Here is a 144,179-nt window from a genome sequence, read left to right on the forward strand (position 1 = left end):
GTTGCCCGAATACACTGCACAATTCTAAGAGGTAATTCTAGACTGCACAAAGAAAAGTAGTTGTTCAGTGTTTTCATATAGATCTCCCTTGCTTAGTATATCTCCTTTGTTCGAAAGTCTTGAGTGCTGGATCCTACCACCTCCGTCTTGGGAGAGAAGCCTTATGAGAAATGTTCGCCTGTTTCAACCTAATTACGAGGAACGTTCTTCTTTGAATGCTTTCCTGGTGTTGAGCGATAATTTCATCCAGAAGTTAACAATCATGATTAGAGACTAACAGTCGTTTATCAGTATCTTGTCACATCATCGTTTCCACAATACTGACTGAAGCTCTTATAGAACGAGACGATGCAGTACTACGAACTCGTATTCAGGAAACGGGTTTCAACGCATAGTCTTGGCACACAAACTTAGTTTTACAGTAGTTTCTGTAGTTGACAGCTGAGCTGGGTCCTAGTAAAGTAAAATGGCCAATTTCATGCGTCATCCTTTATCCTACAGCAGCTTATGTTTCATTTCAAATGGAGCAGGCATCGACGGGTTGTTAAATACCTTTCCATCTTCGTAAGAGCTACTTATTGTTGTGTGTTATCGTCAGTTATTTATTCTGGGGGCCAGGCTTGGCAATTTGTGAAGTGTATCAAATTCCTGACAGCTACTAATGTGCACTACGTAACGTTTCTGCTCTAAAAATGTTCGTTCACGGTCATACAGTGTAAAAAATCATTGTAGTTTAGTTGGCAATGTGAGCGTTTCCTTTGTGTCGTAGTTAGCGTCGGTGTCCACTTGCCAGTAAATACCAGATTTCCAATGGCCATCTGCCTTTAGCCGGCCGGTGTGGCCGAGCGGTTCTAAGCGCTTCAGTTCGGAACCGCGCTGCCGCTAGGGTCGCAGGTTCGAATCCTGCCTCGGGCATGGATGTGTGTACTGTCCTTAGGTTAGTTAGGTTTAAGTAGTTCTAAGTCTAGGGGACTGATGACCTAAGGTGTCAAGTCCCACAGTGCTCAGAGCCATTTGAACCTGCGTCTACCCTGAGATGAGAAAGCTGTAAAAACTTCACAAATATATTGAAGAGTGATATAGTCACTCAGGCTGCCGAAGTCGTGTCTGAAGGAAAGGTGTACGTGTGTATGGACACATCTCTTTCAGTTTCGCCATGTTTCAACAGGAACCAAATTAAAGGGATTGCTTATATTTTATTACTAATTCTATAAAAATTTCATCAGTCTGATTTTCTAATGTCCACAAACAGCAAAGCTATCACCACGTACGAATGTAAAATTCAGGATGTTGTTAAGTGCTCTTCAAAGTCTCGTAGCCGACTGGAAATGTTTCCAGCTTATTTCACAATTTTAGCCGCACCTAGGTTGATATTTTTTTAATCTTTGAAACGAGAACGTTTACGCGAATTGGGTAAAGAGTACCTCATGATAGTTTCAGTGCATGCCAAGTTAAAATGAAACCTGCTCTTTGTTGATTATGTCACCTCGCGCCAATAGTAAAGGAACTGATCAGGACCTTTTCCAGAGACTTCTTGTGGTATCAACGTTTGATACCATAGTTGTTAGGGGTTGCAGTTATCGACCGAAGTCCGTATTAGCATCGTTGGACCTGTGAGTCGCAGCCAGCGCCGCTCTGCGGCTTGTGTCAAGTTTCTAGCGAGCTCTCGCCAACCCCTGCTCGGGACGTCAAGTAGTAAAGTACCATAGCCTTCAGCTGATAGGAAGCAACCTCTAATAAGGCGCTTAGTATCGTATGGCCTAAGTGAGGCCTTCATAGCTATATGTTTATAATTATATGTATTCAGCCAAGAAGAATCCTGTACAACCAGTTAAGTACAATATATATTATTTTTTACCAACGACTCCTAATTGTTGTAGTGGTTGCAGATCCAGACCTTATCGACGTTACTGAAAACCTGCTGTAATTTATGTGATTCTATTTAGCATTGGCCACCAGTCAACATTGGCGACGACTCGTTCATCGTCATCATAGTACTTCTAACTTTCATAATGCTACCTAGAAATAATGTTCGTGCTAGCTTCACTTACTCTCAGTATTTACGAAATGAGATCAGTATTTACTACTACCTTGTGTGGCACATTGCTGTAATGTTTTGTGTATCGTTCTTCACTGTCATGCCATCATTGCTGTCTTTCAGTCTCTAACAAAGTCGATGACTGGTAACTTCCCATACGGCTTTTTATGAAAGAATACATAACATCAACGACTGGGAATAGTACAGAGGATCACATTCAATACCATTTCGTTAACAATAACAATAAAAACCGTACTTCTGGGTCCACACTATTCAAACCAGTATGAAGACTATGTATGCGAAAAAAAAAGTTTTTGCGTCGTTCACTTATTTATTTTAACCCCAAGTTGGTTCATACCATCATCTTCAGTTGGAGGATTATATAGCTACATTCCTGGTATTAGGGTGGAGCAGCGGTAGGCCACGTGAAAAGCAAACTATGTTTCGCATTTTTCTGACGATACACAATTTTTTGGGTAGAAAGCTCTACAAAAATTAGAAACGTAAGTTATGCAAAAGTCATATGTGCCTGCAAATAGAGCAGAACCAAACTGCCAAAGCATACTGCAGTTTTCGTATGTGCTCTTCACTCTACACCGATGGTTCTTCACTACTTTTTATAAAGATTTCATGCGTATCAGACAGGCGACTATATTTGCGTTAGGTACAGACAGAACTCATATATGCAGCTGCTTCAGCTTGACTGCTTAAATTAGTATACATCAAAGTAAAGTTTATTACATTTCTTGCATTATTAAAATGTGGAACGACTGTTATAGTATATCCACAAGTTCGTAAGCAAGAGAGACAGCCGGCAATGACACGGTGAAAATTACTTTGATATGTTGGAAGCTTGCGCTAAATATTAACGCACTACGGATTTGAAGTAAGAGGTCTAATATTGTGTTACCGAAATTTTAGTTATATATCACGTGTTTCTATCTCTTAAACGATTTCTTGCTCTACAAAGATAAATGAGCTGCAAACAATATACTTGCACTGGAGGCTGAACTTAACTGAATAAATGTAGAAGATATTAATTAAAAAATTGTGCTCAGGTATCTATTGTAAAGTATAAACTAATGTAACTGTTTTGTCAAAGTTTTTGAAGAGACTGTTAGAGCCTGTTTCACTACTGTCATTGGCCACATTTTTTTCCACATTTCTCTCTGTGTACATGAATTCCTAGTTCTTGATACAGAGACATCTGTTGTCCTTTGTTCAATGTATGTAGTATTTTAAGGTTTCTTTGAACACTGTCAACTTGATATCCTGAGTTTTTTATATGGATACTTGTGTGGTGTGTTGTATCGAAAGGCACTGACAAGTTACGGCCTGTTTTACCAAGCTTCATGTGTGGTACATTTAATTTATACAGTATATGCCAGAGTGTGGAAAATTATCTCAACTGTTTCTTGAACTATGGGGCAGTCTATGGGAAAATTTATTGTTGGTTTGGAATGCAATTGCCGGTCGCGGTGGCCGAGCGGTTCTAGGCGCTTAAGTCCGGAACCGCACGACTGCTAGGGGACTGATGACATCAGGTGTTAAGTCCCATAGCGCTCAGAGCCATTTGAACCATTTTTTGGGAATGCAATTCTCATTTTATATTGTTTGAAGATATTGGCAGTTTTTCGGGAGATATTACCGAAAAATTTAATGCATGTTCTTAATGTGTTTTCTTGCTTCTTGGTGATGATTTTGTTCAGTTTCTTTTTTATCGGTTAAATTAAGCGGTGCGGCAGTGTAAGCATACACCCATTAGCTGCAGGTTAACGCAAATCAGTGCGATCTTCTGAGCTCTATATAACAATGAATGGTGTGCTGCTGCTTTGCTTATGCTGGGGTGTCAAGAAGAAATGTAAGTCAGGCACTTGTGAATCAGTGAAGCTAAAAGTAAACATTTTATACCTACAAATGCACAACAACAAGCTGCAAGTTAAGGAACAACAATCAGCTGCAACGTTCAAAACAAGACGAACAATATGTGGAATTCATGAAGACATAAAAATATTATGCAAATAGAATCTGGGCCAAAACAGTCAAGCTGCAGGTATTGCATCTCTTAGTTATTTTTACACTTAATCTCTAACATATATTACACCTTTCTTTAAACACAAGAACAGTGTAACATCAAGTGTAGAGTGCAAAGTATCAACAACAAATTGCTGTGTGCAGAAACTTTTTGGTTCTACACTATCCTCATGTACACATTACTCTTCTACACTTTATGTTTTCAGCTTTTGTAGGGCTGGATCTAGAAGAAATTACAAAAGAAAACAAGAGAAAATTTTATCTGCAGAAAAAGGCTTAACATAGTATCCATTTCATTTGGCCTGCTGCTCTTAAAAGCCGCCTCTGTTCCCCATTGATATCATGAATGTAACTACCCAATTCTTCTCATGAGGATGATGGTACGAAAACAGAAACAGTGAGAGGTAAAATAATTTGTATTTAATTTTGTCGCAGTCCTCATGGCACCACAAAAGGGGTCACTATTTTGAAACCTTGTCATTGTCCCTTTTTGCAACGCAGATGTAAAATGTGGCTCAAAGACGCCTTCCTCTGTACATGAGTGCACTTCACCTCATTACTTCTCTCTCTCCCCCTCCTTAAACCTCCCTTACCCAAAACTCGCTATACTAGTAAACATCTACTTTACACACCAAAACATTAATGTACATCTGCACAAACCTTCATTACTATTGCCAATCTTTCTCATGTTTGTCATTATTATTTGATTTTTTTTACTGTTATTATTATTGCTTTCACCATAATCTGTATGTATAGCACCTGATGTAAAAATACTGCCAGCATTTACTTTATTAGGTCTTAGTCATGTTTATCATTATTATTTGATTTTTTGTTTTACTGTTATTATTATTGCTTTTATCATAATCTGTATGTATAGCAACTGTTGTAAAAATACTTCCGCATTTACTTTATTAGGTCTTAGTCACTAGTCTTTATTCATATTGTCACTAGAGTAAGCTAATTTTCTCATTTAAACTATGTTCATGATGTTACTCTGATGTGTGAAATGCTGCATGTGTGGAACACTGGTCCGATGTAAGAGAGGGCCTGATGGTCCTAATCTGATCAGGTTAAATAAATAAATAAATAAATAAATAATATAAACCTTCTCTGTCATGATGCGAAACATGGCGCCCTGAGGGGTCACCCTCGGACTCTGTGACTCTTCAAACAGCAAGGTGTCGACACAGGCGGAAAAAATTGCAAAACCTCACAAGCTCATATGAGGTGTAAAGTGAGTTAATAATAACACAGTGGCGCCAAATTTCACCACAATTCTGCCCAGTGCCAACATGGAGACGTCAAACGACGCGAGGGTCGTCACCCCTCAACCCTTACCCACGTCTCACCCCTTCACTTGACACCTTCGCGTTGGCGGTCAGAACTGAAACGCTCAGCCCTGAAATTATGCGGTTTTCTTATAGGTGACTGAGGAAAACATTTCAGATACTTCGTTACCCAGTATCGACACGAAGATGTCTCAGGAACTACCATAGAAGAAATAAATGAAACTACCCCATCCCTTTGGGGCGCTCATTTACACATATTCTGAGATCTAAAGCGACAGTTTGTAAGGCGATATGCATCAAAACAACGTTCTTGAAAATCTTTGACACTGCTGAGACCCCTCAGACCGATTCACCACTTCCTTAAGGACATCGTGGGGTGGCAGCTCCACTGAATGTGACTTGACCCGTACGGTATGTAGCGCTGCCACAATTTTTCTTCTGATATACAGGGTTTAATCACTGGGGAATCTTCAGAACCATTCGACGGAACTTTCAACGAGGTCCGATGCAGGAAAGGGTTTTTATGCTTTTCAGCCCTCCTGTTTCGCGCCCTCCTTTGACGTAGGTGAGACGTTGAGAGGCACGTGAATAAAAGAGTAAGGCATGCATTTAGGATACACCAGTTTTGCAACACCCTCCGTGTCATCTACGCTACTTTGATGGGCATTTGATAAATGTCGCTCTGCATAGAAACGCGTTCAACGATGATTCGTACAATCTTGCAACACTGTCTTGCTGGCCACAGGGATGTCGAAAAAGTTGCCTATTCCATTGGCTCTTAGTAACCGGTGAATGCCTGGCATTTTAAAGTGCCCAACAAAGTTGCGCAGGCGGCAACGAGGGTGTTGACGGACTGGTGTGTCTTCGAGAGACACTTTGTTCTTTCGTTGAAGCACTTGTCAGTGTCGTACTCCGATTCATCAGGCCACAGAAGGACTTGAAACAGAAGGACTGGAAAAGCTTTCCTGCTTCGAACTTCGAAAATTCCTCCGAATGGTTTTGAACGGTCGCTAGTGATTGAAACCTGTATACCGGAACAAAAATTGTGGTCGCACTACACTCCAAAGAGGAGAGATCTCATCCGATTGAGTTACACCCCCACGATGTTCTTAGAGAACGGGTGAATCGTGCGAGGGTGTTAGCAGTGGCAAATGCTGTCAAGAACGTCGTTCTGTTGCACATCGTACTGAAAAATTACTTTTTAGATCCCAGAATATGCGTACATGAGAGCCCTAGTGTGTTAAATATTCCGGCCTCCATCTCAGAGGTGACACGTGAAAAGGTGAAATGTGAGTAAGAGGGAAAGGGGTGGAGGGAGGGGGGGGAACGACGACGTTCCATTCGTTTAACACCTCCATGGCGGCGTTGAGCAGAATTGTGAAATTTTGTGCCAACGTGACATTATTAGTCCAGCTTACAGCTCACATGAACGTCTGAAATCTGACGTGTGTCGATACCTTGCAGTTTGAAGCTTCGCCGGGCCCAAGCGTGACGTCACAGAGCGCCACGATAGAGAAAGGCTGCAGGCACCTCCGAGCCAAATTTCGGTCTTCTGTGTCTCAGTTTGAGAGAAAAAAAGTGACCCTTTAATTGTGGTGTGTAGTATATATCAAGATTCTGGCAAAGTACATGACATAGGGAGTTTTCCATTCTCTCACATTTTATGGTTCCTTCTTCGTCCATTCGAGTACGGGGCGCGGGAAAAATGTCTCTGTGCAAGCTGAAATAAGTCTGATGTTGTCTTCGCGACCCCTCCAAGAGCTATATGTAGGGGCTCATACCGGTTCTTGAAACTTTCTAAGTAGCCTTTCGTGAGACATTTGACATCAGTCTTCATGTTCCTGACAGATCAGGATTTCCATGCCATTCTGTCACGGATCATACGTAGAGTATTCTAGGAGGGCCGCACAATTGTTTTTCTAGCTACCTGCATGTTCTCTGTGTCCTACCACTAGAACTGCCGTACGCGGACACCATTGTTTGTTGTGAACTTATGAAATGGTTTTAAGAGCGAGAACTACAAGTGGCAATTTTAAACAGGCATTATTTCAGCCATTATTGGACGCTAAACTATCTGGAACTAGAGGCTGGTATTGTATGTTAACCGGGGACCTAGAAACGACGGAGAGTCTCCGTCCCCGCCGCAGCCGCAGTGGTCCACAACCCCACGACGACTACCGCAGTCCACTTCACACCTCCGCCGCCCCACACCGAACCCAGGGTTATTGTGCGGTTCGGCCCTCGACGGACCCCCCAGGGAACGTCAAACACCAGACGTGTGTAACTCCTATGTTTGCGTGGTAGAGTAATGGTGGTGTACGCGTACGTGGAGAACTTTTTTGGGCAGCAATGGCCGACATAGTGTGACTGAAGCGGAATAAGGGGAACCAGCCCGCATTTGCCGAGGCAGATGGAAAACCGCCTAAAATCCATCTACAGACTGGCCGGTTCACCGGACCTCGACACAAATCCACCGGGCGGATTCGTGTCGGGGCCCAGGCGCTCCTTCCCGCCCGTAAAAACTAGAGGCTTACTGATTATACCAACCATTTCATGCCGGATAATATTATACGTTCCAGGGCGTGCTGAAAAGTAATGCCGCCGAATTCGTTGCGTGAAAACTCTTAAAACTTTTTAAATGAAACAAACGCTCTTAACATTCTGCCTCTTTATTTTTCATGTTAACAAATTTGCAGTCCTATATTTTAGCTTAGTGTAGCCATATATGGAAGTGAAACATGGACGATAACTAGTTTGGACAAGAAGAGAATAGAAGCTTTCGAAATGTGGTGCTACAGAAGAATGCTGAAGATAAGGTGGGTAGATCACGTAACTAATGAGGAGGTATTGAATAGGATTGGGGAGAAGAGAAGTTTGTGGCACAACTTGACAAGAAGAAGGGATCGGTTGGTAGGACATGTTTTGAGGCATCGAGGGATCACAAATTTAGCATTGGAGGGCACCGTGGAGGGTAAAAATCGTAGAGGGAGACCAAGAGATGAATACACTAAGCAGATTCAGAAGGATGTAGGTTGCAGTAGGTACTGGGAGATGAAGCAGCTTGCACAGGATATAGTAGCATGGAGAGCTGCATCAAACCAGTCTCAGGACTGAAGACCACAACAACAACAACAACAACGTATTTTCATGTTAACAAATTTGCAGCCCTCTGCTGCTACGGGGCTGCGAATTGTAGCGTGCGACATGGCGGTGTGTAAAGTAACTGTCGGTGGTGTAATCCAGTTCGAACTCGAAGCGTTCGTCCACACACTGAGAATACTCTCCTTCGCCATGACGATGCCAGACCGCTACACCAGCGCTGCGACATCTGCAGCAATCCGATCCCTTGGGTTCACCGCCACGGATCATCCTCCATACCCTCCCGCCATGGCCCAATTCGATTTTCATCTGTTCCCAAAACTTGAAGAACACCTCCGAGGACTTGACTTTGATAGTGATGAAGTGGTGGGGGCAGAGGAGAGGTTTTGGCTCCGTCAGCAAAGTCATACATTTCACAGTGGCAGTATCAACTAATTGGTCTCTCGTTGGGAGAAACGTGTACGTCGCAAAGGTGACTATTTTGAGAAACAAATATGTTGACATAAGGAATAAATACGTAGAATCTCAATAACGTATGTTCTATTTAAAAATCTTAAGAGTTTTCACATAAAAAGTTCGGAGTCGATTCTTTTCAGCATGTACTTGTAATAATTTATGAAACTGACTTCCTTTGTTTTACTAAATTTACCTTTCTTATTCGGCAAAATATTAATACATGTGGCAAGTGAAATACATCAAGCAAGTGTGGATAAAAATGATGAAATACTGCTTAAGAGTGATTCTGCCTTCCAATCACTCTTCTACAAGATATTTCATTAATAAGGTTGAGCCAAATCTTCATATGTTTAACTATTTCTGGTTCAATGATATTTAAAATGAAGTGGAAACGTTGTTGTCAATTTTGTAACTACCTGAAAAGGTATTCTAGAAACTTTTGAAGTTACTGTTAGAACTGGCGAAGATTCCTACATAGTAGACGGTCTGCATTCAAAGCTTCATCCACCTCTCTTTCCCATTCACCTTGCCAATAACCACGTTTTTATCGTGAAAGAACCGCTGTTATGTTCTTTACGCAATGTAGAGAATGTCGTTCTCGCTTTACATTACTACAAATAACCGACTGAAGTAGCGACGTTAACAGCAGTAGCATAAGTTCAACCGGCAAGCAGCGCAATGCCAGCACAAGCAACTATAAGTTAGTAATATAAACGTACCCTTAGGAGCGTATGCAGAAAATACAAATTTCCAAAGCACACTTTTTAAGTAGTGAGTCATAATTATGCACTTAACTTCCGTAGCTGCATTACCGATAGTAAGTACCGCTTTACCTTGCGCGTATGTTTCTTCATGCAATTTTTAATGCCACAATGTATGGACGCAATGAATGCTACTGAATATGTATATGACTATACTGCTGCGAGTGCAGCCGTGAGATTTCCGGGAACTTTTAGGTATGCCATAATGTGTGAAAATTGTGTATTTGTATTTCGGAGGGTAACTACTGGTGTATTGGGACTGTGAGGCAACCTGCGCGGACTGGGGCTCCAGGCACAAGCTGCTGCTAATCTCTTCATTTTCAACAGTATTTGAATGCAGTCATCACACTCATAAAGTGTATTATTTCTCTTAAGAGTGATTAAGAGTGACTTTTTTTATGAAGTAGCTGCATTTTTTTTTATTTTATTTTTTATAGGAAAAGGAAAGAAAACACGTTCTAACGCGGTCAGTCTCATCAAACATTACATCATGCCCTAGCCAACATGAAATAGATTGGATTCAGTAAACTCTGAATTGTTTAGTTTCATAACTAGCTAGTGCTCGGTATCAGTATACTATGTTGTTGTTGAAGTATCATCAGTCCACAGACTATCGAACTTTGGTGCGTTAGCGGTCTAGGGCGCCTTGTCACGGTCCGTGCGGCTCCCCCCCTCGGAGGTTCGAGTCCTCCCTTGGACATGGGTGTGTGTGTATGTTGTCCATAGCTGAAGTTAGTTTAAGTTAGATTAAGTAATGTGTGGCCTTAGGACCGATGACCTCAGCAGACCGTACCACAATTCTTTGTTTTTTTTTTGCTGCCTTGGTGTGTTAAGACTTAACCATTGTATATGAAACCACTAGTTCTAGCAATATAGATAACGCAGACTAAAAGTATAGAAAATTTACAATTGAGAAAATTTACAATTGTGAAAGTGAGAAAGTCTGACTTACTAAAGTGGCAAGGGTATATGATGGTCTCTCTAGTATCAGGGAAAGACAAAGTGAGTCAGGCTAATCCAAGACAGGGCATTACGCATCTAATTAGCGGTCCTACTCCATATCCTCAATGACTGTTCAAAATTAGCAAACAGTTGTCAGAATAATGTAACTGTTGACAGTTCGGATGTCCAGAACATGTATTATCAGGTTGACCGCTAATGTTAAAGTCTCGAAAGTAAGGCCTTGTAACTTCCTTGCATCCGCGCTCTACGGATAGCGCCTTTGACTAGTAACATAAACGTCGTGATTCTCATGTTCTATCCCACGCACTGTTTAAATTTTCAATAACAATCGTCAGCAATGGCAGCCGAAGGTTTACGGTAAAAGAAATCGCACTTGTTCTATCAACAGCCTAGTGCCAAAGTATTCCATATTAGTCACTCATCCGTATCTCCAGGAAGGAACTGACAAGGAGGTGGTAACCACGAGAAAAATGTTTAGGAACCAACTACAGAGTAATATTCTATGAGTCTGAGAGTGCAGTGTCAGAAAATTGAATGAGGTAGGTAAAATAGGAAAGTTGAAAACCAAAATGGAAAGGCTCAGTCTACATATGTTATATGTTAGAATTCAGTGAAATGAAATGCAAAGAAGATAAGGATTTCTTGTCAAGCGAATACAGGATAATATCAAAAGCAGCAGAAAATGGTAAAATGGGAGAAAGATTCTTTATGAACAGGGAGGTAAGGCAGAGAGTGAGTTAATGCAAACAGTTCAGAGAAAGAGTTGTTCTCACTAGAATCGATATCAAATTGATGCCAACAACGATAGCGCAGGTATACATGCTGACGTCACAACTGGAATATAGAGAGACAGAGAAAGTATATTAAAATATTGAACAGGTAATTCAGCACGTGAAGAAAGTTGATAATATATTAATTGGTGACTGGAATGTGGCAGTGGGGAAAGTAATTGAAGAGAGAGTAACCAAAATTATGGGCTGGGTAGTAAGAGTGAGAGAGGAGAAAGAATAATTGAAATCAACAATTAATTTCATCTAGCAAAGGGAATACACTGTTCTAAAATCAAGAATAGGATTTTGTGACGCTATAACACAATATAAAACACAACATTACCATTGAAATATTTATTCTTTTTTATGAATGTGATGTTATTTCTTTGTAATGTATTCTTGTACCACAAATAATTTACTGGGCACAGCAGTAACATAGCGACAACAACAATGACTAATGCTAGAGGCCGCAAAGCAGGTCAGACAGAGACAGTCAGACGCTGTTACGTCAGGATACACCAAGAACTATTACTATGATGCCAGGCCATTACCACGTCTCTAGAGCAGGGGTCTCCAAAAGTTTTAGTTCGCGGGCCACATTGACTCTTCCACGAAGTCATAAGGGCCAAGATCAACTTAGTGGGATTAAAGCACCCTAGCACTCCATGATCACCGTAATGTAAGGCTAAAGGAAAGATGAAATCGTAAAAATCTAAGGTTATGGGAATAGCTGGCACTGAAACGAACTACGATTTTTATTTAATTACATAATTTTGATTGGAGGGGACGTACGTGACCGAAATTATGGCGTATTTTATTCTGGCGAATTTCACCGACAAAAAAGTGTATCACTGCACATTCTGTATGTATTTTATAACGTAATCAAAAGAAAGTGAAACCTCGCTTAAGAAGCATCTTCCATAATGATTGATTACTAGGGCTAGTCGCCGAAGTGGCGTCCATTTGAAAGACTTGCACCAGACTCGTGAGTAGAATAAAATGCAAAGAATTTTTTTTACTTAAAATGTTTTCGCCAAACTAGTCTGTTAACCGTTCTTTTTTTCACTATTGCACGGAGAATGGTCTGTCTGTTTATTGTGGATAGCCACAAGTTTAACCATGACCTTCCGCGTTGTAAAGATAGAGATCCGACAATGTCGCGGTGTATTGGTCGCGATAGGCCTCGGAACTCAATTGTTGGCAGTATAGGTACCACATGAAATATTTGGCAGGCCGGATACCCGCGATGTCCGGCCAGCTAACGCGGACCAGTTTGCCGCCCCTCGCGGGCCGATTTCGGCCCGCGGGCAGTAGTTTGGAGACCCCTGCACTAGAGCAGCCAAGGGATCTAAGATTAGTGTCAGCGACACGGCAGAATTGCAGAGCCACTGAAACATTGCTGTCATTATTTCACATCTGAGTCACGGGTTTATTGTGGTTTATGTGAGAACAATAGAAGGACTGGCCAAGAGCGTATAAATTCTTCTTATTTTTAGTCAAAGGTATCACAGCCTGCCATACACTAGTCGCTAGGGAGAAGACCTACAATGGTCTACTTTGCCTCTGTTATCTGTGGCGTTTCTGCTTGCACAAAATCCGATGCTGTAGACTTATCTCCCTCCATCTGGCAGGCCACCTGGTGTTCTATTTCATCTGCTGGCGGTCCCCTACTATGAAAGCCTATAGTTTGTACCCAGGGCCAACAGCAGTTCAGCTGCCATCAATTGTGCAGGAAAACTCTGCTCGTGTGGGCAGATACCGCTCTGCTGTGAGCCATCTCATTTACACTGGGTCCACACATGATTCTGGGTGCCTCTGCACACCCTGTCCTGCTATGCAGGAGAGTCTCTAGCCTCCATTACGGGCCGCTGCCTGCCGCTGCGGTCAGCATCCTTGCAGACTCACTGACTTGTCACCTAGCAGCCACCCAGTGCATAAGCCATGAAGCTGCCTGCTGACGGCTGCGCGTCGTCATAGGCCATAAACAGCTTTCGTCCTGGGGGGGCCTTCACTTCTCTATCTTCACGACTGGTGTAGAAGGTGAATAACATACGAACCTTTTAACATTGATGTTTTCATGATAACACATAGGGCTACAACTAAGTGTCCACTTCTTATCCCACTGCTAACCCACCTTGGGTGGTGGACTACTGGCTTCCTGACCTTTGCCAACCCTCTTCCACCACCCACCATAGAGACCTGCCACCCCTGCCTCTATAGTATGATCAGCCAGAATACTGCGTAAATGCCGTAAACGTTAGAAATGAATTTGTTATACGTGTAATATTATCTGAAAGCATTGAAAACAATTTTGTAACATCTTTACGTTTACCACCCAGGCAATTTCAGGGATATCATATCGACTAATTAAATATGCCTGTGCTGTTAAAAGACACCATTTGGAGCTCGAACGCTGAATCACAACAGCAGCGGACCGTCCAACGTGATCTAGCTGTGAATAACGATGAGCGCAAGTGAGTAAGGTTCTGGCACTGCACGTGTGTGTGCACTAATTTCTTGTGGCTCCGAGAGGCACTGCAAGTCTCGTGAGCCACAGTGTCACATTACACTTGGTATTGGAAGGAAGACTTAAGAAACATCAAGACATTTTCAAAAAATTTGCCAATCTTAAAAAGGCTTTCATCAGCGTAAAAGTCTGATTAAAATCTGTGTAACCTGTAGGAAAGCACAGGTAAGATACAATATGTAAAATGACCAAGAAGTAACAATTTCAATGGAAGAACAAGGTGAAGTGCTCGGAATAGAAAGAGTGTAAGACAAGGGTGCATTCTTTCACCCCTAATTTTAAATCTATATATCGAACAAGCAATGACGGAAATAAAAGAAAGACTTAAATGTGGACCTAATCTTCGTAGTGAATGGATATCACGATAAAATTTACAGATGATTGCTGTCCTCAAGTAAACTAAAGATTGATTACAGGACATGTTCAATAGAACGAACAGTCTAATGATTGCAGAACATGGACTGAGAGTAAACCGAACAAATACAAAAATAATGTGGAGTAACCGAAATGAGATTAACTATAAACTCAACAGGAAAATTAACTGGTGGTCACAAAATGTGGTAAACGAAGTGAAGGAATTCTGCTACCTTGTAAGCAAAATAACGCATGACCGACGAATCAAGGAGGACAGGAAAAGCCGAAGAGGGCATCCTTGGTCATAAGAATTGTGCTAGTATCAAACATATGCTTTAAATTGAGGAATAAATTTCTGAGAACGTACGTCTGGAGCACAGCATGGTATGGAAGCGAACCCATGAGCTGTGGGAAAAGCGAAGTAGATGAGAATCGAAGAGTTTGGGGCGTGCTCCTGCAGAAGGATGTTGCAACATACGTGGATTCATAAGATAAAGAATGAAGAGGTTCTTCGCTGAATCGGCGAAGAAAGAAACCCTTTTAAAACACTTACAAGAAACGACAAATTGATAGGACATGTGTTAACACATCAGGTTATAACTTCTGTTGTATCAGTGAGAGATGCAGTGGATAAAACCTGTACGGAAAGACAAAAATTCGAATACATCCAATAAATAATTAAGAAAATAGTGTTCAAGTGCTACTCTTCAGAAGAAAAGACTGGCACAACAGAGAAACTAGTGGCAGGCCGCAGTTAAAAAGGAAAAAAGGTGGAATACTTGCGGTGCTTCTTCCCAGTGATTTAGTGATCTGCTCTTACAACCTTCGTTATGAATGTCTTTTACGGTAATGCAGACGCCAGTAATCGTGGTGTGCATTTGAATACTGCATCTGAGCGAATGAGAACGACGGGGTCCACACATAGGCGTTCAGTACATGCTGCTCTTTTGCCTTACTGTGAACTGGGAGGTGGATTTGAGATGAACGGAATTATAAGTAAACAGAAAGTTCTAATTAAACTATACTGCACTAAATTATATATAAATATTCTCAGCACTTGCTTGTTGTCAGCACAATGTCAGTACAAGTATAGTAGTATATATAATTTAATAGTACATACAATCATAACAGCAGCAACCCTCATGGATTTGACGAAGACCTGAGTAGAGGCGAAGCAGATGCAAGCTGAATGATACCGAGTAATTTTTACATACTGTAGTCACACTGGTTAGGATGCATATCAAGTTACTGGCAAAACGCCCAAGCCACGATACTGAGCGTTTCCAGAACTAATAAATTACGATATAATACCCTTTTATATATCAAAAAAACAGCAATAAAAAAAAGCATAAAGAATTCAAAAAGCAAATAACTAAGAATATTTGCCGCCATGATCTCGTATTGTAATTTTTTTATATTATTTCTTCAATGACCGGTTTCAACAGTAACTGTCATCTTCGGATCTTCAATGTACCAGGAAAAAAAATTATTAACGACAATCCTCACAACAGCATAAGCGTTACACCAATGGAAAAACAACATAATAATTAGATACCACAATGGTTTTTTACAAATCGCCTGAAAATAGTATTACTGCACGCAAGTCATGCAAACTTGACAAGCGAACTCCCACTTATAAATTAAAGGAGCCATGTTGGCTTTTCAAAGATATAAAACAGAATAAACAAAAAGTGTACTGACAGCGTGGCCTGGTGTGGAGGCTTGTTCGTCGTTGGATCCGATGTAGCTACAGCACACCAGGAGCGACTGAGCGGGTACGCGCGGAAGGGTCGATAAGCCGTTACACCCTTGACCAACAGGTGGCGTACGTGAGCTGTTACATTGATTGTTAAACAGTGTTAGAAATACAAAATTTTAATCGCCAGATACACTTGAAACATCCCCTTTGAAAAATTAATGAATTACTGTGCTGATAAACCTCTACGTTATTTGATTTTCAAACAGCTGAGCAAATCTGAACGTACTCAGACATTACTCTCTTTACTTATTCTGATCAACACTAAACTGATACAAAATATTTTTAGCGCAACGCAATCTGACTTTCAAAAATCCCTGAAAAGAACGGCCCTGACTAACAATAACCTATACCTTTCATGAATCACTTACCTCACAAAAATCTTCGTTACTCGAACTACTGCAATACAGCGAGCGCCACTACTGCCAGCTAAATAAATGATTCTAACTACTGAAGTCACTAACTACTGATAGCCATAGTCAGCAAATGAAGGATTTTGATAGAGAACAAACAATTTATTTACGTTAGTAATGTTCAAAAGTTATAATATATATATATATATATATATATATATATATATATATATATATATATATATATATATCAGTTCATGATATCCAGTATTACAAATTTACTCTTTCTGGCAGACACACGTTCAGATCGTCCGCTCTTAAGATTCTGCCATCTCTCTCCCCACATCCATCACTGCTGGCGGCTCACTTCCAACTGCGCAACGCTACACGCTGCTCACATCCAACTGCCCAACACTACAATAGCGAATATTCCAACAATGGAAACCAGCCACAGACTTCATACAGCACAGTCAGTGATTTTCATATAGAGCGCTACGTGGCGTTACCAACATAAAAACCTAATCAGCCTACTTACACATTGACATAGGAGTAGTTGTCATGCAATTGGAAAATTATACATCGGTTTTAGCAAAAACAACCACAGGCAAATCCCAACATATGGCAAAGACTGTCGGTTCAAACAATTAGAGTTTACAGTACTACATTAATAGTTTGTTTATAAACGTAGATAAATTAACTGTTAAAAGTGATAAAACATACAGTACACTTTTCTTTTTCCTTTACATATATTCCTGAAAAATAACATTAACAATAGAAGACATTTATAAGTCGAGTGTGCTATCGTTATTTTGTGTGATTTATGTACAGTAATTTATTTCAAGAACATTTGTAAAAAACATTGTGATGTCTGATTATTATGTTGTTTTTCCACCTGTATACTGGTTGTACGCTTGTGTGGATTGTCATTGTGATGTTTTATGCCTGGTACGTTGTAGATCCGAAGATGACAACCAAACTCTGTCGGAACTGGAAATGAAATGGAAAATATTACAACAAGCAATCTAGGCTGCCAAATATCTTTTGTTTGGAAAATATCAGTTCGCTTACTGTATCATGTGCAGCTTATACAAAAAAAATAGCTTAATATTGAATGCAAGGTAGATGTGCAAAAGAACAGACACCACACATGCGCATATATATGTTAACTGCAAGGCTACAGTAAGATTTTATACAGAGGGCAACTTACGACATTTCTCCATTTTGAAAATGGAACTGTTGGACGGAGATGTAGAAAGGAACACAAATCATCACGAGTAAGAAGGGCGCTAAACAACGAAACGTTTATCATGATATTTGTTTCGGCACAAGAAAGTTTGGCTTTTTAGGCAATTTGCATTAAATGCCTCCCTTGGATACATCTAAGTGTGAGATATTCAGAGCTGACATTGCTGTCCTGCTGTTTCAAAATGTGACAAGATTTCACAAAAAAAAAACTCCAAATGACCCACCATGAGGCGTAGTCATAAAGTTTAAATTATCACCTCGAAAGAGTGAGGTCAGGTAATCAGTCTTTTGTTTGCTTTTAGGTATTTGTCTGCATTGCTGGTACACAATGCAATACCCACATCACAGTACCGTAGGGTGCCACGGTGGATCCAAAACAAATTGACAGAGCTCACTGCTATAGCAAAGTATCTCGCGGTAGTTCCTTTTCGACAGCAAGAGAAATTTTGCAGCTGTATTATGCCAGTCTAGGTCTCTATCCGTCTGGATTTCCCTTACACAGCTGCAACAACTCTGCAGCTGTCAGAAAGGAATGACAGCACTATTCTCGGCATCAGCGGTCTGCGGTATTGTGTCTCGGCTCCACTAGAGTCACGCAACGGTACATTGACGTGGGGATAGCAGTACGTACAGGTATCTAAAGATAAAAAAATGATGATTACCGAACTATTTTTCAAGGTGGTGATTAAAACATTATGATTGTAATTTGACGAGCTTCGTATTTCTTGCAGTATTTTGAAGACGCTAGTGGTGTTTAGTGTATTTTCTTTGTTCTGTGCCCCAACTCTGATGTCTCCCTTTAAGGGGCTCCGGAACGCCCTATACTTGCAATGTTAAAATAACGCTTATAAATTACATCTTTCCTCACAAAGTATTTGAGGTAGGAAGTTGAACTTTTTACAGATTATTTATTGGAATATGGGCTACAACTTAACACAGGGATTTTACAAAATTTTAGTTCAGTTATTAAACATGATTTTTTTTCAATTGTAATGAAAATTCACAACAGTTTTTTGCAATTTTTTATTTATATATTCAAAAATATACAGTTTTTTGGAAAAAGGCTGTGTTAAATTATGCAGAAGGTACTGTGTAACATTTACTGGAAGTTTGAAACAAATATGTTTGGAAGATCCTTAGAAAACATGTAATTAGTATGAGAAAATAAAAGTTTTGGGAATCGAGCGACAAAGATTGGATTAACTTTTTAGTGCATTCCAGGTCCATAGGATGGATTATCTTCATCCTCTGCAAACTCCTCCTCCAGCTTCCTCTTGTTCCTCCTCCTGTTTACTCTTGCTTGTATTTCTAGACTCTTTACAGCCCTGTCTGCAGCCCGAAGGCGTTCCTTGTCTAAAGCAAGCATCGCTCGTTGTTGTGTTCGTAGATTTTGCTACCATTTTCTTCAGTTGCAGTTACTGCAACACTGTTCCAAAAGGTGGTCATGTACGAACACTTATCACATTTCAGTTGTATTTCACTAGCAAGTCCTACGTGCTTTATTATGGAGAGTTCCAGACCAACTTCACTACAGTGAATACATCTTACACAGTTTGAAAAAATTCCTTTGAGAACCGACATATCAAATATTTCATTCACATCCGATTCGCCCATAAAACATTCATAGTTTTCACTCATTGAACCAAGCTTCTTCTGTGAAGTATTTTCTTTCCCACTTTGACTGCTATGGGCAGGTGTACTTGAGAGGTTAGGTTCACTCACTTGGTTATCTTCTTTATTGTTTACAGTAATAACACATACCTTTGGCTTTCCAACATTTCTCCTTTTCTTAAAAACCTTCAGAGGATTTCTAATAACTTTACTTTTATTCGTTATTATACTTCAACAAAACAGAGACTCAAGAAACAGAATTAATTACGAATATTTTCGAGATAACGACAGAGTAAATAAACAGGAAACAATCGACAATCACACCAGCGATATATATTGAACCATCACAGGTTAGCCACAACACATACTTTATCTCACATCACTAAAATGTACCTGATGAACACGGACGTTAATAATAACACCTTTTGACAGCAGTTTAACAGCGCCACAGTGGGTCACGCCCATGTAGAACACATTTCAAAAAAAAATTAAAAATAGTTGTAGTCTTCGGAATTGAATAAATTATATATCTATTAAAAGGTAATAGTCTGCAGATTCAGAAAACGCAAAAAAGTAAAAATTGAACTTTTCATGATTTTGAGCCTTTCCGGAGCCCCTTAAGTTTCTTCTTCTCAAAAATGGTTCAAATGGCTCTGAGCACTATGGGACTCAACTGCTGAGGTCATTAGTCCCCTAGAACTTAGAACTAGTTAAACCTAACTAACCTAAGGACATCACAAACATCCATGCCCGAGGCAGGATTCGAACCTGCGACCGTAGCGGTCCTGCGGTTCCAGACTGCAGCGCCTTTAACCGCACGGCCACTTCGGCCGGCTCTTCTTCTCATCTTCCTCCGTGTTACTTATGAGGGCTACTCGGAAACAATCAACGATTTGTTGTGAAATGGAAACCGCAGAGAAAGTTCGAAGTAACTTTGCACAGATGTGTTGGGTTGTGTCTTTTGTATGTCATTCCTATCGGTTCTGTGTACACAGTGAGCGCGTAAAGGTGCCCAGAGAACAGTGTCTCCTAAGTATGCACGCCTGCCAAGAGATTTCGCTTCATTTCCTGCATCCCCACATAACGTCATGTAGTTCCTTCTTCATGGCAATTCTTAGTCGCACACTGCAAGGGCAATGAGGACGCTCCTGCAACGTTTTCGATGGAAATTGTTTGGTTACCTACCATACAGCCCAGACCTGATTTTCATCTCTGTTCAAGTGAACCGCTGGCCATGAAGACAACATTTGGCACAGACAACGGGCTGCAGTACAGCGTGGAAAACTGTCGGAAAGCGCAGGAAGCTACCTTCTATGACGAGGGCATTAGAAAGTTGGTACAACACTACGACGTATGTCTCAGTCGGAGTTGCGACTGTGTAGGGAAGTAGCTGGAAGGTGTATCAAACTGTTGCAAGTAAAATATTTTTGATTTTCACTGTGGTTTCCTTTTCGCGGGCAATCGATCCTTGCTTTCTCAATAACCCTCGTGCTGCTGCTATGTCGTCCGCTGTGTTTCAGCGTCCTTCCGATCCACCGTCTTTCGCATTTCCCTAGGAAGCGAAACGAAGACTTGGTAACCCAGGCAGCACCTCCGTGTTCACGCGAGAGAAACAGAGAGAGGCGATAAGTATTGTCTACACGACAGTATTATTAGAAGTGGGACACTATCATAAACTAGACGTTGAGCGCCAATACCCTGCTCAGGACAACATTTAAACATTTGACAGCACTTATGTTTCACACTGTAATCTTAGCTTTCTACACATCACTATTAAAATTCTCTGTGTTTGCACAAATTTTGAAACCTCCGAGAGGTGTAAGATATACAAAAGAAAAACATTGTACTTATCTTCATTATCTCGTTGTTGTCGTCGATGGCTCAAAGTCTCGTCTAGGGGTATATTCTTGCGGCTAAAATTTCGATTTTGTAGGTTCTTCATGACTAAGTAACTGATGAAGATTTGCCTGTATTATTCTTGAATTTTATTCATTGTCGCATCTTTCAACATCACACAGTTTTTTACATTTCCCACATTCAAAAAAACCAATAATTACATAGTAAACTTAGAACACCTCTACTTCTATCAGAGTCACGCCCACCGCCACCTATATTCTGCCGTACTCAGAATTTCGAAAGAATTTAGAAAGCAAAAGAGTTTAGAAACTTGCATTAGCAAGAAAGATTCTTCACTAAAATATATCATTATTTTGTAAATCAATCTAGAAACAAATTTAATACTTGTGAGATTAATAATATGAATTTTAAGTATACCATAAATTTCGTAATTTCAAATATTTGTAAAAGACGAGTAATTTTAACTGTTATTAAATATCGACTGCAACACATTAATTTCTTTTTTATACATTTTAGCCTGAAATCTAATACATCGTACACAAATTCATATGAATTCTTTTAATGAAACAGCTGAGATAATTTTAACCTATGCAAGAATCGATGGTATACATGGTATCGGTTATATCTATTAAAAAAAAAGGTAATGTCAGAGGAGGGTGATTCATTATAACACTTAAGGTAAGGTACGAAATGACAAGGTCTGGCGCAGAATCGGAGAGGAAGGGAGTATGTGGAAAACACTGACAAGGAGAAGGGACGGGATGATAGGACATCTGTTAAGACATGAGGGAACGACTTCCATGGTACTAGATGGAGCTGTACAGGGCCAAAACTGTAGAGGAAGACAGAGATTGAAATGCATCAAGCAAATAATTGAGTACACAGGTTGCAAGTGCTTCTCTGAGATGAAGAGGATGGCGCAGGTGAGGAATTCGTGGCGGGCCGCATTAAACCAGTCAGAAAACTCATGACCCCCCCCCCCCAAAAAAAGTATGTTTCACGCTAAAAGACAGTGCAACTGCCTATGAAGGCATTTTCTGCTATCATTCCCCACACTACCAGAAAATGAAAAGCACGGAAAGTGATTTGAACTGCAACTTAATTGTATCTAGACGTGTCAAAGTTAGTTACCGCTACAGTCGCTAAGTCGAATAACATATTCTCGCCTTAATTTTTGATAAATTTTGTTTAAGTAAAGAAACGTATTCAGAACACAGTTCTCCTCCGCGTTAACTTGCTGATCCGCGTCAGGGAGCCCGTGAAAACAACGGTTATGACGGATCCTGGAGCAGTGCGTGCGACGATAACGCAGCGCCGGGCAGGCCAGGGCCGGCCGCCGGCTGGCTCGTTAGCCAAGACCAGCGCCGGGTTATCGCTCGCTGCCGTGGCGTGTCGCGCCGCCGACGTCGATAGAGACATTACGGGCGTCGCATTGCGTGCCGCATGAAACGGCTAACACGCTTGTCGCTGACGTGTTGCCGCGCCGCGACGCTTTCGTTGGTTTTCCCGCCCGTCCCCCACTGCAGGCGTTCCCACCGTGACGACGTCGTCGCAGACCGCTTTATCGGTGACGCCGTGACGGCAGAGACGTATCGTTTCGCGGGGAACGCTGCGTTCATACGTCATACCGGCTGCTCCATTAAGAGAGAACTGTCACAATCTTCCACCTCTCCTCTTGTCCTCATGTCACCACCCGATGCGCATTCTAGGAAGTAATTATCGATTCCAAGTTTGCTTCCACTGCTGGCTCTTAGAAAATAGCAACGAAAATAGAAAAAAAGGACTGTACAATTATACCGTGACGTCCGTTGTGTTGTAGTGTTGTAAGGCGCCACGTATACCGTTTGTACGAGGCCTGTTCAGAAAGTAAGCTCCGATTGATTGCCAAATTGAAACCACAGTGAACATCAGAAATGTTTTACTTGTAACAATTAGCTACACCTTTCAGCTACTTCTCTACGTAGTCGCCGTTCTGACTTAGACTTTTGTCATAGAGTTGTACCAACTTTTCAATAGCCTCATCATAGAAGGCAGCCGCCAGTGCTTTCCGCCAATTCTCCACGCTGGCCTACACCTCGTTGTCTGTGTCAAAATGTTGTCTTCAAAGACAGCGGTTCATGTGACCAGAAATGAAACTCAGAGGGAGACAATTGCGGACTGTATTGTGGGTAATCTCACATTTCCATTTGAAAACGATGCAGGAGCATCTTCATTGCCCCTGCAGAATGCGGCTGAGAATTGTCTTGAAGAAGAAACAGCAAGACAGTTATGTAATGTTAGCTGCATTGCTTCCGGCGAAATTTCTCACCAGGCCCTCGTACTTGGCGGCAAAAACTATTATCTAGACATCTTTACGCACTCACTGCGAGCTCAGAAATGAGAAGAGCGACGTGATGCTAACTGGGGTTATACTAGAGGCACTACCCAACACATCTGTGCAAAGCTTTATCGGATTTTCATAGTCGTTTCCATTTCGCGACCGATCGGAGCTTACTTTCTGAACGCCCCTCGTATATGTATACGTGTATGTCGTCGTTGTCGTTTTTTCTTTCCCTCGTCGATATCAGAGTATGAGAAATGTTTATGTTTGTGTTTATCTATTTGTTGCCGACAAAACAGAACTACACTGTCACGGTATCACCTGATTCCGGAGTGGCTAGCATAATATAGTATAAAGATTGTGGGTTTCGATGCAGCGTTATCTAAGTGTGGTCTCATTCTTCACTTAACCTTTGAGACTTTAAGAACCAGCTACTCTTAATAAGGCTCAAAACTCAACTTGTAACGAGAGCACTTACGATCAGTCTGTCACAATATTAATAATACGTAATGCTCTACTATAAGAAAATATCACTGTCCATGAAACCGAGCGAGGTGGCGCAGTGGTTAGACACTGGACTCGCATTCGGGAGGACGACGGTACAATCCAGCGTCTGGCCATCCTGATTTAGGTTTTCCGCGATTTCCCTAAATCGCTCCAGGCAAATGCCAGGATGGTTCCTTTGAAAGGGCACGGCCGACTTCCTTCCCCATCCTTCCCTAATCCGATGAGACTGATGACCTCGCTGTCTGGTCTCCTTCCCCAAACAACCCAACTGTCTGTGAAATAACAAAATATACGAATAAACTCCTTTATATTTTTTCCTTTTATTTAATCAGACACTTTCAAATGTTTATTTCACGCCCACGAATCATCCACACCTCGATGTAAAGTGTAAACTTGTGCATGAAAAATAGTACACTGTTGCTGCTGAAACCCACGTATGAGCTTTTGTGCTGCTAGGCAACTTCGATCAACAGGATTTATATTGGATTTTGAAAATGATCTTTCTATCCAAACTTACGTCCTCCACAATGGCTCATCAAATATTCTGTCCTTTCGCGATAGTTAAGAATTCGCGTAAATTGTATTTTCGTGAGTTAAAGCAAACCATCGGGGGCACGAAGGCAGTCTTCGATATCGCGACACACTCGCGACGCTTACTAGCCTGTCACGAAATTGACCTACATACATCTACAACCAATTTCAAGGTCATAATTCGCCCTACACGATTTCTGGAATCTTAATCACTGATCCCGACACTGGTCGTCCATAAACGCACAATTAACACTTTTTTTTCTTTCTAAGAGTAAACGAATGACGTCACCTCATCTACATAGTTATTAAAATATTATACCAAATGATCTCAAACATTTATCGTCACTCTATTTTAATCAGAAAAAAGTATGATTTCTTATCGGAAAGTAACACATAACAAATCGCAAATAACACGTAACTAAATGACAGCTTTGCATATCGTCTGGACTTTAATCACGCAGAACTGTATAAAGAAATCCCCCAAATCACAATTTCTCCATACCAACTGACAGATACAAATAAGATATTCAAGACCTCATAGATCAATCCCGACCTGTAATGTTATATGGCCCTGTAATATTATACAATGACATATAAGACACAACACTGTCACAGAAACAAATGGGAACTCTAAAATTCACCGGCAAGTAGAATGTCCATTAAGAACGTACGAAAACAATAAAGAGCTCTGTAACTTAACTTCACGAAATTGGTTCTGTGACGTCAAGAAGCCATCTGGCGTAGGTATGTAGAATTGTTTGTTAACAATGAGATCTGCTTTGTTACAACCATTCGGCAACAGTGACATGGCGTGTGTGACAGTGAATATATCCAATAAAACGTCAACGATATGATACACTGTTTTGTTTAGAACATGTAAAGTTATGCTCCGGACACCGTTACTTAACGGTCGCTCGCACTCAGCAACACTCTTCTTGCTCTAGTAACGACGCCTGTCACAAACTCGTCAATACACTCTAAGACAAAATAAGTAAATAAACAAATGAATAAGTAAATAAAATACGTATGACGAAGGAGGCACCCGAAGGAGCCGGAAATCGGTAGCTCTGATCCTCATGTGCAGCCAAACAAATGATTACAATTTCAGAAAAACCGGATGATTTATTCAAGGGAAAGACCTTCACAAACCGAGGAACGTGTTTTCACCTCTGGTCCTTATGCAACTATTCATTCAGATCAGCGTTGATTGACAGAGATGTTGAATGTACTCCTGAAGGATATCGTGCCAAATTCTGTCCAACTGGCCCGTTCTATCCTCCATATCCCGCGCTGGTTAAAGGGCCGTGCCAATAATGCTCCAACCGTTCTAAGCTGGTGAAAGACTCGGTGACCTTCTTGCCCAATGTGGGGTTTTCCAAGCACGAAGACAGGTAGTAGAACTTCTCACCATGTGCGTAGACGTACCGCTGTGCTCTAAGGGGGCCGCCGATGGCAACCAAGGGAGTCATACTATGAAATGAAATGCCACCCCACACCTTCACTCCTGGTTGTTAGGCCATATGACGGGCAACAATCAGGTGGGTATCCCACCATCGTCCAGGTAACTTCAGACACATCTACGCTGGTCGCTAGGGCTCAATTCGAAGCGTTACTCATCACTGAAGACAATCTATTCCAGTCAATGGGATTTCGGGCTGAATGCGCCGGACACCTCCACAGATGGGCTCGTTAGAGTGCAGATGTCAATGTTAGTGGGCGTCTTGATCTCAGTCCTCATTCTGTGAGCCGCCTTTTAGTGGTCCATGTGACCAGTAAAGCGCTAGTTGCGCGTCGGATCGACGATAATGATGAAACCGTGTCTGTGAGTGACTTTCTGACCATTGCTCAGTCCTCGCGTTCTGTCGTCTCTCTAGGCCGACCGCTTCCTTCTTGACACTGTGTTCGACCATGGTTCACCCATTCCTGTCAACACCATCGAATAGCGACATCGCTCCTAAATGTCGAGCGATTCGCCGATTTCTCCAACGGCTTCTTTGAGCCCAATTACGTATCCTCTCTGAAATGCTGACAGCTTCATATATTGGTCACGAGCCTCTCTGCGAGCACAGTTATTGTCCAACTGAGTACACGGAATGCACATCGCAAAGACTTTATGCCATGGTAGCGACATGCCTCACGTTTACCATCCTTGCCATCTGCACAATGAATTTGCTCTGCAGCGTCACACATTCATCCACATGCCACCGGTTTAAAATTTTGTATTTTCCGCCGCAACTTTTATGAAAATCAATTTGTGACTCATTTGCGTACCTCCTTCTTCGCGCGTGGTTTTTTGTCTTAGAGTGCGGTTTGACTTATATTAAGTAATTTTTATCAATTTTTGTGTGTTCATATTTAACGGATTCGTCATACGAATTTAAGTGGCCTTTGCGCCAGTTCAAAATGGTTCAAATAGCTCTGAGCACTATTTGACTTAACATCTGAGGTCATCAGTCCCCTAGAACTTAGAACTACTTAAACCTAACTAACCTAAGGACAGCACATACATCCATGCTCGAGACAGGATTCGAACCTGCGACCGTAGCATTCGCGCGGTTCCGGACTGCAGCGCCTAGAACCGCTCAGCCACCGCGGCCGGCCCTTTGCGCCAGTATAAGAAATTTATTTGAATTGGTCTATGCGCAGACACTATTAAAAACAAGCAAATAACGCACCAAACGAAATTTGTGGTGCCAAGTAAAACATTTTATGTGACTTCCGAATTACGTAATAATAATTTGTTCTATATACCGTTTGCCGTTTGTTTTGAATAATGTGTGAAAGACTTTATACTCCGGCTTCTTATAATGGCAAACGGGTACACAAAAGCGTAGTAACGCGATTAGTTGAACGAACAGCGTTGTGCGGATAATTTTATTTTTGGTTAGCGGAGTTTTTCAATCCGCTGTAAATGCCGAGTTATGAATGAGAATGACAATGTATCAGAAATAATGCAAAATGTGGAAACGAAACAATCTAACATCAATGCTTAGTTAACGGATACTGAAAAACAGCATTCTAATAAAAGTGTATTTTTCTTTTCACGGAAGTATTTTTCATGTAATAGACCTGCAGCATTTTACAAGCTCTCTAGGATCTAAGTAATTTTATTGACTGTGCCGTGTGACAACATCTTCATAAACAGAATTCAAAAAAATTAAATACCTACTGTCACGTACTCAAATAACTGAAAATGATGTTATTTGTAAAAGAATAAAAGACTGAAAATTGACAATATTGGCAGGAAAAATTGATACGATAGCATTCAAATTTCAGACATGAAGCTGTTCTTCAGCCTGTAGTAATAGACAAATATTTGCATGGCGATGTTTGTGCTCAAATTTTCGTAGAGATAATGTATGACGAGGTTTACACGCAGATGTTCGAAGGAATGTTGGTACCTGCAGATTCTTTTTCATCCTTGTCAGATGCTTCATTTTCAGGTAAATATATTCCATCAATCCCGATATTCTGAGTGGAGATATTAATTATTCACCTTGTAACTAACCTCTCAATTAAACTGTCGCTCACTTATGACTTTTCATTAATTCACTGTGAATTTAACCTGGTAAATTTTGGACAACAGCAGTGCTGCGTCATGGCCCTGAAAGATCATTCTGAATAAAAAAAAAAAGGAAAAATTCTTGCCTCAATGAAGTCGCCGGATATATCCGCTCTTACAATAAATTTTTCCGGCACAGCTCTGTGCAATGCTGGCCGATATATCTCTCATTTATGAAAGCAGGTAACTGATTTTTTTTTCTTTTGCAACAATCGGGATGATCATGGATGGGAGAAATTAGTAAATTCTTTAAATTGAAATGAATGGTTGTTAAAAGTTACTTTTTATGAGCAATATTATTATTACGAGAGTTTTAAAACATTTAAATGCGACTCGAGATAACATTACTACATATACGCGAGGCTGCTTTTTACCTTATACAATAATACTCAGGCTCCGGCATCGCTGCGCCGCGACCGCACCAGCCAACACGATACACCATACCAGACCAGACCAGACTCCAGACTAGCAACAACTTACTGCTACAGCTACACAGTTCGTACTGCAGTCAACACTGCTCTCTGGTCAGAGACCTTGCATATCGCAGGCAGCGCATGAGCAATACATCGAAATTACATCTGCTCGGACCTCTTACAACCTATCATTTCTAACACAGTTATTCAAACCGAACAGTAGTAACGGAAATTTAAAATATTTTGTTTCAAAGTAGTCAGTTGGAAGCATGTTTGACACTTCGATTACGTTAACGTTGGATCAGTGTGTTCTACAAACCCATTTTAACAGGATGTTCAGCTGTTTCTCATGCCATCTTTCCAGCACAAGCCTACACATTCATTGGTCACTTTTGTGAAATTTGTTGTTGAGCGCTTGGTTCACGCAAACCATTATTTCCCAGTAATCAGACGCATATCATCTTCTCTACTCGAACTGATTTTGTCAGAAGAGCTTCTACAGTATACCAGTCGCTTTTTTTGTGCTCATAGGTTTTAATATTTTGAGTGCAGCATAAATACAGGCGTAACACTATTGCCGACCATTTTGATAGATTAAGCTCATCGCATTCCAGTGGATGGTGTTAGAGAAGAGGCGTTCTGCGTCACGGGGACATTTCTTGTTCAGTTTCCACGAATGCATCATCCCAGAGCAGTCAAAGAACATATTGCTTTTTCTCTCGCGTATCTCACGACACTGCTGGGACGATAGAAACAATGAAATTCGAGCTCATACAGAATGTTGGTGAAAATTAATTTTCCCGTGTATCGTTTACGAAAAGAAAAGAATAGAAATGTGTTTGGGAGAGGGATGATTATGGGTCACAGTACAATTGTTCCTCTGCCAAACATCGTAAAGTACAAGTGCCGGTGTGTCAATTTCCATGAAAGTTAAGGTGAGAACTGGCTGCAACATCACTCACATGAAAATGAGGAGAAGTTTTAAAGAAATCAGAGGAAAACTGCATTAGCACATTCATAATGATAATTGGACCACATACTTTACGAAATCACGTTGATGTACACTTTACAACAAAACAATGTACTACACTTCATCCATTAAATCTGACAAAACGTTTCGTGATTTTCTTCGGATCTGCTTGTAGGAAAATACAGAATCGAATGAAAAACTTTGATCGAGTATAGGTCCATGGACGAGGGCCGATGGATCGGAAAAGACTGATCGAATGATGCCGGACTGAGAGCGGTATAACAGTGGACACTGAGAAGAGAAAGCAAATTAGCCGAGCCTGACAGTAGCTTCCCAAGGCAAGGCTCACCACACGGACTTCAGTAACATACTGTAGACATCCGTAGTATGATGACACGTCATCTTGTCATTTGGAGATAGTGACTGGAGCTGGTGAACGGTAGAAAACTGAGTGCCAAGTGGACAAATCGGAACGTTTCGGATATAGTTTTCTGTTTAAGACAGGCTCTCTTGCAGAGTCTGCCACTTGAAGTTTGCTAAACATCTCCGTAACGCTATCACGCTTACCAGATAATCCTGTGACGGAACGCGCCGCTCTTCTTTGAGTCTTCTCCATCCCCTCTGTCAACCCGACCTGGTATGGATCCCACACTGATGAGCAATACTCAAGTATAGGCCGAACGAGTGTTTTGTAAGCCACCTCCTTTGTTGATGGACTACATTTTCTAAGGACTCTCCCAATGAATCTCAACCCGACACCAGCCTTACCAACAATTGATTTTATATGATCATTCCACTTCAAATCGTTCCGCACGCATACTCCCAGATATTTTACAGAAGTAACTGCTACCAGTGTTTGTTCCGCTATCATATAATCATACAATAAAGGATCCTTCTTTCTATGTATTCACAATACATTACATTTGTCTATGTTAAGGGTCAGTTGCCACTCCCTGTACCAAGTGCCTATCCGCTGAAGATCTTCCTGCATTTCGCTGTTTCGCTGTAATTTTCTAATGCTGCAACTTCTCTGTGTACTACAGCATCATCCGCGAAACGCCACATGGAACCTCCGACACTATCTACTAGATCAATTGTATATATTGTGAAAAGCAATAGTCCCATAACACTCCCCTGTGGCACTCCAGAGGTTACTTTAACGTCTGTAGACGTCTCTCCATTGAGAACAATATGCTGTGTTCTGTTTGCTAAAAACTCTTCAATGCAGCCACACAGCTGGTCTGATACTCCGTAGGCTCTTCCTTTGTTTATCAGGCGACAGTGCGGAACTGTATCGAACGTCTTCCGGAAGTCAAGGAAAATGGCGTATACCTAGGAGCCTGTATCTAATTTTTTCTGGGTCTCATGAACAAATAAAGCTATTTGGGTCTCATATGATCGCTGTTTCCTTAACATGGATCCCTACAGAGTAGATTCTGGGTTTCCAGAAATGACATGATACGCGAGCAAAAAAGTTGTTCTAAAATTCTACAACAGATCGATGTCCGAGATATAGGTCTATAGTTTTGTGCATCTGCTCGACGACCCTTCTTGAAGACTGGGATTACCTGTGCTCTTTTCCAATCATTTGGAACCTTTCGTTCCTCTAGAGACCTGCGGTACACGGCTGTTACGAGGGGCGTAAGTTCTTTCGCGTACTCTGTGTAGAATCGAATTGGTATCCCGTCTGGTCCAGTGGACTTTCCTCTGTTGAGTGATTTCAGTTGCTTTTCTATTCCTTGGACACTTATTTCGATGTCAGCCATTTTTTCATTTGTGCGAGGATTTAGAGAAGGATCTGCAGTGCGGTCTTCCTCTGTGAAACAGCTTTGGAAAAAGGTGTTTAGTATTTCAGCTTTACGCGTGTCATCCTCTGTTTCAATGCCATCATCATCCCAGAGTGTCTGGGGATGCTGTTTCGAGGCACTTACTGATATAACGTAAGACCACAACTTCCTAGGATTTTCTGTCAAGTCGGTACATAGAATTTTACTTTCGAATTCACTGAACGCTACACGCATAGTCCTCCTTACGCTAACTTTGACATCGTTTAGCTTCTGTCTGAGAGGTTTTGGCTGCGTTTAAACTTGTAGTGAAGCTCTCTTTGCTTTCGCAGTAGTTTCCTAAGTTTGTTGTTGAACCACGGTGGGTTTTTCCCGTCCCTCACAGTTTTACTCGGCACGTACCTGTCTAAAACGCATTTTACGATTGCCTTGAACTTTTTTCCATAAACACTCAACATTGTCAGTGTCGGAACAGAAATTTTCGTTTTGATCTCTTAGGTAGTCTGAAATCTGCCTTCTGTTACTATTGCTAAACAGATAAACCTTCCTACCTAGGGGAACAGCGACGGTTTGATTCGCTACAAAGTGCTTCTTCGAGGTGTAACCATCACTGTTGACATTTATTATCAACAACTGAGATGTCTTACATGCGCAGTCCAAGAAAATGACCAGGAAGACTGCGCGAAGTGATGCTACTCCACGGTAGCACACGCCCGCACCCTGCTAGGCTTATTAACCTGATCTTGTGCTCTCGGATTCTGACCTTTCCCGCTCTATATCGAACAACTTTGAAGGAACTTACTTTCCGGATGAAAATGCTCCCCAAACATAGGCCGACGACTTCTACGTCTCAAAGCCACATGATTTCTGCAGTCGCGGAACCGAAAAGCTACCTCAGCGTTGACAGCCTATTGTAAATAGTGAAGGAGTGTATATTTAGCACTCCGTCTTCAGGCCATGAGTGGCCTACAGGGACCATCCGACCGCCGTGTCATCCTCAGAGGTGGATGCGTATAGGGGGGAGCGTGGGGTCAGCACACCGCTCTACCGGTCGTTATGATGGTATTCTTGACCGAAGCCGCCACTATTCGGTCGAGTAGCTCCTCAATTGGCATCACAAAATGGCAACAGCGCACGGCGGGTGGATGGTCACCCATCCAAGTGCCGGCCACGCCCAACAGCGCTTAACGTCGGTGATCTCAAGGGAAACAGTGTATCCACTGCGGCAAGGCCTGTGCCTGAAGGACAGTATATTATTGATGACTAAACTCTATGTTACGTGTATTTGTTGTGTTTATTAAACTTATCTAAAAGCGCTACGAATTTATGCGCGAACCGAATATAAAAAGAATATGATCTCTACTGTACCACATATTTTCTTAAGTAAGTGATGATTATTGTAAGTCTCAGAGTTCATTACTCCACACTCAGGAGAACCCATGTTTGAATCTGATTCAATTTCAGTGCACCGTATGTCATTGCTAAGTATAGTCTCTCGAGCGGAAAATGAAAAGTAGTTCGGTTACTACCACTGGAGTATCGGTGACTGTGGTGGCAGATTTCATTGCATTGAACGTATTATGCCTCATAACATGACGCGGTTTCAGTCACACCAATATGCGTTTTCTCACAACACAAACAAATTTTGAAACCCTTCATCTGCATCATTTTACAATATTACTAGCATGGAGGACACCATAAAGAGAGTGGTTAAATAAATCGTTTCCTCCTTTGAGCTGCTAACGCTCTGATGTAATAACTCAGATTTTCAATTCAGTGTGTCAGGTCTAAAATAAAAACAGCGGTTCCGACTGCGTCTACGTTCACTCGTAGCAGCTGGAGTAAATAATTGGGCCTCTGAATGGACGTGCAGTGAATTTTTTTTGGTGGGCGTAATGGCGCCGCGCTGTAGCGGGCGTAGCGACGCGAGGAGAAGTGTTGTGTCCTGTCCTGCCGTGTCGTGTCGCCTCCTACACCAGCCTGCCGCGCTGTGTGGTGCGCGGCGCGCGGCGCGCTGGAACGGGCGGGCTGGACCGCTGGAGCACGCCCCTGGCTGGCCGGCCCACGCGACCGGCTGCTTACTTACACTCCGCCGATGTGCACTCGTGCAGCTAGGCGGCGTAGCCCTGCACCAGTGGGCTCTCTTCCGCCGTAAATCACATTCCTACGGCTCAATACATAATGAAACGTGCATGTATGTTCAGAAACTTACACCGTTCAAATAACTTACGGGTTTGCTGCAGGGTGCCGTCGTCGACCACCGCTGATATTTCGACAGGAGCGCACCCTGCCATTCTCAAGGCACAAATGCAAGGAGGAAGCAATGTGTTAGAGAATTTAATACCTCGGTTCGCAGAGGAGAAACAAGGAAGATACCACACACAGAACAAGTAATCGCAGCTTCCTGGCAGATTGAAACTGCGTGCCGGACCGAGACTCGAACTCGGGACCTTTGCATTTCGCGGGCAAGTGCTCTACCAACTGAGCTACCCAAGCACGACTCACACCTCGTCCCCACAGATTTACTTCCGCCAGTACCTCGTCTCCTACCTTCCAAACTTTACAGAAGCTCTCCTGCGAAACATGCAGGACTAGCACTCCTCAAAGAAAGGATTGCTGCAACATCATTCACACGAAAACGCATTGAGAGTTTTAAGGAAGTCTGAAGAAAACTGCATCAGGATATTCGTAATGGTAGTTGGAACACATTCTTCACTAAATCACATTGATACACATTTTACAATAAAACAGTGTACTACAGTTCACTCATTAAGTCTGACAAAACGCAGAGTGAAAATCTCATTCTGGAAACATCCCCTAGGCTGTGGCTAAGCCATGTCTCCGCTATCCTTTCTTTCAGGAGCGCTAGTCCTGCATGTTTCGCAGGAGAGCTTCCGTAAAGTTTGGAAAGTAGGAGACGAGGCACTGGCGGAAGTAAAGCTGTGGGGAGGGGGCGTGAGTCGTTCTTGGATAGCTCAGTTGGTAGAGTTGGCAGAGCACTTGCCCGCGAAAGGCAAAGGTCCCGAGTTTGAGTCGCGGTCCGGCACACAGTTTTAATCTGCCAGGAAGTTTCATATCAGCGCATACCCCGCTGCAGAGTAAAAATCTCATTCAAGTAACCGCAGAGTCGACACACAACCAAAGATAACCAATATCAGAAATATCGATAGTGACTATTAATCAACAGGTGAGGTGGCACTAATTCTGTCCCTCCGTTTTTTGATGAAAGACAGAGCCGGATTCAGAGCAGCATTTAAACAAAATCCACCATCTCTGTTTATAAGGTTGCTTGATTATTTGATTTCAACAGCTTCCTTAATAACACTATCCCAATAGCTGGACGTGCAAGCCAGAATCTCCGTGTTGTTGTATTCCGAAGGACGACCGGTGTCAAGGTAATGTTCTGCAATAGCGGATTTGCTCGGCTGTTGTAAGCGTGTGTCACGCTTATGTTCGATACACCGGTCTTCCACAGTCCTGATTGACCAATATATGACATGCCACAACTGCAACGAATACGATAGACTCCAGCCTTAAGCAAATCAACATCATCTTTTACGGACGCCAACAGGGCCTTAATCTTAGAATGTCGTCGAAAAACACATTTTACGTCATATTTCCGCAAAATACGGCCAATCCTGTTGGAAATGCTTCCTGCGTAAGGCAAAAAGGACGTAGACGTAGGTGCCACTTTGTTGCTATCGTCACTCACCCGTTGCACAGAAGGCTGATAGCGCAACGCACGTTTGATCTGCCTCTCGCTATAACCATTCTGACGAAAGGTGACTTCGAGGTGTGATAGCTCAGCTGCTAAACTTTCAGGGTCTGAGATAACGTGGGCCCTGTGAACCAAGGTACGAAGTACTCCTTCACGCTGAGCTGGACGGTGACAACTATCGGCTCGCAGATACAAATCAGTGTGAATAGGCTTCCTATAAACAGAATTTCCCAACGTACCATCAGTCTTCCTTCAGACCAACACATCAAGGAAGGGAAAGCATCCATTCTTTTCCACCTCCGTAGTGAACTGTATATTCGGGTGGATTGAATTCAGGTGTTCCAAAAACCGGTTTCAATTCTCACTAACATGAGTCCAAACAACAAAAGTATCGTCTACATATCGGAAAAACACGCAGGTTTCAAGGTCGCTGACTCCAATGCGCGTTCCTCAAAGTCCTCCATAAACAAATTGGCAACAATAGATGACAACGGGCTTCCTATTGCAACTCCATCAGTGTGTTCATAGTATTGACCATTGAATAAAAAGTAAGTGGAAGTCAGCACATGTCGAAACAAATTTGTTAACTCGACACCAAACTTATCCTCAATTAGCTGCAACGAATCAGAGAGAGGAACGCGAGTGAAAAGAGAAACCACATCAAAACTGACTAAAATATCAGAGTCACTCAAACGCAATCCCTGCAATCGACGTAAGAAATCTGCAGAGTTCTTAATGTGGTGTTCACACCTACGTACTAGTGGGCTCAACAAACAAGCAAGATGTTTAGCTACACGATATGTCGGAGCACCAATATTAGAAACAACAGGCCTCAACGGGACAGCCTCTTTATGGAGCTTAGGGAGGCCATATAATCTAGGTGGTACAGCACAGTAAGAATTAAGAGTCTTGATAGTCTCCTGTGACAAAAAACTTTTCTTCAGGAGATTATTAGTCTTTCACTCAACACTCTCAGTTGAGTCAGCACATATTTTGCGATACGCCGAATCAGAAAGTAGACACTGCATCTTTTGAATGTAATCGTGCTAGTTCAACGAAACCGTGGCATTTCCCTTGTCCGCAGGTAAAATAACAATATCAGGATTCATTCTGAGTGAACGTAAAGCAGCCGCCTCAGCTGCTGTAGTGTTACTCTTGGGTGGACGGGCCCCAGTCAACACACGACAAGCTTCCCTTCTAACCTCTTCCGCAGCCTCTGCGAGCTGATAGTTGTCACCGTCCAGCTCAGCGTGAAGGAGTACTTCGTACCTTGGTTCACAGGGCCCACGTTATCTCAGACCCTGAAAGTTTAGCAGCTGAGCTATCACACCTCGAAGTCACCTTTCGTCAGAATGGTTATAGCGAGAGACAGATCAAACGTGCGTTGCGCTGTCAGCCTTTTGTGCAACGGGTGAGTGACGATAACAACAAAGTGGCACCTTCTTCTACGGCCTTTTTGCCTTGCACAGGAAGCATTTCCAACAGTATTGGCCGTATTTTGCGGAAATATGACGTAAAATGTGTTTTTCGACCACCTTCTAAGATTAAGGCCCTGTTGGCGTCAGTAAAAGATGATGTTGGCTTGCGTAAGGCTGGAATCTATCGTATTCGTTGCAGTTGTGATACATCATATATTGGTCAGACAATCAGGACTGTGGAAGACGGGTGTATTGGAAATAAGCGTCACTCACGCTTACAACAGCCGAGCAAATCGGCTATTGCAGAACATTGCCTTGACACCGGCCGTCCTATGGAATACAACAACACGGAGATTCTGGCTTGCACGTCCAGCTACTGGGATAGTGTTATTGAGGAAGCTGTTGAAATCAAACTATCAAGCAACCTTATAAACAGAGATGGTGGATTTTGTTTAAATGCTTCTTGGAATACGGCTCTGTCTCTCATCAGAACCAGAGGGACAGAATTAGTACTACCTCACCTGTTGATTAATAGTCACTATAGATATTTCTGATGTTGGTTATCATTCGTTGTGTGTTGACTCTGCGGTTACTTGGTCTGTGTGTGGTATCTTCCTTGTTTCTCCTCTGAGAACCGATGTATTAAATTCCCTTGCACATTGCTTCCTCCTTGCATTTGTGCCTTGAGAATGGCAGGGTGTGCTCCTGTCGAAATATCAGCGGCGGTCGACGACGTCACGCGGCAGTAAACCCAGAAGTTATCTGAATATGCAATTCGCCGGGAAAAGTTAGGGTCTCACAACTTTCATCGTTTCCATATGTGCCAGTAAAAGAGAAATTGGTAAACACACAAATACACGGGGAGTTCCAATAAACACCAAAACGCTTAGTATGTTGTGCGGAAAGGCACACTGATGGATTTTCAAGAAGGAACCCGTATCCGAAGGCACACAGCTTGAGCGCTGGAGAGCGACGAAGTCTGAGATGGGCGGGCGTTTCACACCCAACACGAGCTGCACATCGCGGAGTCTACATTACAAACGGGCTTCGAACTACTTACCCCCTACGTCAATGCAGAGCCCACATTGGCGATGCTGAGCCTCACACACAGGAGCCAATGCGTGCAGTTGTCCTTGAAATATTTCAATCGCTTCGTGAACTCGAGCAATAAGGTCCTCCGCTGACGTTACAGGTGTGCCATACACTGTACTCTCCATATTACCCAACATATGATAGTCGAGAGGTGTTCACAAGGAACACCTCGAGTGCGAGGTTGCGAAAGGTCAGTGATACTTACGGCATTTGATGCCCCACATATTGTCTACCATGCAACTGCTAATGGCAACAGGAGGCGGGACTGGAGGTAGACAATAGTAAGCACAGCATGAGGCAACGGAGCGCAGCTGAACTGCTCAGTCGACGAGTAATTCACAACCGTGCTGTAGTGCTAGTGGAGTTAATAGGAAACAGCGATGGCAGCGATAAACAAAGCAAACATTGCGTTGTATCTACAACAGACGCTACCGAAGCTGAAATTTCGTCAGAAGGGTACCTAATGAATTTCAAGGATTGAGAAAGAACTGACACGTAAAATAAAATTTGCGTTTCTACAAGATGAGTCAGTGGAATGTGTGGTGTCATATACGCTCGACTGTGCGGACAATGTAGGTGAGAAGTACAACGATGACGATACATGTTTAACAAGTGATACTGGAACAGGTTGTCGAGCCACGTAGTTCATCAACCTCGTCGTACAGGGAGATATCAGTCCAGTCCCCTGTGAAACGTTGTGAATTGTAATCGTTGTCCAAGGAGTGGGTACTAGACGTACTTACGTACATGGAAGAACATCCACAGCATAATAACGAAAAAAAATTATGAACAGACTTCGAAAAAGTCCGCAACAATATGACCGTGTAGTGTATAAAATAACTACAAACACTGAAGGAAGGGGAAGGCGCAATTGTTAAAAAAACTGATGCTCGATACAATTTACGGGATGTGCATGGTAGTTGCCTACTACGTTATGCATATCAAATTGCGCGCGACATAGATTACAGAGATTTCAAGGAAAGCAGTGGATGGCTGCATTAACTTCAAACATTGCTACACAATTGGAAGACGTAAGGTACCGAAATTTCTAACAAAGCGTCAATTTGAAGATGCACGAGCCGGCCGCTGTGGCCGAGCGGTTCTAGGCGCTTCGGTCCGGAACCGCGTTGCTGCTACGGTCGCAGGTTCGAATCCTGCCTCGGGCATGGATGTGTGTGATGTCCTTAGGTTAGTTAGGTTTAAGTACTTCTAAGTCAAGGGGACTGATGACCTAAGACGTTCAGTGCCATAGTGCTTAGAGTCATTTGAACCATGCACAGCAAACTGTGGAATCGGCCCGAAAATTTTTAGATAAGGAAAACAAACTTATCGCACCGTCCGGTAAGGAATTTGTTTTCAATGGCGACCGATTAGGATTTGAAGAGCAAATGTCAATGAAAGGAACTCTGTGTATTAAAGATACCAAGAGAGTTGTATCAAGACGAACTAACATCAATGTCTTAACGCATTCGCTTATGGTTATGCCGACCGTCAACCTGGTTGGTAAATTGGCTAGAATGTTATTTATTGTGATGTGAGAAAATGGATGTGACCTGGCACCTACACATTCGGTTTCATGCCGTCACATTCTATCAGCTCTCATCATACTGTTACACAGATATGATGTATGCATTCTTTAAGAGTGGATACTTAGCTGAACAGCCTGCACGGTTTGTAGCTCACAGTGAGTTTGCCTTCGATCTCGATTGTATCAAACTTTGTGATCATTGCTGTGCACCATTTTTCATTCGGTGTTCATGGTGCAAGATAATGCTTTGTTTTGAAACTTTCTTGAATGTCGATGATGTCCGTTTTGCAAAGTGTAACACATACGTCACTTAGAAGGTTGATCTCCGCAACTCCTGGACATTCATTTTCTGTAGTCCGCCTGATGTACATTATGAGTCATTAGCAGATAACATTTTTCCTGTCGTAATTGTTAACAAAACACTTTCACGTAAGCCTTACTAAAGACTGAACTTGTGACCTGGCCCTCAAGAAGTTCCTTGTCAGATCTGGCGACCGTGCTGACCATGGAACTGTCCCTCATCTGCCAATCCATCGACTAGGACATGAAACATTGAGATGATTCCGCACACCGACATCAAAGTGTGCTCGAGCTCCGCCGTGTTGCAGCTACATGTCCATCCAACACTTACCGAGCGAGGTGGCGCAGTGGTTAGACACTGGACTGGCATTCGGGAGGACGACGGTTCAATCCTGCGTCCGGCCATCCTGATTTAGATTTTCCGTAATTTCCCTAAATCGCTCCAGGCAAATGCCGGGATGGTTCCTTTCAAAAGGGCACGGCCGACTTCCTTCCCCGTCCTTCCCTAATCCGATGAGACCGATGACCTCGCTGTCTGGTCTCCTTCCCCAAAACCAACCAACCATCCAACACTTAATGGCACTTTATCTAATAGGGTAGGCAAAACATGTCTAATAAATGTGAGACAGATCGGTTCTGTTAGTCTGGTTGGCAGTAAATATGGTCCAGTGACATAGTCATCATTTATCCGGGTCCAGATGTTAGAACCGATATTGTGTCGGTGATTTTGAATCATCTGATCACGTGGGTTTCTTCCGCTCAAACATGCATGTTAGACATGTTTCATATGCAGTCTCCAGTAAACGTACATTCATCAGTAAATAGCATCAAGCTCGAAAATTGTGGTTGGAGTATGCATTGTTTTAAATACCTCTGTTCAACCTGTACCTGTTATGGATAGCTTTCTCCCATAATACCTAAATTTTCTGCTCATGGTCTGAATGAAGCCGGTGTTCATGAACAACACGTCGCGCGGAACCTTTACCAGTGTGTAACGTCCGTGGCACCCGCCGAGCGCTAGTGGCTGGTTCCTCTTCCAACACTGACAGCACAACCTCGAGCCGATCATGGATGACCTGCGTCTCGTTTCGGCACCTACCAGAGCCAGAGGTCTAAGGATAGTATCCGCTAGTTGCAAGCAGACAGTGCTACTACTTTACTGTACAATGGACACAATTCACGCAGAAAATACCTACATGCTACTTTCCGGCTTCTCTGAGGCGTCTCTTGATGGCCGCACACGTGGAATGATGTCTATTTGGAATACTCTCCGCATACAACCTTGCAGCAGCTCTCCTGTGGCAATCCGGTTTGCCATATGCAAGCATCATGTCGCTCATTTTCGCAGCTGTGTACAGTTACATGACTCACTGCTGTCAACAAAGTTGCTGCACTGGCTGGCCACACAAGGTCTGCGGCAGGATATGCCCAAGGGCTGTGGAATGTAGCCCATGCGCAGGAATGTGATTAGCCTCAGGTCGTACACCCGCAGTACAACAATGGCTAAAGGTTTGAATACCTTCCATATTCAGGCACCAAAACGAATCGGAACGAACAGTCACAACCGTTCATTCTCAGACTTCGATGTTCTCCAGCACCCAAGTCGTGCGTTACCTGATATGCGTTCCCTCTTGAAAACTGTCACTTTGCCTTCCTACGCAACATACTAAGCGTTGTCGGTGTGTTTTGGGACAGACTACATACACGCTGAAGGAAAAGGAATCACAACACCAAGAAGGAGTTGTGCCACATAAACGAAAGTGTTACTACATCTGAAAGGTTGTTTTTATTAAAATTTCGGGCCAGTCCCATGACAATGGCGTTAGTAGCGCCATTATGAGGATGCATATAAGGTTTGCTTTAAATATACGCTGTAACGATCGTGAGCATTAGTTACCTTTGAGATTGGAAGTGGTGAGTTGATGTTAGTCAAGACTGCTTTAAGACGGCAGAGACTCAGTTATCAGCACCTCACTGAGTTTGAACAAGGTCGTGTAATAGTGCTACGAGAAGCTGGCAAGAATGTAGCAAGTGTACACGATTGCTGGCAGCAGTGGGCACGAGAATGAACAGTCGCAAGAAATCCGGGCTGCGGACGGCCACATAGCACTACCAAGAAGGAAGACTCTGGTGTTGGGTGTATGGGTCTGGAGTACCGTAATGCATCTGCAGCAGCAATCTGAGCAGCAGTTGGTACCGCAGTGACACAACGAATTGTTTTAAATCGGTTACTTCAAGGACAGCTCCTAGGCAGACACCCTGTAATGTGCATTTCACAGACCCCAAACTGCTGCCATTCGGGCCTGCAGTGGTGTCGAGCGAGAGTTCATTGGAGGCCAGGCTGGAGGTCTGTTGTGTTTTCGGATGAAAGCTGATTCCACCTCTGTTCCAATGATGGCCGCGTATTGGTTACAAGCAGGCTAGTTGAGGGCCTGCAACCAACCTGTCTACACTCATGACACACTGCTCCTAGATCTGGAGTTTCGGAATGGGGTGTGATTTCGTATGACAGCAGTAACACACTTGGGGTTATCCCTCACACCCTGACTGAAAATCTGTACGTCAGCTTGGTGATTCGACCTGTTGCGCAGCCTTTTATGAGCAGCATTCCTGAGAGGGTTTTCCAACAGGATATCGCTCGCCCACATACTGCTGTTGTAACCCAACATGCTCTTCCGAGGTGTCAACATGTTGCCTTGGCCTGCTCGATAGTCAGATCTGTCTCCAGTCGAGCACATATAGGACATCATTGAACGACGACTTCTGCGTCATCAACAGATGGCATTTACCTTCCCTGTGCTGATCGACATAGTGCAACACGCATGGAACTACATCTCACAAACTGATATCTGGCACCTACACAACACCATGCATGCTTGAACTCAACATTCTAGCTGTACATCTGTTATTTGTGTACCAGCATTTCACGTCTGCTATGGCTTATCTTGCGCTTAGATTAATCTGTGATCTTGCAATGTTAATCATTCATATGTTACCTAGACAAACGTATTCCCGAAATTTCTTAACCCTACATTATTTATTTTTTATGTCACGATTTTTTCCGTTAGTGTGTAAATACACTGCCAGGAAAGAAATTTGTACACCATTTTAGAGGTTTCCAATTCACTCAAGACTTATTGTTGCAACGGTGTTTAATGGAGTATAGGAAGTTATTACATTTACAGACTAACAGCACAAGAGGTTCTGAGGTACCAGGTATCGACCCATGCTGAAACATTCATAATAATACGGGGTGTAGCCTCAGCGAGTGGCAATGCTGGCGATGCCTCTGGAATATAGTCGATCGTACAGGCGGTGAATACTCTCCTGGGATCCGTCTTGCCACGCCTCCTCGACCTGTTCATGAAGTTCTGTGAGAGTTGCTGGTTGATAAGTCGCTCAAGTCACTGCTCGGAGATCTGGAGATCGCGCTGGCCAGGGAAGTTGCTGCACGTCTTGCAGAGCACTTGTGTTTTTATGGGTAGTGTGTGGCTAACATTATACTGTTGGAACAACATATCACCTTCCCGTAGCAAGGGCAAAAGAACAGATGTAGCAATATTCTGCATGTACTGAGCGCTGGGTAGCGTCCCCTCCAGAAACAATAAATATTAACGAGAGTCGCAGCTTATCGCACCTGAGTGTGGTTGGGCAGTGTGCCATGGACGAATGCACTCTACGACACATCACTCACCAGGTTTAGGCCATACGTGCAGATTACCATCACTTGCGTGCCGGCAGAATTTGTTTTCATCACTGAAGACTACAGCTCACCATTCCATCATCCAAGTAACCCTCTGACAGCACCATCTGGGCCTTGCACGTCGATGTGTGAGTCGAAGGTGTGCATACCCATACTCCCAGCGCTAATAATCTGTTCACAACAGTTGGTGTTGACACGTCTGGTCTCAGAAGCCCTCATATTCGTGCTGTGGTAGATGTAAGACCTGCTACTGATCCCCTTACGTTAAGAAGCTACTGGTGAGCGTCTGTGACGAGTCCAAGTCCAGAACCTCGTCTACGGGTGGGAGAAATTTCGTGTAACCACTGATACGAGCATCGTAGCACAACTGAAGCATCACATCCTCCTTGTGTGATATTTCTCCGTAGAGACCATTCTGCCCCTAGGAAGGCTACAGTTTGACCCCTTCCAAACTACCTCAGTTGGCTGTAGGGATCGCAAGTGCGTCACCATGACACGGTTGCCTGCTTACTTCCCACGCTTGCATCACACTGATGCCGCTCTGTTAGCTTACATACATACATCTAAATTACTAATAACGAATTGGGACAAATAATTATTTGTATAAGGAATTGCAATGGCAAAACAGTGTACTCTGTTTGATTCAGTGCCAAATGTTTTATGAAAGAGGGTTTGCAAAATAGCCAAGTAAGAATCGAATCATAGAATCCATTTCACTGAATTTTGTCTACGGTATTGCCTACATTGATAATAAAAAATTCTTATTCCTTGGGAAACTGCATTTTAAAAAGCATGGATTGTTGTCGTCGTGGCCGTGATTTCGTGGCAGATAACCTTCATGTCCCTCATCGTTCATTTTATGGCAATGTCACATTAATGATTCCGTAGCGTCCTTCCTCTTCTTCTAACACTCCCTTATATTGCCATGTTCCTGTAAATTTCCCTTGTGGATTCCTTTAACATTACAAACATATGCTGCTGTTGTATTTTGAGCACATCACACAACAACAGACTGCCACATGCTTAACTGTACTCCAAGCATAACAAAAATAAAGTTTCTGCCTAGCGAGTGCAGCTTCCACACACCTATGCTAATTCGTTATACATACTGTACTTGCTTACACTACATATTTAATTGTCTGTACATTATTAATCTTCTGCAAGAATTAATCGCTGAAGCAGTGGCTCAGAATTTGCGAGCTCCTTCATTCAGGAAAAGGCAAAAGTTGTACAAACAGTTCTTTATGCTTCTAACAAGGGGCATCACTTGTTACAGAGTACTGGGGCCTGTATTTCAAATATCTCAAACTCGGCTATGAATTTACAGATATAAGAAAAAAATTTAAGCTGTATCTTCATGTTCTAAAAGTGAGTTTGTTTAAATATTTATCACTTTCCTTGTTTAATTGTGTCATTACACATGCCCCTCCAGTTGAGCACAGCGTTTCAACAGAAAACAGTGTCTGAACTGCCTCAAACGGATTGTAAGTATTATAAAGATGTAACAGAAGAACTTAAAGTTGTCTATCTGTTTGTATTGTATGGCAAACTTTAATTTAGTTACGAAGCAGTGAAATAATCGCAGAAAAATATTGAATATATAATACATTTGTCATCAACATAGCAAAATAATTAACTCTCAAATCGTATGGAAATTGTAGAGTTACATAAATGATGAAGATTTCTGTGTGTTAATATTAGCAAAGTATTCAAAACTGGTAGTCTAGATATGTGTGTTAATATTAGCAAAGTATTCAAAACTAGGAGACTAGATGTGGGAATGAAACGCCATATCTTTACAAATAATTGGAACAGCAACAGTTATCTTAATCATTTGAAATAAGAAAATCGTTAGTTTCATTTACCCCAAATTATTTAATTAATGACAGTTATTTCACATGTAAGAATTCTTATGTAAATTTTGTTGGGATCCCTTGAAATGTACCACATATGAACATTATTACATCAATGTAATTGTATATTAGAAACAAATGAGTCATTTCATTACAAAATATTTATATCCTTATCAGATCTTAATTGAATAAGGTATATATTTCAAAAAATAATCAAAAGTGAAGTCTTGTATTAGTGTCTACATGCTGAACAGGTAAAGATATTCTTTTCATAGCTTCATCACAATTATTACAGTTCTTGAGAATTAAACACAAAACTATATTTGTAAGTTCCCGAAATAGTAAAGGTGTGTTAGTTACTTTCACCTGTTAGTACCCATTCGCAGATCCTTAGTTTGTCCCTTTATGTGATGTATCATTACAGCTCCTTCATTCTTCTGTCATCAAAGTTGTTCTTCATATTTTCCACCGAACTTTTTCTGTCATTAGTCTTTCATGCAACACACAGATGAACACATGATTCTTGATGCCCCCTTGCAGTGTAGTGTGCTTCATGCTCCTCATTTTTCTCAGCCCTTCATTTCCAATCTTATCTTAATATGTCAATTCATCTGAAACAATAGCATCCGTGCTGGCACCAAATGTACAGTTATAATCCTCTATAACCTCTATTGGGTATATATTCCCCATCTGGCAATTATTTTTCATCATTTCTCGTTGAATAGCCACTGCCATTATCACTATACTTTTCATTAACTTTATACACAATTTACCAACATTGAATATTACAGATGATTCTATTAATTCTTTTTCTTACTCACAGTAAAACCGGCACTTCCTATTGCTGCACACATATAGTATTTAATCTCTTGTCAAATATCGAATAGTTGTAAATAATAATGCCCCTTGGTATTAATGCCTGTTGGTATAATCGTGTTCAGAATATACAGCATAATAATTTCACTATAGTTTCGTCAAATCCTATACCTAAGCATTTACTTTGAAATATACTTCACAGCAAGTAACATCATTTCTTTCCAGAATCCTCCTAAATTTTTTGTTTCTACATTTTTCTGTACACTCAGATTTTACTGTCTGTTTGTAATTCAGTGGTGATGTTGTCACTCAAATATAAGTCACAACTAATTTGTGTGTATTTTAATACTAATCTTCATCTATACTCCATAATTCTTACCTACTACTTCTGCTTTCATTTGCAATTCCTTTACAAATTCATAGCCATTTCCTTTTTAATGAAATGCAAATCCACATGTAAAAAAATAGATGTATAAAATAATATTTCTCGTCTTCAACTATTAACTAGAACAAATTTTAATTTATTAGTACCTTGTACTGGCAAATTTGCGTCACATTGAAAATACTATGATGTAAAACACTTCCGTTATATACTGGTGGCACACTGAAAATACATCATCAGCTTTATTAATCATTATCACATCATCATCAATTTTCACAAGAGAGACAGCACTGACAGTGAAAGATAATTTTCACAGATTGATAGGACAGTAGAAAAAAATGCAGCACAGGAAAATGAAACTAGGGAATAGCACTGCATTGTTTGGAGCCCTTTGTTCACCAAGCACATGATTCACAGAGTTGAATCTCCCTTAGATCTTTTGCATTAGTCAACTCTCTGTTGGTATAGTTTTATACCCACAATATTTCTTACACCAAACTTCTTCAATTTACAAGAAACCTGGTAGTAGGTCTTTTTATATGGTGTGTGTACTACATCAAATGGTCCATGATATATATGAAAAAACTTAGATATTTCAGAAATTATTTGTGTAGATTTTTCGTGGGTCTTAATCGATACTAGATCTCCTAACTTAATCTTATCGTCTTTGATGTCATGTGTCCTTTTTTCCACCAACAACCATTTTTTCCACATGTTGATTTACAATTTTTCTCGTTTCCTCAGTGCTCATATCCTATTTAACTGGAAATTTAATGAGCTCTTCAACAAAGTTCTTTCTTCTTACCCTGTCATGAGTGCCTCTGGAGTGAACCCCATACTCCCATAGTTTAAATAGTTCATTATACTTTCAAACTATTTAAGATAAATTATGCTAGAACTATGATGTTGGTTACAATATGTTATACAGTACTCTCCTAATTCTCTCATACAGTGTTCTGCTGGATCACTGGCCAAGTGATAAGCTGGTATATACTCTAGTTCAGCTCACAATTCCATTATTGCATTTTTTCAAATTTTAGGTACAAACTAAGATCCAATATCTGACAGAATGCTTTCGGTTTGCTACCTGCACCAAATAATCTTTAACAATGTCTCTTACTGTTTTCCCAATGGTTTTTCTTAAGGGATACAACTTAATATATTTTGAAAATATATCTGCTGCAACTAAAATATAAACAAATACCCTTGAGGGTTTTGTTAATGGACCAAACAAATCAATAGTAACTAATTCTAACACTTCATTAGGTGAAATTGATAACATTGTGCCTTTATTTTTCAAATTTGGAAGTTTTATCTTGTGATGCTTGTCACACATCTTAACACACTCATGCACCATTGTAGCCACATTGTTGAAAATAACCAATGTATAAATCAGTATGTACTTGCACACGTTTTTCTGGCCAACACATCTTACTATCCTTTTGAATCTTGTTCTCTTTGATTCAACAATATAGCTTTAAATATGTAGTAGTGTTTAGGTAATTTATTGTTTCCTGTTTTCCCCAACTCTCATTACACACATTTCAAACATTTGTCATCATTTTGTTCCCTACACAAGTTCTTACATATAGTCTCTATTTCGTTGTGTCCAGATATCCCCTTCATATATAATACCTTCACATTTTCCTCTGTAACTGTATTGTCCTCATTTTTCATCATTTCTGAAAGTACCCTCGATGAAGCATCTGGCATTATATTTTTTTCTTGATGCATACCTAATTTCAACATTGAATTGCTATAAATAAAGTTCTCAACATTTTAGTCTCCCATGAAAAGTTTACATTTGGTAATAGAAGTCAAGGGTTTATGATATGTAGAAACTATCACCTTGTGTCCCCAAATAAAATTACAAAGCTTGTAAGCCTCCAGAAAATAGTAGGTGCCTCCTCTTCTGAAATACAATAATTTTTCTCACATTTCCTTAGAATTCTACTGGCCAACGCTATGGCTCTGTGTTCTTCACCTGTGTCAATTTCTACCAATTGGGAAACTTGATATTTAGTGCCATACTCACTGCTTCTGTGCTCATACAAAATTCTTAGTTCAAATTAGGGTGACTTAGAATCTTATCCTTACTCAAAGTGGCCTTCAGCTTTTCAAAACTCTCTTGGCATTCTGGTGTCCAAACATATACCCTGTTTTTATCTAATAATTCATTCAACACAGGACTATTAAGTGAATAGTCTAAGAAGAATTTCATATTAAAACAATGTAGTTGAAGCAATGCTTTTAACTGTTTTTTATTCTTTGGCACAGTAAATTACTTAATAGCCTTTATCTAGCCAGGCTCCTTTTCAATACCATCATTTCTCAAAATATATGTCAGAAATTTTAACTATGTTATATCAAATTCTGAATTTTTCAATTTCAAAGTCATCCCTCCTTCATTTAATGTCTGAAATACTTGCTCCAAAATTCTAAAATTACTCCTCTAATCTTTAGTCGCCACTAAAATATCATCCAAACACAACGTAATTTCTGTGTTCATTTCATTCCCCAATGTTCTAATTAAAACAGAAATGCAAAAGACTTCATACTCAGGGCAACCACAATCTGGATATATCATTTTCAAGATAAAATCGCTTCAGTTATAAGTACTTTGTTTAGAAGAATGATCGTTTTCAAAGCACTTTAGCTGCATTATCGGATGCAATAAAATCAATCCTGTTCTGATGGTTCAAATGGTTCAAATGGCTCTGAGCACTATGGGACTTAACAGCTGTGGTCATCAGTCCCCTAGAACTTAGAACTACTTAAACCTAACTAACCTAAGGACATCACACACATCCATGCCCGAGGCAGGATTCGAACCTGCGACCGTAGCAGTCGCGCGGTTCCGGACTGCCCGCCTAGAACCGCGAGACCACCGCGGCCGGCGGTTCTGATCATTTATGGCCGGTTTTTATCGCATTTTTGGAATATGGGGACCTGTTAGCTCACCAGGTACTGGTATTCCTGGCATTGCAAAAGTGTTCCATGTTGTTTTATGCTACATAGCGAAAAACTGCTTACTATGAACGCTAGATCATCCCATTATCTTTTCTGATCAGACCAGGACTTGATTTTATTGCACCTGATGCTGCAGCTAAAATGATGCAAAACTGGTCATGCTTATAAAAAAAGTACTTACAGCTGAAGAGATTTTGTCTAGAAAATGAAATGAAAATGTTTAGCCCAAAAACGAAAACACAGTAGTAGTAAGTTTTCCCTATGAACAAGAATGTGCCATACATACAGGACTGTTTACATAACCGTATTTGCCAGTAATCTGTTGTTAGATCGAGGCTTGTCATATATTTAACACCACTAAAGCATCGTATTATACCTTCTATACTTTCTCGTTAGTCACATTCTCTCTGCAATACAGTGTTCACCTTGCTACCGACCAGTAATACTTGGACACCCCATCTTTCTTATCCACAATCACTAAAGAACTATTATATTCACTACTGCTCCTTTCTGCCATACTCCACTTTTCCATATGAGCCAACTCTTCTGCCACAGCTCTTCACTAGCCAATAGTATTCAATAAGGTTTTGCAAAAAACTAAGTAGTGGTTTTATCTTCAGGTGACATTCATAATTTTTCACCGTTCCTGATTCATAAAAAAATTCCTCTTAATTGTCAGCCAATATATTATATAACTTCTGCTTTTCATTTTCACTAATACCTTGGATCTCATCTACTCTACTCCTGAACAATTCTGTCATGTTACTAACTGATTCAGCACTGTCTTCATAATTATCTAATATATATTCATCATAACAGATATGTATAGGCACAACAGTCATCGTCATACACACAGTCTGATCATCCTGACCCATTACTTGTTCACTGAACTCTACTGACATTTCAACTCCATTGTGTAAAAACTTAATCATCCCCTCTCCACAATCAATGTTGACCTTATACCTACTCATAAAGTCTATTCCCAGAATTACATTTAAATACATATTAAGAATGACTGAGAAGTCATGCTCAGCTTAACATCCATCAATCTCAAACAACAGATAAACTTGTTTCTTTACTGCTTTACTTAACCTTCCTGTGACACCAACCACCTACACTCTAGATACTCTTGCCTCTAGTCTTATTAATTTCCTTTAAATGATCCTATAATGACCCTGACAAAGCTATGCTTTCATTCCTAGTGTCCAGCAAAACCCTTTCCTTCAAACCATAAATACTGATCATTATTAAGGGTTGTCCCCTTCTATATAGGAGACATTCATTTTCCCCGCTCAGTAAATCTTGCTTAATAACCTCTAATACCAATGAGTTTTTATTAAACTATTCATTTTCACAGTAGCATTTACATCCTCTGTAAACTATCTTCATCTTCCCCTAGCACTGGTTCGTCTCTCACTACCTACATTCTACGGATTATACAGACTGACAATCTCCATCACCCAAATGATTTTCTGTCTTCGTAATCTAGGACAGATTGATCTCACTTGTCTGCTCATCGCTTTTTGCTTGAACTATTTCTATAATGACTGTTCTTAACATCACCAACATAACCTCCCACTTCCCTATTTTCTTTTTCCATATCATCTTCTGAGTCTTCCCCACTTTCTCTCAATTCACTATCACTACTACTACATTCTACATTATCCCCTTCATTACCAGCACTACTGTCCATTGCACATCTTCCCAATGTCCCTTTCATTAATTGTTCCTTTTCTTCTGAATATTCATTAAGACCTATATTCAACCTATTCATTTCTTCCACACACTCACTGTAATTCCCTTACTAAGAGGAAACTTACGCACTGCTATTATAAATCTTTACAGCACAATCACAGTTCACCTCACCCAGACTGTAAATCATTATACCCTATCTTCAATTTTTCTGTTGCTATCGATCAATCCATTCTCCTATTGCTATCCTCCAACATATCATTTCCCTCATTACCTTCATGGCCTCTGCCCATATTATAAAATTTGTTTGTCCTACTATCTTCATCTTGTTTTATTGGAGACTGATCCTTCTTTAAACATCATCTGATTTAGTACACAAAGGAATTACCAGCTTGGCATATACATATATATATGATGTGTAAGTTCTTTTGGACATGTGCAAAGGAGCACTACATATATATATACAACTCAATTGCTGCTTACTCCACCCCCTTCCATGACTGTTATTCCAAAACTGACAATTCCTATCTTTATTCCCATTATTTCCCACATAACTATTACTTATTTAAATGGTTTTGTTGTCATAGTTGATTGTCTACACCTGTAATCCCTGGGCCAGTGCTCACAACTAGCACCAGCTACGCCATTCTCTGTAGTGGGTCAGTGTATTCCTCATTACTGCTACCATGAAATTGCTTGTTTGTGCCCCTCCATGGTCTTCAACTTTTTCTTACTCTTCCGCCTATATCTACTCCTATCATTTGTAAATTATAATCTTGTTTTTGGATTCCTTGACTATGCCACCCAAGATTATGATGAAAATTTCTATTACCACCTCAGTTCCACGGTTTCAGCTGTGAGCTTCACCCACTTTTTCTCACAAATGTTTCCAAATTACGACCTCTCACATTAATGTACCCTCTCATATCCAATGGTAACCTGCATAATCATCAACAAATGTTCTTCAAGAATTGTCACATTAATATGTTAATATTTTCTCGACAACTTGCGTTTCTAAACTCGGCATTATGTAGTATGTATCACTCTCTGTCAGCTCAATCAGCTTTCGAACGTTATTTACTGACTGCACAAGTACTGCACAAATTTCGATTTTCTCTGTTTTCAGTTGGTCATCTACAGCTTTCACTCCGCGATCAACCCTTTCCTCTAAAGTGTTCACTCTTTCGTCCATCATACTTCGGTTTAATTTACCTTGTTTCATATCTCAGTGCTAATATTACATTCATTAGTTCGCTGACTTGTCTTGACTCTATTCTGATTCTGTCTCTACATTCACATTATGATCTTCACTCATCACTGAAAAGTTTACTTTCTCTTCCTCTTGATCGAAAGAACAACCGTACTATTAGGTTTTTTTTTACATTTGTAGACATACCTGCTTCGTTATTTACGTTATTACAGTTTTCTGCTTTACTAAAAACCAATGGATTTGTGCCATTTGCCATTACTTTGTCGTTCCCGTCGAACTGTTCCATTCCCGCTATGCTACTTTGTTGCAGTGGCTCCATTATCAACACGCTAAAGTACTAGAGTGTTGTAACCAATTTAGAATTTCTGCCTCCCGCGAGCACTTTCAATTTATCACTGTTCAAATGCAAGGCGTAGGACGAAATTAATTATTGTCATGTCCCTTACAGTCGAGACCTAAAACGCGGCTATCGGAATTTTGTGACCGTTGGCTTCGAGCTACCCAACGCCGTGCTTTAACTAAATTTCAAGTACAAAGAAAAATACTGTTTCCTGCGCATTATATCGATAGTCTCTCTCTCTCTCTCTGTCTCTCTCTTTTCTTCCTTCATTTATTAAAGGTACCGGATTGTCACCTTTGGAATCGTGAATGAAAATATTTATAAGTCGTGACGCCACTTATATTTCCCATACTTGTAGTAGCGGCTAGAATATACACTGACAGTCACCAACGTTCTTATAGGCAAATAATTCTCAATAAATGTACTTACGTTATCATCCCACAGGGCTAGCTCAAAAATACATGTAGTTTGTTTAAAACTGTTGAAGTTAATTCCCGATGAATAAATATTGTTGCAGATAGAGACACGATATAATCCCCTACGTAGCTGCACTATTATTCTCATTGCTACGTAAATGCTTTGTTAAACATTGACTATTTCTACTCTTAATTGTGATTTGAATAATATTTACGGCAGTGGAAACAAGACTTTTACCAGTGCATAATTAACTCATAAGCAGGCCTGAGTATCATATTATTATTCATAATCTTTGGGTTCTTTATGTATATTTAATGACAAATTTTCTGCAAATTTCTTGTTATCTTGTAGCTGAAGCCTGAAACTCATGTGATTAATTATACTTCACGTAATGTTTGCCAATGCGCCATTACGACAAAAGAACGGCAGATGGCACATGATAAAATCTTAATTCTAGCGATAACTAATTATTTTCGCTGAATTATATTCACACGGGGGGGGGGGGGGGGAGATGGGGAGGAGAATTATGAAAGGAGATTGTGAAAAAACTTATGTACAATTAACAAAATCACACATTCAGAAGCAACTCGTACAAAAGCGCCCAACAGGTTATAGATCTGACACCAAAGTAATCATTTTATTCATCCATGTCTTAATCCAACAATTATATAGAAATTTCATGACAAAGTCTGCTCATAGTCTATGTTATTTTTAGTATACTTACGAGGGTAATCCCAAAAGTAAGGTCTCCTATTTTTTTATAAGTACATAGCGTTGCTTATTTCTACAATGGTTTACATTAGTTTACACCTTCAACATTTAGCTATTTTTCGACATAATGACCATTTCTGTGGATGCATTTTTGTAGACGTTGTTGCAGTTTTTGTATGCCCATTTCATACCAGCTCACCACCATACTGTTCAGAAAGATTGTTGCTTGGTCTCAGGGGTAAAGTGGTATGCCCAGGTTTCGTCACCCGTGAAAACTGAGTCCAGAAAGTGTCCTGTTTGGCTGCAAGGCGGTGAATAAATGATCATCCAGGGTGATTCGCCGATCTTCACACATGCTTTGCTTAACGTTCAACACTATCACCTCAGAAATTGACGGTCTCCCGCTCCTTCGTCGTGAATTTCGGCCCGACCAGCTGCAAACTCTCTACACCACCTACGAACATTTTTGACATCCATGCACAATTCACCATGCAGTTCGGTCAATTGGCGATGGATTTCAATCGGCGCAGTGCCCTTTGCGTTCAAAATCAGAAAAACTGTGCGCAATTCGCACTTGGCGGTAACATCCAACGGGAGCTCCTTTCTCAACGGCTGCCAAGCCCAGACTGAGCGCCTCAGCGCGGCCTGCGCATGTTTACACACAGCGCGTGAAGCACTCTTCATAACAGTGTGCCCAACTGCCACACAAACTGAATTACGTACTTATAAAAAAATAGGAGACCTTACTTTTGAGATTACCCTTGTGTTATTAATGTTTTTATGATCAAAACTTGTAAAGGTGGAGGGTTTTCTGGTTCCAAAATAATATTTCATCATTGATAGCACATTTACATACATAAATACGCATAGTTTTTATCCGTTATTGACACATTTCAATTATGGTTAACGTAACATTTTACAATGATTTTTAGAAGGCTTCCCAGGAGGCGGTGCAACGGCCCCTAGAAAGTTAAAACATGCTCGTCGCATAAGCCCTCCTTTTTACTTTCCATTCAACAGTCACTTCAGAAAGTTTATGCAGGATTGATAAATTTTTATTATTAAGCCACATTTTCCCTGCAGGCCATTCACAATTATTATGTGAATATCATTCTGTTACATTTTGTCAACTAGTCCTTAACTAATACAGTCTTGTCATTTAGTATCCTGTGACCAATACAGTCAGTCTGGCATTAAGTTGAGAAATTGCCAGGGATTAGGATACTCTGCATCTCCATTCGGCGAGGGCCAAGGAAAACCGCAGTCTAAAACCTGGGCAGAAGCCTTTCGACTAATTGTATCTGACTTTCGTAACATTATATTTGAAATCAATCACACGCATGAGGATACATTCACTTACAAAGCTACGGAAATGTACAATTGCATTTTGATGAAGGTTTCATAATCACAGACTATAATTCGCTGTTCTAAGTTTGTAATGTACACGGTTTATACACTAACAACAATTTCTCAAATCTCTGTAAGCAGTCGTGTACCCGCGCCTGTGGTTGAGTCGGCAGGCCGCCTGGACAGCGAACGCGCTGTGGGCAGCTGTTGGCGGTGAGGTGTGGAGTCAGGACCACAGCACACGGACCGGGTGCAGAAGCTCATCACTGCTTCTTGATGATCTTGACAACAGCTCAACCGGAACTGCGAACATGAAAATTTCCAAAGCAGCATTAGAATTTCTTTATGACATAATAACCACTGGAAAGATCTGACGAAGATTAGTATCTTGTTAGTGTCACACAAACACGTTTATCGTATCTGTTTGTGAAGTTTTTATGTTGCTTGCGAAGGTTCTTTGAAGAAATATCGTACCAGTTGGATCCAGTTCGTGGAGTTCGCTCACAAATACAGTAATTTCTCTGAACGCGCTGAACATTAGTTTCAGTTTACACTGTCTCTATGAAAATTATTCACATTATCCCTAAACAGTGGCGGCTGTTAATGTCTACATAGTCTTATTGCTCATAGAAATGTTTCTTTTGCACTCAGAAGTTTTCGTAATTTATTTTTAGCAACGTCAAATGCCATTACGCATAGGTTTATGAAGCGCCGTTGCACTGCCACTGTAACATCTGTCACGTAATTCTCGACACATTCGCCGCGTGGCAGTTTTTAATGCATCACACTCGACGGGAAATTTCACAGTCACTTCTGAGCTTTTTCACACGTCACTGACATTAGCACCGTTTGTTCTTTAGACAGGGTAGAGAAAAATTGTGTCACCAAATTTTAACCCTGGATAGCTGATGCCAGCAGGATCCAAATTACCAATGTTGTGTAAGTCGACATCGCACTGTTTTTAAACTACGGAAACTTGGCGTCACGCGCTCCGATTGGCGGTGGGATTGCCCTGTTGCCGTTCGTCTATTGACGCGCAGCACTATGGTTGTCGGTGCACACATACAAACGTTCCTCGCCCCGTCACTGCTCCAAAGTGATATTCACATGTGTCGAATAGGTCTTGCTGTTTGTCTCCACCTCACGTCAGAAGCATTTGCACGTAAGCTTCGCTTCGGAGCACGCACATGTCACCTGCGATTTAGTCATACAGTAAGCATGGAGGCACAGTATTCGTTTGAAGAACAACGAGATGTGGTTTTTTTTATGGTCTAGCCGACGGTAATGCTCACGAAGCTCGATGGTTGTACGAGGAACGGTACCCAGCAAAACGCAACCCACAGCCGCAAACGTTTACAGCAATTCACCAGCGACTTGGCGAAACAGGCTCGTTAGCGGGATAACATGGTGATGCTGGAAGACTTCGTACATGACGGGATGCTGTATTTGAAGAGACTGTTCTCTCGCGCTTCGAGGAAGCACCTACGACAAATACTCGAGCGGTTGGACACGACATGGCCGTCACTCATCGGTTAGTGTGGGAGGTTTTTGAGGGATGACGGGCAGCATCCATTTAGTTTCCACCCTGTGGCGAGCTATGAACACAGGCTAGGGCTGTGTCCGTGGTTTCAGCGACGTGCTGCACGAGATCCCGACTTTTCCACCCTCCCCCCCCCCCCCAAATTGTGTTGTTGACCGACGAGTGCGCCTTCCATCGAAATCGCCTTTACAACATTCGAAACGTTCATTACTGGATAAGGGGAAATCCTCACGTCACGTACGTCCACGAGCACCAGGAATGATTTTCGTTCAACACCGTGGGTGAGCATCTGATTGGGCCGGTCCCTCTTCGTTGTCGACGTATTGGGGCAAATTACCTTCACTTTTCCCAAGAAACTCAACCCAGCCTGCTGGAATATGTTCTCCCGGACGTTCGGCTACGCATGTGGTTGCAGCATGATGGGGCGCCCGCACATAACATTCGTGCTTTGCGCGGATATTTAAATGAACTCCTCGACAGCCGGGTAATTGGCAGAGGTTCTTGCAGTACATGGCCCTCGCCACCGGACTTTTTCCTGTGGGGATTCTTCAAGGTTCTATTTCACCCACCCAGACGCGAACCACCTAGAAACGAAGAGGAATTAATGGATCGCATACAACATGCCGCCAATCACATCAGGGCAATGCCAGGTTCTTTGAAAGAGTTCGGTAAAACACCGTCCGACGTTACCAAACTTGTGTTGCGTCAGTGGGTCGCCAGTTCGAGCACTTGCTTTAAGTAAACAGTGTCCTAGCTACAAAAAAGGCGCTTTTCAGGGCCAACATAATTTGTAAAAGACTTCCTGTACGCGCACTAACAGCTGTTAACGGGTTTGCTCCCGATACGTCTTATAGTCAAACTACAATGGATGTGTCGGGACGCCAGTGGATTCGCCCCCAGGCCCCCAGAGGAGAAGGCTGGCACGCTACCACCGAGCGTGCGGGCCGCTTTGGATACATCCTGATCTCCGGCAGGCAAAGCATTCGCAGTCATGCGTTGTCCAGAGCATCCGGCAACAGGGCAATCCCGAGGCCAATCGGAGCGCGTGGCGCCAAGTTTTCGTAGTTTAAAAACTGTGCGTTGTCGACCTGCACAACATTAGTAATTTTGATTCCTACTGGCATCAACTATCCAGGGTTAAAATTTCGTTACACAATTTTTCTCCACCCTGTGTAAAGAACATGCAGTTTTTGTTACATCATCTTTTACGACATCTTTTCACATACAGTTCGCTGTTTTACGTATATTAGTCATCTGTACATTATTGTAGTATGTAAGAATCATACAGACGTGTTCATAAATTTTCCTGGATACATAATGTCCTCCTATAAGCTTACGTATGTATCTCTTCACTCCAGATTTTATGATCAATTGACCATCTGGATTCTGCCACTCAGGGCTCTGGCTTGACTTTGACATGTTCAAGAATACAATCACTTGTGTAGAGGATACCAGTGGATGTTCCTGTTTACTAAGGAAAGCAAGCTGCCGATGCCTAATTGCGAATAATGCTGTCACCAGGACAACATCAGAAAGGCGCAAACTAATTGGCAAAACTGCCATTAGATCCAGTTAGAAAAACTTCATCTCAAAGCATTCCGAATTCTGATAATTCATAGTGCATCGTGTAATGTTTGTCAAGGCACAAAAGTACATTTAAGCAAATAATTAATTATCGTTCGATTGTGTGAGCAAAGTGAAACTTATTCTAACGTTCGTACATTCTAGGTCTATAAACCATTAAAAAATACTTTCTCCTTGAAACTTTTAAGGAAAAGAATCTGAATTAAGAGATGGATTAACCAACATCACTTCTCGTTACAAGTAAATAGTATTTAGTGATGTTCTGTCCCCGTTCAGAATATTATGCAAGAAACCTGGAAGACATCAGGCTGCCAGGGCCTTGTATCTGCCGCTGTCACTAATAATAATGATAATAATATTGTGTCCAGTAGCCATAATGTTCTTACCGTTGTGTTGTGATGTTAAATTGTTCGTTTATCTGATGAGATGTAAGTAATGAATCAGTTCCTGATTTAGTGAGTGAACTACCTACAACTCGGAGACAGTATTTTCATGAGATATTTAAGCATTCTTTTTTACATGTACGTCTCGCTTTCACTGTCAAAGATGCATGGTACAAAGTATACAGTATACATTTAGTGACTGAACCGTATGAGGAAGATGCTACTCATACTTTCGTTTCACAAGCTGTAACTTACAACACGTTGTGTCGCAAACTATTGCTAGTATTTGAAAAAATAATTGCAGTAATTTGTAACTTATTCAATCAGTATTAGAGTCTTACGAAATAGCGATAGTCGTAACATAATTTTAAAAATGATATAGTTTCGTGACAAAAACACAGTCGAACACTTTTGTTCTCACCCATCAGAAAATTACATTTCACCCCTCAGGGAGTAATTACCCGCAGGGTGGAAACAATGATTTAGAAAAAGCGTTCATAATTTAAAATGTTGCAAAATGTTCGAAATTCTCTGAAAAGCAAGAATATACAATAACTACAAGAAGTAAGAGGGAAAAATAAGAAAGGGAGGCCAAGAACGAAGTGCTCGGATGAAACAGGATGTAAGAGAGGGACTCAGTCTTTCACTTCCAAGAAATAATGACGAAAGAAATCTTCAGGAATGCATTTAAAATAAGGGGTACTGCAATATCAATGGTAAGATTGGCTAATGGCATTGCTATCCTCTGTGGAAATGAGGAAGATTTGCAGGATCTGTTGAATGGGATTAACAGTTCAATGAGCAGACAATATGGATTGAAAGTAGGTAGAAGAAAGACCTAAGTAATAACAATTAACAGAAATGAGATTAGCGATAAACTTAACATCAAATTTGGCGATCACGAAGTAGACGAACTTAAGGAATTCTGCTACCTTGGAAGCAAAACAGCTCATGATGGGCGAAAGAAGGAAGAAATAAGAGCAAAAGAGCAGACTAGCACATGCAAACAGGGTATTCCTGGCCATAAGAAGTCTACTGGTATTAAACGTAGGCCGTAATTTGAGCTAGAAATTTCTTAGTGTGGACGTTTGGAGCACATCATTGTATGGAAGTGGATCATGGGATATGGAAAAGCCGGCCGCGGTAGTCTTGCGGTTCTAGGCGCGCTGTCCGGAACCGCGCGACTGCTACGGTCGCAGGTTCGAATCCTGCCTCGGGCATGGATGTGTGTGATGTCCTTAGGTTAGTTAGGTTTAAGTAGTTGTAAGTTCTAGGGGACTGATGACCACAGTAGTTAAGTCCCATAGTGCTCAGAGCCATTTGAACCATTTGATATGGAAAAACCGGAAAAGAAGAGAACTGAAGTTGTGGAATGCGGTGCTATAAGTTCTCCGCAGAATCTGCGGGAAGAGAAACTAGCGGAGAACGAAAGACAACTGCGTGCTGCCCTTGTTGAGAGGATTATCCCGTTTGGTTATATGATATCGCATGCTGCTGACTACGCCACCTGGGTTTAATCTGAAAGAAATTTTATATCAGTATGAGCATCATTGAATGACCTTCAGCTGACTTTTCGTTTCAGTGGATGACGATATAGGTGCCGTGATTACTTTTCACGTTGTCCTGCGACCACTAAATTTAAGTTCGCGTTGCTTCCCGATGACCTAGGGGGTATATCGAGAGGTTGTAAGCTACCTGTCTAGTTACAAGTACGGATCACTTGAAAGTATGTATGCGAAAATGTGTAGTGTATGAAAGGGTGTCCTCTCAGATACAAAACTTAGACCCGTGAAGCCGTGTGATGAAGATACGTGATAATACCTGCAAAGAACATAGGATGCAAAAAGAGGTGAAGTTTACTTTTGTGCAGTGTACTGAAAATGAGTATGATATAGAAACTTCACAGAAGTCTATGAACGTATTAAGTACTGAGAGGCACATGACCTAGCATTAACAATGCATTTGCAATTCAACTCACAGCGGAATCAAGCGCCATGGGCACGTTTGACCCAGTCTTCCCACTTAGAAATCTGAATATTTAAAGACAAAAGCGATTATATTGTACATCATGCAATGAACTGATAGCCGCTCCTGAAACGCTGACGGGTAATTTACATTCTTCTTATATGATGTGCAAGAAAATTGTCATCTCTGCTGAAGGCAGACTGGACATCACATTCAAATAGGCCAGTGCCCGTTGTGAAGTGCAGCTGGCCGGCCGCGGTGGTCATACGGTTCTAGGTGCTTGAGTCCGGAACCGCGCGACTGCTTCGGTCGCAGGTTCGAATCCTGCCTCGGGCATGGATGTGTGTGATGTCCTTAGGTTAATTAGGTTTAAGTAGTTCTAAGTTCTAGGGGACGGATGATCTCAGAGGTTAAGTCTCATAGTGCTCAGAGCCATTTGAACCATTTGAAGTGCAGCTCGGCCGTATAGAAACCAGAATTTTAAGTAGCAAGAAGATATTTAATTTTATTTAAATCATGCATAAAGTCACCACTGAGCACACTGCATGAGTGCATGGAAAACGTGTAACAAAGAACCGCAACAGGTGCGATATTTAAGCACAAGGAAATCGATACACATCAGAAAGTACTGAAACTTGCTGTCTACGTGGGAATGTGACGAACTGCAATGCCCTAATATTTGGATGGATAAATATGCCAACGGAAACAAAATAGCAACACCAAGAAGGAGTTGTGCGACACCAGCGAAAATTGGTAAGCGCGTTTCTACATCTGAATGATGATGTCTATCGAAATTTCGCTCCAGTGTCATAAGTATGGTGCTAGTAGCGCCATTATAAGGTTGCAATTCAGTCTTGCTTTAAATACGCGCTGTGACAGTCGTGAGCGTTAGTTGATTTTGAGATTGCAAGTGGTGAGTTGATGCTAGTCAAGAATGCCTTTGAGGCAACAAAGACGTAATTATCAACACCTCACTGAGTCTGAACGAGGCCTTGTACTAGGGCTACGAGAAGCTGACATGACTGTAGCTACTGTACAGGATTGTTGGCAGCTGTGGTCACGAAAATGTACGACTCTGAGAAGTCGACGCTTCCGTCACTATCTTGTATGCCCATGATATAATCCTCAATCAGTTTTTCAACAGTCAGGAATACGCATGTAATTGTTGCACTTCCAAAATTCAGTTTCATTGTGTCTGTATCCTCATAGTTGTGGATCTTGTACTGTTGCGCAAAGAAATTTTTTAAACATTGGAAAATATTTATGATTTTTTTCATAAACCGGTTAGAATTCTGGATACCTGAACAGTGGTCCAACGAAGCTTAAAAGATATCGAGTGCTAACACTGAAAGAAATTGTTCAGCAACTTCTACTGAAAGGGAAGACTCAAAACTAAGGCACCGTAGCACCTAGCGATCGTCATTTGCAGCGAGAAGAAACATTGACACGGTATACGAACTGGACGAAGATGTGAGCAAATCTAAACGCTGTAACGGCGATGGAATAGGCGACATACTGAACTAAGAGGCGAAACATTCAATGTTTGACTAACTACATTATTCAATAGCTCTGTTAGGTAATATCAAATAACTAAAGAATGCCGCAAGGCTCAAAAAATTCCTCTATTAAAACCAAGAGAACACTTTGACAATCCTACGAGTTATAGGCCAATATCACTTTCTATTACATCTGCACAAACTCCTCGAATATACTATCCCAGCTCATCTCAAACAGATGGTGGAAATGGAGTTCATCCCTGAACATTGCCGTTGAGGAAGTATAATTCATGTATAAGACAAGCGTTTAATCGTACGAACATACAGAAAACAGATCTGACAAGAAGTGACATTTGTAACACTCGCTGATCTAACAGCCACATAACATGGAATTCATAATAACAAAGAACGTTGGTCTTAGCAAAATTACATTAATCTTATTACGTGCCATGAGACACCACACTGATTTTCGGAGCAAGCGCCACAGCCAGAGAGACCTGCGACACAATCACGTACATCAAATACCTAGGCCTAATGTTGCAATGCGACATGAAATGGATCCAGGACATGTGTGGGTAATAAGGAAGATGCAGCAGTTGATGTAGTTCAATTATAAAAGAGACTTTGTATAGAACACTGAAGCGACGAATTCTTGAGTGTTGTTCGAGTGTTTTGACTCCCCGTCAGGCCTGATTAAAGGAAGACATCGATGGTGATATATATTTATTACCGGTAAGTTTGATCAACGCGTGGATATTACTGAATGCCCCCTAAACTCAAATTATACCTTGCGCAAGTACCACGAAGAGAAGAGCGATCAGAGTCTCCTCCCGAAGAATACAGGCAGTCGTCTTTCACTCGCTCCATTTACATGTGGAACATAAAAGGGAATGATCAGCAGCGCCATGGAGCGCAAAGTGGCTTGTGCAGTATGTACGTAGATGTAGATGTAGAGGGACGATTTACTTCTCGTAAGTGTATCTTCTCCCATACTGTTTATTGTGTGTGCTAATAACCAACCTCATCCTCAACTCATTTACATACACTGACGGTTGTTTCTTGGCGACAAAGCAAAAGGGGCAGAAGCTTCCCCTACACTAACGGTTGCCCTTTGCCGACAAAATAGAAGAGGTAGAAGGGGTTTTAAAGTCTTCATGACTACTAAAAAAGCGATCATCTGACAGTACATCCTAAAAAAGGGATGGCATTGTACCTGCGAAACGCAAAATCTGGAAGGAAACAAAGCATAATCTTAAATTAAACCGCATTACAAATCGCGCTACAAACAACCTTCCAGTGTGTCACCCCTGATAGGTCTCTCGCCTATCATTTGCCTATGGCTATTCATTCAACCATAATATCCATGTATCCTCCCACACTATTCAAACAAGTTCTGAGGTGTCACCACTTTTTAAACAACACAACACAAAAGCACATCGTTACGAATATTGACATCCAAGTTGTAGTGACAGTCATATCATTTTCTCAATACTGAAGCTACCGAACGATCTAGGTAGACACTAAAACATCCAATAAGTAACGTTAAATTCCTGAATTCATCCAGCTCCGTAAGTGAACGCTCTGAGTGCCTGCTGCTACAAAGGGGACGCATATCCGATCCCCAATACCATCGAGAGTTGCAGAATTGAAGAACGTCGAGTCAAACTCCTCGGAGTGACTGACGAGATGCTTCAAGGGTAATTAGGGGATCCAATTACAGATTCAGACACAATAGTCGAGACAGCGTTCTTCAAACCACGCGCCGCTGTACTACTGCCGTAAAGCAGAGGAGGGAACAGCATCTCGTCGTCACGTACACTTGATCGAAGACTAAGCTTTCCCCTTAAACCAGCGCCAAATTTTATGTTGCTCTTATCAATGTTTACTATTATGAATGCAATGTATAAATCAAGAAATAACTTCATAAGCAGAAGTAGATTGAACAACAGGCAGTAATTACATGTTTAGTGTTATCAGTATTCTAGCATGAACCTAAGAGCTTCTGCAAAACGGGGAAATGGAAACCAGATGTAAAAAGGGAAAATAAATAAAAACTACAGACTGAGAAAGTTAAAACAACAAATGCTTCAAGGACTTAAATTTTTAAAACGAGAAACCCAAAGGCTGCCTGTGTATCCTAAGGAAAAAGTCCATGTAAGAAAATAAATACTGTTATACGAAAAACTAAAACAGTGAAATGTATCTTCTATTCTAATGTATAATGATTTTTTAACTAACTGCTATCAGATTTCCTCGAAGAAAATGTTTTATTACAGTAGCTTTTTCTCTCCCGCAGAAGGCTAACTTTATTTTGCAAATGTTATCGTAAATCTCGGCTGTCGTTAAATACTCACCCTGACAGTCCGTGAAGTAATTCTAAAGAAGCGGCGGCATTCAACATTCAAGAGACAGCGCGTCTCAGACGTTGTAAAGGCGCAAAACCGTCAAACAGTCCTCATGAAATATTTAAGTAGCTGCAAAACACGCAATGCCAGTCAGTCTGAATATAAATCACACTCATTAGTCGGCGCAAAATGCACTCTCCCGAATCGCCCGGCCTAAATATTCATATCTGGAGGAAAAGGAAGAGAGAGAGAGGGGGAAAAAAAAACAAAGGGCATCCAGCGGGCGTTCATTAGGCGAGCGGGCAGCGGTGCTCGCCAGATTACGTTGCCACTTTCATCTTGGCGGCCTCGAAATTATTGGCCGTCCGTCGCAGTGGCGCCGATGGCCTCTGCAGAGCGATCCGTTGCCAATCAGCAGGCGGCGGAGTTGGGAGGGGAGGCGCTATAAACAACGAGGAACGAGCGAATAACAAAGGCGGACGCAACCTTTGCCCGAGCGGCGGAGGCGAAGGTACACACACTCGCCTCCCGCGGCAGTCGCCGCCCGGCGCGTCTGATTAGAGACGGTAATTGGGTTCCGGCCCGTTCTGCGCACAACTCGGACGCGCTCGCCCCAGGATTCTATAAAAGTGCCCTCGCGAGATTGTTCCCGTGCCCTTTGCCGGCGCGAGATAATTGTTAGAGTAATCACGAGCGCGCCGGGCGCGGGAGAACTGTGGAAACAAACTCTATGCATTGGTAACTCAATACTGTGTACCTGCTGCGGGGCCGATGCGAGTAGAACTCTCTGCTGTTCGCGTCTGTATTCTGCGGTTTTAATGTCAAGCGCCGCTCTCTAAAGAGGAACAAAGGGAAGAAAAAAACCGTATTCCACAGAATCGACGTTCGTTTCGATACGTTAGTGGAAAATTTTCCCTTTCCTCGTCACTGTTTTGAAAGGATCAAACCCTAAACCCGCCATATGTGTGATGTCCTTAGTTTAGTTAGGTTTAAGTAATTCTAAGTTCTAGGGCACTGATGACCTCAGATGTGAAGTTCCATGGTGCTCAGAGCTATTTGAAAAAAAAAAATGGTTCAAATGGCTCTGAGCACTATGGGACTTAACTGCTGAGGTCATCAGTCCCCTAGAACTTAGAACTACTTAAACCTAACTAACCTAAGGACATCACCCACATCCATGCCCGAGGCAGGATTCGAACCTGCGACCGTAGCGGTCGCGCGGTTCCAGATTGTAGCGCTTAGAACCACTCGGCCACTCCGGCCGGCTCAGAACCATTTGAACCATTTTTTGAAGCACCTTCTTGCTTCTCACTGTTGAAAGCAATTCAGGGATAGCGATTGCATCTTTCAACACGATCGAGCACCTGTTCATAATGTGCGGACTGTGGCGGAGTGATTACACAACAATAACATCCCTGTAATGGACTGGGCTGCACAGAGTGCTGACCTTAATCCTACAGAACACCTTTGGGATGTTTTGGAACGCCGACTTCGTGCCAGGCCTCACCGACCGACTTCGATACCTCTCCTCACTGCAACAGTCCATGAAGAATGGGCTGCCATTCCCCAGGAAACCTTCCAGTATTTGATTGAAACCCTAAAATTCGAGGCACCAATGTTAATTTTTGTAGAAAGGTGTAACTGAGACTAGAGCAATTGTATGAGTTGGCTAAAATTATTAGTCACTTAACTTCATACTACTAGCCAGTATCACTAATGCCGCATATGGTTAGACACTAAAACTCAGACAGTGAGCCGGCCATGGTGGCCGAGGAGTTCTAGGCGCTACATTTTGGAACCGCCTGACCGCTACGTATCCTGCCTCGGGCATGGATGTGTGTTACGTCCTTAGGTTAGTTAGGTTTAAGTAGTTCTAAGTTCTAGGGGACTGATGACCTTAGAAGTTAAGTCCCATAGTGCTCAGAGCCATTTGAACCTTTTTTTTTTTTCAGACAGTGAACTCGCTCCCTCTACTTCACTGTGCGTTAGATAATTTTGGTGTACATCCACCGGCATGGTATAGTTTGCAAGATAATCGTCATAAACACTTGCGCACTAACATGTAAGGTATTTCATCACTCTGCTGCACCTCATTACCTTAGGCAATATGTGTTCCACAGTTTCATCTCCTTTTTGTTCTTCTTCTTTTCGTTAGGGTCGAATTAGGACCCCAGAGCCCTGTTTGACTCTTTACAAGGGTCTTACGTTTCTTCCTAGCTGAGAAAGCTTTCATTTTATGGCTGTGGATGAGCTTCATCTCCTCTGTTCACTTCGGTCTGCTGGGTACTGGGCCTTTTTGCTGGTAATGTGTGCATGTGTGCTGGCAATATTCTTTGTAGAGTATATACGCAGATTAATCAATACAGACGCTGCAGCAGACAAAGATAGGCTGACGTAGACAGTTTGAGTAGTCCCGTAGTGAGGACGGAACGAGTGACAGTGACAACATGACATAACATAGCCACGCAAAACACACGTAACATTAAACAATTAAAACACACAAAAGCAACAGAGTATTTGTAAAATATCTCAATTTATATCTAATTATGGATTAATGTAATTAAAAGTGGAAGTAATTAGAATAGTCCGTGGATAGATACGTTAAATAGCTACATATCATTGTTATCATTGTAAATGTAATACTATGAATGTAACATCAATGTAATATAAAGCAAGTAAACAGTAATTTAAATAGTGTTAATATACAACAGTCACACAGCATGGATATTACGAATGTATACAAAATTAACAAGCACATTCCTCAAAGAAAACAATTTTACTGCAAAAATATGTTTTTACAAGATTAACGATTAGGTTAGCTGCGGCTAGTTATTCCTTTCTAAACCACGTTAGATCTGTCTGTAACTTAATTACACTGAAGCGCTAAAGTAACTGGTATAGGCATGCGATTTCAAATAAAGAGATATGTAAAAAGACAGCATGCGGCGCTGCGGCCGGCAACGCCTATATATGTCAACAAGTGTCTGGCGCAGTTGTTAGATCGGTTACTGCCGCTGCAATGCCAGGTTATCAAGCTTTAAGTGAGTCCGAACGTGGTGTTACAGACCGTGCACGAGCGATGGGACACAGCATCCCCGAGATAGCGATGAAGTGGGGATTTTCCCGCTCGACCATTTCATGAGTGTACCGTGTGTATCAGGAATCTGGTAAAACATCAAATCTCCGACATCGCTGCGGCCGGAAAAAGATCCTGCAAGAACGGGACCAACAACGACTAAAGAGAATCGTTCAACGTGACAGAAGTGCAACCCTTCCACAAATTGCCGCTGATTTCAATGCTGGACCATCAACAAGCATGAACGTGCAAACCATTCACGAAATATCATCGATATGGGCTTTCGGAGCCGAAGGCTCACTCGTGTACCCTTGATGACTGCACCACACAAAGCTTTACGCCTCGCCTGGGCCCGTCAACATCGGTATTGGACTGTTGATGACTGGCGAGTCTCGCTTCAAATTGTATCGAGCGGATGGACGTGTATGGGTATGGAGACAACATCGTGAATCCATGGACCCTGCAAGCCAGCGGGGGATTATTCAAACTGGTGGAGGCTCTGCAATGGAATGTGGCGTGTGCATTTGGAGTGATGTGGTGCCACTCTGACAGGTGACACGTACGTAAGCACCATATCTGATCACCTGCATCCATTCATGACCATTATGCATTCCGATGGACTTGGGCAATTCCAGCAGGACAATGCGACACTCCACACGTCCACAATTGCTACAGAGTGGCCACAGAAAAACTCTTCTGAGTTTAAACACTTCCGTTGGCCACCAAACTCCTCAGACACGAACTTTATTGAGCATATTTAGGATGTCCTGAAACGTGCTGTTCGTACTCTTACGAATTTATGGTCAGCCCTGCGGATTCATGGTGTCAGTTCCCTACAGCACTACTTCAGACATTAGTCGAGTCGATGCCACGTCGTGTTGCGGCACTTCTGCGTGCTCCCGGGGGCCCTAACGATATTAGGCAGGTGTACCAGTTTCCTTCGCTCTTCAGTGTGTATTGCATCGAGGCAGGATACTATTCCAAAGCCACACAAAATATGTTTACTTACTAGCCTCATAGTAGTAGTTGTTTTGTAACCTAACAAACATTAACTCATGCTACACCGTCATAGATTAGATTCACATGGACTGAGCAGATCGAGGTTTACCAACGAGTGATGCTCATGTGGATAATATTAACATGTGTAGGACGACATGGGAACGCTGGACTTGAAGTTCAGTACCAAGTCCCCTTGCCAAGTCGTATTGGTAAAGTGACATCAGTATCAGCTCTTTCCTGTTTTCATTTTGCTGTCTCCCTGAAATATGGGATACATTTATAATTCCAAATTCATGTACTTTTCTTTAAAAAATTATGTGTAATTGCTGTAAGTAAATAAATCATAATACTTAAGAGCAGACAAAAGAACTCCACGCTGTCCCACCTCCATGTGGTGTTGCATGGCAACGGTGTCTGCGGCCGTAGCGGTGTAGCACAACTCTAGTACCCTGTGGTGGCTGTGGGTGCTGGCTAAGAGGTCAGAGTGGAGCACTACAGCCTCCATAAAGCAGTAAGATGTCAGACCCTAGTAGTAGTCACAATGCAGCTTGTAAAAAAAAAAAAGAAAAGAAAAGAAAAGTATGTTGATTGTAGAGTGATCTACCGGGATTAGGACCGGCCCTGTGTCTGATTTCAAATGGAAGTTCATGTTGTCCTGTGTCTGATTTCTCTGTGGTTATTCATTTTCTCTTGGAGACTTTCTGTCTGTTTGTCATGGTATGATCCCATTTGTGAGTCTGCAGGGATTCATGAAGGTCAAATGTCCACAGAAGCCCACCAGCCTTTTCCTCATACATGCGATTATATCTTCTTAGAGATGGTACAGCTCACTGTTGTGTCTTATACTGTAAGTACCTTCCTTTTGTCCCATTGGCCGTAGTATTCTCCTTAGGATTTCCCGTTTCTTTAGCTCTAGTTTCCTGAATGGACCCTTCTTATTCATCAAGAGGTATTCAGAACTGTTTAACAGTTTCTGGTTATTGATGTCTTAGTTTGTTAATCATAATACAACCTCCCAGAAATTTCTGGAATTTCTTGTAATACTGTCGTAAGAAAGTTGGGTAAATTAATCATTGTGATGATACTGGATCCGTACGGATTACTTCTTTGTCTTAGAACAGTAAATTTGGATAAATTTCGTGGATCTGCACTAATGGTAACGAAAATAAATTTACTCACATTTGCAGATCTAAATAAATCTAGATATCTCGGTGATTCGAATGCAAAAGTTTAGTCCTGTTTCACACATAGCGACTTTAATATCTGTTCATAACTCGATGAGCGATCAGCAATGGCTGTTTGGCGTAGTTTATACAGTATCATCACCACCACCACCACCACCATCATCATCATCACCATAATCAATCAGTTATTATCCTTTTTTTATATAAACCTCTTCCAGACCTTTTCATTTATTACAATCTTCAGTTTCTCGCATGCAAGCTTGTTTCTTCCTGTCGGCAATCCATCTCCCGTTAGATAGTCCCATAGGTCTTTTCTCATCCGGAGAAATCCAACATAGAATCTCTCGCATCATGTCATCACAGTTTATGCCCACTCAATGGACATTTCAATTTCGCAGCAATGGCTGCGACGTCTTCGACTTTTGTCTTTTCTTTATCCATTTTTTCTGTTCTTTCTTGTCAAGCCCAGCTTGCTTCTTTTTATTGCTCGTTGGGTGATCCTTAATTTTTGAAAGATTTGAGGATTTAACATCCATGTTCCAGATAAGGTAGTTGGTACTGGCATCTGCAGTAATCACTTAAAGTATTTCGCTTTACGTACCACAGAATTTCGTGACTGAATAGGACACCGCTTCAGATAACGTGACGTATATTCTTGACTTCAGTTACAATAACTTTTGTTATTAATGTTTCTTTGTTAGAAGCTCTACAATAATCTTTGGATCTCAGATTGACAGGTCGAGATAGAACAATAGAATAAATACACATCTGACAGATAAAGAGATTGCTTCTTGTTTTCCACTGCCACGACGCTATTTACTGGATGGCGCGCTCCGCTTCTTCAAGCTGGGTCTCTGCACCACAGAATAACTTCCAAGTCAGCGCGTACCGGAGCCCTGAAGATGCGCTGTGTCGACCCTTACTTGTTGACATGTGTTTACATAGTGAAACACTAACAAGAACTTCCAAACAGTTTATGATTATACATTATTTAATTAATAAAATTACTTTTCACTGTTGCGATCATCATTCGTCAGTCAGGAAGACGTCGGGTAAAACGTTTCATTACAGTAGATGGACTCGATGCCATAAAATGTGTCACTTGTAACAACATGCCCACCCAGTTCTGTGCCAAGGCGTTCAGCGGGCGTCACCGTCTGCCTAGTGAGGTTATTACCGAAACTTTGGCATACGGCGTACGTGAGTTTAGTAGCCCCATTACCGCAACAGACCTGCTTTACCACGTACAAATTCTGGCTGTCTGGTATGGCAGATCAGTGGAGTATCGAACGGTGTAATCGGTGAGTCTTCATGTAGTCAGCTGTCGTCCTGTCTGCCTCCACCACGAGCCTGGCATATCTCTGCCATCATCCAGACCAGGCCATCTGCCAAGTAGTCAAGCTGCCACCCTTGCGTCAAAGGTCCAACCGAGACCCTCCTAGTTACTGCGCTGCTGGGTCGCCTGCCAATGGGCGACATCAGCCTCCGCTGGGCAGGAACTGACCACATCGTTAGCAGCATAACATCAGTTTGCTGCAGTATAATCTGACACTGCACTGCTGAGAAATGTCTACGACGCAAGATGAGGTCACGCTCGGCCCTCACAGAGCATAGCAGCTACTGTCGTCCCCACGACAATGCTTCTCCTCTCATGACCGCTAGACCGACGCCTGACAACGCTGCAGAACACGGACACCATGGATCGACGCCAGGCTACTCCATGTAGTGAGTCGCTCACTTGTAGCTTGTTGGAACAGAAAACAGTTTACATGCACGCCTTGCTGCAACTACTTCACTCCTCCGACAGTCTCTTGCAGGTCTCACCAAACCACCAAATACACAACACCACCCTGACAACCCAAAGACTTCATTTCCATCCTAAGGGTTGTGGACAGTGGATACCTGTCCGCTACAGCAAATTCTTCTACAATATGATATAGGTAGATAACGTTTTGAACCAATAAAAGGCTTTCGCCGGCCGAAGTGGCCGTGCGGTTAAAGGCGCTGCAGTCTGGAACCGCAAGACAGCTACGGTCGCAGGTTCGAATCCTGCGTCGGGCATGGATGTTTGTGATGTCCTTAGGTTAGTTAGGTTTAACTAGTTCTAAGTTCTAGGGGACTAATGACCTCAGCAGTTGAGTCCCATAGTGCTCAGAGCCATTTTTTAAAAGGCTTTCCAGTAGTCCACCAACCTCTTACACAGTGGTCACCGATATTTCTTGATGTTTCTGTAACTTCATTGACAACCTACAAATAGTCGAGTGTGTTATACTCACTTCTAAGGCCAGTTGATTGTTTCCTCTGGTGAAAGCACAGCTCATTTTCTAGATGATTATTAAGGGCTTTCATAAAATCCTTGTATACTACAGGCAAAAGACTATTGAGAATGTAGCTCTTAGCATGTTCCCTGCTCCTTTTATAGTGGAAACTGACAAATCTTCCACAGTGTGAGACGCCAACGCAAGAGCTACTGAACATATCGGTCGTTTTTGTAATTTGTTCCCACTAGACTGACTGAGTCAGACCACACCCAACAATTCAGGTACATAATTGAATCTGTCACAGAGTAGATCATATAATAGGGAGAGAAAGGGCTTCATAAGAGAGTTCTGATAACAGTTCTTACAAAGTCATTAATGATTAATTACGGGAATAGGTTGAGTGGTGTCAAACCACTCTCTCACTTTAACCACACTGTCGGTCAGATTAATATTCTTATTTTAGGTCATCACCTCCGTGTTCCCCAGTACTGCATTTGATATGTGTGGTTTATGACCTTTTTACACCAGGAAATTCTGAGCAGGATGATCATATAACTGCATGTAGAGCCTATAGAGAGCTTGTATCCAAGGGGCTGTAGTGGCGGCGATGGATGACAACGAGTAAGATTGTGGGGCATAAATGTCGCATACGGTGACTTGGCTGTGCGAGTGATTTGGGGAACCGGCACTCTGTGAATTGTCTTCCCAATTAGGATCAGAGGAGGAGGATGCCGGTTCGCAAAACATTTTTACCTGGGCCATGCGACAGAACATCGCGAAGGTGGCCAGTTTGCAGAAAGTACGAGGAGGAAGTCATTTAAGATAGACTGCTGTATTCTCAGCTTTTGTGCAGACGGTCATAAGACAACAAGCATTCCCATATTAGAAGCTGGGACGATGCAAAGAGAGCGGCTGGTACACGTGTTTAATGGAGTTAAGACTGTAACTCCCCTGACAATAGGAAGTCGTCAGGTTCTTTTAGCGAGCAGCGAAAACATATATTTCACCAGCACGACTGTCTGGAAAGCTTAACAACCTTCTTTCAGAAATTGGAAACGGTCGGCCGGGGAAGAGTAGATCACTTCATAAATGAGGCACTATGGTCCCATCTAGGCAGACATTTTTTTGTAGAAACACGGCCATGTTTACCGTTAGAACGACACCTCCCTCGTCTAAAGTCCTCTTTTTCAGACAAGAGAGATTTTGAGTCTATGATTAACTCCTCACAGGATATGTAAAGCAGTGATTTGCTCTCCCAGCTTGGGAACCCCGGCGCGTTGCCTGGATTGGATAACACCCCAGCAGAGCAGGCAAGAGGGGAGATGCAGTTAGTAGAGGGTAGGACGATTGGTTTGTACAAAGTGAACGCGGTTTTTTTTCTTTTGGTAATTCGGCTTCCGTATTGAGGCTTGTTGGAAAGTGATTGTGATTCTTGGCGCTTCATCTTCTGGTCCTCCCCTGGTGGAGAACTTCAGGAATTTCCCTAATGTGTGAGACTTGTGGTCGGTATCTTGTGCCGGACTAAGAGCCAGTGGCAGTTCCCAACTGTACTGATAGTGGAACCGCATATCATCTCAAAGATATTGAGTGTTACGAGGGTGAACTTATTCATCCTGAGCAGGTCGTCTGAATACAGACAGTTCCAACATGAGCCATCATTCCTGTGACTCAAATTGGTTTCGCCAGACCAGCAAAATGACGATCTCATGAAATCAGTCAGAATTTCATGGCTCTAATAGAGAAGTTTCCCACGCACTAATAATCAGAATACCAGTCCGTATAGTTTGCAAAAATTTTGTGGACACGTCAGTACATTATAGCTGCCGAGGCAGAGAAGAGAAGACAGGAGGGTGAGAAACAGAGGAAGAAAAGGGAAGGAAAGAAAGGTAGCAAGAAGATCAGAGACAGAAGATTCTCGTTAATGAGATTAAAGAAATTAAGAACCGACAAGACAAGGAGGAAAAGAGAAGGAAATTCAAAAGAGCTCTTATGAGTCTGTGAAGAACGTAAATCAGGTAAGGAATGAAGTTAAGGGTGTACATCGTATTACATTACATTCATACTTGTGCCATAGATCATGATTACGACATTTTGTAATGAGTTGTAATGTGTCAGTTTAAGATAAGTTTTCATCACACTTTTTTCAGGTAATACTTCATATCGAAAAATTCATCTCTTGAGTAGAAGGAGTTGTCTTTCAGAAATTCTTTTAATTAGTTTTTAAATGTTAGTTTGCTATCTGTCAGACTTTTAATGCTATTTGGCAAATGACCAACGATTTTTGTGGCAGCAGAATTAGACCCTTTCTGTGCCAACGTCAGATTCAAGCCAGAACAGTGAAGATCATCCTTTCTTCTAGTGCTGTAGCTAAACACTTCGCTATTATTTCAAAATTGGGATGAGTTATTAATAACAAACTTCATAACTGACTGCATTTGTTGCTAAGGTACTGTGAATATTCCGAGTTCCTTAAATAAATGTCTGCAAGGTAAACTTGAGTGGGGTCCAGCTATGATTCTGATTACACGCTTTTGTGCAATGAATATTTTTTCTCTTAACAATGAATGAACCCAAAATATGATGCCATATAAAAGCAGTGATTGAAAATAGGCATAGCAGGCTAATTTATTGATATGTTTATCATCACAATTTGCAGTAACCCTAATGGCATAAGTACCTGAACCTAGCTGTTTCAGCAGATCATCAATGTGTTTTTTCCTATTCAATTTCTCATCAGAAAGTTTGAGTATTGTGTGTTAGCAACAGACTTCTGTTGAAAGACTATATTTACAAATGGTGTTACGTCATTTACTGTACAGAATTACGTATACCACGTTTTCTCATAATTTAGTGAGAGCCCATTCGCAGAGAACCACTTAATAATTTTCTGAAAGACATTAGTTACAATTTCCTCAGCTAATTCTTGTTTGTTGAGTGTGTTTACTATACTTGTAACATCATCAAAAAGGAACTAGCTCTGTATCTTCATGCACATGAACCGTTAATATATATTAAGAACAATAAGTGACACAAGACTGAACTCGGTGGGACACCATTCTTGATACCTTACAAATTACAGGACTTTGCTGATTTCTGTAGACTATCTGCACTGTTAATTTCAACATTCTGCATTCTTCCATTTAAATATGAATTAAATCATCTATGTACTGTTCCACTCTTGCCACAATACTGAAAATTATCTAGAAGAATTTCATGAATCGCACAATCAAGAGCATTTGAGAGATCACAAAATATCGCAGTGGGTAACGTTTGGTTATTCAGAACACTTAATGTCTCATAATTAAAAGCATATATAGCATTTACTTTTGAGAAGCCGTTCTGAAAACCAAACTGACATTTTGTTAATGCTCCATTTTTAAAAATATGTGAAGCTATTCTTGACTATATTAATTTTCAAGAATTTCGGATAAACCTGTCAGAAGTGAGATTGGACAGTATTTTTAGCATCATATCTATCCCTTTTTTCATACAATGGTTTAACAATAGCATATTTCAGTTTATCTGGAAAATGCCCTGTTTCAGTGAGCTACCACATATGTGGATGTGAATACTACTTATCCACTGGGAACAAGCTTTCAGTACTCTCTTGGAAATGCCATAATTTCCATGTGAGCTTTTACATTTGTGTGAATTTATATTTTCCTTATTTCAGAGGAAAGGTGGGTTGAATTCCAATTTCAACAAATAGCATAGGTATTGCATTTTCCAGATACAGCCTTGAATTTTCTAATAAATAGCTGGATCCTATTTTCTCTACAACACCTGAAAAATGATTATTAAAAATATTTTCCGCTTCTGAATTTTTGTTAATAAATTTTTCATTTGCATACTTCTGGACATTTTAATAACCTTTCTTAATACAGTACATTGGATTTTATAATGTTTTACTGTTCCTGGGTCTTTACTCCTTCTAGCTATGAGATACACTTCCGTTTTCTGTTTATATTTTTATGCCTTTAGTTAGCAATGGGTGTTTTTAGAGGGCTTCTTACAATTATCTTTCACTGTTTACTTAGGGAAACTGTTTTCACATATACTCACAAAGGTCTCAAGAAATAGGTTAAATTTTAAATTAGCGTCAGGTTCCCTGGACACCTCAGCTCAGTCTAACTGCTGCAAGCTCTCTCTAAAATTGGCAATTGTTAAATCATTAATTGTATGCACTATTTTGGAGGACTGTTTTGCAGTGTTGAAGAGAGCTATGTCATAAACCTTAACTAGCTGTGCATCATGATCAGACAGACCATTCTTAACAGGAAAGTTTTTATTTGATTAAATGTATTTTGATCTATAAAAACATTATCAGCCAGTGTGCTACTTCCCTGTACCACCCGAGTAGGAAAATAAATAACTGATGTCAAATAGAAAGTGTCAAGTAATAATTCAAGGTTAAGCATTCCATCGGATTCTTTCAGAAAATATACATTGAAATACCCACAAACTATCATTTGTTACCTCTGTCTGACAGATAGCACAACAAAGATTCCAAGTTTTTTAAAAATACCTGAAAATTTCCTGATGAGGACCTATACAAAGCTACAATTATGAAAGTACCATTATTTAATTTAAGCTCACATGCACATGCTTGTATATGATTCTCTACACAAAATTTTTTATTTCCTAAACTTTTCACACTACGATAAATTTTAACACATATGGAAACTCCTCCTCTCTCCATAGTGTCTTTACCTTCATCTGCTGAAAGCTTATATCCACCTACAATTACCTTTTCCTTATCTGTGTATATATGATATTCAGATGGGCATAATACATCTGTTCCACCCTCCATTACTAAAACTTCTAAACAAACAAGAAGCTAATCTACTTTGTGTTTCAGTCCCCTGATATTCTGATGCAATATACTAACATTATATTTCGTTGTGCTTTTATGAGGATCTTGTGATATACTAACATTGTTTTTCACTTTACATTTATGAAAATCTTACGATATTTTAACATCTCCAGTACCTGCAGTCTGAGCTTCTCATTGAGCTTAATTTCATTCAATGTTGAATTACTGGACACTGATCTTAGACTCAAAAAGGGGTACTCTCACGAGTTTCAGTGCCTCCCCCCCCCCCCCAAAAAAGATTTTGCTATAATCCCAGCCAGTTTACCCCTCCATTTCGTACTGAGATGCAGGACATGCCTTGTAAAGCAACACCTACCGATAGCATCAACAGGTATGAATCAAACCTATGCCTGACACAGTAGCCACTTGAAGCAGCTGATCTAGCTTCATACTGACTCTCCTGACAGAGCTGTTCAATTGGGACCGATCGTATTGCATGAAAGCAGGAACCAAGCCAACATTTGTATGGTTCACTGCAGATGCTATTTTTATTAGGTCACACTCAATTTTGTAGCCCTGATCCCTGTCAATACTGTTTCCCACTCCATCCACTATCACAACATGATCATGCTTTGTAAAACCCTTCCAAAATGATCCCACATCCTCTATCAATTTGCTGAGACAAGGATTAGGCTTGAAAAAACTTGTTACCTGGTACCTGTCACCTAATTTTCCGTGCAAGATCTTGCCCACACCTCTTCCAAGGCTACTATCTAACAACAGAACTTTCCTCCTACTTTCTACTTTTTTTGAAACAGTTGGTTTCCTGTTGAAAGTCTGTTGAGTAGAAACTAGACTTACATCTACTTGAGCCTCATCCTTAGTTAACTGAGGTAGCAAGGCAAAGCTATTGTTTGTGGAAATGATGAAACTGTCAGATACTAATCTTTTTCTGTGGCCCCTGTAACTCGCTACCACTTCCCACCTGTCTTAACTCTCCTTAACATATAAATCATGTGTGGTGCAACTGCACCAGGTGTAGTAGACTCTAAAAGGGCTCAAGAATCTCAAAAACAAACAAAAAATATCATGTGTGATACAGCTCTACCAGGTGTAGCACACTGCAACGCCTCGTGATTCCCAAGAAGAGGGAATATTGTGTGGTACAATACTACCAGCTGAACAGAACAGTTGAACAAAAAAGGCTGTTGTGACATCCGAGATGACAGACATCCATCTTGCATTTGCTTGAAGTGACATAGGTTAAAATACTTGCTCTCCGTCGCCAATGAGACTCAGGTCAACTGATTTCTATGTCTCTGACATGCACCTCAGTCCATCTGTGATGGCTGCTGTCATGTGGTCGTGGCTCACCAAACCCCTAGTGAAATCCAGATCCAGCCATAAAGTCACATTATTGGTGGCAGTGAACCACTTGCTGTATTCACGGCCAAGTAAGGAATTTGTCAATGGAGGACCACTTCTTCTTTATGTCTCCACTCCTCCACCAGACAGTGTGGCATCTGGCCAACTATGCCCCTTCACAGAAAGTGAAGGTGCTCAGTTTTTGCCTCTTACCGTAGCCAGTCTCCCCTCTCTGTGAACAACCATCAGTGGCCCTTGAACCCACTGTGGCGGGGCATCCCACTGTGATGCGGTATTTCACTGGTTGTTGGCGGTCAGCACTCAACTCCTCCTGACCTCACGTCCGCCTCCATTACAGAGGCTCCCACTTCCAGTACTCATCCATGTTTTCGTTGCTCGGTGTCCATGCGTCTGCACTTAGCTTCAAATCATAATGACAAACATTTTTAATTTTTCTGCACCATATAGAAAGTTCTCTAATGAAGAATTTGTGAAGGAGACTTAGATAAAAACTTCCCTATTTAGTATGATAGTTCGATTGCAACCATTCTTAATTACGCATAATGCTTAAAAGATAAGAAATAGTAAGTTTTGTGGCACTAATTCCGGTGGTTTGCATTTCTGTGTACATCATATTGGTAACAAATACAACAGTTCTCATAGCAGTGATGTGACCAATGGTCTGACACGTATGACCATAATACCATTATTAACATCAATTATGACAAAAATGTTTGGTTTACAGCCCGCATCTCGTGGTCGTGCGGTAGCGTTCCCGCTTCCCACGCCCGGGTTCCCGGGTTCGATTCCCGGCGGGGTCAGGGATTTTCTCTGCCTCGTGATGGCTGGGTGTTGTGTGCTGTCCTTAGGTTAGTTAGGTTTAAGTAGTTCTAAGTTCTAGGGGACTTATGACCACAGCAGTTGAGTCCCATAGTGCTCAGAGCCATTTGAACCATTTTTTTGTTTGGTTTACAACCATTTGCTTATCATACAATGAACGAAATATGTTAGTTGGTTAGCCACTGTGCCGACCTCGATGGCCGAGCGATTCTAGGCGCTTCAGTCCGGAACCGCGCGACTGCTACGGTCACAGATTCGAATCCCGCCTCGGGCATGGATGTGTGTGATGTCCTTAGGTTAGTTAGTTTTAAGTAGTTCTAAGTTCTAGGCGACTGATGACCTCCGATGTTACGTCCCATAGTGCTCAGAGCCATTTGGTTAGCCACTGTGCTACTAAAATACGTCCTCCGTAAGCCATGCTCAGTAACGCATGCTTTCATACCTACAAACATAAACAATATTGTCACATAGAGAAAGGTGTAGGCTGATGAATGACGAACACTAACCTCACATAATGAAGGTTTATTCAGCACTTGCACATACAAGAGCGTGGAGCGAACTGCCTCCGGCCAGAACACACACGATATACATACAGCTACAGAACATTCCAGTACAATGGTTCTTGTCATTTGGGGATACTTCTAGAATGTACTCGAACCGAGTGTAGAAATTAAAATATTTCAGTTCAGGTGACTTTCGAACTCACGACCGTCCATGTAACAATTTAGTATCGTAACCACTTTTTTTAATCTCATTTTGTTCTCTATTGTTCGTTGATTTTGTTCGTGGCGGACGTCCGACGACACTCTGAACGAGTGTTTGTTGATCCGTTCAATCAGTTTTTTATTACAGAGGGTAGCTAAACCCTCTGACCGAACACGCTGAGCTACCGTGCCGGCACTAGACTATGGCGACTGCGCTACTCGGCTTCTTTTGCGACAGTATGATAATCAACTGCTAAAAAAGTAAAAGGAAACTACAACCCATCCTGCATCCAAGCATTACTAAAAGCGCACACATTGCTTCTTTCCAACTCCCTGCTTCCCTTTTCCTCCCGTAATTCTCATTCTTTGTCACCTGTTCTCTATGCTTCTATTCAGTCGCTACTTGTCTTTTGCATTCCCATTTTCTCTTTTTACCCATACTCCCTTTTCCTCTACACGGGGACTGGGTGTTTGTGTTATTCTCATCATTCCAACATCATTCATGACAGTAGCAAGATTGGGATGTGTACAGATTCGGAATGTGTAGGGGCGCTGATGACCGCGCAGTTGAGCGCCTCACAAACCAAACATCATCATCATCATCATCATCATCATCATCCTTTTTCCTCTTCAGTGTCCCCTTTTGAGTCAGAAGGTGGTGTCATACTAGTCTCAACTAGACCAATAGATGGCAATGAAACTCCAACCACTATGATATTGGTAGAGCCTGGCATTTTCTTGATTGTGAAATTAGAATCTTGGAGACTTAACACCCACTAGCCAAGGTGACCATGTATGAGTTTCACAGTTAGAAAGAACCACAGACACCACCACCACTAATTTATTGTGGGAGGGCTCGATAATTAGGTTGTGGATCACATGGGGTCTAATCGGGAGTTCTCCTTGAAAAAAGTTGAAAAAATTACGACCTACAGCCACTTTTTGGAGCATTCTGGACATCTCAGGCTATATGTTTCAATGGCAGTTAAAACTCCTAAAGTGTGTCAGTTTCAGCTTGGATTACAACGAATTTTGCTATTATCGAGTACAAAAAATTATTAAACTTATCGACAGTGTGTGTATGGTTACTAAACATTACGCCCTAGACATTTTTATAGGGAAGAATCAAGGAAAAATAATATATATAGAGTGTAATAGACTATACGTTATATTTAGATCAGTTTAAAAACCATTTGATAAATTCCACGAACGTAGTCGTTCTGCTACATTGTGGTGGTAAAACTGAGTAAAATGTAACACATTTTATGATAAATATTCATTTACGATCATTCTTCTGTCTTAAAAAAAGGTACAGTGTTGAGGAAATGCCGTGAACTCTCTTTATAGTAATTCTCTTGACACATACACTTATTATAACTTCATTATTATTCCAATACCGGACTGTAAGTGATTACCGCATGGCATTCGATTGTTAGCCGTCTGCCTCCTGACCACGCTTCCTCCAAACTTACAGCAGGACCAACAAGATTCATGCTTATCTACCCCGTTCCTACATCACTCAAAGTCGTAAATACACACTTCATCAACAGGTGGACTATTGTCTTTTTAGTGAAAATATAAGTGGATTTGATTTACTAGTTTGTTAGAAAAACCAGCATACCATTAATTCTCGTTGCACAATAGATTTTAATATGTGTAATTAGTTAAGTTTGGATATATTCTTTCTACGGTGTCATTTTTGTCAACTAAGTTTCAAAAAATTGAACCTGCTTTTCAAAAAATAAGGTGACACAGCCTCTTGTACACGCTCCTCCTCCCCTCCCCCCACCCCCCTCGGCAATGACGCCCATGGAAAAAAGTGTAATGCCTTGAGGTTAGTGTAAACTTCAGTTGTGCACTCAAAAATAAGAAGTATCGAAACTTTGGAAACTACACACAAGGGCAGGGCGTGTAATCCACAGTTAGTATCAGACCTCCCCGATCTCAGAGATGTTCTCTGCTTTAAGTTAATTCTGACATACAAAAATAATTAATCATATTTCCAGAGTCATGCATCATCGTGTTAAAAATTGGCCTAGAACACAGGCTTCGCTGATTTTCGTCGTTCATCTATAAATATAATAGCCTTTGTCTCTTTCGTCTTTTATTTTTAGCCGGCCGGAGTGGCCGTGCGGTTCTAGGCGCTACAGTCTGGAGCCGAGCGACCGCTACGGTCGCAGGTTCGAATCCTGCCTCGGGCATGGATGTGTGTGATGTCCTTAGGTTAGTTAGGTTTAATTAGTTCTAAGTTCTAGGCGACTGATGACCTCAGAAGTTAAGTCGCATAGTGCACAGAGCCATTTTTATTTTTACTTACCTAGCGAGGTGCTGCAGTGGTTAGCACACTGTACTTGCATTTGGGAAGACGACGGTTCAAACCCGCGTCCGGAAATCCTGATTTAGGTTTTCCATGGTTTCCCTAAATCGCTTCAGACAAATCACGGGATGGTTTCCTCGAAAGGGCACGGCCGACTTCCTTCCCCATCCTTCCCTAATCCGATGGGACCGATGACCTCGCTCTTTGGTCCCATCCCACAAATCAACCAAACATATTTCTACTTAAAACAATATTAACACCTTACTAAACGGAAAGAGTGATTATAGGGCCACCAACTTCGTAACAGAGATGTGCTTCTCACATTTTTATAACACTCTACACCCAAAAGCGATAATTTTCCTTAGTATCGAAGCATCTTCTTCGACTTCTCGAAACAAGTTCATGCCTAGATTGGCCGTGATTTGTGGATATATGATAATTCCACCCAGTGAACTTTTCACCCAAACAGAAACCTGTGAAATTTGCACCCAATTTTCCTGTTAAAGGGCAGGGCCTACATGTAACCGAGCCTACTCGCCCACTATCGTGGCCGACCATTTTGACAGTTATTGTTGTACGACTCTAACTTTCGTAGTGCTCACTACGTGAGCAATGTGTGTTTATGTGCTCATAGGTTCGATATGGAAGTGTCAAGACCAAACGGAGTAAGCCATGTGGCTACTATGAATTTCTCTCGTACGTCATATAGAGAACCAAAGCAGACGGGAGTGTGATTTGGCGCTGTTCAAAATACGAACCAAGATACTGCCGAGAAATGCTTAAGTACAAAGACTCTAACGTGCTTAATTTAAACAGTCATCAATGTGGAGCACCGGATGACGCTCGCTTGTAAGTACAAAAGATTGCGGATCAGGCGAAGAACAGATCACCATAGGAAGACACTTCGATTTCGAAAACAGAGAATTAGGTGTCTTGTACAATCGAGGATATGAATTAGTTACAAAAAAACCAGAGTAGCAAGCAACGAAGAGGACGTTATACAACCACCGGTACCAAATCACACGGAAATCAGAATGAACCAGAAACACGACAGAAAGTTGATCTTCAAGCAGGGGTACTGACAATGAATGACAGTAGCAGTTTTCTCTTAAGTGACGACAACTTTGGAGACAGGATTATAATTTTTAGTGGAAAAACAGAAAGAGAGACACTAAAGACTACGCAAGACTTTTTTAGGGATGGGACTTACAAATTCTATAGCAAGCAATTTCCGAAAATGTATATTATTCACGCAGACTTCGAAAGCTTAAAATATCAAACAAATATCTGTACAGTGGCCTTCCCATTCTCACCAAAGGAAAGAGACATATATCAGTCTTTTACACAATTTTAACGATTATGTACCAGAATGGAGCCCCAAATACACTCCTGGAAATTGAAATAAGAACACCGTGAATTCATTGTCCCAGGAAGGGGAAACTTTATTGACACATTCCTGGGGTCAGATACATCACATGATCACACTGACAGAACCACAGGCACATAGACACAGGCAACAGAGCATGCACAATGTCGGCACTAGTACAGTGTATATCCACCTTTCGCAGCAATGCAGGCTGCTATTCTCCCATGGAGACGATCGTAGAGATGCTGGATGTAGTCCTGTGGAACGGCTTGCCATGCCATTTCCACCTGGCGCCTCAGTTGGACCAGCGTTCGTGCTGGACGTGCAGACCGCGTGAGACGACGCTTCATCCAGTCCCAAACATGCTCAATGGGGGACAGATCCGGAGATCTTGCTGGCCAGGGTAGTTGACTTACACCTTCTAGAGCACGTTGGGTGGCACGGGATACTTGCGGACGTGCATTGTCCTGTTGGAACAGCAAGTTCCCTTGCCGGTCTAGGAATGGTAGAACGATGGGTTCGATGACGGTTTGGATGTACCGTGCACTATTCAGTGTCCCCTCGACGATCACCAGTGGTGTACGGCCACTGTAGGAGATCGCTCCCCACACCATGATGCCGGGTGTTGGCCCTGTGTGCCTCGGTCGTATGCAGTCCTGATTGTGGCGCTCACCTGCACGGCGCCAAACACGCATACGACCATCATTGGCACCAAGGCAGAAGCGACTCTCATCGCTGAAGACGACACGTCTCCATTCGTCCCTCCATTCACAACTGTCGCGACACCACTGGAGGCGGGCTGCACGATGTTGGGGCGTGAGCGGAAGACGGCCTAACGGTGTGCGGGACCGTAGCCCAGCTTCATGGAGACGGTTGCGAATGGTCCTCGCCGATACCCCAGGAGCAACAGTGTCATTATTTGCTGGGAAGTGGCGGTGCGGTCCCCTACGGCACTGCGTAGGATCCTACGGTCTTGGCGTGCATCCGTGCGTCGCTGCGGTCCGGTCCCAGGTCGACGGGCGCGTGCACCTTCCGCCGACCACTGGCGACAACATCGATGTACTGTGGAGACCTCACGCCCCACGTGTTGAGCAATTCGGCGGTACGTCCACCCGGCCTCCCGCATGCCCACTATACGCCCTCGCTCAAAGTCCGTCAACTGCACATACGGTTCACGTCCACGCTGTCGCGGCATGCTACCAGTGTTAAAGACTGCGATGGAGCTCCGTATGCCACGGCAAACTGGCTGACACTGACGGCGGCGGTGCACAAATGCTGCGCAGCTAGCGCCATTCGACGGCCAACACCGCGGTTCCTGGTGTGTCCGCTGTGCCGTGCGTGTGATCATTGCTTGTACAGCCCTCTCGCAGTGTCCGGAGCAAGTATGGTGGGTCTGACACACCGGTGTCAATGTGTTCTTTTTTCCATTTCCAGGAGTGTATGTCAGTGGTGTTTTCGAATTAGCTGCGATTTCTGCGCTAAAGGTTGTGCTCCCACTGGCTGGAGTGCATGGCAAGCCTATTATTTCCATATGAAGAAATCTATCTGAAGAATAGTGAAAGTCTTGGGACTTACTTGCGAATAGAGAGCATATGAGGATGTAAGACTGCAAATTCGCATGTGTACAGCTGTGGCGTTCCTGCGACCTGAAGATGGTTCAAATGGCTCTGAGCACTATGCGGCTTAACTTCTGAGGTCATCAGTCGCCTAGAACTGAGAACTAATGAAACCTAAGTAGCCTAAGGACATCACATACATCCATGCCCGAGACAGGATTCGAACCTGCAACCGTAGCAGTCGCGTGGTTCCAGAATGTAGCGCCTAGAACCGCACGGCCACTCCGGCCGGCACCTGAAGATGTCTGCTATCGCTGTCTCGAGATTCATTCACAAGCAGCGAATAAGTTTTCTCAGTTTTTCGACTATTTTGTAAATAGATGGTTGGAAAACGATGAAGTCCAGATCAGTGTTTGGAGCTACTACAGACGACGACGACGTCGCACCACCAATGCTGTAGAAGGCTGGCACAACAAATTTAATAATCTGCTCGGAAAAACGAGTCCTAAAATTAACGACGTAATAGAGTGTATGAAGACAGAAACAGAGAACTCAGTAATGAGGTCAGGGCTAAGGATGGAAGGCAAACGAAAGAAAACAACAATATGAAACTTGATGAAAGGCTGGAAAGAACAGTAAGCAGCAGGAAGAGGATGGTGACATCAGGCCTTGATTGAAAGCAGTCTCCTACCTCCAAAAATTTTAATGAATTTATCGGCTAATGTTGACGATTTGTATGAAGAAATGTACAGATGTAAATAGTAACTAAAACTTAAAAAATAATAAAATTGAAATAAAAATAATAAATTTGAAATGCAAAATTTCGATAAGCTTACAAGCCGATTTTAAACACGCCTAAATGGCAATTTACTCTTGCCATTTTGCCAATCCAAGCCAGGATAAAGCGTGATGGGAGTCGGTTAATTACTAAAAATCCATTTACACGACATGATCACTTCGTGTAAAAACGACATTTCATGTGTGGTGTATCATGATTGACTGTTTGATTTCTCTCTCTCTCTCTCTCTCTCTCTCTCTCTCTCTCTCTCTCTCTCTCTCTCTCTATCTCTCTCTCTCCCTCTCTCTCTCCGACACAATCACAAAATCTTTATTTATAATCTGTTTCGACCAACATCGACCATCTCTAAAAACAATGGAAGACGTATAATTGAAATTACAAACACTTAATTTAAAAAAATCGTATCTCCTCTACCTATAGGATGTCGAACAATAACCGCTACCAGAACAACATAATGTCATTTTATTTAATGCACCAACGGTACGGGCTTGTGCCCATTTGCAGATAGATTTACGATAAATTACATGTCTCAGTGTTCAGTGTTGGAGATCACTGTTTAAATAAAGACAAATAATGTGCTGACGACTAAATAAACCCTACTGAAATAACTGAAAGTTGCTAAGCGGCATGTGTTGTAAAATATTATAGTACTTACATACAGCTACCATGCATAAAATTCACTCTTTTCACTTTGTCAAAGGCACAATTTAAAATAAGCATAAAGTAAAATACGGCTCATACCTGTGGATGGTATATGCAAGGAGGGTCGAGAACATATTTACACATAATAGACATCATTTGGCGCCCCACCCCTTCCATCATTTTCCACACGTACACATTCACACGTGTACGTATAAAAATCTTGCACTTGGGGGCCCCTCTCAGCTAGGCGCTTCAAGCGGTGGCTTGGTCGCTTCGGCTTTAAACCGGTCGTGAGTATATGTATAATGTAAAGTACATAATATGCGTTGTTGTATAATATGCGAAGATGAAGAAGTGTTCATAGCTCTTAAGATATGCGTTTTAGAGCTCATATTTACTGAGACTTCTGATTTTAGTATCGCATACTTTCAACTGTAAGCGTTTACGTCAGTAATCTATTGTGTAATTAATCAATTTTTTTCCTCAGGATCCCTATGAGAGCAATAAGTAGAGGGTTGTAAAATAACCCTAGCGCCATCGTTTAAAGCCAGATCTTGAAACTTTTCTCTGGATGGACTCCGTGTATCATCAAGAGCCTGCCAGTTCAGTTCATTCAACATCCCAGCAACGCTCTCCCGTGCGTCTAACAAAACTGTGACTATTCATCATACCCTTCTCTGTATAAGTTAAATATCGCCTGCTAGTGCTGTATAGTACGGATCCCACACCCTTGAGCAATATTCCAAGACAGGTCGCACGAGTGACCTGTAAACAATCTCCTCAGCAGAATGATGGCTTTTCCCTAGTACCTACCAATAAACGTAAATCTGCTGCCTCTTTTACCCACGACTGAGACTGTCTGATGGTTTTATGTCCCTGCTCTGTGTTACACCCAAGTATTTGTATGAGTTTACAGATTGTAACTGTGACTCACTAATATTCTATTCGTAGTGTGCTGCCTAAAATTTTTGCCCTTAAGTTTGTTGTGAATAAGATGTACTCGTTTTATTCTGCAAATCTTTAGATACTATGTGTTAAGTAGAAACGTGATATGCGCTGCAACCTTTATTAATTGTTTCGTATTATGATACAGTAATTCTAGGTTAATGCCGTTAGAGAAAGTTGGGAAAAGTAATAACGTTGGCAGAGAGTAAAGACTTGTGTAGGAGCACCGTCTCTGGATGTGAGTGTGATGTCAGAGCAGAGTACGCGGGAAACGTACTTGAGACGTAAGACTGAACACTGTCGGGCATATAAAAGGCGCAGTTGTTACTAGCGCCGGCCGCGGTGGTCTAGCTGTTCTAGGCGCTCAGTCCGGAACCGCGCGACTGCTACGGTCGCAGGTTCGAATCCTGCCTCAGGCATGGATGTGTGTGATGTCCTTAGGTTAGTTAGGTTTAAGTAGTTCCAAGTTCTAGGGGACTGATGACCACAGATGCTAAGTCCCATAGTGCTCAGAGCCATTTGAACCATTTGTTACTAGCGAGGCACATAGAGCATGACGAGTGTGGGCAGGTCTAAGAAACTCCACTAACATCAAAAGCCTACTCCATAGATAATCATTGCGAATAAACGTGTGCCAGCAACGTTACATCGAGGAATGGGAGCATTGTAGATGACAACGATGACGGCTTAGCATCTGTAACTGTTAGGTTGTTTTACTTTCTTTCACGTTAGAAATTGTGTGAGCCATTACCTAGTGGCATTTCCAGTGGTATTTATTGCAACATTTGTTGTATGTGAGAACTGTATGTACCTGATCTTGTCATTATCCTCCGTCGTTGTCACCAACTTAGAGTCATATTCCTTTCCAGTTATTGAATACCCAAGTGTTGTTGTTTAAGTAGCTAAAATAAGTATTAAAAGTCATTGCCAGTTTTGTTTGTTTGCTAAAATGGTAACTGAAAGTAATTAATAATGAAACCTCAATAAGTTATAAATGTTGTTCAATAATATTTAGAGGCAAAGTCATTCTTGCTACTTCAGTGAAGAGAAAAAAAATTTAAGGTAATTCTGGTACTTGCAAGTCAAGGAAAAGAATAAATTAAGTTCACATATTTCACATTTGTGTCTGATATAATAATGCTATTGTGTACTGGCGTGGTTCGTACTTCGGTGTCGGAAATGTGTTAAAAGCCAACAGTTGCTTCTACGAGCCAGTAAATTTTCGTAGTAATTACAATCTATTCAAAGGACGTAGCTTGCCATGTCCAGGAATGTAGTGCACGTAAGTAAACTTTACACTAAGGTTACTATAACCAATCTCGTACGTCATCCCAAAGCAATACGTAAAATAGCGTATGACGGAGAAATTTTTGTGTGTTATTCCAACCATGAAATCTAATACTTGAAGAGACTGCATGAAAACAGATACAAAAATAATATCAAGAATAGTGTTATTTGAAAAACTAAGAATAGTGTATGATTTTCTGCTAGCTCTGTACTAGTAGTATATAACTCATAACTCAGGAAAGCCTTGTTCCTGTTCGTGTTCGTATGTCTTCTCTATATGATCTGTATTGTAAGTGTGGATTCTTTTAAAGTGAAAAATATTAATGTGAAAATGGCCCTTGTATTATTCTTTCAGAAGAATTAATCACCTACGGTGACCCTGAGATGCTTTTTTTTCCATGCGCTTAGCGCTGACTAGGTCTATCGTGCCACACAAAAACGAGACTGAAATTAATTCATGTTGAGTGGGAAAGTGGTAAAATATCAAACTCAAAATATCAGAGATAGTACGGAAACCTTTCAGTGCAAAAAATAGTTAACGTGATATTATTCGATCGGAGAATTTTACTCTTGCCGGCAAGACAACAAGAACACGTACACTCTTTGGTATGGCTAGCCGCAGATTTAAATGTCATTTTTAAACACCAATTAGCTTCACTTTTGGTCGGTAGTAAGCAAACACTGGTGACCTTTCACAAGAAAGAGAGTAATAAGTTGAAAATTAAACAGAGACGCCCTTCCTTTTATAAGATTCCTCCGAATGTCTCACTATGCTGCAATAAGAAAAGTTTTACGCAGCCATTCAGGCCACGTCGTTACATAAATTACTGTCGTAACAAAATAGTTCCGTCCAGTCGTTTACCTTTTAATAACGAACTTAAATACCTTTCTTCAAATTAATATATCTGAGTCATTATATAAGGCAACTGCTATCTTCGTTCGCTATTATTTCGTAAAATGATGTGTTGTCTGAAGCATGGGTCAACCTTCTATTGCAACATGTACAGCCTAACGATGACGTTTTCAATGCAGCCCGTATTATTCATGAGATATGGGACACACTGCGCTCAATTACGTTGGCAACCGTGTTGATTAATTTCTGTATTATTTCAATTAGTTTGGTTGTGGTTTGTATGAGTCACGTGGTACCCCTTTTCTTTTCATATCTTAAGTAAGTGTGACACAGTTTTTAGTACTAAACTACATCCACATCAGTAGAAAGTGCTGGAGCGAAATGTGTTATTCTTCAGAACGACATACTGTACACTTCTCTCCAATTATCGATCAAATTTTCTTCGGAGACGATAGCCTTCTCCAAAATGAAGTTTATTGGCATACACGGTCATGTTATCGCTTTAACCAGTTTGTGAGGGAGGACGTTGTAACCTCCCCGTGAAAATAAATGACAATGATACTGAGCCAAATGTTGACTCCACACAAAAATGAATAATAAAAATGAGTCATGCGTAACCTTCTTGCAAAATTAAAGAATAACAATGGCCCAAATGTGAACTCCCCACAGTAATAAAAGTCAATGATAATAAAAATGTGCAAAAACGTTAAGTCCCCACAAAATTGACGTTAAAGTGAACCTGATAAATTTTATAAGGGCAGCTGCGCTGACCTTCGGCCCTGTGCAATAATTAAACCTCAACACAAAAACCAAAATTCTTACCTCAGTAAACTGCATCTATATCTGCTCTTATTTTTCGGCACAGCTCCGTGCAAGGCTGGCCCATGTTTAATTTTGATTCTTGGAGGGAATGCATAGGAAATATTATTTAACTTGAAATGAATCTTTTCCTTTAAAAAGGTTACTTTCTAGAAAAATTATTATTGGGGCAATTCTTGAACAAATTAATTACAATTAACATATGTTATTAGCTGAGCGCAATGCTGCTTCATTACCTTCGTTAACAATATACCTCGTCCATAACTGTGACCAGAGACCCATGTCGACGCCCGCCGACTCCTTACACACAACTACTTCCGACAGAGTCCAACTCGCAACTACAACTGAACACTCGCGCGGTCAAGCGCAGACTAGCAACGATAAATAACTCTCTGGTCAGAGATTCTGTCATGCCTCGCCATCGCTGTTAATGAATACAATGAATACATATGTGTTTCATAACCCTCCACTGGGGGGCAAAAATTTGGCAGCGGGTGAGTCATTTGGACTTGCCACGAGCAACAAATTTTTTCTTAACTGATCAACTTTACAAACACATGTAGAACATGAAGTAAATATGGTGCACATGCACCGAGTACACAACATATCAGACAATGACAAAAATATATGTACAATGAGTACAGAACATATCAGCAAATCAGAAAAATGTATATACAAATCATATTGATAAATGACAAAAGTGCACACTTACTGACGTTCAGCACAAAACATATTAGCAAATGACATAAGTGCACATGCACTGAAAAATTCTTCAAAGTCTTCACAACAAATAGACATAATGAGTACAAACCTTATTGACAAAAGACATAAATTCACATGTACTGTAGTTCAGAACATATCAGCAAATGAAAAAAAACGTATTAGTCATGAATACAAATCATATTAGCAAAAAAAAAAATGATTTTCACTATGTTACAAGAATTAGGACAGGAAAGGGAAGGATTGCATCATGGTTGTAGCACTTTAGGTTGCACGCAGCTGCACTGAAAGTCCATATCTTTCTACTGTAGCACAACACCAAGTGGAACAATCTGAAGTTCTTTTCCCAGAAGTATTTATCAGCGTAGCCAAGACACTGAAATGTCGTAGTAATATTCTATGTTATCATTTTAGCTGTACATTAGGTATACCAAACAGTGGGACCATAATAACATCTCCATCGCTCAAGGTGGTGGACAGCATGTCGTGTCAACACCACGTTCTTATAAGGTACACCGACGTAGAATTGGTGCAAAAACCAAATATAGTGCTCCATGATCAAGAGGATATACAGGATAAACGGAAATTGCAGTAATTCAGGGTAGTTAGGCCAGAAGGTGAAGGACATTAAGTCACATACTAGTCTTCACAGAGAATTACATTAGTAGTTTGCGGCATTCGTTGCCCTGTTATTGAACATTTCTGTACCATGTATGTAGTATTACAGAATAATGTTCATAAATTGGCGTTTTACACAGACCATTGGCACTCATTGCCTAATTATAAATCATCACAAGTCATAATATTCATATGGTGTTTTACAGAGAACATTGGCACTCATTTCCTAATTATAAATCATCTGAAGTCATTATATTCATGTGGTGCTTTACAGAGAACATTGGTACTCATTTCCTAATTAAAAATCATCAGAAGTCATAATATTCATGTGGTGTTTTACAGAGAACATTGGTACTCATTTCCTAATTACAAATCATCAGAAGTCATTATATTCATGTGGTGCTTTACAGAGAACACTGGTACTCATTTCCTAATTACAAATCATCAGAAGCCATTACATAATAATATTCATATAATGATTTACAGAGAACATAGGCACTCATTTCCTAATTACAAGTCATCAGAAGTTATTACATAATAATATTCATATAATGGTTTACAGAGAACATAGGCACTCATTTCCTAATTACAAGTCATCAGAAGTCATAATATTCATTTGGTGTTTTACAGAGAACATTGGTACTCATTTCCTAATTACAAATCATCAGAAGTCATTATATTCATGTTGTGTTTTACAGAGAACACTGGCACTCATTTCCTGATTATAAGTCATCAGAAGTCATAATATTCATGTGGTGCTTTACAGAGAACATTGGTACTCATTTCCTAATTACAAATCATCAGATGTCAAAATATTCATATGGTGTTTTACAGAGAACATTGGCACTCATTTCCTAACTACAAAGTATTGTTATATTTTTTTTTATTTGCTAGCAATGCATTGCGTTGAGATCGATAGCTAATTGTTGGGGGATAATAATATTTGCATTTGACTTATTGCTGCAAATGAAGATGTGTAACGTCATTTGTCATGAGTCAGCTGTAGCAAGGTTATGAAACAAGTAGAGTATATGTGATCACATTCATAAATGACATAGGCTTCATGAACAACTGCTTATAGCACATTAATTTCATAAATAATTTCTCCTGCAAAAAATATACAAAAAAATGGATTATTAATCTGAAGGAAGAAACGCATTTTATGCTGAAAAGTAGTGACCTCGAATTAACAGGCAGTGAAATGTGTACATAAGTGTGTTCCATAGCTGTCCCTTCCAAAACCTTCAGTCATCCTACTATGCAATATAACACATACTGTCAAAACGAACTGCAACAAATACTTAAATAACTACATAGCATAACTACATAACTTCAACACTATCCTCATCTGTAAAGAAAAAACTTCATTATCCATTACTTCATTATCCATATTATCATAACTCCATTATCATCATCACCTGTAAAGAAAAACTTCATTATCCATAGTAGCATATTCTTCATCATTATTCATCAGTATTCCTTATCATCTGCAAAAAATCACTTCATTACTCATTATACAACTATTCCTTATTTCTATCATATTTCATCATTAAAACTAAGAAGTGAAGTTCTGTCTGACAGCCTGCATCAATCGCCTTGTATTCTGAAAGAAAAAATTAGTTAAGACTGCTATTCTACGATGTGTATGGTATATTCTTGTTAATGCTTGTTAAGCCTGATCCATTTACTCTTCCTCACAAGGTTTGCATCTTCTTTCGACCGTTCCGAAGGTGAAATTTCCATTTTTGTTTAATTTATTTCTTTCACGCATCATTTCTTTCTGAAATTGATGAACAAAGATTAATGTCTTGCATTTACATCATATACTCACCAAATAATGATTGGTTTGTGGTAACATAATTAAGCATACAGCATAACATGATAGAAAACTTAATATGTCAAAAAAAATAGACAGTGTTCAAATGCAAAAATGTACACAGAATATCACAATGCAGCAGCAAAAAATGTAAAACAGTCACGATGTTGAGATATCATACGGCAAAATGTCAAAGTCAACTGGTGTGTGTTATATCTTAACTATTTCACAGTGCATAGAAACAAAATATGAAAACAATCGTACATACATAAAAAAAATGATGACAAGAAATGTGACCTTCTTTGAGTTCAGCTTGTATGTTGTGTAGTTAATAGAGGCGAGAATTAAAGACTTTAATGGAGAGAGAATTTAATAAAATTAATATGTCACTAGATAAAATTGCATAATTATTCACAGCATACGTAATTTTATCTGGAAAAATATGCACGGTCTGATATGTAACGACAAGAAGAGCGACCTGCTAACCTTACCTTGCCGGGCACTTGCCAAGAAGAAATACGACAGTCATCAGTAAGTAATCACATAAATGTGATTGCATAAATGGTCATAAAATGTGTAAATTCATCTGGAAAAATATGCACGGTCTGCTGTGTAACGACAAGAAAAGTGACCTGCTAACCTTACCTTGCCGGGCACTTGCCAAGAAAAAATACGATAATCATCAGTAAGTAGTCATTTGAATATAATTGCATAAGTGATCATAAAATTAGCAAATGGCATTATAGCATGTTAAATCATAAAGTATCTTAATTCAATAAAAGGCTTGATGTTTGACCAGTGGTGGTTTCCTTTCGATTTTCTGGTTCTCAAAGTTTCGACGTGTACAACATTGAGGTGAGGAACGCTGCGAATCCGATATGGTCCTGCGTATAGAAGTTCAAATTTACTGCACCTAGCTTTTCCTTTGTTGGATAAATAGTGTGTACGTACTAATATTTTCTGTCCAATGTGAAAGTCACGGCGTATACAAACCCGTTTTTGCTGTCTTCTCCGGCGCTCTGCGGCACGGTTGATGTTGTTCAGCGCAATGTCAATTATTTCATGGTGTCGTAGTCGACGAGATGTAGGAAATGTTACTAATTCTTTAATTTTGTTAGGTGGTTCAACATCTTTCAGTATAACAGACGGAGATGGCATAGTAGATTCATTTGGTATAGAATTAATTACATCTTGGAATGAGAGTATGTGTGTGTCCCAATCAATATGTCTTTTATGGCAGTATATTCTACACAGTTTACCAATTTCTTTCATTAATCGTTCACAAGGGTTCGAAGAAGCATGGTACCTAGATATATAGATCGGAGAAATGTTTCTAGCTCGTAACATACGTGTCCATGTAGTAGATCTAAATTGCGGTCCATTGTCGGAAATTACTTTCATCACATGCCCTACATGAAATAGAAAATGTTTTACAAATGCTTTCGAAACAGTTTTAGCAGTAGCTTTGCGTAACGGAGTGAAGGTAACAAATTTTGAAGTGAGTTCAACAGCGACAAAGATGTAGCAAAAACCTCTATTAGTTCTGGGAATTGGACCAAAAATGTCTACAACGGCCATATGTCTCAATTTAACAGGTACAATGGGATATAATGGAGGAATATGTGAAGTTGTGTCTGACTTTGCTTTCTGGCAGATTTTACATGACGCTAAAACTCGTCGTATACGTTTCTCCATGTTCGAAAAATAACAGTTCTGTCTCAGTATAAGAAAACATTTTCTAGCTCCGTAATGTGCATAACTTAAATGAGTATACCAGATTAATTTGTTAACCAGCTCGTCAGGAATGAAAAATAACCAACTGTTGCTGTCAGGATGAGAGCGGCGAAATAGAATGCCATTGCGTACAGTGTAATGGTTTCTAATCGTAACATTATTCCTATCTTGCCAGAGGTGTTTAATCTCTTTCCGCACGTTGTCTTTATTCTGCTCTTGTGCTATGTCCTGTAATGACGACGAAATAAAATTTTCAAATGCAACTTGTTGAATGTACATCACGCTGAAATTTGCTTTGCAGAAGTTGGTTGCGATGTCTTGCTGATTGTTGCTAAGAGAACGGGATAGTGCGTCTGCTACAATATTTTGTGTGCCGGGAATGTGAACAATTAAATTCCTGCAAATAAAGCTTCCATCTCCTTAATCTGTCGTGTGAAAATTTAGCTGAAAGTAAAAATTGTATCGCTCTGTGGTCTGTGTATACGGTGGTATGTCTGCCATAAAGAAAGTGCCTAAATCTCGTAAAAGCCCAAACAACACATAATGTTTCCAGTTCTGTAACAGAATCATTTCGTTCAGCAGGTGACAGAATGCGACTTGCAAATGCGATGTTTTTAATTATTGTAGAATTATCTTCTTCAATTTCCTGGAAAATATGTACTCCTAAAGCGGTGTTAGAACTGTCGGTGGCAATGGAAAAATTTTTGGTAAGATCTGGGTGCGATAAAAGTGGAGCATTCAACAAAGCATGTTTCAGGTTCATAAATTCAGAATGTGCTTGCTTATCCCAGGACCAAATAGTGTTTTTACCTGTCAATTGGCATAATCTAGGTGTGTCTAACGCAGAGTAATGAATAAATTTACAAAAAAAGTTAATTAATCCCAAAAAGCTGCGTAGTTGTTTTTTCGTCGTAGGAACAGTAATGTCACGTAGAGCTTGAAGTTTTTCCGGATCAGGCGCAATGCCTTCTGCTGAAATTACATGTCCAAGAAATTTTATAGAAGTTTAGCCAAAATGCGATTTACTGAGATTAACTGTGAGTCCTTGAGCATGAAAAGTTTGCAACAGTTGTTCTAGAATCAGATTGTGTTCAGACCAGTTAGCTTCTGCAATAAGAATGTCGTCTACGTACGGCGTGATTCTGTCTTTAAGTTCTGTCGGAAGTATTGTATTCAAACCGCGAATAAAAGCTGCAGGAGAAATAGTTAAACCGAATGGTAATTTGCAAAATTGATAACAGTCGCCAAAACAGAGAAATGCTGTGTACTTTCTGCAGTTCGGATGGAGCTGAATTTGCCAAAATCCCGATTTCAGATCTAATGTAGAATAAATAGCACTACCGTGAAATTTCTGTAGTAGTTCCTCCCGTGTCTGTGGTCGATCTGTTTCATTGATAATTATGTCATTGATGTGACGTGAATCAAGTACGAGGCGAAGTGAGCCATCCTTTTTCTTAACAATATGGAGCGGGTTTATGTATGGACTAACTGCCGGTTCAATAATTCCTTGGTCAAGCATATCCTGCAATTCTTTCTTAACTTGTTCTCTATGGATATATGGAATGGGATAATGCTTGGCTTTAAATGTGTCGTGCTGTTTGACTTGAAATTCATACATAAAACCGGACATAGTACCAGGAATGTTGTCGAAAACTGGAGCTTGCTGTAAAAGAATTTTGTGTAGTTGCGTGCGTTCGTCGTCTGTATTTGCACTGCTCTGTTTAACTTTATCAGAAATCATCTGCATTACGTCGTAGTCAGCTTCGTCTGCAGTATTATAGTTATGTACGTACGTATCCGTGAACAATGTGGAATCACAGTCTATGCTACGTGATACGGAAATGACCTCTGTGCGATTAATTGTTTGTTCTTCTGCAGATAAAGAATGCTGAAATTCTAAAGCCAATTGTACATTTTCATCCTTCAACATTAAATAGGAATTTTGAAAATCAATAACTGCGTCGTGTAGTACCAGAAAATTCGTACCTAAAATAACGTCTGTTGTCAATAAAGGAACAATCCAAAAATTTTAGTGAAAAGTGTGACCTGCAATACAAAATGATAAATGCGTCTGTAATTTAACATCTACTCCTTTGCTCGATACTGCTCCTTTCACTTTCGTTTTGCCTAATGGTAATGTAGGATAGGTATTCTCTTTGTTACACTCGTTGAAAGTTTCTTCATTTATAACTGACATAGGTGATCCAGAATCGATTACTGCTGAAAATTTCGATGAACCAATTTTAATTTCGATGACAGGATGTGAAATGGTTTTCTGAACAACTGGTCTTTCCTGCAAAAGAGTGTCTCTGATGTCGTCAAAAGTAATAACATTTTCGTGAACAACATTCTGCTTGTCAAAAGTAGTGCTTGTGTTACTGGAAGATGCGACCTGTACAGTATCTAGTCAGATTCTATCTGACGTGTTATTATTTTCAGGAGGATTCTGTGGCATTTCGACTATTTGAACTGTTCTGTTATTTCTTCCAGACGTACAGTATTACGTTCTGGATGATATCTACTATCTGGTTCATTCATGAGAATATCTTCCTGTCGATGATTTTGCTGTTCGTAAGATCGACTGTTATTAAATGTACGTTGAAAATTGTGTTCATTATTTTTACGTCTATCGTGATAGTCATTTCTACACGGGGCATTGCGATAGGAATTGAAGTACTGTGTTTTCTGCACGTAGCTATTTTCTTGCTGGCGTGCGTTACTATTTGTTGTAGCTGGGACTGTACGTGCACGCGGCGAAACATTAAACCCTGGCTGACCTTGCACACTGCATTGTTGGTTAGGTATGCTAACCGGCTGCCTTTGATGCTGTTGCGGAGAAAAACGTCTATTGTTACTAAAATGTAGCTCTTCTTGCTGATAATTTTCTCGATACTGATAATCAAAATTTTGTCTGCTATTAAAGTTCTGGTGGTTGTCGTTCCTAAAGCGTCTGTTACCTTTGCTATTGAATTTACGTGGTTGATGGTAATTACTGTAAGTTTGTTGGCCTTGGTTGTTATATGAAAAATTTTTGTTTACGAAGGAATAATCTGATTGCTGCACTTCTAAAAGCTGCAGCGGATCCCTGAATGCCGAAATATTTTCTTTTTTCTGACCCGTTAAAAGTGATCGTGGCAATTTGGAAATACATAATTGAATGAGTGCAGATTCACTATATGGTTCACTTAAGTACTGGTTTTGTTGGACCATATGCTCAAAAAATTGCGTGACACTGGGAAAATTTGTGTTCTCATAATTTGGTAAACTAATTAGTTGATCTTTAATTCCGCGCTGTGTCGTCTTTGACCAATACGCTGATAGAAAAGCATTCTGAAACTCTTCTACCGAACAGCATTGTCTCGCGATCGGTCTCATACGAGTTGCCGGTTCGCCTTCCAAAAAACTGCAAATAAATTCAAGTTTATGCGTTACGGGCCAAGTCGGTGGAAAACCAAAGCTAAATTGTTGTATCCAATCCAGTGGGTGAATCAGCGTTCTGTCATTTTTAAACACTTTAAATTTTCTCACTGACAGAAAATGTTTGTAATCAAAATTATCGTCTCTGTATGATGGAACAGGTTCAGGATTGTACGAGAATCTGTTTGACTGTGACTGTTCTGAATCTAACTCACGTACTCTCTGTAGATTACCTAAATTATACGCGCTGCGTGAGTCTGACAAGTGTTCGCAAAGTGGCGTCTGCTATGTTGTGTTATTAACTGAAATATTTTTTATCTCTGTTACCTCTTGCTGTAAACTTGACAATTTTCTACACAATGTGTTATTAGACGAATCGATCTCATTGATTGTCTGCTGTAAATTTTGGAATTCAGGTGTTTGGTTAAACAAAATCGGTGCAGTATCGTCTGGTTTGCTGTCATTATTACTTTCAATAATATCAATACGACTGGCCAATTCATCACATTTTTCAGTCAGTATTTTTACCTGATCATCGATTTTAGTGTCAGAGGCATTAATCTGTTTTTGCATTTTACGTGTGGTTTCGTTCAGTTTCTTAACGTCAGCTTTGAGGACATCGGAATCCTGTGTTAGTTCTAATTGTTCGAGTCTGTCGGTCACTGTTTGAAAATCTGTTGTGTATGTGTCTCTTTTCGATTTAAGATCGGAAATTTCGTCACGTAATTCTGTGTTCGACTGTTTGATGGTATTAATTTCATCGGACACTGCAGCAATATTGCTGTCCACGTATGTTTTTGCCTTCACGAACAATTTACGTTTGTCTTCTTGTCTCTGTGCTGTGATTGTTTCCATTACTTGTCGTTTTACTTTATTTTGATCCTGTATAAATTTGCGGAAACGAGTATCACTGTTTTGTATGTGCTGATTAAAACGATCGTCAATCTGAGTGTTCTGTTGGTCGAATTTCGCGTCTATCTTTGCATCCATTGTGCGCGAAAGTTCTGCTGTCATTAGTTTAAACTCGTCGCGTAATTGTGTAGCCTTTTCAGAGCATTGTTTACCGACTGTACTAATTTCGTCTCTGAGTGATTCTGTTGCAGCTGTTTGCATGTCCCTTAATTCTTGAGCAACAGACCTAATTTCTTCGTTTCTTTTCCTAGCACAAGCCTCAATTTCCTCGCGTAATTGTTCCTTAGTATCATGACACTGCGCGGCAACGGCTGTAATCTGCTCGCTAAGCTGTCTGGAATTGTTGTCTAACTTTTCATTAAGGCTGTCATGTTTTTCATTAAGCTGTTTGATCTGTTCACTAAGCTGTCTAGAATTGTTGTCTAATTTTTCATTAAGCTGTTGTTTGAGATCTTCACTCTGTTGTTTGGAATTTTCACTAAATTGTTGTTTGAGATTCTCACTTTGTTGTTGTAGCAATCTTTCTATAATTTGTTCCAAGTCAAAATTAGCATTTCTATTCTCTGTGCTGTTTAATGGTGTACCTGCAATTGTCACGTTTTGTGTGACCATTTGGTCATTCTGTGATTCACAAAAAGGTTTGCTTTTCGGATGTGTACTGTTAGACACTACCTCGGAATTAAATAAATCCGAGGCATTCTGATTACACTGCTCGTTTTCATTAAAAAAATTTGTCTGTTCGTCACGTGAATTTTGCAAACCGGTTGTGTTAACCTGGGCAGCGCTCATTTCCACAGAACCCCCCGCGTCATCAATTGTCGTCAAATTAACAGAGGACACAATCGAATTCGTCTGTTCATCACTAAGATCAAAATCATTATTAGTGGTCGGTACGTATTGATTGTCAGTAAACGGAGGATTGTCATCATTACACTGCGCGTCACAATTACTATCGGTAAAGTTGTTTAATTCGGTTATTTCACAAATTATACCTCGCGATACACCATTAATAGTCTTTCGCGGAATTTTTACTCTAGTCACAATTATTCACAAATGAGACAAAGACAATGCAAAATCCAACAAATACAAATACAACAAAGAGCAACGAATTGCTGATGATCTGAGGAAAGAAAGTCACAAAATAAGTAAAAGCGTTGCGCAAAATGCTAATTATATTTTATTACATAAGAGCAGATATCTGGCTACTTATCAGAAGATTCTCAAAGAAATACGATCCTGGACCGGATGTCGCCAAGTGTAACCTCCCCGTGAAAATAAATGACAATGATACTGAGCCAAATGTTGACTCCACACAAAAATGAATAATAAAAATGAGTCATGCGTAACCTTCTTGCAAAATTAAAGAATAACAATGGCCCAAATGTAAACTCCCCACAGTAATAAAAGTCAATGATAATAAAAATGTGCAAAAATGTTAAGTCCCCACAAAATTAACGTTAAGGTGAACCCGATAAATTTTATAAGGGCAGCTGCGCTGACCTTCGGCCCTGTGCAATAATTAAACCTCAACACAAAAACCAAAATTCTTACCTCAGTAAACTGCATCTATATCTGCTCTTATTTTTCGGCACAGCTCCGTGCAAGGCTGGGCCATGTTTAATTTTGATTCTTGGAGGGAATGCATAGGAAATATTATTTAACTTGAAATGAATCTTTCCCTTTAAAAAAGTTACTTTGTAGAAAAATTATTATTGGGGCAATTCTTCAACAAATTAATTACAATTAACATATGTTATTAGCTGAGCGCAATGCTGCTTCATTACCTTCGTTAACAATATACCTCGTCCATAACTGTGACCAGAGACCCATGTCGACGCCCGCCGACTCCTCACACACAACTACTTCCGACAGAGTCCAACTCGCAACTACAACTGAACACTCGCGCGGTCAAGCGCAGACTAGCAACGATAAATAACTGTCTGGTCAGAGATTCTGTCATTCCTCGCCATCGCTGTAATTGAATACACTGAATACATACGTGTTTCAACGTTATAATAGGATACCATGTTTTTTCTCGTTTTGTGAATTCCACACTTTTGAACATTTAAAGATCCTGCCAGACATTGCACCGCTTTGAAATTTTATGAAGGTCTGACTGAATATTTGTTCAGCTTCGTTCAGACTATGCTTCGATGTAGATAACAGCGTTATCCGTGAAACGTCCTCAAGATCATTAATGTTCAACATGAACAGCAAGAGATCCAACAGATTTCCCCGGCGTAAATCCTAATTTACTTCTACATCTATCGATCCAAGACACCGTGCTGTGCCCTCCCTATATCTCGTATAATAATCCATATAATCGTACTTTTCATAGCAACTGTAGGTGTGGAATCAAGTCAAATGCTTTTCGGAATTCGAGAAATACTGCATTTGTCTGACTGCCTTGATCCATGGCTTTCAGGATGTCATGTGAGAATCGTGCGAATTGAGTTTCACTTGATCTGTTTTCGAAACAGAGGCTGGCTGGCATGGAGAAGGTCGTTCTGTTCGAGATACCTCATTTTGTTTGACCTCAGAATATGTTATAAGATCTTACAACAAACGGATGTCAAGGTTATTGGCTGGTAGGTTTGTGTATCACTTCTGTTAGCCCTCCTGTAGACACGTGTGATTTGTGCTTTCTCAGAACTGCTGAGCACAATTTTTTGTTGCGGGAGGAAGGTGGGAAGGAAGGAAAGGAAGGAAGATTGGTGTAGTGGTTGGGGAGAGAGATAATGTAAATTGTTCAGAGCTGAAGTAATTATCACTTTGCCGCAACAGAAACTCTAAGCTCAGAGTCGTGCGCAGGTAAGGATGCGAGCGTATTAAGTACGTTGTTACAGTTCTGGAACATTTATTCAGTGTTAATTCCTTCGAGTTTTGATGTACGGCTTAAAATTTACCTTGTCTCCCCAACGATGACCAACAATGCCGGCGTGGCTGCGGCGGCTACTCCTTCTTCGTTTTGACTTCTTTTCCGAAGAGGTCCATCAAAAATACAACTCCTCGGGAGTTTGAGATTAGGGCATAGCTCGGTAGGACAATGAAAACTTGCGACTTCCACATATTATAACTTTTAATTAACACAACACTGGGAGGGCGCAATTACATACGTGTATGTTGCAGCGGTTCAGAAGACCGAAATACACCGAGATCGGTGAAAAAACAAATGAGGTAAATAAAATAATTGACAGTTTAATCTTCAGTTTTCTGTTAGCTTATTCAGATAATCATACCTCCGTACGATATCTTTGCCGCACGTGGACGGCGGGAATAAGAATCATTACGAATGTTTTATTTATATGTGTAGGTCATTTAAAGAAGCTACACATTGGGTTTAACGTCCCGTCGACATTGAGGTCATTGGAGTCGGAGCCCAAGCTCAGATTGTGTCAAGGATGGAGAATAAAATCGGCCGTGCCCTTTCAAACTTCCCTGAAGAGATTTAAGGAAATTCGTAAAAATTAAATATGGATGGCCGGACGCCGGCTTGAACCGTTTTTCTCTCGAAGGCCAAAATGGCTCTGAGCACTATGGGACTCAACTGCTGAGGTCATTAGTCCCCTAGAACTTAGAACTAGTTAAACCTAACTAACCTAAGGACATCACAAACATCCATGCCCGAGGCAGGATTCGAACCTGCGACCGTAGCGGTCTTGCGGTTCCAGACTGCAGCGCCTTTAACCGCACGGCCACTTCGGCCGGCCAATCTCGAAGGCCATTCCAGCGTGCTAACCACTGAGCCACCTATTCGGTTTTTGTTGAAGGGCCTACGATAGATTGCACCTAACACACAGGCAAACTCAGCTGCCAACTGGTTATAGAATCTGACAGAGATTCCATCCCGCTCTGGGGCTTCTTTCAGTTTTAGGGAATTCAGCTGTTTCTCAACGCCACTGACACTAATATCTACTTCATTCATCTTTTGAGTGGTACGAGATTTAAATTGGGACAATACTTCTGAGTTTTCCTTTGCACTTCAGCATTTGCTTTGCTAGTCTCAAATTTCAGTTCCTATCTCGTCAATGACTGACTGGACATTAACTTGGGTGGCACTAACAGAATTTACATATTACTAGAATTTGTTTGGATTTTGTGAAAGATCATTTGACTGTACTACAGTAGTCATTGAAGGCTTCACGTACTACTCTCTTGACTACCAAACGCGTCTCATTCAACGTCTCTCTACCTACAGCCCTATCCTTTGTTTTATAGAAACTATGCACCAGTCTCTGTTTCTTTAGAAAATTCTGTGTAGTGACTGTATACATGGTGGGTCTCTCTCTTTGTGGAATGTTCTACTGGGTAAATTTCTATCTAGTGCATGATCAACTATTCTTTTCGTATTAAGCCATAGATCCTCTCCTGAGCTAAGAGTTTCAAGTTCCTGGTAAGGGTATAGCAGTATTGTTTCTGTGTCTAGTTTGTTGAACACACGAGGGTTGCCCAAAAAGTAATTTACTACATTTTTTCCTCCAACAATTCTTTGTTGAACATTTCTGCGCTATAATTAGTGTTCGTCGTAAGAGAGAGGAAATTTTATCAAAAGTCAGTGAACGCGCTGTTGGACGATGGAATCTGCGGCCGCTGGCAGCATGTTGAAACAGTCGACAACCAGTAGGCCAGGAAATGCAGACATGGCACTCGCGAGCACTGTGTTGCGACGGCGCTATTGCAAGCACGACATGTTTTGCATGAAGCAACAATGAGGCAGCAAACCGAAGCGTTGCTCGAAGTTATTGCGATGTGAGGTGAGGAACTAGGCCAGAGCCAAGTGAAGAGTTGTAGATGGCTGACGTTTGGGACTTTATCCCTGCCATAGTTTCTGTCACTCTCTGACACTAACTCAGAAGCGAGGGGAAACGAAGTTTCAATAGTGATGTACTTTTACCTTGGGACAGAGTGTGTCAGGTCAGTCGAGCTTCGGGATGGACCTGTGCCGGTCTACGCTTATAGGGGCCAGTTTGGCAGCGATGTTGTAAATATTCTATGTAAATTTTAACTTTATTTCTATGTACTTGTTTGGGCTGTATTCCACCTCCGGAGACGCAACACTGAGGCGGTATGGAACGGCAGCCGGGTACTTGGAGATTGCCTGAAGGTCTGCCTGAAGGAGGGCGGTGACAGCGGTCTGCTGTGGATCCAGGACGGGCCGCGTTCGCTTGCCACCTGGCGTACCGGGGTCCGGGCGGGGCGTACGCTGCGGGAGGCGCAGCAGCGCTGGAGCAGCACCGGAGAGGCCGGAGGGTGCTGCCAACCGGCAAGCACCACCAGCGGCAAGTTGTGGCACAGCATCCAGGAGGACGCGGGTACGAGTGCAGCCCTGTCCTGGGAGCAGCAGCGGCCGAGGGCCATGGGTAACCAGTACAACCACCTTAGTCCCATGGTCGGACAGAACAGGCCAAACAGGGCAGAGGGTGGCGAGGACCGGGGACTGTAGCAGTCTCCGAAATAGCACGCAGCGGCGCGGTGCTAGTCGCTACGCCTCGGCAGGCGGCGACCGGGAAAGCGGCGGCCGACTTACAGCGGCGAGCGGACTTGTTGACACCAGCAACGGCGTCGGCATACCTGGAGTTACTGAGCCGGCTGGACCCGCAGGACAGCGCGCGGGTGCCACACCGACGCTCCGCTGCACTCTCCGAAGCATTGTATTTTATGAGAATAAAGTAATGCCACCAAATACCGCTGTATCACTCTGCACTGCCCCTTGACGCTCTTGAACTTTCTCGGCCTCCTGACGAAAGATGGCGGTGGGTCTCGGCTTCAGCTCGGCCATCTGGAGTCCCTGGTTCGACCATCCCGACAACCCTGCAACAACATAATGAGAATTAAACACATGAAAGATTGGTGTTTTACCTACACACCCTATTTTTCCACGTAATCTGCATCCCGTTCTACGGCCTTCCTCTAGCGCGAAACAAGGGCTTGTATGCCCTGTCGATGCCAGTCCTTGTCATCGTCCTCAAAATGTCTTCCACGAATGCCCCAAACAAGTAGAAGTCTGGAGGGAGGGAGGGGGGGGGGGTGGCTAGGTCAGGTGTGTCAGCCGTCGATAATCTCTACGACCGCTGCAAATCGTGGAGCTCCTTCTCACAACATTGTGAACATTCCCCACAGTTTCTCTCTCTGCAGTGAGAAATGCAATGACGGCACGTTGTTTGCAACGTACATCACCTACAGGCAGCATTTTGAAACTGCCATGTAGCCATGCAATCTTCCTCTAAAGTTTTCGATCACGAGGAGAATCTGATGGTCGATAGAAGGATCCAGTTATCATTTTATGCCCACACCTGATACTGAGTTTTATCCAAACGATCTCACATACAGCTTCAATTTCTATTTCGGTGCATTTGAATTTCTTGTCTACTGCGACATATACACCACTTCCATATCCCGTTTCCCTACCATTCCAGTATACGCTTACAAAAAAATGGCTCTGAGCACTATGGGACTCAACTGCTGAGGTCATTAGTCCCCTAGAACTTAGAACTAGTTAAACCTAACTAACCTAAGGACATCACAAACATCCATGCCTGAGGCAGGATTCGAACCTGCGACCGTAGCGGTCTTGCGGTTCCAGACTGCAGCGCCTTTAACCGCACGGCCACTTCGGCCGGCTATACGCTTACATTTTCCTCCAAGATATCACCTATGTTTGCTTTAGAATTTAACCAGCTTTCTATGAGCTTCGGTGTTTTCTAGGAACACTTCAAACCTTGGCACATCGTCAGTTAACCACTAGGATTCTAGTAAATGCGAGGCTGTAACTTGAACCGTACACTCACACTCCTGGGTTTCCCACAACTATCGTTATCTGGTTTGGATGGAGAGTTACATTTATACAATAAGTATTACTTTTCTTTTCAGTACTATCTGAGAGAAAACATATTGTTTCATTCGTATATCAATGGAATCTACATACGACAATATGTTATGCTGTTATAATGTTCAGTGTATAGTTTGTAGTCCCTTACTAAAAAAAAAAAAATGGTTCAAATGGCTCTGAGCACTATGGGACTTAACATCTGTGGTCATCAGTCCCCTAGAACTTAGAACCACTTAAACCTAAGTAACCTAAGGACATCACACACAACCATGTCCGAGGCAGGATTCGAACCTGCGACCGTAGCGGTCACGCGGCTCCAGACGGAACTGCCTAGAACCGCACGGCCACACCGGCCGGCAGTCTCTTATTCATCGAGTGTTTAAGGCACGATGGACTGCAAATGGTACGCTGTTTAAGTTGCTCTTGAAGGTTTCTGTGATTCCTCTGCAGTCACGTATTTGGATTGATGAAGGGTGGAGTACCTTTCATATTCTGATGAAGGCGCTACGGAAATTTTCTATTAAGATTTTTCTGAGCAGTTCTGTTAGTTCATTTAACAGTTCTTCTGGGTGCTTCGTTGTGTCGATATAAATTTGTATTTCTTCTAAGATGTCCATTAACTGCCGTTTGGAGACATATATAAAATAGTGAATTTCTCCTGCTGTTTTCAGTGAAATGTTTATTCTCACTGAGTTGGGTGCCGAAAGCTGAAAGGTTATTTCCGCTTGTGTTTATGTGTTACCTACTTCTCGTTTTAAACGTCTACCTGTCTGCATTCCATTTTTTAAATGCCAGGGTGGTTGTATCGTTGTGTCTTATCTACTTTACGAATGATGTTGGCACCTAATGTGGTCAAAATTGCGATAATACCTACAATTAATAAGCCAGTGTGGCTGACAGTGTAATCCAACGAAAACAATTATCCACTGTGTATAAGATAATGTTGTCACGTGAATTACAGCACAATGAAGGTACCACAATTACGAAAAGTATACATTATGTACGCACATTAACGTAATGCAGTAACTGTAATTGAGAATCTTTTAACGCAGGTCTGAGATAGGAAGCTTGATGACATAAATACAACCGTCCACGCCAAACATATCCTAAATGCAAAATACGTAAATAGTTACATTGTGAAACGTATTATCACGGGTACATTTATTATCTACATTCAAAACACCTACACATAACAGATTTTGTTCTTTGTAATGGGTGGTTTGTGAAAATTGGGAAAGTCCGAAAGCAGTCAACCAACTAGAAATAATTAATTAGCAGCAGTGGTGTAGTTTTTTAAATGTATTATCTTCGGCATTTGTGAGCCACAAGATGCGACGAACTGAAAAGGTTTATATATTTAAAGTGCAATTCTCATCAATATGCCTATTGGAACAACGCATTTGCAACACTTTGGTGGAAGAAGTCAAGGAATTTATTAAAGAAGTTTGAAATAACGAGGAATCGTTTTTTTATATTTTATTGAAGTTCACCAGTATAGTCAGAGATCTAAGACGTTCATAAATGTGATATATCTTCGACCAGTGTTATGGGGCGTGAAAATTGATGTATACAAACACCGCAATAACTAAAAAAGTATAAGAACAAGCCGTTGACAATTTGTTGCCTATTTATCACGCGCGATGAAGCTTCAAAAAAGTTCAGACGGTTTAATAACTGATTTAGAATGAAATCACTGCTCACTGCTTCCCTTAAGACGGTAGCAGCGAGAATGTCCTTTTTCAGATTACACATAATTTTCTGTTTCCGTAACTCTGGTCGTATATGTACGTACCACGTTCATAAATTTCATGGTCATCTCGTTCGCCCACATTTGAATACCTGTAGTTGCTTCTGTATTCTTGGAAAAGTAGTGCATGTACCTAATTCATCAGAGTAACTTAATTTCCAGGAGTGAAATAATACTGTTTCACGTGACTTGGCACTGCAACATTGAAAGATGAGGAAGAGAAAGCAAGGCTGAGAGTAAAAGGGAAGCATGCAGAGACAAGGAAAGTGATAGGTATGGCCCGGGCATTGACGCTTTGCAACTGTGTTACCGGCAGCACTGTTGCAGCCACATATTGCCATAAAATAAGGCATGTGTCAACTCGCCGTAAGAGCCCTCGACTCTCTTACGTGCCGAGTGTCGTATCTGTTAGGCGGAGAGCGGGCGGGGAAATTAGTGGTCTTTTCTCGACGTTTTCTGGGTGCAAATTTCATTCCGTGCAGTTTACAGGACACCTTGATGTGCCCGTTCGGTAGGTTCCTCACTCATACAGCAGCTGTATCCGTAGTTATAGTGCACTTACACGTCGATAAGCTACATAAAAAAGCAGCACTGAATCCAAAGATCATTACGTCAGAAATATTTTCCCCTGAAAAGGAATATAGAGCCAGAGTGTGGAAGCATTAACTCCACACGCTGTTCGGTTACGACCACTAGACGAACACCGGTAACACTCCGCAAGGAAAACAGCGGCCGTCCATCGCTCAACACTGGCGGAGCGATACCGCGGCAACGAAAGAGCAACAATGGGCGCGAGGGCCAGCCGCCGCCGTATCGAGATGGAACAGGGAGGCAGCGGCGGGCGCGTGTCGCCGCGCTATCGCCGCCTAATCCCCGCGCAATTACTGTCTCCATAAATCCGCCGCCATCGGCAGCGGCACGCGACTGCACACTCACCTGCCCCACTACCACGTCTGCACGAGCCTCACCGAGGGACTTCCCACTCGGAGTGAAACTCACTGCGAAGCAGCCAGTTCATTTTTATTACCTTTATAAGTTACGTATGTTACTTCCTTCACGTACGATAGAGAATTCGTTGTTTCACATTTTCGTTTAATAACATCCTGACGTTTTAATCTTCGTTCTAAGGAGTTTATCATTACTTACGTGATGTACAGATTTTTTAAAAAAATTGAAGAAGCTGTTTAGCCAACTTACGAAAATGGACCCGGTCGACGTCTTCGACGACCAGCGATATTTTGATAGAAGCGCACACATTGTCCTTTCCAGGTACAAGTGCATTGGAGAGCGCTGTCCGACGAAATTTAAAGCCTCGTTTGCAGAGCATGATCTCGATAAAAATACACACACACACACACACACACACACACACACACACACACACACAAACACCGTGAACGCTAACGTCACCATACAACCAAACTTCACCAACGCCAAAAGTTATCGGTAATGAATCTTACTTACCAAAGGATGAAGTAACTTAACTCCACCCAACTATGGTTTATGAAAATGGTATCTGTTCTTTAGGACATATCTGAACGACCAGATACCATCCTCATAGAGTTAAGGCTAACCGGCCATTGACTTTCTTCTTCTGTGCTGGATGCACACGCATTGTCCGAATTCTAACGGAACTCGGTAGGATTGTCTGCCACGGGTAATGAGTGTTGGTTGGTTGTTTGGGGGGAAGAGACCAAACTGCGAGGTCATCGGTCTCATCGGATTACGGAAGGACGGGGAAGGAAGTCGGCCGCGCCCTTTCAAAGGAACCATCCCGGCATTTGCCTGGAGCGATTTAGGGAAATCACGGAAAACCTGAATCAGGATGGCCGGACGCGGGACGTAATGAGTGTAATGGGCAGATGCACTAGGAATGTAGTGCGTGGACATTAAGTTGGGAATGTGAGTCTCACGGGGAGCGTGCTAGGGATAAATCCCTGCAGTTGCACTATACTCTGTGCCCTGGCTCAGATGGATAGAGCGTCTGCCATGTAAGCAGGAGATCCCGGGTTCGAGTCCCGGTCGGGGCACATGTTTTCAACTGTCCCCGATGATGTATATCGAAGCCTGTCGACAGCTTAGGGTCATGATTTAATTATCCTTTCATCTATGGTTTAGCCAGTGAGACAGCATGACCCGAAGTAGAATTTAAGCAACAATCTTCATAGATTGTTCACTTTAATCTTCAGCACATCAGTACTCCACGGTCCTTATGCCATGACCACCATATGACATGCTACAACGCAAAGGATAGTGTAGACGCCCACCTTACTCAAAACGAGATCATCCTGCACAGACCGTAAAGGTTCAAATTCTCAGAAAAACACATGTTCCAGCAGAATGCAACCAATCTTGTTTGAAACTCTTTCTGCGTAAGGACAGAAAGGCTACGGTCTTCGGCACCACCTCGTTATTTTCATCACTTATCCGCTTCACAGTTGGTCGATAGCGCAACGCCCGTCTGATTCGTCTTGCCCTATAAGCATTCTGGCGAGAGTTGATTTCGCTGTGATCTAACTCAGCTGAGAAACTTTCAGCGACTGAGATTAACGTCTGCCCTGTGAACCACGGTGATTCGGTTGGTGACAACTATCAACCTGGGGATACATATCGGTGTAAATTAGCTTCCTATAAATGGCACGTCCTTCCTGCCCAACACAACAACGAAGGGAAGGCAGCCATAATTTTCCACCTCCTTCCTGTAGCGAATATTAGAGTAGACTGAATCCAGATGTTCTAAAAAGCCATTTAAACTCTCATTTTCATGAGGTGAAACTACAGAAGTATCGTCTACATATATGAAAAGTTGTTTTATACCCCGCAAGAAACAGGTGTTTCAACTGAAGGAACTTCATCACCAGCCACATTCTTTCAACAAATGTAGTTTGGTAGCTTCTTAAGGCAAGGATACAATGAGGCAGGGGATGTTATGGGAGTTAAGACCCCCTGACTACAAGGAAAGTTTTAAATAAAGTACCATGAAAACATAGTGTGTTCAAAATGGCAAGGAATTCTACAGATTACGAGCTACGTTTAACGCGGGATGCTATCCGGTTCCTAGAGCCAGGCTTTGACTAAGTGAACGGGTTTGAGGCCTGACAGCACGCAGAGAAAGTTGTAGCCAGAGAACGTGACTTACTCACAGACCAATCATACTCGCTATCAACAACGAATCCAACACGGTTCCTGAGCCCACAGCTAGCAGCGTCGGATCGGAAGTAGAGTAAGGCGACTGGGAAAGCCAAAATACCCTTCACAAAGAGATAAATAACATAAGAACTTAAAACGTATAGACGAAACGACTTAAAGAAATAGCTTTCCTGTCATTCACTCGCCAGTCGGGGTGGTCGAGCGGTTCTAGGCGCTACAGTCTGGAACCGCGCGACAGCTACGGTCGCAGGTTCGAATCCTGCCTCGGGCATGGATGTTTGTGATGTCCTTAGGTTAGTTAGGTTTAAGTAGTTCTAAGTTCTAAGGGACTGATGATCACAGCAGTTAAGTCCCATAGTGCTCAGAGCCATTTTGTCATTCACTCGCTCGCAAAACCATAGTCTGCAGGCCTATATTCCCAATCATTGAGAGAAGCCGAACAGTGATCTTGGTGAGCACATAACTTCACGCCAACCGGACGCGTGTCAGTCTCTTATTGACTATATAGGAGAGGGCGCGATTAACAGCGGGCACGGCCAGGTAGAAAGTTAATATGGTGAGAGATTTGGAAAAGGGGACATAATCCATAGGTGGGTTCGAATGTGGGCTAGTAAATGCTAGCCGTTGATAGTGGAGTGGGGTAGAATCCAAGCTGCCGTGCTACCACATTCCGCTAACTGCCGGTAGCTGCGGGGTCACCATGGCTGACTGCCAACCGGGATCGGAGGTTTTATCCACTCGGAGACTGGGTATTGTGCTTTCCTCAGCACCATTCATCATCACTAACGCCTAAGTCACCTAAATGGTGCCTCATAAATAACTTGCATGTGGTGGCTAGCCACTGCACCACAGAGAGAGATGAATCAGCAGCCCTAAGACACACGGCAAAAATAACTTAAGTCTGAACTCTGCAGCAAATGTTCAGTATGTATTGGGGAAGGGGGGTTTGCGTGTGAGTCTGCGTGCCTACAAGGAGCCACGTGCAAATATTTAGAAGTAGCCTATATACACAAAAACAGTTTGTTGAGAAACTACTGCCACAAGACGACAATGTGCCGTCGAGGAGACCACCAGAATGAAATGTACATTCGAATTATCTGACTTTCGTAACTCAGACTGGATCACAAAATATTTATTTCTGATTATCGGTTTCAGCCAGTACAGACATTTTCACGTCTAGAAACACTTCGCAACAACCGTTGTGTGTCGTCAGCGTTGACAAAAAGTAACAGAAACTGCGACGAGTTTTTAGCTCTGCGGATGGCCTATGCTGGCTGCCATCGGTCATTAGAAGTAAATAGAATGAGATTTTTACTCTGCAGCGGAGTGTGCGCTGGTATGAAACTTGCTGGCAAATTAAAACTGTGTGCCGGACCGAGACTCGAACTCGGGACCTTTGCCTTTCGCGGGCAAGTGCTCAACCATCTTTTTTTCATTTTTTCTTTTTTTTTTTTTACAAGTGCTCGACCACATTTTTTCTAGAAAAGAACACCTATAACACGAGCAAAAGTTGCAGGTAAGGAGAAAACAAATAAAAGCCTCTTGTGTATGAAAATAAAAGACGACGTTCTTCATAAAATAACACAATATCCTTTGAGAACGTAAAACATAAAAGGTAGCTATATTCCCGCAAATGCCTTATTTTATTTATTTATGTTGTTAACACAAATGAGTATAGTCTCACCATCAGCAGCAACCCAAATTTTATTTTATGTTATTTTTTTGGGGGGGGGGGGGGTGGAGCACAGGAGAAAGAAAACAAATAGGCTGCAGATAGAGAGCTATGCGTGAAAAGGATAAACATGTGTAAGGAAAAAAAAAGAAAAAAACTTAGAAGAGGAGGGGAAAAGAGAAGGGAAATAAAATAGGAATACTTTCCGCGCCATGCTCCACTTTGGGTCGCCATCAGAACAAAATGCATTCTGTCATTGACCATTAAAGGGGAACGTGGGATCGTCCAGTCTTGGCTGGCACGGTTCGTCCAGATTCCAGCTTTGAGGCGGGTCGGTGAAAATACTCTGTAAATAGTTCGCGAAAGTGGTCCGATAGTGTCGATGTCGGCGAAGGGTGTGGTGATGTACTTGGAGGCGTGTCCAAAAGTCCGCCGGATCGACGATGTCGTCCCGGAAGAGGTATTTGACGGCCATGCCACTGATTCATGTGAAAGCGTGCCACTTAGCCGATGGAAAATAGGTCGTGTCGAGATATATCATCATGGTAGGAGAAACGTGATGTGGTGGTACTCGGAGGTAGAAAGCCACAATCTCCTGTACGAGGGTCCAGACAGCTGCTGCTGGCCCACACTCAAAACGATGTAAATCTGTATCTTCGACATTGCACTTGAAGCACAGGGGTGAGTCCACCAGTGCGATGCAATGCAGTTTCTGTCTTGTAGTACCATCTGAGCTACCCAAGCACGACTCACGCGGCGTCCTCACCGCTTCACTTCTGCCAGTACCTCGTCTCCTACCTTCCAGACTTTACACAAGCTCTCCTAGAGCACTTGCAGCGAAAGGCAAAGGTTCCGAGTTCGAGTCTCGGTGCGGCACACAGTTTTAATCTGCCAAGAAGTAAATATATTGTGATCTAAACTGTGTTTCAGTGTTGACAAACTTAGTAGTATAAAAAAGCGAGTTGCTTTTAAATCTCAACATTTTCACCCCGCATGTGACAGATAAGGAACAAAAAAAAAATTGCAGGGAGTTTCGCGGTGCTGAAAAACGGCAGGTTAGGATCGGGAGGTAGCCCCCGCGCCTTCCCTTTAATCCGCGGCGGCCCCGCTAACTACAGGCGGCTGCGGATCCCCCCAGCGGCAGCCGGCCGGGCCTCGTGGTGGGCAGAGTGGTGCGGGGGCCGGGGAGCGGGTTACAAATGGCGCGACGGGCACGCGCCTGTATAATTTCACGCGCCATGTCCCTGTTATTGTGCGCGCGGCGTGCCGTTTAGCGTGGCGGCGGCGGCGGAGGCGGCACCTGCTGTCAGCGCGCAGCTGTCCGCGCCCGCGTCACGGCACACGTGTTCACCGTCTGCCCCCCTGGACGTCTCCATCCTCTTAAGATCCACTTTGGAATAATTCCTCAAGGAGCTAAAACACGGAATTGATGGCGTCTCGACACTTCTACGCTATTTAGTCGACCAAAATGGAGACACGAAGCATAACCACACAAATCGCCAATAACTGGTTTAGCTATATAAAATAAAATAGAGCTGGTACCACATCGGTTAATGTGCAAATACTGATAACAAATCACTGAAAAAATTCTAAACATCAAAGTTTCGCAACACTGACAACCGAACTTTGGATGTAATACGACACATCACCTCAAGCATTCCCAAATTTTTGGCAAGGTGTTACACGCCTTAACAGTATAGGCAACTATCGAACCCTCCACCACTTCCTCATCAGATGTTGTTTCTCCAATCGTCAAACCTAAGGTTGGTTAAATACGATTTCCAGCTTTCTACATTTCAGCGTAATTTCTATATCCTAATACGTCATCAGTGCTCTGGCATTTTTTCGTGTCCAGGCGTACAACTGAGATTCTTGACTTCGACGTAATCTGAACTGCTATTTCTACATCGACTTATACCGTAATGCGTGTTTAACCATTACATTTCTGGCATTTTTTTCTCAGTGATTCGTTTCTTTACTCGACCGACTCATCTGATCTTCAAGTTACCAACACCATCACATTTCCAAGGCTTCTAATTCTGACAAGTCTTCCTTCCCCAGTCTTTGTGTTACGCATCCGCACTGAGTAGTTCTTCAAACCTCTCATGATTCTTTTCCTGGTCGCCAGCTTTATAAATATCAATGTTAGCCTATTGATAATTCCACTTGCCTTGCGCATTTCCTGTACCACTGTCTTTCTTGCATCTTCCTCTTTATTTGCGCCAGTGTCGGAATTAATTTACAAATTGCGACCCACTTTCTCAGTAAGTGAGGACGTGCGACACTGTTGATGTTATCTGTCTGTTGGATAGGCATACTAAGCCTTGTGGTCCAGACCAGCAGTTATCAAACTTTTTCCGTTGCGCCCCCCTTTTGAAACGTAAATTATTTTGCCTCCTCCCTCCCTATTTTCTTTTCTTTCCCCGACACCTCTTGACACAAAAACGGTCCACGATGTATGTTTACTTCTGTCTAGTTATTGCAACTACCAGTTACAACAACAACAACAACAACAATCATGATAGTAGTTACAGAGTGTCATTCTTCGAGCATATCAGAGACAAGCGTTCTTTAAAATTACAATAAGTTTGTGTTATTGAAAGGTGCTTAAAGTCAACAGTTACAAATAGTTTGTGAATAATTACGGCTGCACGTGAAGTTATTGGAACTAAGCAAATATGTTTATTTCACTACATATTCTATTTACAAATTAGTCCACAAATTAGTTAATTATTTAAGGTTTAGCTATATCCATCTATATTCATCTTATTTCAATTAGAATGCTTTAATATTTGAAAGATCACGACGTGCAAATGACGATAGTACAATAATCAACATTTAAATGCCCACTTAAAAACTGTTACATCGAAATGGATAATCTAAAAAGAGAATAAACAAGAGTAAGAATGCTCATGGATTAAAGTTCGGAAATTTTCTGAGATTTGCTCATTTGGTGTGATGTGTGTGCTCGGATTTGTGAAAAAAGCAGATCCAGTCTTGGTCTGATCTTTCCAACAGCAACTCGTATATCCCCTTCCAGCTGCATTGAGACAGATGTTTCGTCTTGATTAAGGCCATTGCGGGAAACGCTGACAAGCAAGTTGAGGCGAAGGATAATAACTCGTCCAGTGCTTTTCTTCCTAGACTGAGATATCCATTCCATGCCTGCACCCAAAAATGTTCAAGAGACCTAGATTTAAATTCATTTCGAAATTTTCTATCTCTTGGGAGTTAAATTAGCTTCTCCTGTTCTACTATTGACAAGTGGTCTATTATGGTCGTACCGAACGGAATATTGAGTCAGTCAGACCCAGATGAAGGGTGAGGAATCATCGTCAAGTGCGTGAGACAGAGTCTGTTGCAATATGGTTTCAAGGTGATCTTGTGTGTAAAAATATCAGTTTTATTCGTGATGTGACTATGTATTACTGCGACATAATCTGGAATTGTTGACTAAGAGCTTCCAAATGTTCCATAACAATTTTACTCATTTTAATTGCATCCTAGTTGGTGACAGGAGTTACTCTTCGCCATCCGTGTTTTCCAAAGTCCAAGTTTTCTCTTAAACGTAAGCAATTTTTTGCTTAAAAAGATGATATTACTCTTTCAGCCTTGAAGTGATACGTTACGATCATTCAGTTTCTGAAAAACGTCGGCCAAGTTGGAGAGTATTAGAGCCCATTTTTCATCCAGAAACAGAGACATGGGCGCAGGATTTCTGTTCAATAAGAAAAGACGAGGTTCATCCTTCAGCTCCACAATGCGACGAAGCACTTTACCACGAGACAATCAACGTACCTCTGTATGGAATAGAAGCGAATCATTTGTAGAAACCATCTACTCATAAATAATGGGAAATAGCCTACTGTTTATAGCTCGTGCTTTCGCAAAATTTGCAACATCTACCGCAACGTGTAGCATTTTATTTACTTCTGATTCTCTTACATTAGAAGCCAATGGTCACCCGTATATAACGCAATGTGTGAATTTTAAAGGAGAAACAACCACAGTCTTACCTTGATCCCCTTTTTATTTCCAGTAAATGCTGCGGCCCCGTCGGTACATACACCAACATAATTTTTCCATTACAGGTTGTTTACATCAAGAAAGGAATTCACAAGAAATCAAATGACCTGTAGTCCACCATTCCAAATCTATACTGCCATCATGCATTTCATTTTCATAATAGTAGCTTACAAAAACAAGATGCTGGGAAAGATCTCCGACACCTGTCATCAAGATGCAGAGCCAATTCTGTGCTATCATGAAGACGTGGTAGCAATTAATCCTTAATGTCCATGGCTTTTGCATCATTACAACGAGCCCATAGTATCACCTGAGAATGCTATCGACTTCAGACACTTTCTCCACGCGTGACTGCGTACATTTTGAAGGCTGCGATAAGAAGTAATTTCCCAGCAATAACGTGTGGTGATTTAGATTTTGCATTGAAGTAGGAGACCTCTAGGGTTGCTCTTAGGGCTGTCTTAGGAACTGATACTTGGTATCTGAGGAATCTGTCATTTCCTTTCATTTGTTGCCCACGGAGCTTAAGTAGTTAGATGGGTTTACGTGGTCTGGACGTATTTTTTGCAGATGTCTGTCTAATTTTATTGGCTTCTAACTGCCGTTGGCTAAAATACCCAAACAAAGAACACATTGTGGCCGTACTTCATTATTTAAAAGAATGCTGGTAATGCCTAAATCAGATAGTCTACTTGATATTTATTTGCGTTTTTAACTAACGTTGCTGATAGGAACAGAAGTAGTTGCGAAAGAAGAATGTACTTTCATTACATTCGAATCTTTTTTCCTTATTACAAATGCATACTTTCGAAGGAGAAGGGTCTCTTTCATGGGATCTCCTGTTATCACTGTGAACCAGCCACTTATCCATGGGAAAGGCGGATCTTTTATCACTTTGTTTTAAATCCGGTTAACTGCTTCGACTGAACACGCACTAGATTTCAAAGTTCTTGCTGACCCGCTGCCTTTGAACTGACTCCGGAAACCTGGATCAAATAAAATGGAGAGTAACAAAGCCTGTGATTAACAATGGAAATGACTGTCACACCGTCAAATGGCTTTTTGTCATTAGTGACATTAAATGTTTGGTGAGTAGGTTACTGGGGTGATCCGCCACAGAAACTGTGGGATGGACTATTACTTGCGTCTTTTCTGAGTATTCCTACTGATATGGCCTACTGGTCAGTGCTTCTGAAATAAGACGCTGAATTAAGACGGGTGAGCTTCTCAACTTGGTTCACGGAAATGGGAAGCGGAAGCCTTTTTCAAATGAAGTCTTTTTCTTACATAATGTAAAATATAAATATCTCAAAGAAAACTGCCACCCCACTCCTTACGACTCGCTACGTCCCCCTCCCCCACCCCCCAAGGGGGGGGGAGGGACAATCCGCCCCACATTTTGAGAACGGCTGGTCTAGACCACTGCATCTGCCACTTCGAAGATATACGCAAGAAACAGCGGCAACCACTCGGACAACGCCGGCACGCGTGCAGTCTACACGGCCCCTGCATGCCTCAGCATCACGGGCTCTTCACATGTCGCCGTCACTACCGGACATCAGGCGGCGGTTCTAGCGCTCGCAGAGGCAGCCACTTACGAGGGACCTATTCGCGTCCCTACGAAACGTGACAGGAGAACAGTATTGCGAGAATCCCGCCGCCAGCAGCTATAAACGCCGGCGCACGAACTACACTAGCTGGTACGGCCATTAATAATGTGTCAATTTTGACATTATGTGCAATCCTTGGTACGGCCACAGCTTAACTACCTATGTAGTTGTCTCATTTCTTGCTAGCTACCTTTAACTCCCACCTTCGGAAGATGGTACAGGACTTCAAGTCCCACCGCCACACCTTCAGTGTACAATTAATGACGTTATTGCCAGACAGGAACATTTTTCACCTACACCAAGACAGTTAGGTCGCTCTAAACCGGTGACGCTATACCGCAACCTACCACAAAAGGACACCATCCTATTCTTCCGGCTTCGAGGGTCTCGCCCGACCTCCGGGCGGATGCTACTCACCTCGTCGTCTCAGGACGCTTTCGAAGACCATCGTATGAACGAACGCTCCTAATTTCAGTTTGCATCGTTCCCTCATCTGTGGACTTAGACTGTGTTAAGGACAGACTTTTCTGTGCCTGTGTTGGACTTAATAAGGACAGATTTCTCGGGACTTGGATAATTTCCCTGCTAGTTGAAATGGTTCTGAGCATTATGGGACTTAACATCTGCGGTCATCAGTCCCCTAGAACTTAGAACTACTTAAACCTAAATAACCTAAGGACATCACACACATCCATGCCCGAGGCCAGGATTCGAACCTGCAACCGTAGCGGTCGCGCGGGTCCAGAGTGAAGCGCCTAGAACTGCTCGACCACTGCGGCCGGCTTCCCTGCTAGTGTATTTTTACGAAGCTGCTAATCGAGTTACTACATAGTAGCAACAGTCAGGCGATTTTACATAGCAGCTCTGTCTAGCTTCTGCAACAGTACGTAGTGCGTGTGCCTTTTGTTCTTACAGTCGAAGCATTATCGTTGTCAATAAACTCCTTAAAACTTGATCACTGCTTTCCCCGTGTTGCCATGAGGGACACGTCTGCATCTGCGTGGGAAAGCCGAGCGAGTTGCAGTGGTTTCCTACTACTCGCTATCAACGTGGTAAGGCATCACTCGCTTTTTCGTGGCCGAGCTCTAGCCGGCTGCACTCAACAGGCGCATGGCTCCTTTCCTACACATACGTACGCATACATATACACGCAACGACACCACGGCTCATTTCACAATTTATCAAAATGTTTGTTAAGAGTGTTGCCGACCCCAAATTATTGTACAACTTCTGTTACTTAGCCTGTTACTTGCAACATTTTGAATCCAAGTCATCTTCTCTCTGAGGTGCATCTACTAGAAATTTATAATTCTGCAACAACATCTACAGTCCGAAAGCCACTTAACCGTGTGTGGCGCAGGCTACGTTCTGCACCACTGTCACTTCCCCTGTTCCAGCTGCGAATAGTTCGTGGGATGAACGGTTCTTGCTAACAACGGGACCGTACGAATTTCCTCTCACGAATTTGATGCATACTGAGTGGGAGTGTAGGCACGACTAGCACTTGTACATATGTAAAAATAATGACGCAACTCTCATTCACTATCGAGAAAATCGAGTATGAAAATTTTAGGCGTGCTTATATACATTGTATGACAGTTGCTACGCAAGGAGTGCACTTAGTTTCAGAAGCGCGAGGTTGGTGGAGCTAATTTCGCTGCTGGTGCTACCTTTTTACACTATCTGCACAAATATTTGGTGATACAATGAATAAACCATGCATATGGACAACTTGGGCGTTCATTTCACGTGCCAAAAAAAATGTCGTGTGACTAGGGCCTCCCGTCTGGTAGACCGTTCGCCGGGTGCAAGTCTTTCGATTTGACGCCACTTCGGTGACTTGGGCGTCGATGGGGATGAAGTGATGATGATTAGGACAACACAAGACCCAGTCCCTGAGCGGAGAAAATCTCCGATACAGCCGGGAATCGAAGATCGAACCCGGGCCCTTAGGATTGACATTCTGTCGAGCTGACCACTCAGCTGCCGGGGGCGGACATATTATGTGCTGTATATGACAGTAATTATTGTTTTCCATGTTTCTACGGTCGGTGTCATCCTGATTCGTGCAACGCTTCATAGGTTATATGTTAAGCTTGTCACAAATGTAGATACAACAATATAAATAAAATGGCTACACTGATTTGCCAGTTTTGTGATATTTTCAATATCCTTAAAAGAAGAAAAAACTACTCCATTTATGAAAGTAATGAACTAATCATTAAACATGGATAACTTGCGCAGTCATAGTAAACCTGTTTTTAGAACTACATAGGAATAAAGAACAAAGTATCGGCGACGAGATCCGAGCCGGCAGCTGGCGCTTGTAAAACTAAGCACTTACTCGCTCGGCTGCAGAGATTTGAAAAACTGGCGACCCCACAAAGTATACAAAATGTCTAAAATTTTCAAACTCGATTATCGTGAAAACGGCTGAGAGTTGCATTGTCCTGTTTACATACGTTGAAGTCCTAGTTGTGCCCTGCACACCATGCCATTATGAATCAAATCAGTGAGGGCAAGTTCGTACGGTCCACTTGTAAACTTACGGTGGGAGCTCCAATCTCTCTGATGGACTTTTCTTGGGATATGTTTAGAGGGGAACAATATATTTGTTGATTCTTTTAGGAACGCACGCTCTCGGAACTTTAACAGAAAACGACACCGCGTTGCAGAAAGCCTCCCTTGCATCTTGTGCCACTGGAGTTGGCTGAGCATCTTCGTGACGCTTCCATACTTACTACATCGCGAAATGATCAGCTGTTCTTTGAATCTCCTCTATTAACTCTGTCAGTCCTATCTGGTACATGTGCCAGACTGATGATCAATATGCAGATATGGGTCTTTGTGGGTTCAACATACTATCTGACGGTTCTTCCAGTGAATCTCAGTCTGACGTCTGCCTTACCTGTGGTTAGTTTTACGTGGTCATTCTACTTCAAATCACTCTGAACCTATACTACTGGTAATTTGTGGATGTGACTGTTTCCAGTATTTGTTCTGCAGACGTGTAGTCATATAACAATAAGTATTTCAGCCTATTTATGCGGAATACGTAATTTTTGCTTATATTCAGGGTCAACTGCCAAACCTTGCAACAAGCGTCGGTCCTCTGTGGGTCTTCCTGAAATTCGGGAAAGTTTCCTAGCGTGGCAGCTTCTTTGTATATAACAGTACCTTCCGCGAAAGGCCTCATCGAAATCAACTGACGTTATAACAAACATAACTGCTGACTAGAAGAGGCTTCAGATAGAAACAACTTATTTGTGAAAATACACTGAAGAGCCAAAGAAACTGGTACACCTGCCTAATATCGTGTAGGTCCCCCGTCAGCAGGCAGAACTGCTGCAACATGACGTGGCATGGACTCGATTAATGTCTAAAGTAGTGCTGGAGGCCATTTACAACAAGAATCCTGCAGGGCTGTCCATAAATCCGTAAGAGTACGAGAGGGTTGAGATTTCTGAACAGCACGTTGCAAGGCAATCCAGATATGCTCAATAATGTTCATGTCTCGGGAGTTCGGTGCCCAGCGGAAATGTGTAAAATCAGAAAAGCGTTCCTGGAGCCACTCTGCAGCAATTCTAGACGTGTGGGGTGTCGCACTGTCCTGCTGGAATTTCCCAAGTCCATAAGAACGCACAATAGACATGAATGGATACATCTGATGAGACAGGATGCTTACGTACCTGTCACCTGTCAGAGTAGTATATAAACGTATCACGCGTCCCTTACCACTCCAACTGCTTACTCCCCACACCATTACAGAGATTCCACCAGCTTGAACAGTCCCCTGCTGACATCCAGGGCCCATTGACTCCTGAGGCCGTCTCCATACCCGTATACGTCCATACCCTCGATACAATTTGAAACGATACTCGTCCGATCAAGCAACATGTTTCCAGTCATCAACAGTCCAATGTCAGTGTTGACTGGCCCGTCGAGGCGTAAAGCTCTGTGGCGTGCAGTCATCAAGGCTACACGACTGGGCCTTCGGCTTCGAAAGCCCATTTCGATTATGAATCGTTTGCACGCTGACACTTGTTCATGGCCCAACACTGAAATCTGCAGCAATTTGCGGAAGGGTTGCAGTTCTGTCACGTTGAACGATTCTTTTCAGTTGTCGTTGGTCCCTTTCTTTCTGGATCCTTTCTCGGCGGCAGCGATGTCAGAGATTTGATGTGTTACCGGGTTCCTGATATTCACGTACACTCGTGAAATGGTCGTGTGGCAAAATCCCTACTACATCGCTATCTTGGAGATGTTGAGTCCCATCGCCTGTGCGCCAGCTATAACACGACGTTCAAACTCACTTGAATCTCGATAACCTGCCACTGTAGCAGCTGTAACCGATCTAACAACTGAGCTGACGCAGCGCCATATTCTGCCTGTTTAGATACCTCTGTATTTTAATATGCAAGACTATACCAGTTTCTTCAGCGCTTCAGTGTAAAATATGACCTTCGTAGAATTTCACGCCATGAGTCTTAATTCACAAAAAATTCATTAAGTCTGCATTAACCGGAGAAGATAATATTATTACATAATAATATAAACATAAAACAACTTAATTTGTAGCAAAATTCAAAATCGTCGAAACACCACGTTAACACAAGTAATTTAGTTTTTAAATTCAGATCTTCGATATTCAAGATGGTTGTATCTGATCTTGCAATTTTCCATTCTGAATCTGTTTAAGTTATTAATGCCTCAACGTGACTAAATGATTTGCTTTAGTATTAATTAAAATATAGCCTTTTGCTTACAACCGTTGTACTGTAATTAGGTGCACATTGCATGGTTTGCCTTATGATATTCACGGTCATATACAATATCAACAACGCAAATCTGAGTAGTGAAGGAAACCTTTTAATGAAGTATATCCCATAAATCGTATTGTGCCAATATGGACAAAGAAGTGGATGGGGATATTGGATTCAGTAACAGATATCTACACGTGTATGTGAATTTAATGTGTTTGACATCATGTGTGTCAGACTGTTACGAGTGAAAATCGTGTGCTGTTTGAACTATGATGTTACGTGTAATGGAAGTCGATCTTGAAACACTCCATACATAAAGATCATGGATAAAAAATATTCAACTGTTCACACGTCAAGCAATTACCAACCGTGCATATGATGCTCGAGGTTTCTGGAGGAGAACAAAAAGATCTGTTTCAGAACGACGATAACTCTGTTGTATCATGTAAAAATTCCTTTGTGATCCAAGCAGAAAATCGATTCTGCTTTATTTCACTTATGCTTCATTCATGCATTACGTTCTCATGCAAAAAAACGCCACAAGGTGCATCAGAATTCAGTAAATGAAATACTATATTAGACAAACCTTAAAATCAGTTATAAACAGTGCATTCGCCAATTAAAGGAAGTTGATACCGTTTGCTCAGACAAGCCACTACTAATAAATATTATGTATGAACAAAGAAAGTACTTATTCATTACATAAAACGTTCAATGTCACCTACAACTCAACCTAAAACGACAAAAAATTTTACATAAACTACTTGGTTTCTGATGAGACACATTGCCCATCATTAATGTTACCTCTCAGTGTCATGAAGACACATACAGCTAATGCAACAGTATATTTCTCTCAATAAAGCATTGAATAGCGCGTTTTCAAGAAAATGAAATAGACGTTAGTGTCTGGCGTTGAGAATCAACTGGAATCGTTACAACTGAACAAAGCCTCGGGGCCCGATGGAATCCCTATCAGATTCTCAAACAAAAACTTCTGTTCAGTAGTTCGAAGAAACTACAGGATACACCTGTCTACAAGAAGGATAGCAGAAGTGACACCCATTCGTTGTAGAATCTTAGAACATACTCTGAGCTGAACCGTAATGAGGCATCTCGAACATAACGACCTCCTTCATGCCAACCAACATGGATTTCGAAAATATAGGTAATGTACAGCCTAGTCGCACTTTTCTCGCATGACATCCTGAAAGCCATGGACCAAGGCATTCAGGTGGATGCAGTATGTCTCCATTTCTGAAAAGCAGTTGAGTCAGTGCCGCACCTACACTTATTATCAAAAATACGATCCTATACATTATCAGATGAAATATGTGACTGGCTCGATATTTTTTGGTAAGGAGAGCGCAACATGTTGTCTTCGACGTGTGTAGATGTAACTTCGGGTGTACCCCAGGTAAGAGTGTTATGTTCTTTGCTGTTTGTGTTGTATATTAATTATCTTGCCGTCAATATTAATACAATATAGTAAGCTCAGACTTTTCGCATATGATGCAGTTATCTACAAAGAGGAATAGTCTGAACGAAGTTGTACAAATATTCAGTCCGACTTTGTTAAGATTCCAAATAGGTGCAATAACTGGCAGCTCTCTTTAAATGTTCAAAATGGAAAATTCTACACTTCACGAAACGAAAGAACATAGTATCCTGTCAATTAATATTAGCGAGTCACAGCTGTAAACAGTAAACTAATACAAACGTTTGGATGGAACGCTTTGTAGGGAGGTGGAGTGGAACGATCGCATAGCCTTAGTCGCGGGTAAAGCAGGTAGTAGACTTCGGTTTACTATTGAAGCACTAGGGAAACGTAATCATTCTGCAAAGGATATTGTTTACAGATCACTCGTGCGCCGCATCCTAAAATACTGCTGTAGTGTGTGGGACCCATACCAAATAGGATTAGCAGGGGACATTGAAGGTATACGGACGAAGGAAGCGCGAGTGGTCATTGGTTTGTCTGGCACTTGGGAGAGTGTCACAGAGATGACGAATGAACTGAAACAGAGCACTCTTGAAGACAGGTGGAACCTGTCACGAGGATGTTTACTAATAAAGTTTCAAGAACTGGCTTTAAATTATGACTCTAGGAATATACTACAACCCCCTGCATATCACTACCATACTGGACGCGAGGAGAAGCTAAGATTAATTACAACAGGCACTGAGGCATTTAAACGATCATTCTCATTCCTTCCAAGCTCCATACGTGAATGGAACGGGAAAAATCCCCAATAACTAATAACTGGTACAGTGAGATATATACTCTGCCATTCACTACACAGTGGTTTGCAAAGTGTGATGTAGATGTAAAATCGGCTGCGCTTAAGGGTGCAGCGCTTGATAAATTTTGACAACTCAGATGGATGTACAATGTGGTAGGCAATTGATTTCGCGAACAGCGTTGCTAGTGCCTTACAATTTCCGACAGAATATACATTACAGATACAAACAAGAATAGATTTTTCCGCAGCACTAGTTTTTCTGTTGTAATGTATAGGAACAAAAACACCATTAGAGGAATTTGAAATTCGTAGCTTACTTGACGGAAGCAACAATTGGGTTTATATGTGCCTCACCTAATGAAGTATGTCGTGATGGTCTGGTCATACCCTTCTTGAGTCACTGTCATAGCATGTGACATAGGGCTTGTAATATGAAATAGGTAAATAATCCTTATCACGTACAGACCCATCGAAACTTTTTCCTTAAATGCTATGTGGTGGAGATACAGATGACATGAACATGGAGGTGTGGTGCAGTTCTGTGCTCAGAGACCATACTCCCACACACAGGTAGTAAACAGACTAGTGATTATATCAGAAAAGTCAGAAATCTCTAGATTCTACAACAATGCTGAGTAGCTCCTGTACTAAAATTTTGTGTCCACGATACCGCTACGGTCGTGGCGCGTGTCATCGTCGGCTGTGTATGAGTGTAGGAGAGGAAAACTTTTGTGACTCACTCCGCGCCCGTGTCTGCCCTTTCCCGTTTACTCAGCTCCCCTCGGTGGCGCTTAATTAGTTACTCGCGTTACTTTGTTTGTTCCATGTACTCAGCAAGCACTTCACGGGCCTCATACGTCACAGGGGTGTTGCTCTAACGACCGTGTCGGCAGAGGAGAGAAATGTTTTCAGCAGAACGGCAGAGTTAAAGAGACTTCCGGTAAGTATCTGAAATCGAGCAACGCTGTTACCTCCGATGAGATTAGCAGTCGATACTAGCCTTGAACATCGCATCAAGGAGCAAGAGTAAACGTACGGTGGTACAAAGTTATCTGGCACTAAATTTTCTCATATCAGACTGTATACGATATTTTCCTTCAACCTCTACCGATTTGTTTATAAAATTATTTATGAATGAACCCAACAACATTTAAAACATTGAAGTATACAATTTTATATTGAGTTTTTGTTGTTCAGGCATTTCTATTCATCATCGGGTGGCACATAGTCATATTTTTTCGCCCATACATGAAAAATTACACGTTGGTGGATGTCAGGTTAATAACAATACCAAGAGAGGTGGCGCAGTGGTTAGACACTGGACTCGCATTCGGGAGGACGACGGTTCAATCTCGCGTCCGGCCATCCTGATTTAGGTTTTCCGTGATTTCATTAAATCGCTCCAGGCAAATGTCGGGATGGTTCCTTTCAAAGGGCACAGCCGACTTCCTTCCCCGTCCTTTCCTAATCCGATGAGACCGATGACCTCGCTGTCTCGTCTCCTTCCCCAAAACAACCAACCAACCAACCAACCAATAACAATGAAATGGGTTCTTCGATGAAAAAAAATTCTCTCTGTGATATGGCACTTCTCTTCACACTTCAGAGCACTAAATTTTAATGAAATGAATTATTTTGAAAAACGCTGCGAAATGTTGATCCTTCCTGGGTGCTTTTGGCTGAATGTCACTGAGTACCACCTGAAAATTTTCAAGAGACAGAAACAGATAAAGATTCTAACTTGATGCACAAAAAATATAACAATCAATGAAAATTTTACAAAAAATCAGTTTCGGATGTCCAAAGATAAATCACCTGCCTGGCAATATTTTTGTCAGTCCTTATTATACTTCGTTAATGGAGAACTGGACAAAGTGACTAGGCTGAGGTATTCCTGTTTGTTAAGGTGAGCACCGATAGATAGAAATACATAGAAACCAGTGATTGTAATCTGTAGCTATTGGAGTTAAATACAGAATAGATTAATCACCTTAGGATAAAACTAAGTTCATTAAACAATTTAGTTTCTACAAAGTAACAAAAAGGCCACTTTGTGAGTGGGAAAGTGGTCACTTAGCTTTAATCCAAAAATAAGGGTTAAGAACTGTTTTAACAAAGAACTAAATATATTTCATTGCGAAGCATAATTCGAATTACACTTTTTAGAAAAAAAAAGTCAAACTGTGCTCCTCATCCCCTGTACAGTGATCGTGAGCGCTGAGGGTGCGTGCTTGGTTATGAATCCGCTGCTCTTCTCGCCTTCAATTTCAGTTATGTTTTTTCGCACTACATGCACTCTCTGTCTTCATGGTTGTCGTCCACAATAGTTCTTTCAGGATTCAGTTCCCGCTATTTTCAGTTTCCTTTTTACTGTATTTCTTCTCTTCGGCTAATTTCCATTTTTCCTTCTTTTTTCTTATCTTTATTTATTTGTCCCCTTTTTAGGGCACTATTTTAAGGATTTGCTGTAAGTATCACTGCTGAGCCCTCCTTTGGGCAGCTGCTTTTACGTTTTCCGGTCGACATTGTGACCGGAAACCGCCACCGATATGGGCACATTGCTCACATTGATGCCTTTATACAAAATCTGTATCCCTCCAGTAGCATAACCGATCTTTCAATACCTAAAATGAGTATTATGGTGTCAAGATATGACACTTTCAACAGAGTTTCATTAAAGAGATGCAAGGGATTTTCCATTGTAACAATAAAGATACAAGGAGACCGCTTAATTTACGTCAGGAAAACTAAAATCCATAAAAGATGTTATAATCCGGGAAGTTACACGCAAAGCAGGTTATGCTTGATGGAGTGACTCTGCTCTCCCGCGCGATATCGACACCTCATAGCTCCCGGAACCCCAGTAGCCACTCTGCCCACCAAGACCACTTTGCCTGTCTCTGCCCTACTTGTTAGAGTTTTTACACATATAATAAAACTTGTCAGCGTCAATCTACGATAGCAGCAGTTCTGACCACACGACAATGCTTTAGTATCCGACGATGATTTGGATTCGCCGCCTTGACCAAGTACTGACAGGAAGAACACGTCAGACATGCTCGTTCTACAGGCGACAGCCGTGGCTTCCCCCCAAGCGAGGAGCAGTCGCCGCAGGCGTGAGATGCGGCCGTCTCTGACGATTACAGTTCGTCAATCACTGGTGTTCAATGTCTATGTCTTCAGCTTGTCATTAACTGACAGTTCGTCATTTCGACCAATATTACCAACTTAATTCGTATTTTATTTATGAATTGTGCTCGAATGCTGTTTTTTGTACACATATCTACTTGGTGGTTATAACTAAAGTGCAACTACTCTCAGAGGTCTGTGGGCTGTAATTATCGTATGCCAGCAAAACTTGGTAGATATCCAATGCGTTAATATGAAACCGATGTACGCTGGTAAAAAAATTATTTCCAATTACTATCAGGTGCAAATTCAGCGCTGTACAGCATCTCTTCGACGTCTCCCGTGCTCATAATAAATTAAATGTGTAAGCTACGGATAATAATAAAAGCAGCACTACGCCTCTCTAACTTATTTCATCTTTACATCTCACGTCCCGTTTCTGACCCATTAAACATTTCTTTCGTGCATTCACAGCACCTGATTTGCACACGGCTGCCAAAATTTTTTCCAGCGTATATCCTTTCCGCGTTAACGCATTAGAATACTACCAAGTTTCGCTGACATACGATAATTACAGCCCACAATGGACTTCTAATATAACCACCGGGTACATGCCGTAATGCCTCTACGGTAGCCTACAGGTTATGCTGCAGTGGTAAATAAGGATGCGAATTTGTATTGCTCGAGAACCACGAGAAAAACAGCCACATTGCCGATAATCTCCTAAAACATCTCGAGAGGTGCAGAACTGTGTTGCCTTCTCGTGAATGGATATAATAATCGACGTCCTGTTATTATGCGAACGATTACCTAGCAGATTAACTAACGTGTTGGCTTACGCATCGACTAGCCGCGGCTGCCACCGTCTCACACTCAGGTTGTCACGCGCGAAACGAACCGTCATACGCAGCACTCGTGGGCATCGATGTGCAGCTGTAAACAGCCGCATTGAGAATGACTTCCGGGAATATCTGCTCTAAGTTAGTAACACCATTTTATTTACTAGAATAAATGACATAGAACGAAACGCAGTTTAGGTTTTCTATTGTTTTCGTTTGAATTAAATAAATTGCAGTTGCTCTCACACTGAAAACGCCTATGTGAAACGGTAGGGGGTTCGTATAGATATATATATATATATATATATATATATATATATATATATATATATATATATATATATACCTTGGCAGTTTAATGTATGGTGCGACATTATGGGAGGAAGGATAATTAGTCCCCATTGATAGTGACTGGGCCAAATATCTCACGAAATTAGCATCAAACGATAAAACTACAAACAACGGAACTCGTCTAGCTTGAAGGGGGAAACCAGATGGCGCTATGGTTGACCCGCTAGATGGCGCTACCATAGGTCAAACGAATATCAACTACGTTTTTTTTAAATAGGAACCCCCACTTTTTATTACATATTCGTGTAGTACGTAAAGAAGTATGAAAATTTTGTTGGACCACTTTTATCGCTTTATGATAGATGGCGCTGTAGTAGTCACGTAACATCCGTCAGTGCGGACGGTATTTGCTTCGTGATTCATTTCCCGTTTTAAAATGGACCGTTTATCAACTACGGAAAAGGTCGATATCGTGTTGATGTATGGCTATTGTGATCAAAATGCCCAACGGGCGTGTGTTGCGTATGCTTTTCAGTATCCTGGACAACATCATCCATGTGTCCAGAGCGTTCGCCTGGTAGTTACGTTATTTAAGGAAACGGGAAGTGTTCAGCCACATGTGAAACGTCAACCACGACCTGCAACAAATCATGATGCCCAAGTAGGTGTTTTAGCTGCTGTCGCGGCTAATCCGCACATCAGTAGCGGACAAATAGCGCGAGAATCGGGAATCTCAAAAACGTCGACATCAACATCGAATTGCACCCGTACCATATTTCCATGCACCAGGAATTGCATGGCGACGACTTTGAACGTCGTGTACAGTTCTGCTACTGGGCACGAGAGAAATTACGGGACGATGACAGAGTTTTTTGCACGCGTTCTATTTAGCGATGAAGTGTCATTCACCAACAGCGGTAACGTAAACCGGCATAATATGCACTATTGAGCAACGAAAACTCTGCGATGGCTGCGACAAGTGGAACACCAGCGACCTTGGCGGTTTAATGTATGGTGCGGCATTATGGGAGGAAGGATAATTGGTCCCCATTTTATCGATGGCAATCTAAATGGTACAATGTATGCTGATTTCCTACGTAATGTTCTAACGATGTTACTACAAGATGTTTCACTGCATGACAGAATGGCGATGTACTTCCAACATGACGGATGTCCAGCACATAGCTCGCATTAGGTTGAAGCGATATTGAATAACATATTTCATGACAGGTGGATTGGTCGTCGAAGGCACATTCACCGGATCTGACGTTCTGGGATTTCTTTCTGTGGGGAAAGTTGAAGGATATTTGCTATCCTGATCCACCGACAACGCCTGACAATATGCGTCAACGCATTGTCAATGCATGTGCGAACTACTCGCTGTTGAGAGGAAATCGTTACGCGTATTGCCAAATGCATTGAGGTTGACGGACATCCTTTTGAACATTTATTGCATTAATGTGGTATTTACAGGAAATCACGCTGTAACAGCATGCGTTCTCAGAAATGATAAGTTCACAAAGGTACGTGTATCACAATGGAACAACCGAAATGAAATGTTCAAACGTAACTATATTCTGTATTTTAATTTAATAAAGCTACCTGTTACCAATTGTTCGTCTAAAATTGTGAGCCATATCTTTGTGACTATTACAGGGCCATCTATCACAAAGCGAAAAAAGTGGTCCAACTAAAACATCCATACTTCTTCACGTACTATTCGAATATGTAATAAAAAATGGGGGTTCCTATTTTTAAAAAACGCATTTGATATCCGTCTGACCTATGGCAGCGCCATCTAGCGGGCCAACCATAGCGCCATCTGGTTTCCCCCTTCAAGCTAGACAAGTTTCGTTCTTTGTAGTTTTTTCGTTTGACGCTTATTTCGTGAGATATTTGGCCCGGTCACGATCAATGGACCACCCTGTATTATTTGCGGAAATAAAAGAAATTCATTCTACACATTTCTTTTATTTCCGCCAATAATATTGATCGTGACCGGGCCAAATAGCACACAAAATAAGCGTATTAAGCGTATATATATATATATATATATATATATATATATATATATATATATATATATATATATCCTCCGTTAGCGAGGATACATGCATCCACCCTCCGTCGCATGGAATCCCTGATGCGCTGATGCAGCCCTGGAGAATGGCGTATTGTATCACAGCCGTCCACAATACGAGCACGAAGAGTCTCTAAATTTGGTACCGGGGTTGCGTAGACAAGAATTTTCAAATGCCCCCATAAATGAAAGTCAAGAGGGTTGAGGTCAGGAGAGCGTGGAGGCCATGGAATTGGTCCGCCTCTACCAATCCATCGGTCACCGAATCTGTTGTATATATATATATATATATATATATATATATATATATATATAGCCCGGTCACGATCAATGGACCACCCTATATATATACAGGTTTGTGATATTACTGGCGGAAATAAAAGAAATTCATTCTACACACACACACACTATATATATATATATATATATATATATATATATATATATATATATATATATATATATAGTGTTACAAAAACGTACGGCCAAACTTTCAGGAAACATTCCTCACACACAAAGAAAGAAAATATGTTATGTGGACACGAGCTCATTTTATTACTTCTCTTCAAATCACATTAATCATGGAATGGAAACACACAGCAACAGAACGTACCATCGTGACTTCAAACACTTTGTTACAGGAAATGTTCCAAATGTCCTCCGTTAGCGAGGATACATGCATCCACCCTCCGTCGCATGGAATCCCTGATGCGCTGATGCAGCCCTGGAGAATGGCGTATTGTATCACAGCCGTCCACAATACGAGCACGAAGAGTCTCTAAATTTGGTACCGGGGTTGCGTAGACAAGAATTTTCAAATGCCCCCATAAATGAAAGTCAAGAGGGTTGAGGTCAGGAGAGCGTGGAGGCCATGGAATTGGTCCGCCTCTACCAATCCATCGGTCACCGAATCTGTTGTTGAGAAGCGTACGAACACTTCGACTGAAATGTGCAGGAGCTCCATCGTTCATGAACCACATGTTGTGTCGTACTTGTAAAGGCACATGTTCTAGCAGCAAAGGTAGAGTATCCCGTATGAAATCATGATAACGTGCTCCATTGAGCGTAGGTGGAAGAACATTTGGCCCAAACAACACATCACCAACAATGCCTGCCCAAACGTTCACAGAAAACCTGTGTTGATGACGTGATTGCACAATTGCGTGCGGATTCTCGTCAGCCCACACATGTTGATTGTGAAAATTTACAATTTGATCACGTTGGAATGAAGCCTCATCCGTAAAGAGAACATTTGCACTGAAATGAGGATTGACACATTGTTGGATGAACCATTCGCAGAAGTGTACCCGTGGAGGCCAATCAGCTGCTGATAGTGCCTGCACAGGCTGTACATGGTACGGAAACAACTGGTTCTCCCGTTGATGCTACGTACTGATATGCTTGATGCTAGTACTGTAGAGCAATGAGTCGCATGTCAACACAAGCACCGAAGTCAACATTACCTTCCTTCAATTGGCCAACTGGCGGTGAATCGATGAAGTACAGTACATACTGACGAAACTAAAATGAGCTCTAACATGGAAATTAAGCGTTTCCGGACACATGTCCACATAACATCTTTTCTTTATGTGTGTGTGAGGAATGTTTCCTGAAAGTTTGGCTGTCCCCTTTTGTAACACCCTATATATATGTGTGTGTGTGTAGATTGAAATTCTATTATTCCCGCTAATAAGCACAGAACTGTTGGTCCTTAATCTACCAGTTTCGGTCAGCAGTGACTATCAGTATAGCATCGTCGAAAATATTTAAAATATAATGTAAACGAGACACATGGTGGCAGACTCATACTGATTCTATCGTTATTGGTCATAACAAATTTTACAGTAACCACAACGTAAGTTTGACTTTATTATCTTAGGACATGTTATGAAAAAGATATGCCTCGTTTTATTTCAAGCACATTTTTTTCATATCCATGAAAGTAATAATCTTTCGCTATGGCATATTTTATTGTTCTAAGAAGTTATCTGTTCACTAGTTGACATAAAGTTTTTCTGGGTATGGTACCGCGTCATAATTCATAAAACTACTGCTACTGTAGAAAAACCAACGTTTCGGCCACGGCTGCAGCGGGCTTCTTCTGGGTCTAGTTGGGTCAAGTTGCATTTCATTTCCTATGTTTTGCTGCAGGTTTTAAAATGGTCATTGCTTACCGAAACCGTTAGTGTAAGGACCAAGAGTTTTTGTGGCCATTGGTGGAATTAAAAGAAATTCATTCTACATTGAAAAATACGTAACAGATCAGGAAAAACACAAATAAATGAAGCTAGCTTAAGGCCAAATATGAAGCATCTGCGAAAGCGAATCCAAAATGACTTGAGCTTCAAACAGTTGCAGAACAAATCAAGGCCTATTCAGCAAAACTTAGCAAGTGGAAAGTTGGCTTAAGGACCGAAAACAGATACGTTTGATGAGGAAGTTGAAATAATTTAAGGTTACAAATAGTAAAGTACAAGCAATTAGCGAAAGTCTGCAACTGAGAAATTACCTTATGGCCCAATAAATGCCATGCTTCGTCGAAATCAAAAGATTTAAAGTTACAGGTAAGTGCAATATAAGAATCCAGCAAAATTATTCTGAGCAGCTACACTAGTGGCTTAGATCTCGCTACAGTGAGATAAGCAGTGAGAATACAAAGAACAATTACATATTAAGAACATAAAAACTAAACTTAAAATTATAGCCAGAACCACATTTGAAAATTTTATTTACAAGGAACTTTAAGAGAATTTCAATGGAAAGACATGTACTAGAACAACGACCAATCGCCTTGTAAATAAGCTGCAAAAATGGAGGAATCGCTTCAGGATTAGCCTGAAATTTAGTGAAAACACAAGAAGTCCGTAAGTAAGCATACAACTACGGCACTATGGACAAGCAGAGCAGTAGGGTGCACTTATACTAAAGTACGCCTTCGGGCAATGTTTCTTAGATTTACTTAAAGGTTTAAAGGTACCTTACAAATCAAACCACATATAAAATGAATAATTGAGAAACTCCTAGTGAGACCCACGCTCAACCTCAAGAGCGGCAAACAACGGCAGTAGCCACTCAGATACAAAGTCAAGATGGGCAAGACCCAGCGGGCAGCGTGGCAAAGCAACTAACAAAAGAGTAAACGGACAGAGGCTAGATTTTTAAAAACGAAAAAAAGGAAATTGCAAATAAGACAAATTTAATACACTCGATTAGCCAGCTGTCTTACCAAAATAGATATACTGTCGTTTGACGGATGTTTTACAAAATCTGTGCTGTGACTGTCACTGCGTTAACTAAGGCTTGTAGTGAGGGCCACGACAACAAAGCATTAAGTAATGGCTAATGTGTCCTGTTACCCACAAATGTAGACAGAATTAACCGCTTTTAAATATAAAGCCAATGCGTAAAGAACTTTAACTATCTCTGGAAAAACTAGCAAAAATAAATTGAATAAACCAATGTTCATAAAATGCAAGACATTACGTAATATGTGAGACAGAACAGTTATTGGTAAAGTTCCCAGTAGGGGCATAGAACTCTGTATTAAGAAATACCAAACACCTTAGAAACATTGGCAAACATAAGAAAAAAAACGGGACATGTAATCTACCACATGACACAACAGAAAGCGTTCTTATACACATTGCAGGCCAGCCAAGTTGCTCAGGAACGTGGCGAATAGACAATAAAATTACAAAATTCCCGAAATTGTGCTTAGTACGAGGACACAAAAGAGTGCCTGTAGCTCTCAACACCAGTCAGAAGTAATGACACAAATATCAAGTAGATGCGGAGGACGGAACCAGGACGTGGTGTTTCTCATATACACGTCAAAGATACAGCTTCCATTACACTGTGTCACGATAGTAAAGTATACAAAACTGAAAGAAGAGTCATGAAAGAGTTTGCAAATCGCCAGATCCATTCCCTGTGGGTGCTGATGAAGCTTTAAATCCAAGAACTGGCGAAAAGGAGGAGGAATACAAAATGTTAGTATAAAACATCAAGGGCATCTTCGTTTTACGTGGAACATTGAACTCTTTGTTTGCAGTGCAAATAAACTTCAGTAGATAATATAGTGATTTAAGAAACTAAATATGATAATAGGCATGTTAATTAATTAAGGTAAGTGTAAAGTAATGTACAAGAAACATATCAAAAAGGAAATCATATAAATTAAAAAGACAGTCATAGAAAAGGTTGATGCGTTTTGAATTTATAGCAGACAACGACGGATGTACAGCCAAACAAAGAAACAGAATAAAAAAATTTCCGGGATGCAATTGGTAAAGGAAATGCGATTCCTAATGCGTCTGAGAGAGAAATTTACCATCAGTGTGTAATACCAGTTTTGATCACTGGCAGAAACAAGGACTTTTAATATGAAAACCATTGGTTCAAATGGTTCAAATGGCTCTGAGCACTATGGGAGGTCATCAGTCCTCTAGAACTTCGAACTACTGAAACCTAACTAACCTAAGGACATCACACACATCCATGCCCGAGGCAGCATTCGAACCTACGACCGTAGCGGTCGCGCGGTTCCAGACTGTAGCGCCTAGAACCGCTCGGTCACCCCAGCCAGCATGAAAACCATTCAAAGGTACGCGTGGCCCTGCGAGCTATGGAGAGATGCATATTGGTAACTACCGTCAGAAATACATAAACAAATAAGTAGACCAGGGAACATGTATCAGCATGCATATATTAAAATTGCAACGGAAGAGCCGGCCGCGGTGGTCTAGCGGTTCTAGGCGCTCAGTCCGGAACCGCTGGACTGCTACGGTCGCAGGTTCGAATCCTGCCTCGGGCATGGATGTGTGTGATGTCCTTAGGTTAGTTAGGTTTAAGTAGTTCTAAGTTCTAGGGGACTGATGACCACAGATGTTAAGTCCCATAGTGCTCAGAGCCATTTTTGCAACGGAAGTGGGAGGGGCAGGTACCGTATTTTACGGACTATAAGACGCATTTTTTTCTTGGGAAGGTTGCCTCCAAAATTTAGGATCATCTTATACTCATAATTAACGTAAAAATGTCCAGTGTTTGATATAAAATTCCCGCAAGTCTTCAAAATGGCCATATATCCAATGCCGCGGGAAACCTATCTCTGTCTGGCAATATTGGATTCAACTGGCAGCAGCAGTGCACCGATGTGACGAACTAAGTTGCAAGGATTCACTGGCTTCCTAACGCTGTCTGCCTACCACCCCGCCATCACAAACCCAGAACACTGTGTAGCCTATGATGCGCCATTGGAATAACGTTTCCAGTGAACTCGAATTGCTAGAGATTTGTATTTTCCGTAACAGTACTATATTTTTGTTAGTAGCTAGTTTCTTAATGAAAAAAAAAGTTCTTCATACGATGCCGGCTATAAATTGAAAGTAATAGCTTATGAAGAAGAACATGGAAACGAGCAACTGATCAGCTCTCCATCAACAAACAAAAACCATTCGCGATTGGGAGATAGTAAATCAGAATTGGAAGAAAAATAGGAAGACCAAATAGAGGACTGATTGAAAAATGGCCAAAACTAGAAGATGACGTACTGAAGTGGATTCAAGAACACCGTCAAAATGGTATTGTAGTTAATACAAAAACGATTCAAATATGGGCGCGTCAGCTAACGCTACAGTGGAAGTGAACAGACTTTAAGAATGGAGTTGGCTGGTGCTACAGGTTAATGAAGTGTCCTGGACTTATCATGCGAACTAAAGCTAAAGTATTTCATATATGAAGATAAAATATTATCTGCCTATCGTTTTATTATTCAGCATCGAAAGAAAACCAGTGTGCACCTGAGCCAAATAGCGAATATGGACGAAATCCCTCTAACATTTGATGCACCGAGTAACAGAGCTATTGCTATGGAAGGTGCTAAAACTGTAACTATAAAAGCAAATGGACATGAAAAGATGCACAATACCTTTGTCCTTTCATGTTGTACTGATGGCACTAAACTTAATACAGTGATCATTCTCAAGCGCTAAACAATACCAAAACCTTCTGAAATACCACCAGGTGTTGTTCACGTACATGGAAGGATGGACGCTGCTGGTATGAAATTGTGGGTTAACACAGTTGGAAGAGAAGGAAAGGTGCCTTATTGAAGAGGAGATCTCTTCTTGTGCTAGAACAGTTTAGTAGTCTTTTGAAAAATTCTGTGAAAGAGAAGCTGGGATAGGGAAACACAGAGACCGCTGTAATTGCTGGAGGACTTAATTAACAGCTGCAGCTTCTCGATATCTCGTTAAATAAACCATTTAAAGTGTGCACGAGAGAGGAATAAAACAAATGGATGATAGATGAAACCTAACATGAATTCACGCCGAAGAGAGCTTTAAAACGACCTACAAGTAAACAAATGTGTCAGTGGATAAAACAGTCGTGTTCTAGAGTGAGAGAAGGCATTATTGTTAAGCCTTTAAAGAACTGCAGCGTAAGTAACGCTCTAGATGGCAGTAAAGACCATATTATATATGGAGAGGACAACGATAATAACGAAGAGAAAGAAGAAGAAAGTTCAAATGACGATTTTCGGGGATTTTAAAGGTCAGTTCAATTTTATAAACTAAGTTTTTTTAGTCTGGCTTTGCACTTTAAGAATAAAAATGGTAAAAATATCGTTAAAAATTTTCTTATAAATTAAGGGGCGTCTTAAAGTCCGTGGAGTCTTACAGTCCGTAAAATGAGGTAAGCAGGACGATGAATGGTAGAAATAAATCCTTTGCTGGATTCCAAGACATGAAAGCAGTAAGATGGAGGGTGGGTCGGTGACACTGGAGAACAAACAGGAGCAACACGGATGCATATAACCAAATACTGTAATACACAGATACGTACACAGGATGCCTTTACTGCTGGATGTCAAATTGCTGCCGATGAGATGATGGGTGCTTGAACTCGAAACAATATGATTTTGGATATAAATTCTAGTGTACTTTGAGTCAAGCACAGAAACAATGCATTTAAAACCCATAAGTTCGATAAAAGATTACAAGCTGCGCCCGTATTCTGAAGTTACGTAACATGGCTGGTGAGCTGTCCCATAGTTCAATACTTTATTTACATACATCTTCAGTATCAGCGGTCCTATCACAATTCCGAGAGGCACGCCCTATGTTACGCTCTGTCCACCTGATTAAAGTGCTTTGTCTCGTCGCGTGTTTGTTCGGATATTGCGTTACCATGTAGCTTATTGATTAATAGATAATGCTCACCCTTATCAAAGGCTTTTAAAAATCAAACAACACTGCACATACCTGTCGGCCCTGATGAGAAAGGAAACGGTCGTGTGCTTTTAGAGAAATTATGCTACACTGATATACAGAAGAAATTGGCAATATATATCATGATGACTGGACGGGGATTTATCACCATTCCTTTCAAATACGAGTCTAGTACGTTAGCCACTGAATCACTTATTAGATTCCTCATCTCTGCTAGGGCATGCAGCTTAATGTAATGAACGAACCTCACTAGTGAAAGAACTCGGAAAAAGCAAATCCTGGGCTTCGTTTTGATGAAACTCGCTTCTGGATCATGTTGATCCTAAAGCAACGGCTGATTTCGCTCAAAAATACTTACTTGACTAATGATCCATAAATTAAGCATTTGTAACTTTTATGAAATAAACACGGCACACCGATAGGTTTCAATTTACTAATGTCATGAGTGTCATTATTTTAAACAGAAAGTTAATCCCTTCATAAGATGAAATTGTTTTATTCTCTAGCTATCTACACGATATTCTCTCATGAACTGTAATGTAATATCTGATGGCCAAATCGACCGTTAGTGCAGCTCTGTCAATAAACGTGTGTTTAATTCAAGTCATACCTGACTTTCTTTTGTGATGGATGTCTCCCGTATAGTTGGTCAGTGACAGTCAGTTCCAACTATTTACGTAAATAAATATTATCTGTATTAATAGCCTCTGATTGTGCATGTACGCAATATCTACAATGCCACCGGTTCATGAAGAAAACTGTCAGTAAATATTTTCTACTTTGCTTGGAAGTCACGTTGATTAGAAAAATATCCAGTGTCCCCTTATTGTGACTGATTCAGAAAGTACTGAGTGAAAACGCTTTATCCAATTAACAAACCATAAATTCATGATCATAAAAATTGAAACTTATTAATGATCACTGGAATACTTCAGTAAGAAAACAGGATTGCGGGTAAGCTACTACGAACAGCGTAGTGAACGCATTGTCGTAGCCAAGATAGACGCGAAGCCAACACCCACCATTGTACTACAAGTTGATATGCTAACTAGCTACGCAAATGATGAAGAGAGTAAAGAAATGTATGCTGCGATTGAATAAATTATTCAGATAGTTAAGGAAGAGAAAAATTTAATTGTGATGGGGGACTAGAATTCGATAGTAGTAACAGGAAGTGAAGGAAAAATAGTAGCTGAATATGACATGGGGGAAAGGAACGAAAGAGGAAGCGTCCCGTAGAACTCTGCACAGAACATAATTTAATCATCGGTAACGATTGGTTTAAGACTCATGAAAGAAGATGTATGCGACGAAGAAACCTGGAGATACCAGAAGGTTTCAGACTGATTTTGTGATGGTATGACATAGATTTCTGAAATAGATTTTAAACTGTAAGACATTATTAGGGGCAGACGTGGACTTTGATCACAAATTACTGGTTATCAACTGTAGATTAAAACTAAGAAATTGCAAAAAGTTAGGAGATTAAGGAGACTGTACCTCAGTAAGTTGAAAGAACCAGAGGACGCACCAGACAACGAGTCACCGAAATAAGGGAAAGGAATACAGTGGGATACGAGTGGGTAGCCTTAAGAGATGAAACAATGGAGCCAACAGAGGAACGAATGGGTAAGGAAAAAACCTTGGTAATCACAGGAGATATTGGGTTTAATTTACAAAAGGAGGAAATATAAAATTACAGTAAATAAAGCAGGAGGAAGGGAATACAAACGCATCTAAAAATGAGACTGACAGCAATTGTAAAATGACTAAGCACCAATGACTGTAGAACAAATCTAATACTATAGAAGCATATATAACTAGGGGAAAGATATGTACCATCTACAGTAAAGTTAAAGAGGCCTTTGAAGAAAGAAAATCAGGTGTATCAATATCAAGAGCTCAAACGGAAATTCAGTTCTGAGCGAAGAAAATTAGGAAATTACTAGTAAGGTCCTACTGGGCAATCGGTCTCTAGGCTTACACGCTACTTAATATAACTTACGCTAAGGACAGCACACATACCCATGGCCGAGGGAGGACTCGAACCTCCGACGGGGGGAAGCCGCACGAACCGTGACAAGGCGCCAAGACCGCTCGGCCACCCAGCGCGGCTCTAAGCGAGCAAGTTGAAAGGTGATAGGAGTGCTCGTATGTGGAAGTCTATACAAGGTAAATGTACTTAAGACAATATTATGGAAAGAGAGAACCACGTAGATGTTGAAATAGAAGATATAATGTTGCGAGAAGAATTTGACGGAGCGCTGAAAGATATGTTTAAACAAGATCACTAGAACAGACGACATCCCGTCGGAACTACTGATATCCTTGGGAGAGTCAACTATGACAAAAATATTCCACCTGCTACGTCAAGATGTATGAGACAGCCGAAATACACTCATACTTCGAGAAAGATGTAATAATCCCTATTTCAAAGAAAGCAGGTGCTGACGGGTATGAATGTTACGTAACTATCAGTTTAATAAGTGATGGCTGCAAAATACTAAAATGAATTCTTTGCAGAAGAACGGAAAATCTGAGCCGACCTCAAGGAAGACCAGTCTGGATACTGGAGAAATGTAGGAATACGCGAAGCAATACTGGCCCTAAGACTTATCTTAGCAGATGGGTCACGAAAGACTGACCTAAGCTTTTGGATATGTAGATTGGAATACTCTCTTTGAAATTTTGAAGGTATCAGGGATAAATAAAGGAAGTGAAAAGTTATGTACAACTTGTACAGAAACCAGACGGCAGTTATAAGCATTGGAAGGCATGATAGAGAAGCAATGGTTAAGAAGGGAATGAGAATTGGTTGTAGCCCGTCCCCGATGTTTTTCAATCTGTATACTGAGGAAGCTGTGAAGGAAAACGAAGAAAAATTTGGAGAGGGAATTAAAGTTCATGGAGAAAAAATAAAAACTTTGAGGTTTGCCGATGAAATTGTAATTCAGTCAGGGACAATAATGGATTTAGAAGAGGAGTTGCGCAGTGTCTTGAAAGGAGGATGTTAGCTGAACATCAATAAAACCAAAACAAGGGTAATGGAAAGTAGTCGAATTAAATAAGATAACCCTGAGGATTTCTGATTAGGAAGCGAGACACTTAAAGTAGTAGATAACTTATGCTACTAAAGCAGTAAGATACTGATGATGGTCGAGCCACAGAGTACATACACTAAGGTCACAAAAGTCATGGGATACTGCCTATCATCGAGTCAGACCTGCTTTTGCCCGGCGTAGTGCAGCAACTCGAAGTGGCCATAGACCCAAAAAGTCGTTGAAAGTCCCCAGAAGAATTATTGAGCCAAGATGCTTCTACAGCCGTCCATAACTGTGAAAGTTTTGCCGGTGCAGAATGTTGTGCACGAACTGAACCTCTCGATTATATCCCATAAATGTTCGAGGAGATTCTATCGGGCGACCTGGGTGGCTAAATCATTCCCCTGAATTGTCCAGAATGTCCTTCAAACCAATCGCAATCAACTGTGTCCCAGTGACATGACATCCTTGTTTGGGAACTGAAGTCCATGAATGGCTGCATACCGTCTCCAAGTAGTTGAAGATTAGCATTTACAGGCAATGATCGGTTGAGTTTGACCAGAGGACCCAGTCCTTTCCCTGTAAACACTGTCCGCAGGATTATGAAGTCACCACCAGCTTTCACAGTGCCTTGGTAACAACTTGGGTCCTTGGCTTGCCTCGCACTCGAACCCTGCCATTAGCTCCTACCAGCTCAAATCAGGACTCATGTGACGAGGCCATGGTTGTCCAGTCGTCTAGTGTTCAACCGATGTGATCATGAGCCCAGGACAGGCGCTGCAGGCGGTGTTAACAGAGGCACTTGGAGTTTGGGTTCTCGGAACACTCTCGGCGCTGTTGATTTCGGAATATTGTATATCCTAACGATGTCAGGAATGGAATGCGCCATTTGTCTAGCTCTATTTACCATTCCCCGTTCAAAGTCTGTCAATTTCCGCCGTGCGGCTATAATCAAGTCGGAAACCTTTTCACACGAATCATATGAGGACAAATGTCAGCTCCGCCAATGCACCGCCATTGTATAGCTTGTGTGCGTGATACTACCGCCATCTGAATAGGCGCACAACGATATTTCATGACTTTTGTCACCTCAGTATAAAGTGTAGAATGGTAATGGCACGAAAATCGTTTCTGGTGAAAATAAATCTGTTAACATCAAATATAACTTTAAGTATTACGAAGTCTTTTCGGAAGATATTTGTGTGAAGCGTAGCGTTGTATGAAAGTGAAACGTGAACGATAAATAATTCAGGCAAGAAGATAATAGAAGCTTTTGAAATGTGGCGCTACAGAAGAATGCTTGAGATTAGATAGGTAGATGACTAGCCAATGAGAAGGCACTGAATAGAATAGGGGAGAAAAGACATTAGTAGCAGAACTTGGGTGAAATTAGGGTTCGGTTGATAGGTCACATTCTGTGACCTCAAGGGATCACCAGTGATGTGGTGGGTGGAAATAGTAGAGGATGACCAAGAGATGAATTCAGTAACTGCCTACAAAAAGATGTACTCGTATGTTGCAGTAATTATTCGAGGATGAAGAAGCTTGCAAGGGATAGAGTGGCGTGGAGAGCTGCATGAAACAAGTCTTCGGAGTAAAAACCATGATAACAACAACATCACCTTTCCTTAATTTAATATTAAATACCACATAATTAAAATTTTAAGTTAAATTTCTCTTCCATAACTGACGAATTTCCATACAGCTCCGACCAATTTATTTGGAGTAAGCTTACGAAAATTATCAAACTAAAAATCTGATTACAAAATGCAACCTGGTTTTACTAAAGATGCTGCCGTTTAAGTGAAGCAGTTTTCAGCTCAAAACTATTTCTTCTGCCCTCACATTAGTGACTAATGCAATGCATTCAGTTTCCATGTCACACATATTCTTATGGCCCATTCACACTGAAATCTGACGTCGTGTAATGTTTCCAATCAGAGAGAAATTTTGTAAGTAGGCGCTAATTCATTTTCCGTTGGCTTTCTCTAAGGAGCAACAATTTTCGGTAAAACGTTCCTCAAAAGAATTTAACACAGGTCACAACACCATTTTTTACACGTGCGTAACCAACAACCAATCTACTGTCATCTCCTTTTTATATTCAGCCAGGTTAATTATGGGCAGATTCTGCTTCGGCAAGAGTAATAACTTACAGCGCATTATTTTCATACACACGTTGACAAGACTACATTACTGGCCATTAAAATTGCTACACCACGAAGATGACGTGCTACAGACGCGAAATTTAACCGACAGGAAGAAGATGCTGTGATATGAAAATGATTAGCTTTTCACAGCATTCACACAAGGTTAGCGCCGGTGGCGACACCTACAACGTGCAGACATGAGGAAAGTTTCCAACCGATTTCTCATATACAAACAGCAGTTGACCGGCGTTGCCTGGTGAAACGTTGTTGTGATGCCTCGTGAAAGGAGAAGAAATGCGTACCATCACGTTTCCGACTTTGATAAAGATC

The 144,179-nt window shown here is 41.5% G+C and overlaps 1 non-coding gene across 1 annotated transcript; it reads left to right on the plus strand.

Moving 5' to 3' along the window:
* Window positions 1-109,585: 109,585 nt before the first annotated feature.
* On the plus strand, window positions 109,586-109,662 carry Trnat-ugu. Its single transcript has one exon. It is a non-coding gene; the product is annotated as a tRNA-Thr (tRNA).
* The last annotated feature ends 34,517 nt before the right edge of the window (window positions 109,663-144,179 follow it).

Source organism: Schistocerca americana, chromosome 1 (assembly GCF_021461395.2).
Source record: "Schistocerca americana isolate TAMUIC-IGC-003095 chromosome 1, iqSchAmer2.1, whole genome shotgun sequence".
Classification (NCBI taxonomy): Eukaryota; Metazoa; Arthropoda; class Insecta; order Orthoptera; family Acrididae; genus Schistocerca; species Schistocerca americana.